The sequence below is a fragment of the Leptosomus discolor genome, chromosome 17, assembly GCF_034619465.1.
Source record: "Leptosomus discolor isolate bLepDis1 chromosome 17, bLepDis1.hap2, whole genome shotgun sequence".
NCBI classification, from domain to species: Eukaryota; Metazoa; Chordata; class Aves; order Leptosomiformes; family Leptosomidae; genus Leptosomus; species Leptosomus discolor.
In genome coordinates this window covers 7,377,328-7,514,481 of record NC_141407.1, presented here as the reverse complement: position 1 = coordinate 7,514,481, position 137,154 = coordinate 7,377,328, and the positions used below count along the sequence as shown (strand labels likewise).

Here is a 137,154-nt window from a genome sequence, read left to right as displayed (position 1 = left end):
TTCGTCTCAAAAGCCAGCAACAGTTTGGTAAAATGCATTTGTATTTTTATGGTACTACCACAAAGGCTGCTTTTACCCTTTTTCTTGTTTTGCGTTGCCTTTTCCCTCCCTTCTTCCTCCAGGCTGCGATAACCATGTTCCAAAATGAAAGGAAGATTCACTTGTCTGCAGCTACCAAAGGGGCTAAATTTGTTATACATTATGCACATTTTTCACGATGCAGCATTTTTTGCTGAACTTGAGAGGAATACTGTTACATAAGAAGCCCCTAACAGATTGTTTATAGAAGACTATACAAGACAAATAATTTGAAGCTGTGACTCAAACTGTGTTAACTACAAACTAAAGGCAAGACCGGTTATGATCAACCCAGTGATAACACAAGTTTTATCATAAAACCCTAAAACGTTGCATCAACTTGGAAATAAACAGAGATCTCAATAACCTGCTGTAGTCTTCACCAGTGAGCTCACATTTAGCTTCACAACTCTTTTCTGTCTTCTGACATAACCCGTCCTAAAACCAAAAATAATGTGCTCTACCTTTCAAAATACCTTGGCTATATATGCCATCAACAGACTGCTCCTCCAAGTGTTGGAACTCCTCTCTTAACTCTCTAAGTATAGAAAACTACAGGAGGAAATGTAAGGGATTTTATACTGGGAAGCATGTATATCTTCTGAATGTTTAAAATTAAAGAAGCATATGATAAAATTCACTGCAAGCATATCTTGGAAATACATTTTTACATTGATTGCTTTAGTAGTCTCAGAGCTACTATATTTCTTATCATCTGTCTATAAAGATACATTGGTTCTGGTAGTACCAGTAAAAACCCAGATAATGTTTTCATGCTTTTACGAAGACTATATTTCACACCAAGTACTTGAATATATAATTCCATTTCTTATCTCACCAGTCTTATTTTTATTCCCCTCTTCACATTTAATTTCAACCTTTTTTTTTATATTTGCCAACTCATCAAATCATTTACCTTTGTCAATCTTTTCGAGGGCATCATTGTCAACATTCCTAATGCAATTCAGATTGGGTTTCACACTTTTTGCCAAGGAGAATTATTCAAGTTCATCCAAATTGCTTCCAATCTTCAGAATACTAGGCCCACTCATTCAAAGACTCAGTGAAAGTACTGTAAAAACAGTTTACCATATTTTTTTACTTTTGCTGCCAAAAAGACTCCCTCACTCAAGTTTGACTATTGAAGTGTTTATCATTATTGCCTGAAAATCTGCCCTTTTTTTATGTCAATTCTTACCATTAAAGGCTTGATATTCCCCATTTCACAAAGGTACCGTGTTCGATTTCCTTGACTCTAGTGGAAAACATCTTCAGTTTGCTTTTGACAAAATGGAGTTGCAGCAGTGATTCAGGACTGCTGAAAAAGTGCTTTAATAAAACAGGACACTTGTCATGTGAAAGAAAATATGGTTTGAATGCATCTTAGAGGTCAATAAATCTGCTGCTGGCTGGCTGTAGAGATAACTGCCTTGTCTTACAAGGTCCAAGAATTGCTTTTAGTTTAATTCAACAAAATCATGGGAGCTGTAGACATATGGGAAGGAGGTATGCAACGTTGGTTATGCATCAGCACGTATTGTACCAGCCCTTCTTTGGATCCCTTGTGGACTGGGTCGACAGTACAGTCCCCATCCTGGAGATTCAGGTTTAGGGGTTTTTTAGTTTTGTAAACGCTGTGTTTGCTTCTCTCCTTCCTGCCTGTCTAACATTCACATCACCAAAAGAGGCAGGAATTTTGTTTATCCAGCGTCTGCCCAGGATCTTAGTGGGCTGGTGACATGCTCCTCAGCGTTTGTACCAGCTCACTGCGGGCATCCAGTGGCTCGAATCCACTTTCATTTTTTCATGAACAAAGTGCCTCATTAAACTTGTCTGTGTCGTGACCATATGCGTCAGCTCTGACAGAGATGTACCTCACACCACTCAACCCCAGGAAATCTCCTGTTTCCCAGGGCTGGTGCATTGACTGTGCTCTGGTTCCCATGCAACACCCCTGCACCACTGACTGCTCCAGTTTCAGCTTGAGCACAGCTCCAGCAGATGCATTGCTGCCCTGGGGCAGATCACTTATTGGAGCAGTTGCTTATTTTTGCTTTTCAAGGCAAAATACACTCAATGCTGGAGCCCTGGCCAGACGCTGGAGGAGGTGCCCCCCCTGTACACACTTCCCACAGTCCCCAGCTGATCTGCAGGCATCTGCCCAGCTTCCCTGTGCCAGGGGCTCTACTCCTTAACACGGCCACTTTCCATAATGTCAGCGAGAGTCAGAGTGGCCTTATGCATCCGAGTGTTTGAAGGGAATGTGAAATACTGACATATGAAGCGATGAGATGTTTGGGCAATTGAAGACTGGGCTTAAGCGCAGAGCCCTGAACGCCCTGAAAAGTCCCCTATAATGAACTTTGCAGCAGAAACCTGTGCACCCTGTGAGCTGTACCCCAGCCCCGTGGGGTTTGCTTGTGTCACCTGGGTGCTGGGGGAGCCGCAGGGTGCTGCAGCACTCAGCTCTGTTGTCCCCTCCTTGCTGGCATGGGACCCTGGCTTGGGCAATGCGGGAGCACTCCTGTCCCGGGCTACATGCCGTGGGTGTTACATGCATTGATGTGATGGAAGAACCTGCCCGGTTCTTCCTCACGCAGGACAGAGGCAGATGTTGTTTGAACACCTCTAAGACATCTGCTCTTGTCACATCAGGAGTCCTCTTTGTCCCTCTTTGGTGCATGACTTTATTCTGGAGGTTGGTCCTTGATGAGAAGAGGAGCATCTCTTCATGGATAGCAGAGTTTCCCTGATTTTGCCTGGTTTTCCCAGGTTTTAGCTAGCCCTGGGTCACCTCCCTGCCCTTCTGCTGTCCCCCGCAAGCACTGTACCAGCGTTGCCCAGAGTGGCACTGCCCCCCTTGGCTGCCAATCAGAGCAAAATATGGAAACTGGATCCATCTCCAAAAGACTTTGTTGTTTTTTGTTTTTTTTTAATTTGCTTTCTGCTTGATTTAGCTATTTTCTGAAACAATCTCAGCAGTGAAAACCCTTTTCAGAATAGAACAGGAAGGTTTTCTTTCTCCTGAAAACGCTGAAACAAGATGTTTTGATGTTGCCAGATCTTTTTGTTTGTTTGTTTCATTTCAAACCCAAATTCTAGTGAAATACAGTCAATTTTTTGAAGTACTTAGATTTTGATGGGTCTGTGTATGCTGGCTTAAGTATTTTTCCGGCTATCTCCTTTTAGAAGAAGCGGGAGGGAAGACAGACCAGATGTCACACAGCGCATTGCAGAACTGGAGATCTGGCACCCATCTGACAAACAGCCTTCGGAAGGGTGGGAACATGGTGTGGGTGCATCCGGGGCTCGGGAAGGGACACGCTAAGGAAGAGGGAGAGTCATTGAAACCTGTCTGATGATGGATCCATGGAAACCACTGATGGCCTGGCTCTGGTGCCAGCCTCTGCTACTGACTCTCCAAGTGACCTCAAGCAAATGTCTGTGGCCCAGGGACCTGTAAGAAGGCAATAACAGAATAACCCCTTGGACCAGCACATCTGCTTAGAATTTAGGCTTTTTAGGGCTGTGACACCCTTTTGTGTTGTTATTTGGAACAGCAGCTTGAACAACGCAGCCCTCATCTAGGTTGCAGGCTCTTTGCTCTGTGCAAAGCAAGCAAGAACAGTATTTGTCTGGACCTGTGAGTTTTTGTTAAGATAGGCAGCAGCAGAAGAATTTAAATGCAGATCCCAGCATCCTGCAGACACAAAAAGAAATCCAGGCTTTGCAAAGTCAAAGAGAAGCGGTTTTTGTCCTCCTGGGAGCTACAAAATAGGTTGGGGTGCCAAAAATAACTTGCTACTAGTTATAGATGCTCCAGCTCTTTTACCGAGACATGAAAACTTGAGCTGGGTTTAATACAAGACACTTGTTTAGTGTCGCTGTGACCTTCTGCAGATTTCCCACCTCAGCTCTAACCAAATTACAGATGAATCCATCCTGTCACTTTATTGCTTTGTGCTGGCTCTTGTGCTGACCTGGGCTCATGCTGCAAAGCTTCCTCAGAGAGATTCAACTGGGTTTTGTCATGGCTCCATTTCCTCCATGAACTGATTTACGTGAAAAACTGATTTCAAAGTGGTCTGTCCATGTCATCAGAAAAGGGAGAGGAATTTGGGCTCCCGTTCTCACAAATACCCAAATGAAATGGGACCTTCCCACAGGTGGTTTCAGGGCTTGGGGTTGCTGCTTCTATCAGTTTAGGGCTGGACACTCAGCTGGCCTAGGATGTGTAACAGTTTCACACCTGCAGAGCAGCAAGCCATACCAAATTTCAGAGAGAAAGTATTTGGCCCTGCTGAGAGTTACGGCCTTTTTGTAAGGGAAATTATCTAAATCGCAAATCAAGCTGGCAAATTCCTCCTCTAGAGACCATGCTGTTGGACACCGGGAAAACAGAGAAAATTGTTTGATCAGGGCCACGGAGGTGGCCTCACCCTGGGGGCATTCAGGTGCCAGTAGTGCTGGTGCTTGGGGTGCTGGAGCGAAGCAGGGAGCACCCACACAGGGTCTTGTGGCCAGTTCCAAGCTCAGCTCTTCTCGCCCAGCACCCAGCCCCACCAGCAGCAGCCAAGCAGGCCAAGAGCCTGGCTCAGTCCCACCAGAGTTTGCCCAAGCCAAGCCAGGGTGGAGCATCTAAGTGTCCCTCCATCCCAAGACGTCCCTCTGGCCCTCAACAGGAGGGTGATGCCTCCACAGCCCCATCGCCGAGCACACACAGACTTTCCTGTGCAAGCGCACAGAGCAGCCCCAAGCTCTCTCCACAGAAGTGGAGGAGATTAGAGGCAGGAGGTGAAGGGAGGGAAGTGTGAGATGTGGAGGTTGGTCCTTCTCCTCCCCACCTTTCCCCTTCCAGCTATTACGTTTTTCTCATGATCCTTTCTAGTCTCAGGAGTGCCAGACCCTGTGACTTTGTGTTTTGGAAAAGCCATGAGCTGGACGGAGGCAGGATTTCAGCCGGGGATGGGATGGCTTGGAGGAAAGATCAACAGCCTGATATTCAGGGCTGGGAATGATCATGTCTCCTGCTCCCTCTGCCCTCACTCCTGCAGCGCCTGAGTGGAGGTGAGGGGAGAGGCGGCAAAGGGCGTCACTGGAACAAAGAGAGATAAACAAAGGATAATCTTTCAGGCAACAATTCATCATTTAAAGCCAAAGCAGAGAAACGATTTCCCGGCTAGCACAGCATTAAACAGATGGACTAAACCACTTCAGTGGCAAGCAGGTGTCTTGGGGCTCAGAAAACCCATCCGTCCTCAGCCACAGGGCAATTATCCCAGATGGCTCAGGTGTTTCCAAGCCCAGACGGCCAAATCCCTTGCTGTAGCCACTGCTTTTATTGAATTATTTATTCGCAGAAAGGGCCAGCGATGCCTCTGGAGGATGCCTGCAGTGGTACAGCCCCTGCCTGAGGAACAGATGCTCTCCTGGCAAATAATTTCCATTTGCAAGATCTCACGTCAAGAGAGCAAACATGAGCCATTCACACTGCCTTTGCCCCAGCCTCCTCCTCTGTCCTCAGCTCTGCCCTAGCCTTGCCACTGCCAGAGCTACTATATTATTTCAGTGTCAAAGCATGCAATAACTGATTTAGTCTCCTGCTCATTTGCCTGGTTTGCCTCAGGCAGAGCTCTTGCTTCGTCCAGGCCATGTCAGAGGTGGCACAAAAGCCAGCAAGGAGAGGAGGAGGGCCCAGGAGGTGGTTAGTGCTGCAGTCTGGCACTGAGCACTTTCATGAATTTTCTGAAGCCAGAGAAGGGGCTGTGGAGAACTTTGTAGGGAAAAATCCCTGGGTGAGGTTTGGAGGAGTGCAAGGTGTTTGCATTGCGCCTGGGAGGTGCTGGTCTGGGGTCTGCTCAGCTACACTGGTCCTGTGAGCAGCCCAGCTCCCTTCCACCGCTCCCATCCTGGGCTGCAGCCGGAGCTGAGCTGCTGTCAGGGCCCAGTGGGAGGTCAGGGCTGCAGGGGGGTGGCTCTGGGCACCTTGCCCTGTCTGTGTCAGGGTGGCTCCATCACGGGGTACCACAGCTCCATAGCCCTGTGGCATCCAATAAGCATAAAGGCATCTTTCCTTTCCTCCTCTACCCTGGAGTTTCATGGGCAGCGGGCAGGTTGGTGCTGGGGCAGCCTGCTCGTCTGCTCTGAAACCCTGGTGAGGAGGAGGAGAGCTCGGAGCTACCCAGAGGTGGCTGATGCTGCTGTTGCCATTGGCAAGCTGTCACTCTGACACCTCGCTGCGCAGAGCTCTGACGTCAGGTGCCTCTGACAAACTTTGCTGTCAGTCAAAAGCCTTTTCATAAACGAGACAGTGACAGTTTGCAATGCAAACACCAGTCCTGGCCCAGCTTCCTTCCCTTCTTTTCTTTTTTAAGCATACAGATTTAAATTTTAAATTGCTGCTCCATTAATGGCCTCCTGAGGGAATGAACCTTCCCATGGTCTCTAGTGATGCACCCTCTCCTCTGCCTGCCCACTGCCACAGCCCTCGGGACTAGCCCTGGCCCTTGGGAGCCTTCCTGCAGCAAGCGAGAGCCCGAAGCCTTGGCTCTGCCAACACCACGAAGCTCTCAGGACCCAGGAGTGTGGAAGATGGTGACTGGAACAAAACCCTCTATCTCCTGGGGCTGGTCATCTGGTCATGCTTAGCAGGTGGTGGAGATCCTGCAAAGCCTCATTCCCCCCTTCCCCTCCTATTCATCTTTCTTTCCTTTCCTTTTCTCCCTTTCCTCCTTGCTGGAGGAAGCAAGGCTGGCCCCTGTTTTGAAAATCCTGGACCCTCCAATCTGAGGCTCTGGGGGAAGGCAGAGATCACCAGGGTTTAGGCATCTGCACAGGGAGGCAGCGCAGGCCGGCAGGGCAGCCAGGCTGATACTGTTTTCTCCTCCATCCTGAGCTGTGATCCCAGGAAGTGTAATATTTGCTCGAACATGTCAGTAAATCCCCCCTGTGCTACAGGAGGTCACCTTCCCTAATCTACGATGTCCAATTGCGTAACTGAGATACTGAACAAATAGCTTAAATTTAATCTTTGTTTTCTTGCTTCTCAAGCGTGGCAAATCAATTCCTGGGCAAGCACAGCTTCAGTGCAGGGCTGGGAACACACACTGCTCACGTTAACCTCCAAAAGAGCAGAAAAAATGAGATAAATACACCAAGTGAGGTTTTACTGCCTGTTGCAGCACCTCTCCCTGTCAAACATCACTCCAGGGCTGGGGTTTCGATGCCTTCGGCAGAAGATTTGCAGCAGAGGCCAAGCCTTGCTGCTTACCACAGCACTGCAGGTGCAAGGCCGTGTCCAGGTGAGGTCCTGGGGCAAAGGCAGGAGACATTGCTTTGTACGTCAGCAGATGGGCACAGTTTTGAGCAGCCTTGTGTCAGTGTGGTGAGGCACCAGCCCTCATCTTCCCTGAAGCCCTCCCACCCCGTCCAGGACCGAGGGGGGAATGGCTCCCCCCCAGAAGATTAAATACAGCAGAGAAGGGCATGGGGCAAGGGGCAGCAGGGCTTCAGCAGTGTTTGGAAGGTGTCCTGGCAGCAACGCGGGAGACAGGAGGCAGAGAGAGGGATTCAGTTCTCTTGTTTCCCTTCCCGCTCATTTTTCTTTGGTTCATTAATGACCTTTCATACCACAGCGGGGATATTAATAGGATGCTTCAATTCCAAATGTCCCTATCTCAATTCCTTGTTCTTCCTCTCTTGCCACTTTCTGGCACTCTGACAGCTTCCTTCACATTAATTAAAGCAAATAACAAACTTATACATCTCATCAGAGTAATTCAAAAACTAAACAGCCATCTATTGCCCCAGTCCCTGCAGATGAAGAAAAAACAGCTCTTTTCTCTCCACCATAGTTTCTCCCTCTCCCTGTTGGAATAAGGATGTGCTTTAAATGTCAATCCTTAGGCAAACACCACGGTGAGTAGGAAATTCTGTGCCTCTAAGCGCCCGCTGGGTCCTACCTGCTCTGCTTCCCTGCTCTGAGCTGCTCTGGCTGGTGTCAAGCCCACGTCACAAGCTTGTCACTCTCCTCTGCATGGCACAGACATCCCAGGCACTTTGAACCCCTGTTAGCACTGCCCCACTCCCTCCAGCGCAGCTCAGAGCTGCATCTACCCCAGCTCTGCAGTAACATCTCACTTACTGCCCCTGGCAGCCGTTTCCCAGCGCCAGGGAGGAGTAAATAGTATCCAGCATGCTGCAGTTTGCAGCTAGCCCTTAAATGCAGCCTCCCGCTGAGCCCCTCCGCATCTGGGGCTGCAGCTCAGCCCTTGGCAAGGCAAACACAGTGCAGGTCTCATGGCTGCTTACGGCTTATTTCAGGCACGAAAATTTGGGAGCAAACTCCTGTTGCCTGCTCCCTTAGTAGAGAATCTTAGTGTGGGCTCCCATTAGACAGCAGGAGGGGCTCAGCATAGAGGTGTCTGGGGACTCAGATAACTCTCGGGGATGAGAAATAATTCTGTAAATGGATCCCAAGCAGCTGGGGTTTGCATGGCCACACGTGTGGCAGGAGAGTACCTCCATGGCCCCAAACCTGGTGCTGCCAGGAGGTAACAAGAGCAGCCAGCGTGGGTTTCTGAGGGAAAGATAGCAGAAATTGGGTGAGAAAAAGTATATACTCCTCTCTCCAGGGCTGCAAGGAAGCACCAAATCTCTGCCCCTGAAGGCAGCCAGGGAGCAGGGGGCTGCTTCCCACCCCATAGAGCATCTTCTGCATACGAATTAATAGTGTTAGCCTCAAATCTCTTAATTTACCCTGAGTTTCTCTCCTTAATAGTATTCATAGTGGGAGCCATCTGGACTGGGTACTTTATTAGCTTAGAATAAATCATCTGCTTTGTTAATCTCATCCCATTTCAGAGGGTTCACTCCAGTTTCCTCATGGTGCAGCCCAGGACAGGGCAGCACTGCTGCCCTCGCTCTCCTGACTGCTGGCTGTTTCATCACCCAGAGACCCACAACGGGGCAGCTGCCGCTGTGCAGGTCCCGTCCCTCCAAACACAGGCCCACAGATTTCTCTAATGTCTCTGACTCTCTTAGCAGGCAGCCAGAGGGTGCTACATGCACTGGGGTTTCCCATTGGCAAGGAGGGCACAGCAGAGGGTCCCTGCAGCCCCTCAAAAAACCTCCCCAACCCGTGGCAGGGGCAGAGCTTGGCAGTCCCTGATGGCCCAGCCATCCAGTGCCACATCCCATGTAGGGGGCCTTCCCCAGTGCCCCAGAAGCCCAGCAAGCAAGGCTGCTCCTCGGCCACAGCAGCCGCTTGCTGCCTCAAACACTGCCCTTGTTGCAAAGCCATAATTGAGCCCTTATCAACCTAAATGATTAAATTGCCCTCTATTGAGAGAAACCAATTTGCCGGCACATTTCCTTCTGCTCTGCCTGGAGTGCTAAGCGGTCTGCAGGCTGGTGCCGGGCTTCCTGAGCATGCACAGAGGGACGGCTCTCATGGACATCATGTTCCTCTCCTCTCCTCTCCTCTCCTCTCCTCTCCTCTCCTCTCCTCTCCTCTCCTCTCCTCTCCTCTCCTCTCCTCTCCTCTCCTCTCCTCTCCTCTCCTCTCCTCTCCTCTCCTCTCCTCTCCTCTCCTCTCCTCTCCTCTCCTCTCCTCTCCTCTCCTCTCCTCTCCTCTCCTCTCCTCTCCTCTCCTCTCCTCTCCTCTCCTCTCCTCTCCTCTCCTCTCCCCCTTCCCTCCACTCTGCCAGAGAAATAGCAGGAACCACGTGAATGAGATCATCTGCTCCAAAATTACTCACACTGAATTAATCACCCGGAACGGCAGCAACCGCAGTGGGAGCGAGCCAGGGTCACTGGGGAAGGAGATGGTGGCTCAGGGAGTGGGAAGGAGCCCCACGGTGGCGATGGTGCTGCCCAGGCAAAGGCTCTGGAGGGAAGGGCCCTCGCTTTTCCTTGTCTGCTGCTGACCCAGGACTCGTGCAAGGCATGGGCTGTGGCAGGAGTTGTGTGCAAAGCCCAGAGGGCACAGCAGCGTGCACAGCTGGTTTTCCCTCCCGGGAGGGCACAGGAGGCAAGGGGTGTCGGTGAATTGCACAGGGTGGTCCTGTGCTTCATCCCTGCGGAGGTCGTATTGCAGTGCTGGGGAAACAGTGCCGGGTACGTGGGAGCTAGCACCGAGCCTGCTGTGTCCTTGTGGAGAGCCTGGCTGCAGCCTCGGCGGGGCTATTTCCTGACTGGAAGCCTCATCCAGCAGGTCCCTCCGCGCAGAGCCAGCACTCCGCACAACAGGGATTAAGTTAAGGCTGATAGAAGAGTGCAGGCACCAGAAAACATCAAATTACTTCCCTCTGTCACCATAAATTAGAAGTGCTTGTCCTGCCGAGACAATCAGGCTTCTCTCTAATAAGAAGCCAGCACTGAACTAGCTGAATATTTCCCTGCCCGTTGCCGTTCTGCTGTCCAGGCAAAGCAGCGGGCAGTGGGCAGGGAGGACGGGGCTGGCCCTGGGAGGATGCTGCAGGTGAGCCCGGCTGGCCCAGGAGTCACAGCCATCATTTGCAAAGCTGTTTGACAGAAAGTGGACTTTGCCTGGATCAGTCTGTAGTGGCAGGTGACCACAGCCACGGTGCCAAGCAGGACAAGGAGGGCACCTTCATAGCAATATGTTATCACGCTCCTCCTCGAATAATGATACATCCACTGTGCCTGTGACGCTCTCGGTAGGTGCAGCTCGCTGGTACCCATGTCAGACCAGTGCACACTGCTGCCCCAGCTTTCCCTTGGCCTCTCCCGATGGGAAGTGCGAAGGGGAAAAGGTGTTTGAGGCCTGGCACCAGCTGAAATGGCCCAGACTGACCCAATTTTGGAAACTGCGCAGATCTCAGCAGGAATAAAGCAATTGCACTGGGCTGGAAAGGGCCAAGCAGCAAATGGGGCCAGGCAGAGTGACCCATTAAAAGAGCAGTGGGTGAGCCAGCAGCACAGAAGCAAGAGGTGGCAGGGGACAGACCATTTCTCCTGCTTCTATGTCAGCTGTGACAGTGCCCAGCCCCTGGGCAGCCTGCACAGGAGCTGTGCCCACGGGGAGGTGGCACAGCTCAGGCACGGAGACGCAGCCCTCCTCCCCCCGCCACACCGAGCACCAGGCACCACCCGAGCTCTGGAGCAGCTTTGCTCCTCGGCTGACAACTGCCCTAGGGGGGAGCCTGAACGGTGGCAAATGCATTTCACAGCTGAGGCTGAAGTGATTCTGGCGCCATGGATCTGACCCACAAAAACCTCAGTGTGTGCTTAGTACTTTGCTCCCTGTCCCAGACTGCTCCTTCCTTCTCCCAGCTCCTGGTCTCCATGGTTCATTTACTGATGTGTGATCTATAGCCATGTTCACCTGGCACAGACCTGCGTTCCCGGTAGATAAAATGATGCTCCCATGCTCAGGTCTGGCGATAGGAGTGAGCTATTTCCCACAGCGCACCTCAAAGCACTTTACATTTGTCACCTCACTTACAGAGGTGCAGAGACATGAGCAGGTTTGTCACACATCATCCAGCAAGACCAGCACTTGCACCTGGGTGACTGGCACAAAGGACAAGCTGCAGGGGAACACAGGGGCTAGCATTGCCTGCTTCAAGCCAGGGACACTCATTTTTGCTTCCCCAAGTATTTTTGCGGGCGGTGTTGTTCTAATAACACGACATTACCCATCACACAGCAGGAGAGGGATGCCATGCTGTTGCTGGGGACAGCCACCTCCATTCAGCTCTGAGCTCAGCTCCAGGTCCCAGAGTTGGCTGCCAGCTGCATAAAGCCACCTAAATCTGAGATATCAAGGGAGAGAAGAGCATTCGTCCCAGCTCCTGCCCTCTCCACTACAGCAAATCAAACATTTGTCTCGCACAGATATGTCCATTGTACACCAAGACATGATGTTGGTGTGTTTGGATTAATTTGTCGTGTGGATGATAGATATCCGCAGACCCAGCCGCAGGCGTGAGCCACTGGCAGCCCGTGAGCCCCCTGCTTCCCACCTGCCCCGGCTGCCGCAAAACCACCGCACGTGTCCAGCCTGGGCTGTGGCCCTGCAAAGCACATTAATGCCCACCCGGCATCCCACGGGAGGAGCTGGGCTTTGGTCCCTTGAGCTCTAAGATGACGAGGAGATTGCTTCCCCAAGTGAATGCTTCTGTGGTGCGTGAATACTGAGATCAGTTCAAAACAGGGATGCTCAGGCATGTGCTTCCCAGCACAAGTGCAGGCGGAAAGGGAGGGTTCCCAGTGAAGGCTGTATGTATGCGCTTAGGGCTTCTTGGGGTCTTTGGGAATACTAGGGAAATCAGGGGGTTTTTTTGCCTCCTTTTGGTGCTTTCCGGAAAATTGCATGCCTTAATGAAATGCTTGTGTGTAAGCTTTAAGTACTCAGCAGCCCAGATAAGGTCCAAATCCATTTTGTTCACGTTTTGCCTGTTTCAGAGAATCCAAACTATTTTTCTGGATTTATGCCTATCATAAAACTAAGCTCCTGTCCCAAAACAGCCATAATAAGGTATGGCTGAAAATATAAAGATTTAATAAAAACTTGTGCAGTAATTTGGCTCTTAATCCCAAATACAATCTCTCTCCTCAAGTAACTGCAGTCCCTGCAAGATTAAATTCTCCCTACATATTGTTTGTAAGTCTGATACCTTCTATTGAGCTTAGCCGGGTTTTAAGTTCTTAAATCATGGCCCTGTAATTACACATCTTATTCAGTTTGTGATGCAAAGATTCCCAAGGAAGCTTTTGCAAAGATTGCTTTGTATCTGGCAGTACTGTGCAACACCTGAATGTAGTTTGAAAGCTACGCAGTGCAGGGAATTGCAAGAGGTCGATGCTTTCTGAGAGCAGGAGGAGGCTGTGGCTCATGCTCTCATTTTACCACTGAGCAGCAGGTCCCAGAAAAATCAGGACATCTGCAAACTGTTCTTGAACTCACTGCTTCATAAATGGTGGGAAATCTGTTCCTCAGGCAGAAAGGGCTTGGGGAAAGATAGGAATAGTCACCCCCCTTGCCCTGGGCTTCATTTTCTTCCAGTAATTAGCAAAATCCCAATTCACAATGGATAACTGAATAGATGTTTAAGTGTGGGCTACAAGGAGAAACAGGCAGTGATGAAAAGAGGCCTGAAACTCAGGAGACCTGGTGCAGCACCAGACTCTCCCAGATGACCTCCAGCAAGCCCTTTGATCCTTATATCCCCCCTGGAAATGCTGATAACTTCTCTCATCAGCCTGCACTGCGGCCCCTCGGGGTGTCGCATGCGCTCCGGACTGGCAGGATGATGGTCCACGTCCAGCTGCAGCTGCGGAGCAAAGGGTACAGGGCTTGTGGGGTGGGATGCTCACACTGCCTTGGTTTTTACGGGCTTCCTCAGGCCAGGAACACTCAGTGCTCCCTTCCCAGGGCTTGCTTTGCTCTGTGCTGCGAGGGTAGCTGGCAGGAGAGGCCAGCCGCAGTCAGGGCTCGGCCTCCCTCAAATCCTGCTACTTTGTCCCCATCCTTTCTTTCCTGGGGTCTCATACAGCAGCCTTTTCCTTCCACTAAGGACTGTTTCAGGATCGAGAAGTATATTGCTGGGGCCCCAGGCAGAGGTGCAGGGATGCGAAATTACTGTAAGAGAAGCCTTGTGGGTGAAGCTCAACCCTAATTCCCTGTTTGGAGCAGGAGGCTTTGTCTGCATCAGCGAGAGGGTGCCTGTAACGTGGGCTCTTCTCAAAGCAGCTGCTGGGGAACAGTGAGAAAACACAGCCTCAGCACGGAGAAAATATCCCTCAGCTTTATTGCACTTTGCCTGGACAGGATCCTGCAGATGAACAGTCACTGTGAAGGACGAGCTACGTTGGTTTTGTCCATCTGAAGCTCCCCAAAACACCTGCTTCCCTGGGGCTTGCTGGAGAAATGCATTGAAAACCATGCCACTGCAACAGGCAGGTCCCCTCTGCGTCTCGCTCGCTCAGCAAAATGTCACAGCCCGGTTATATTTAAGTCCTCAGCTTGAATATCATTGTCGCAACCTCCCATGCAATCTGCCTGGGCAGTGTCATAATTAATAGTGCCCTTGCTCAGAGTACAGGCGGAACATGTGATGGCTCAGCTAGCTATAAATCACGACAGAGTTTCCATCTGGTCCGGCATCTATTTATACCTCACCAGCCCCAATTAACTTTGAAACTTGGGGCTGGTGGTTAAGGAGAAAAATTGTTCTTGAAAAGTGTGATGGGATACGCAGCGATATGGATGGGAAGGGGGAGATGGTGGCGGCTGCTCACCTCTCCACAGAGGGAACTGCATAGTCCAGAGCTCCAAGGGACGCTGAAACACAGCTCCTGACACTGGGTTGGCCTTTGAATCAGTTCAACACCAGCTGTGAGATCCCAAGGGAGACACAGAAGTTCAGGGCTGATAGCAAGTCCAGGATCCTAACACACATCCCCAAAAGCTAGCCAGTTGCCTGCCTGCCCTGGGCACTTCCAGCCATGGCTCTGGTCCCATGTCTCAGCCAAAGTCAGTGGCTCCATGGAACCAAGGGGGTTGTAGATCAGGTCCAGCAGCACCAAGCAGAATGAGTTCTTCGGAAAAGCATCTACGGGTGGTGGGACCAGGCTCTGCAGGGTGCGGGTCTCCTCCATGAAGAAGCCTGGTTCACCAGGCTGATTGCACTTCACTGTCAGTCGCTCCAAGTCAGCCCCATGAGGCTGACACTTGTGGGTGCTTCTAGGTCCCAGTCCCCACCCATATAACTGCTGCTCTTTGGAAAATCAAGCTGCTGTCAATAGAGACCAAAGCCCAGCATGAGCCAGCTGAGAAAATGGTACACCATCATCCTGTGCACATCCAGATTCCTTCAACAAGGGCACAAAATTGAGCCAGGAGGGCTTGGCCCAATTTGAGAAAGCTCCTCGGCAAAGACTCCAGCACTGCCTCCCTCAGAAAGCACAAAGGTTTTCATCTTCGTTTAGAGACCTGCAGTGCCACTTTCCTGGTGCACACATCAGCCCAGCATCAGGGTTTCATCCAGCTCTGAGGAAGGTCACAGATGTGAGGCTGAAACCGCTGTGGATCACCACAGCCCTTGGCACAGTTTTCCTGACACTGCTCCCATGACAGTGGGTTCTTACCATCAGGCTACGATTCCCTGCCCTGCCCCTGAAGTATTTCACGGCGCATTGCTCATCTACAACCCATCTACATCTTCCTCACCAGGTTCTGGGCCTGGTTTCGGCTCAAGTCCTTAGGTGCCCTTCCAGCACCATTCAACTTACTTTAGGACCAGCACAGGGTATAAAATGGCCCAGTGCAAAGAGGCCAGCGGAGCTCCCGTGGGCTCTAGCACGAGGAGTTACGGCTGGGTCACAGTGGTGAGGGATGGTATGAAGAGTACCTGGGCCATAGCATCCCCTGGGCAGATCCCCATCTCCGCAGGGCAGTGGAGGGGCAGGGGAAGACAGGGTGCAGAAGGCGTGCTGGAGACCACATCTCTCTCTCCATCCATGCTGGATCAAAGCTCCAGTGATGGGCACGGCGTAGAGATGCTGTGTTATTGCCTTCCTAAAAAAGAGTCAAATTCTGCACCTGGTTCTTTGGTACCCACCTCCTCCATCCCTCCATCCCTCCTGCTTTTCAGCTCTTTTGCTCTTGCAGCAGTATTACTCCTGGAGTCCTGGCTGGCTCCCAGCTCAGGTAATTACACGCTGTTCTCTGGTATTTGAACAGGATATTTGTTCTCCTTGATTTCCTGTCCTACACGCCTGTGCAGTGCTGTGGGCAGCCTGTCACCCTGAGCGAGCGTATTTCCCTGGCAAAGGCAGTCATCCCAGTGTGTCCAGCTCCAGCACTAAATATTCATTTTGTAAACATGGGATTATGTACATGCCTTCCCCAGGGAGCCCAGGTGGGCTGTAGGACCGCCTGGGCTGGACACAGTGCCCTGTAGGGGTGTGGAGCTGCAGCGCTATCCCCATCCCCGCCTCGGTAGGACTCTGTTCAGCCTGGATTATTTGCTGAGAAAGCTCCCAGCCTCCCAGGTCCCCTTTTAAAAGGCTGTTTGTGGCTCACACCATGTCATCTCTTCTTGTTTGCTATAAACTTCCCTTTCTGTTTAGGTTGACTGTTTACAGAAGCGATCTCTTGCACTTAGAGCACATACCTGGCAAGAAGGCAAGAGAAACAGAGTTAATATATGTCTGCCCACCTTTAAAACCCACCAGGAGATCATGAACAGAGCAGTAGCATCGAGGCCTTTGCCTGTATTCCAGGAGCTGTGCTCCACTGCTGAGCCAGAGCTGGGGATCCTTCACCTGCCTCTGGGCTTGTTTCCACCGCGCTCCTGGGCATGGGTGGATCACCATGCTGCAGCTTGCTCCACGGCAATAAGAACAAGCTCTAGGGAGGAAAAAGTCCTACTTTCTAGCAGATCAGATCTATTCTTGTGCTTTATTGGGCTCCCTGTAAAGGAAACTCACAGAAAGTCGGCAACAATTTGCTTTTTTCTTCAGAGTTTTTAGAGCGCGGTTGTCTCATTAACTAAAAGCTTGCAGCACTGCAGGGAGAAAGAAGTTAAGTTCTTAGAGAAAAAGTGGAGCACAGTCCTGTTTTCTGAGGGTGGAGGGGAAAAGCCCCGGATGGCGGAACTCACCCTGCACCGCAAAAAGCCACATTTGCCTCTGCTACCTGACTACTACAGAGCCTGTTAAGCTCACCCTGCCCTGGGGCAGAAAGGAATCAATTTTGCTGGCCAGGCTGGACTTGACTTGCAGCCCCTTGATAAGAAGAGTCCTGGGGCTCAATGCCTTCTACTTTGTGCTGTGCGCACAAAGCAATGCAATACGTTATCAGCCTCATGCAGCTGCGCTTGAGTTCCAGTTTGCAGAGGGTCAGGCAAGGGGCAATCTTAGAGCTGCCAGCTCCTTCTGTCCAGCTTCTGCTGACTGCAGCACGGCTCTGGGCTTTGCTGAATTGTCACAGTGCTGTCGGGCTGCAGCTGATTACTGTAGAACACTATAGAGAATAAGAGCTGCGTTATAAAGCCACCTTTTCCTTCCTGAGAAGGAACTCACTAGTAAGCATTTCATAAGATTTCCGTTCCTTTTTTTTTGCAAAGTCCCTGAATTTGAGTTGGGTGGTAGACAGGTGCCAAGCAGCCTGGGAATCAAGAAAGATGCCTGGCGCAGGTTTGCTCCGTGTGCAGCAGTGATAACCCAGAGCAGCTTCTCTGCACCACTGGTATCAGCTTCCCAAGCGATGGGAGTGCTCCAAGAGGAGGATTAGGCTGGGCCTGCTATTTTCTCACTCAGTTCCCATGAGGCTTCCTCATCCTTGTGCTTGCAGACTCCGCTGGCTCACCATTTCCCTGTGCTCGGGACTGCTTGGAGATATTATTATCCCAAGGGCTGAGCCCCAGGGCAGGCAGAGCAGATGGCTGTCTCCAACACCAAGAAAATCGGGAATGGAAAGGGAGAGGGTGGGGGAGAGTAAAATCTGTGACGCCCTTGGGGTTCATCAATAATTGTTTCCTCTTAAAATGGAAAAATCTTCTAGCTCTGGGGAAGTTGTACTGGGCAGTAAAGAAGGCAACAGACCATATGTGGGAGACTGGCCCCATGGAAAACAAACACCAATTCCAAGTTTCTTGTGCGCCCACGGGAGGGACCGGTGCCTATTTCCTGGCCATGTTGGTAGAAGGCAGACTCAGTCCTGCAGTGCCTCATGGGGCAACCAGGGATGTCTGGGCTGCAGAAGATGAGCAAGATCAGCAGAGGAATCAGCAATTTGATAGACTCCTCACCGGCAGGAGGGTCATGCTCCAAACCTGCTTGAGCTAACCAAGGTACGAGGGGTCACACACACACGTGCTCCACCATACCAACCAGCACGGAGTTCGTCATGTTACTGCGAGCCAGAGCACAGCCCTGGCTGCCTCCTCTCTTTTTGGAGGTTTCTTCAAACCTTTGGTGGTGAGAAAGCCGCAGAAGATGAAGCCCTTTTGCCCCACAGAGATGGCAGTTGCGTGATCACTGCATGCTGGGTGCCGAGCAGGCTGAGCAGCCCTTGGCTTCAACCACGGAGGACGCTCGGGGCCTGACGCTAGCAGGATGCTGTGCAGTTCGCCCGCCACATTTCACAGCCCGCACTCGGTACCCCTGCGTGGGGTGGCATTCGTTACCGTCCTCCTTCTCACTGAGCTAATTTGCTGCCTTGATTTGCAGAGCAGCTCCGCGTTCAGGCTGTGCTTGGGGACGGCTGGTGGCAGATGGTGTGCGTGTGATGGCGAGGCAGTGCCACGTCACAAGCTCTCTGAGACATTTGGCCAGGCTTCCTGACAGCCGCGTCCCACCACCCAGGAGTTCAGCTTTCTGGCAAAGCCAGCTCTCCACTTCTGAGGAGCAGTCCTCTCCCTGTCACTGGGCAGAGATGGCATCAAACGCTTTATCTCTGCTTCCTCGCAGGCGAGAGGCTCGTTGGTCGGTGGGGCTGCCTTCTGCCCAGGACCAGAGAAATCTGCCACCACAGCAAAAGCCATGCAACTGAACAGGGAGCGATGGTCCCCTGCCAGTCTGGACCATCCCCATCTGCTTCATCACACCCTAACTGCACTGTGTGTTCCCTCTGGTAAGGAGTATCTCATTCCCATGTTTTTGGATAAAACCCAGCACAAGCAAGCCATAACTGATGGTAGATATGACAAATAATGATGATCATGGGAATGGTGGCATCATAGCTTCTTCGGTGTTTCTTCTGATTTCTTCCATCATTTAGATATACGTGCAGAGAAGACCACAGAGGTACGACCATGTAGAGAAGAAGTGGGCGTATAAAGAAGCATCAAAGGAATGTATTACAAAGGACAGTAGCACCAGTCCTCTGAAGACTAGAAGAGTGTAAGAGCCCGGTCAGTCTGAGCTCACCTGCCCAGGAACCCACACTGCACTTTGTCTTGCTGCCTTTCGGTGATGAGATCTGTGCAGCTGCAGTGCAGTCTTGTCATTGCTGGGCTTTTGGGGCGCGGCTCCCAGGACATCGTCCTGATCTATTACAATTTGTTGTCCGTGTTAATGCCATTAACCGCAGGGCTATACGTGCCCACGGGGGGTTCCTAGGCACTGCGAGGGGGCTGCCATGTCAGGTATAGATGGAGGCTTCTGCCTTCCCTCCTACCCAGGACCGAGGTGCAAAATGACAGCTTCGTCAGATGAATGTGGTTTGCTAATGATCCAACAGGTCCTGGGTTTTGGCTCCTACGGTCACAGAGAAGCTGCAGAAGAGCAAGACTGCAGCTTGTCCTGCCCCTCTCCCCGTCTGCTTTTCGAGGCATCGCAGCATCCAGCTAAAAGCCTGTGCCTGGCAGTCCTGACTGGACGGCTCTTTCACCAGCACTGCCTGCACCCTGGGGAAAAGGCTTTATCCCTCTGTCTGCAGCTTTGGCTGCAGAAACGAGCTGTCTGTGCGCTTTCATTAGACTAAAGCTGAGGACCACTGGAGCCCTGGGCCCATTTGCAGTACAGACTCAGAACAGCCAGAGGTGCAAATGACAGGAGTTGATTGAGTCCATTTCCCAGGCAGGACAGGATATGGTTCCCCGGCAGTGGTGTAGATTTGCCTCTATTCTTACTCAAAGGCCATTAAATTAAGATTTCATGAGACCCCACACTGTTATAAATGATGCTGAGCTCATTTCCCTCACTGGGCAGTGATTTATCTCACAGGTTTGACAAAATGACTAAGCTAAAAAAAGGTCACCCAGTGTCACTGAGTTGTCAGTAAGGTAGAAGGAACAGGAGAAGGACACAATGGATTTTCCTACCAAGGGAGGCGTTAATACATGGTTTCCTCCTGATGTTCTCATTAGTCCTCTCTCATTCATCCTCAAGACCTGCTGAGCACAAATGACACCACCCATTCTGCACCAGAATGGAGAGCAGATGCCCCCATGCAACCTTCCTGCCTCCAAAGCCCCTTTAGACACCCATTTCTATCTTGCCCTGCTTAGTAGCTGATGTATTCAAGGGAAAGGAAGCAAGAGATCAGAGTGCTTCAAGAACCTTGTACTACCACATCCAGCCTTGTCTCCTTAATTTTTTTATGCCTTCTGGCTTAGTTTGGAGGAGGCAAGTGCCAGCATCACAGTGCTAGGACATGACCCTTTCTCCCTCCTCATCCAGCAGTGCAGTGGGTCACTTACAAAAAATGATGTCCTGGATTCATTTGCCTTCCTTTCTGTCTGTAAGTAGGTTGCAGACTCCTCTATTTTCTTCGAATCTAATCAAGAATATTATTTTTTCCTGCATCCTTACTCCCAGAAACGAATGCCAAAAATTTAGCTTTGTTGCTTAGTTGTAACTGATCATGAATCACATTAAATTGCTTCTGTTCCTTATTGGACATGTTAGCCTGGTATGTGTTATTGAATTACTGCTCTGACAGAGAAGAAATAGCAACTGAGTGGTAAATGAGCCCAGAAGATCCAGGAAAAAGGAAGATCTAGGTATGTCACAGGACCACAGCCTTCTTGGTTTCCCTAATAATCAGAAAAAAATCAGTGTTTACAAGTAGGAATGTACTTAGAGCAGGAAGCAGAGCAGCGGGATTTTGAGGCTTTTTTCCCAGGGTTTCTGAGCACCCCAAAATCCCAACCATGTGTTAGGGGTACCTTCAGAGCAGTCCCAGAGTACATGTGCGCTCACTCAGTACTGATGCACTGTGCATGTCCAGTGCATTTTGCTTGGGTTGTATCAGATGCATCGTGCAACGGCATAGCTCATGTGCAGGGGAAGATGGAGCAGCGCAATATGAGAGCCCTGACACAATACTCCAGTGTAGCAGAAGGCTTCATACAAGCAAAGGTATGGTGGATCACCATAAAGATTGTTCAGAAGAGAAGAGCTAGCCAAGAATGGGAGATGTAGAAGAGGTTAAACACGGGCTGAGGGAGGCCCTGTGGGTATCAGGACGTTGGAAAGGTGTTTGTTTCTAAAACATTTTTGTGTGGAAGGAGCATGAGCCATGCTTGAGCCATTTTCTGTTTCTTTCCTCTTAGTGAGCTGTTCACAGCTTTCTCCTGGGTTGCATGCAGAATCGCAAAACTTCTGAACATTATGGCAAAGCAGTTAAATGAAGGGAGAAACAGCAGGCACCGAACAGTGTATGTGTGTATAGAAACTTGCATCACTGCAGCTTGCTGAGCAAAGCCACTAAACCACAAATGAGGAACGGGAAAAGAAAAACAACTTGACATTGCACCTTTATGTGACCCACCACACGCAGATCATACGGTTACACCAGCTTGACAAGAGCGGAAATACTGGTCTGTCTTCCGCTCTTCCACATTGTTATTCTGAGGAGCTTATTAATGCTGAAGTGTTGGCTTTCCCATCTCACTTTGCTTTCCTGTGGCAGTAGTGTGCTGTACCCCTGTTTAAGGCAATAATAAATGCAGCAAGACCAACTTTGGGATGTAAAGCTCTTCTTCAGATCCATCTGTCCAGATTCTTGTTTCCTCACGCCGTCGCAGCTACAATACCACAAGGCCTAAAGAAGGACATATGTGCTCAAAAGCTCATCTCTGTTTTCCAGCCAAAGGAGTTAGTCTGATAAAAAATATTCTCTCTCCTGTACCGCTGAGTTTGCCTTTCCTCTGTCTGCAGCTGATGGGTTGCAGGTTTGAGCGCAGCCCTGGGACATCTAGTGGCTAGTAGCACTTGCAGTGCCAGAGCTCACAGTAGTTTTGCAATGCTTCCTGCAAGAAATCTGGCAGAAAACTGATTTAAAACAAAAAGACACGCTCTGTCTCAGCTCCTGGGGCTACAACTACAGATGACTTCATTCCTTGCTACATTTATGTTTGCAAAACGTTTAGGTACGCATTTATGATGGTTTTGTTATCCCTTTGCATCTCAATGTCACCCAGCTTGGGCAACCATCTTCTGCTATTTTCATTTCATCGTTTCTTTACCACAGTTGCTTCTTTATTAAGGGCTTTTTGTGTTCCAAGGCAGCTGGCATTAACATAGATAATTAGATAATGTTTTGGCAATCCAAGAGTAAACACATTAACACGTTCCCGTGTACCATCCTGGCCTTTGGCTGATCTGTGAGCATTTGATAAATTAATCAGCCCTGAAATAAAGATGTTTTGCAGAACCAGGCAGATCTTTCATATGAATAGGGAAGTTCTCAGTTGTGATTTTCAAGAAAGCCTCAGGCTGTTATGGGCCCCAATCCTTATTCCTACAGGAGTCACCTTAGGCAAGAACCTAAAGGAATCAAAAAAGAAGCTACACTCTTAGTGTGTTTTTCTGAACCTGGATAGTCTCAGATCAGCTGTAGTGTCCTGGCCAGAGATCTGGTGACAGTTGGTGGCTTTCTGGGAATTGGAGCACAAATTCAGCTCTGTGTTCTCGTCAGCCTCCAATGCAGCCTATTCCTTTTCTTCCCTGATGATACCTATTAACCCTGGGCAGAGGAAAGGGTATATCGCAGCCAAGAGGAATGCCAGGCTACCAAGAGAAATGATACAGCACTGGAAGGAGCTGTGAACTTGTGGCAGTCCTCTCTGATTTCACGTTTGTGTCTGCACTGCTCTGAAAAGGTGTCCTGAGGCACAGCTGAAAGTCCAGCAGATGACCCACAGCAGACCCACCTGCTTTTACCCATGCCAAAGCCTTTGGGCGGGCAGCTGGGTATTCTGCAGTGCATCCAGGCCCGCGACATCAAACTATTGGCGTATTAACTCCTGGGTGCCCTGTGTTCTCCAGAGTACGCTCTCTGATGGGTTATATTTTTTTTTTTTTCATCTATACAAAGGCTAAGAGGAAGGTTAGTTCTCCCTGATTCTTGCCTTGAAGTCCTGCTAGGAAAACTCAGGTGGCCCATGATCAGCCTGCTGACTTTTTTCTTGCTCTCCTCTTGGAAAGCAGAAGTAACCCACACTGTTGGGAGAACAGCGCTCATGATGTTAATGGGTTCATCAAAAGGTGAGTGTCAAAGATGACTCATTCAGAGAGTTTCTCCTGGAGTCAAAGGGCAGTTTAAATTGTTTCTTAAAAAGCACAAGTGAATCTGCAAAAAGCTGACAAGCCTCAGGCCACATCGACTCTCCACTGCTGCTTGCATCAAGAGGTCGCCATGAAGAACTTTTTGGTCGCAGTGTTCTTCGCTTGTGCCTGCGAGAAAAATATGGCCCGTGCTCGGAAAGCATACCCTGGTTTCCAAATGCTTGTCACTAGATAAGCCCCAAAGCTAAAGTGAATCTTGGGTTTGGATTCTCTTTTTTTGTTTTGCCAGATCAGACTGTCTTACAGTTCGGCAGAGAGATGACATTTTGTTTTGTAAATACCCACAGACAGGACTTGAGACTTCCCTGAAAAGCTTTACAGCTTTGTGAAAAAGTAGATCAAATGTAGTAACATATTGAATTTGGTTAGTGAAAATTCAGGAAGATCAGTGTGATGAAATGTCCTTAGTTTGCCCTTGGGAGAAATGGTACCTTCATTATAACAAAACAGCTTTTTCATATGGAAATAGCAGGTGGCAGGAGTAAAAACAGACTTTCATTTTCAGAGAAACAGACGGAACAATTCCAAGAAAAGTGGAAGAGCAGAGCTAGGTTGAAATTGTTCACAGTTTTATTCCGCAAAAATATTCTACTTTTGCCATGATGGAAGTGAGAGACGGTGTCACCCTGTACCCTCTGTGTTTATCAGTCCAATCAGTATACCTCAAATACAAGAGTCTGCTGTCAGGACCAGAGTTTAAGTACAAATTAGGAAGAAATCTTGTTCAGTTTGTTTGGAAAAGCTCTAGAAAGCCTGTCCCAGAGCTGCACATGGGACTTCGGGGGAGAAAAAGCAATTAAGAGCACTGAATATACAAAATAATCCTTAGTGCCAGTGTCAGACAAAACTGAACTCACAGCTCTCGGTGCTGTGATTTATTAATCCTTTTATCAGGCCTATACCATCCTCCGAATTCTTTTCCAGCTCTGACTGCTGGGAAGCATTTCCTTGGTTGCTGTGGACTGTTAAACTATTAATGGTCTAGTGGCAGGTGCTCATTAAGAAAAAGACACCTTGAACCACAAACCAGAGTAAAGAAGAGAAATCCAGTTGGAGATGTGCTACTTCAGAGCTCTCACCCTGACTTCTCTGAGAAAAATGAAGTTTTTGGGAGTCATTTGTGCAGGGAGGCAGAGGAATGGTCATGTCCTCTTCTGCAATTGATTCATCGCACACTGGAATTTGAGATTTGGGGCAGAAATGGAAGGAGGGAAATTGTTGTCCTATTTAGGAGCAGATACTCCACCCTATGCTGTAAATTATTTTTTGAAAGTCAGGGTTTGCACAGGATGAAGGCTAAATATTTCATGCATTTGTTCTAATTATAAAGAAACTCTTCAGAGCTCTAGGCAGCTTGTATAGTTCTTTCAGCTTCAGCTTTTCCAGCCTTCAGATAGTTCCTATTTAAAAGGAGCAAAGCAAACACCAAAAACCCAGGCTGGACTTTGAAGTACGGCCTGAAGCAGACACATATTGCTGTGAGAGAGGCTGCCTTTCCCCAGAGACATTCAGAGAAAACATCATGCCAGGCTCCCCTATGCTTTATACCAAAGAAGGAGCTCCACTGCTCTGTCTGTTAAGGAGAGGTTTCTCCCATATTTGCCAAAAGGGGTCTAAACCTGTTTAAGTTGATCTCATCAAACCCCAAAGGGATCCATCCTCCTGCCAAATGGAGCTTTCTCCTTTGGCTGCGTCTCCCCATGAAGAAGTCCAGCTGACCTGCACCCGCTGAGGACTGAAACATGATAAAAATCTTCACAGACTTAACTCTGACTACAACACGGAGGTCCATTTCTTCCATAGCTGCTTTTCTAGCAGAAATCACACTTTAAAGGCACCTGGAAGATAGCGGGTTGTGAGGAAGCTGGAGCTCTGCAAGCCCCAGGCAGCCAAGCCTTGGAACCGATGCTGGCTTGGAAGATCTGCACAGCAGACTGGTATTAAATATCGAGAGAGAAAAAGAATGAGAAATCAGGAAATGGAACAATATTGGTAATTCTTAAAGATCAGAGTTTCCTTTAAAAGGAACGCTTGCCATGCATTTTCGAAATATCAAGCCATTTGCCTTTCTTTAGGGCTTGTCAGAAACAGCTAATAAATAAAGACCAGGGTTTGGGAAGTTACCTCTTCAAACCTCTCTTAGCATGCTGCTTTGAAACTGGATTTCCTTCAGGTCGTTGGCAGCTTTGAAGGGCTTGCTATGTGTTCCTGGGCTTGGATTTTTTTTAGGCATTACCTGGCATAAGATGCACATGACAACTCTACAGGTCTCAATGGCCACAAAATTTACAGCAACATATTCTGTTCCATTTCTGCTTGGTTTTTGCACTGCCACTGTTTATGAGCCAAACATAAATTACCTGAGTTTAATTCATGACCAGAGTTCAGTGCATTTCCCCAGAAATAGCATTCTCTGTTTGGGACACTGCTGCCAAAATTGCATTCCTGGAGCTGAATTCCTATCCCATCCAAGACATTTGTTCTACCCATATTTCCCATCATACTGTTTTATTCTATTTAGGTCATTTATATTTTCTTGCTCCCACAGTTACTTCTTCTAAGTTGCTTTGTTGCTTTGCAATTAGGCTCTTAACTGTATTCTCTAAAGTCACCTTCAGACCTTTAAACACCTTAAACTGAAATAGCCATTTGACTTCAGTCCAAATTGCATTTAATAGAAAAGCTGTACTAAACCTCTTACATTCCTTGGACAGAAGGAAGAACAGAAAGATGCCCAAACAATGTATTATTTAGTCTAGCATTTAGCTGGCAGGGACCATGAGGGAAACCTGCTGCTTTTTGCTTTAAATGTTGCTTTAGTTAAAGTTAATGATAATAGTAATATTAATTCTACCCTATGCAAGATGTTTCTCTCGAATTCTAACTAACCTAATTCTAGTTCTAACTTCATCACAGCTGTCTGTAATGTCACAAGCAGCTTAAGTACAGAGAAAATACAAGACAGACCTGAAATTCTTCCCTTGGGGCTTTTTTTATTTCCTCTTGCAGAAACATTAACGAAAAAAATTCTGTTTTCCTGTTTTGTGCTCCTTCTGGCTTCCTTACAAGCCTCATTCTTATCTCCACCATGTGCAATTCAAAGCAGCACCACAACCAGCACTGGCCAATGATGAAATTCTTAATATACTGACCAGACTTCTGGTGGACATCCCAGCCACCGGTTCCAGCAGGGCGGCCGTGATAGCTGTCATAAACCACGACGCTAATCCCGTTTGGGATCCGTCACCTAATACATTATTTAGTGATCTGTGAGATCCAGCCCTAGAACAACTGAAACGTCCGGGCTGTAGACTCTCATACACGGAGCAGAAGATAGAGAAAATGAGCAGCAGAAGAATCAAGGAATAAAATAGACTTAGCAGGTAACGATTACATTTTGTGAGTGTTTTTCCTACAGCATGGAAGTGTAACACCTTCCCCTTTCATTCACAGAAAGGCTGCTGGGTGGCCAGGGAGACATCAGTTGCAGGGACAGTGATCATGCAGTGCCATCAACTGTTTGCTTCTGGTACCACATTACCTGACACCTATGGCTTTCCACAAAAATGACCGAAAAAAATTACAAAAGTTGAGCAACTCATCAGAATTTTATTTCCGAATGAAGGTTTATCAATTTAAATACAGTATTTTGCTGCAAATCTCAGGTTGGCTTTTCTCGTGCAAGAAGCCGGCCGCCTAAGGGCAGGTGCTTTGCTGTTGGGAGCAGCAATCGAAGCAGCTCAAGCGCTTGTGCCATCTGCTGGGAACAACTTCTTGCACAGGGAGCAGACCCAGCCCGCCTTGGGCGGCAGCAGGCACCTCGGACAATGAGGGTGTTCCGCTTCTTTTGACTGCTGTTGATGCTAAGGAGACGTAACGCTACAGGAGCATTTCGGAGACTGAAATCCTCTCTCTGCAATGAAAGCAGTTGCAAAGGACACAAACAAACAGTCCTCGCACACCTCAGCTGTCTGCAGAGAGGCTTCTTCTAAAGGCGAAGCCTGTCACATAGCCAGGGAGGAGCACAGGTCTCGCAGTTCTTGTCATGAACCGCTCCCCTAACAGGGACCCCCTCTCAGACACAGGCTGTCACATTTGTCGGAGCAGAATCCTGTGATTTCCTTCCTTGCGGTTTTACTCGACGCCTGCCTGCAACTTCACCGTGAGCAGGCCAACGAGAGCGCTCTCAGCGCAGCCGGCCTGCCCTCCCCAGAGCAGGGACAGGGCTAACGCTGACGGCCTGCTGCAGCCAGATACCATTTGTACCTCCCCACGCTTATTCACCCAAAATATGTCTCTGGGAAAATGCAGAGCAGTGCGTTTTCTACTGGAGAGCCAGGCAGGCTGGTTTCTGTGTAGAGCTGCTTTATTCATGGATCGAGCCAGTCCCTGAGATAAAGGCTGTTCTTTCACCGAGTTCTGCATCTTCTGCCTCAGATCCTTTGGGCCTCCTCAAGCCGCTCTGCGCTTCCTTCTCCGAAAGGTGACACTTTGAAAGACCTGACGTTGCTGAGGTTTGGTGTTAGTTCCAGCCTTCACCCTTCTGCGCCTGGAGAAACTGCAGGACGCGTTGCTTACCTCTTCCACCGAACCAGGCACACAAGGGCTAGGAAGGCCCCAGGGTAAGGAGAGCTCACGGAGGAATGAACCGTATGATTCACACAGTGGTCTCTCTGGCCCAACAGGGACCCAGCCGCAGGAGCAGCGGCATGCTCTGGAAACGCAGGGCTGGTATTTTCACCTCTGTGACTGCAAGGTCACAGAATTGCTCTACCTGGATATTGCGATGCAGAACACACGGTCCAAAAACGCCAGCTGAGAAGGATTGCAAGCACTTCAGAGGCAACGATCAGCATGTGATCTTGGCAAACTGGAGGAGCAGTATGGAGGGAGCTGGGTGCCCCTCACTGGAAGTGGGAAGCATGAGTGTGACACCGTGGGCAGGGCAGTGACGAGCCAGAGCCAGCAGCAAGGTGAGAAGGTTGCGGGAGGTTCAGCAGGCGACTAAACGAGCAGGTGTTGGCAGTACGCTGCCACCAAGCAGGTGTTCCGTGCGGATATACGTGGCAGCGGTGTGGAGTACCAGTCATTCTGCCACGAACCGGCACTCCCAAAGCCTCAGCAAGAGCACTGGGAATGGTGCAGGTGGAAACCAGGAAAATAGGGGCTACGGAGAAGATCAGGGGAAAAAACAAGTTTCGCATAGAAAAGGAAAAAAAAGAGATGTGACAACAACCGATCCGGCTGAATCAGTGTTTGCAGCTTAAGATAACTTACGGGTGCCAAGTAATTTTCCTCCTGACTTTCCGAAGTAATTAACCTCTGGACTAAGACTAAGCAGGAAACTAGTGAAGTCCTTCCATCACCGAAAAGGAGTCTGACAGTGACTTTGACAGGACCAGGGTCGTATCTGAAAGTATAAGGGAAAACTGGGTGTGGGGATCCTGTAATTGAGCGGAGTGCCTTTCAGCCCCAATAAAAGTGCTTTGACAAGTGGCGCTGCTGTAAACTTGAGACGGGGGCGGGGGGGGGGGGCTGTCAGCCACTTCTTACCCGAAAGGATTACACGCATTATAAAATTGAACTCTTTTCCTTGGATTCCTTCTTGGAGACCAAGCTAGACTTTTTCTCATGCCCCAAAAATGCGCTCTCTCGCCATTTCACTAGTAAATGGCATGTATTACAGTTGCATAAAACTTATCTAGCCAATAAGGATCTTGGGTTTTCAGTGAAAACCTGCGATTTAAATGGTAGGGAGGAGCCACTACTGGAGAAGTGTTTAAAGGTGACCTTGCAATTCAAAGCATTTGTGAACTTTTACTTATATGACAGTGCACAGAATGGCACCGGCTGTCTGTGGTCTGCGGAGATGTCCCTTATCGTGAAGTTCAGCCAGAGAACCGCAGTGAGAAATGGCAAGAAAACCAAAACTTGTGTCTTCTTGTTGCTGGAGAAGTTGCTGCACTTCCCAGCCGGAGCAGCTCTCCCCTGGGCACCCACCCCAGCTCTTTACTGCGGTCGGCATTGACCGGCGACCCCCTGGCGTTGCCCCGCGCCTGCAGCCGAGCCCCAACAAGACAAAGAGCTCGCTGTCCGCCGGGTGCCAAGGCGGGGCCGAACAAGCAGGCCTTATTCGGGGGGGCCTTCGCGCAGCAGGCGGGCGCCTATCGGCCTCCCCGCGCACCAACGCCCCGCGGCGGGAGCTCCGCACTGAGGAGAGCCGCCCTCCCTCCGGCTTGTCCGAGCCCCGGGCGGCGCTCGGCGCTCCGAGGCCGGTGGGGCCGGGCCGGGCCCGCCTGAGGCGAGACGGCGGCGGCGGCTGAGGGGGCTGAGGGGGCTGAGGGAGCTGAGGGAGAGATGGCGGCGGCGCGCGGCGGGGCGGGGGGGAGGAGGAAGGGGGCGGCTGAGCCCCCTCCCGTCGCCATAGCAACCGAGCGCCGGCTGGCGCCCGCCGCCGCGGCCCAATAGGGAGGCGGGAGGGGCGGTGGCGCCCCCGGGCGCCGGAAGGGGCGTGTCGGCGGCGCCGGAAGCGGGGCCGGAGCGCCGCAGGGTGTGTGTGCGTGCGCCGAGCGGCCGCCGCGCTCCGAGTCGCCTCGCCCGCCGGGATCCAGGCCGCGGTGCCGCTGCCCCCGCCAGGTGAGGGTCCCGGGCTCCGCCCCGCAGCCCCGCCCGCCGCCCGGGCTCCCCCCCACACCCGCTCCCCTCACTTCCCCCGCCGCTGGGGTTGGGCCGCGCCGTGCCGCTGCGGCCCCGCTGGCGTGTGCGGGGGAGGCCTGCCCGGACTGCCCCCCGCCAGCCGGGCCCGCTCCTCCCCGCCGGCTGGGCCGGCGCATCCCCGCGGCGGGGAGGGGCGTCGAAGGCCGCAGCAGGCCGCGGGGGCTGCCTCTGGCGCGCTGCGGGAGGGTCCCCGCGGGAGGCGGCGGGCCCTGCCCCCCTCTTCCGCGCTCCGAGTAACGGTGTGACCCTCCCTCGCCTGCCGCTGCGGAGCCCGAGCGGGCGGTGCCGCCTCCTCCCCGAGCGCCCGGCCCTGCCCCGCCCTGGGTGAGTCACTTGCTCCCCGGAGGGCGAGGCCGGCCGCGCACACCTGTACCGAGCGGTGGAGGGCTCCCCTGCCCGGCGGCGGCGGGAGGCAGGCAGGCAGGCGAGCCCCTCTGCGCCAGGGCCAGTGTCGGTCACAGCCCTCGTCTTCCCCAAGGCTGCAGCGTTCACGACCCCGAACCAGGAGAGGGATTGGGGCGTCCTCGCAGCTTCACAAAACGAGGAGCTCCGTGGGCCCTTTCAGGCCGAGAGGGGAGGTGCCGTTTCTGTGCCGGTCGGTATGAGTCTGCTCACGTAGAATCAGGGGTGGTCACAGAAATGTGAACGCTTTTAGAAGGGAACAAAATTACTTTATGATTATTTTCCAATTTTGATCATGTGTGTCCATTTGGGAGTGGAGGTGCATTTAGGGAGGACTCCAGAGAGAAGGAAGGTTGTTTCAAGCCAGCCACAGTCTACAAAAAGGCTGGGCAGTAAACCCAAACTAACAACCAGGGGCTTTATTTGAGGTATGTGTAATCGGGTATTAGTTGGGATGGTCAAATGTCAGTGGCATACAGTCGCTGTGGTAGCATGTGGAAGCAAAAATGCATCTGTTGCAGAGATCACAATATAAATCGGTTGCTTTCAGATAAATTTCTTATTAATAATTAAAATAACTTTTCTGATGGCAGGAAAACAAACTGTACCTCGTAAAGCACCATAAAAGCTAAATTCCTACATCAGAGAGTTTGGGAATATTTGTTAGGTTTAGTAACTAGAGTGGCTGTAGGAACATTTGTGTGTTTACAAGTTCATTGCTGCAGGACACTTCACTCAGCAATTTTAATACTTCTATAGGAAAAGAAAAGCTTGCATTTGTTTTAAAATAATAATGAGACATAAACTGGTCTAGAAAAGAAAACAAAGAATGCTAGTTCCTTTTTCACCCTTCATATGAAAGGGCTGCAGAAATGTAACCTGTATAATATTTTGTTTATCAAATTGGTACCAATAAAGTGATAGACTCGTTGCACAGATGGGCCTAGTGCAGTTTTCTCAACCTCATTATGTCAGTACCGCATGTTCTGATCTCTGCTATTTTGATGTTGAGTCTTTTTCGAAGCAGGCCTTTGCCAGTGTGCAGCTTTTTGTGCTGCATGTGAATAAACTCAGATGAGGAGGAGTTAAGTAAATAATGGTTTGAATAATGAGGTAAAAAGTTAGTACTCTAATCTGTCTGGTATCCTAACAGATCCCTGTAAGACTGGGCGTTACAGCAGTGTGTCTTTTATATGGCCGCACTGTTTGCCCCACCCTGCAATATAAATACTCCCCGTTTATTATTAACAAAAGCGATTTACCTGTGATATGAATACATTCGTTTGGCGTGAACTTTATGCCTGGGGGCAGATTTTTTGGGATAACTCACTGTTTCCACCTGGACTCTCGCCAAAACCAGTTCTGCTAGTGGGAACAAAAAGGTGTTGCCATGTAAGTATATCGTGCTTCGGAGAGGTGTGCTTGTCTCCACCTGCAGCTGTCCTGTGGGAAGTGCTGTGGGTCTGTGGCAGTGCAGCGCTGCTCAGCCTGCCGTCCCTCAAACAGCAAGGCTACTGTCACTGAATTTAAGTTGTCCTTACTCTCAGCATTCCTACATGCTGTTCATACTTACCGTGGAAATGTCAGAATTGTCTATGGAGATTGAAAGCGGTTGAATGGCATTTTATTTGTTTATTAATTATTTTATTAGTTTATTTCAAATTAAATTGGTTAGTTTTAGGAAGCAGCAAGTAATGACAGCAGAAGATGGCCAGAGCACATTTAGGCATGACTTTATAGAATGTTAATTTTATCTGAACGTTTGCATAAAGGTTTGAGCTGAAGGCCAGAGTATACAGTTAACCAGTACATACAGAGGAGGCCGGAGTTATGTGCTGCGCAAGGTCAGCAAGAATATCACAACTATGAAGTCGTTTTCCTTTCTTCCTCATTATGCTTGCAGTATGTTTGACTGAACTTGTTATACCCAAGCTCTTCACAGTTGTGGAAGATTTCAGTGTTCAGATCCTACCAGACACGTTCATTTTCTAATCGGTTATTTAACAATACGTGGTAGTCTTTGAGGGAACCGAAATAGAAGAACACAATTAATAAAATCAAATGCCTAATAATACTGCGATAAAGCAAGGAAGGTTCCTTGCACTCCATTTAAAGAATTGATTCCTTTCATGTAAAGAATATCCTTTGGGAGCCATGTCTGCTTGACAGTGATTGCCATCAACGTCGTGCAGATACTTGTGTCAGGATGTGTGTATCTGAATTATGCAGAAGGTTTTTCCATTGGATTCAGAAATAGTATTTCCAAAGTTCTTACTCTCTGTAATTATAGAACTGTATTTTGAAATACCACTTGCCTCATGTGAATATTTAATTTTGGAATGAATTGCCCATCCAGAAATCAAATAAGGTGTGTTCACATATGATTGGAAAATTGAACTACAAATTCTGTACCAGTCTGCTGCTTTTCCTGTTAGCATTTGAATGGGCTTACAAAGTTTGTGACCGAGAAGTATGATTGCATCCCATTTCACCAAATCTGGTTTTCTCACAGGGAAGCATGCAGGTCTGTTAACCTGTGTCTTTGCTTGACTCATTAGGGACCAGTGCATCGAACCAGTATCCACACTGCTTTCTCACCAGTTTTTTATGAAGTGGAAGTGTTTGTCTGATAGATTTTAATGCTTGCTATAAAGAGAAAAACAGTACACAAAAATCAATGACTTAATTAGCATCAGAAGAACAGGTCATCCGGAGCAGCAGACTTCAGGCCTACGTGGGTTATTAGTATTGTCTTGTCAGTTCAATATGTTATATAATCCAGATTTTTTTCAGTGTCAGTTTTCATTTGATTTCTGCAGACTTTAAACACAGTTACTTCTGATCTGGTTTGGCTTTGTCCTAAACAGCTCATCGAGATTGGAAACAATAAAGGCTACGAAGCAGATGTAGTAGCTGCTGAGTAGTAAGATGTAGTTCTCGAGCTCCTGCAGTCTTCTGAAGAACGTTACCTGTATGTTTTACTCCTCAGCTGTTACTGAGATGTAAACCTCCAGTTCTGTGTGTCCGTCCACTCTTGAAAGATCTGTGGATGTACCGACTTCAGGTGCTGTTCCCAGGATGGTCACACCATCCACTTCCTCCTGTGTCTTCCGCAGAAGTTAACCGGGCAGTTACAAACTCCTGTGTTTTACAGGTTCTGACCTCCACCTTCGATGCTTCGTCATATGTTTCAGAGTCTTGTCTGCACAGGCGTAAAGCTTTTCTGGGGGCGGGAGGGAAGCGCTTGTAACTTTTAGTACCTGTGTACATGCTGGTCTGCGTTTGCGAGAGAGACAAGAACTCCAGGCTGTATGGGAGAGAGAGGAAAAAATAATAATAAAACCCTACATTTTGATGTATGGGAATTAGGGTGATTCCAATTCCTGACAACTGGTACTGGTGGCTGTGACTGCTGGCTAGTGGTTGGCATTCCCTGTTGTAAAGAGTGTCCAGCCACTTCTTCTTGGAGGCCTTTGACAGATTCTTAAGATGACAGTGTCTTAAGAATTGGAAATGTGTTGATGCGTCTAATATGAGACTCTTCTGCTTAGAAGGGGCAGCTGTCAGGACTCCTCCATGGCTGTGTTCTGCACGTCTCTGCTCCTTTTTCCATCTTCCCTCTTTCCCCCTTGCCGACACGGCATGGCTTCCTTAGTCCTAGAATAGATCGTTCCTGTCGGCCTCCTGTTCATCACCTCTGTGTGTTTTGCTCCTAGCTGCAGGTAACCTTTGTTAGATGGCTTCTGTTTGTGGCCTAGGAGCATTTTTAGCTGTAGGCTTTGCTTGTTGCAGACTGTGGCACAGTGATCCATTGTTAGAGCGTGGCTTTCATCCCCTCGATGGGAGGGACCAGTTATAACTGATAGTTGCTTCTTTGCCTTTTCAAACATCACTCCTTTCCTTGTATCTTTTTTCCTTCTGGCAAACACTTCCCTCTTTTGGAGCTCAAGCCAGCATAGCTCTGCAAAGCTCTCTCCAAGCTTCTAACAAGGTAAGCAACAGAGAACCACATAAAGATTTTAAGTGTTCCTTTATGCAGCACCCTGTGAACAAAATAGTGGTAGGCCTGCTGTCGATTGCAGATATTTTGGTGTGGGCAATGATTTTCTTACTGCATTTTAGTTCTGTTAAATCCATGTTATTGAACAGTACTTTGTGTTTCATAGCAAACCTGCTAACAGCACAGCTATTAAGATTAATTAAACAACTCGAGCCCCTGCATACTGAATTTTTATGTCAAAACTAAGCCATTGAAGTTCTGAGGAACTCCATCTTCAGTAACCAGTTTGAGTTACATTTAAGATGTGCATAAATTATTTACATTACTGCATAAAGTTGTTTGATGAGAAACAACATTCTAATGCTTTGTGCTGGTGTTTCTCCTGTATAGTTGATATGTTAAACTGGTTTCTGGATCTCTTTTATCCAGGTCTTTATGCCCTTGCAGTTCCCTGTGTGATTTTCTTCATGTGTCCTTATATGAACCCATTGACTGCCATGAACTGCCTTGCATCTAAAGATAAATATGTCAGTGAGCTTGATGAAACAGACTCGGCACCATTTCTAAACTAAACTCTATATTGTTTGTAAACGGAATTCTGCATGGATGACTTGTCTACAAATTAGACCACTGTGGCAAAGTGCAGATCAAAGATAAAACTGACCTTTCAATGGCAAAATGTAAACTCTGCTGGAGCTGGTTGCCTCTGGCCTTCCACAAGCAGGCTTTTTCTACGTAATAATCACATTCCATGTGAAGAAGAGGAGAAGATAAGACGGTTGTGATAGAAATGCTTCTGGAAGCTGTGCAGACTGTGAGGAAACTAGAACTGCTCTGAAACTGTTTTGTTTAAATGTCCTGTTATTTACAGTTAACTCATGTAACATAAAGAGCATTCTTCAGGTGTGCTTTGTTCATGGGCAGATTTTAGTGAGCGGATAGAGGAACGCCACTCACAAATTACTTCCTGCATTAAGCACTTAGTCTGAAGTTAATGCTGAGCTAGGGGAATGGTTTACGAGGTTTGATAGACACAACAGTGAAAAGTGGGGTGGGTTCCCTCAGTGGTAAACTGATGATTTCAGCGGCTTTGTTATGTATCAGAACTAAGATACCCTTCAGAGTAGAGTGAAAAAATTCACATCACAGACTCCGTTTATCCCTTTCTGTCCTGAGGAGCTATCCGTTTGCTAAGACAGCAGAAGCCAACGGCAATGTAGCATATCCCCATAGTAAAAGCCTCTTGAGGAAGACAGAGCCAAATTAATCATGCCTTACAAGAGCTTGTGGCACTGCTAGCCACAGTCAGTCTGTCTTGTGGAGGGCTTCGATCTCAAGGCTGTGTGTCACCTTTTAATAGGTGCTGGAATCCACTAGTTTAAATGCTGTTTTTGAAACAGAACTGAATTACAGCCCACCTTTACTTACAGTCTGCAAGAGGGCTCTTTCCAGGAGGCTGGTTTTAGCATTATATATCCTTACTTGAGTGCCTGATGCATTAGGCTAGATCTGCAAAGGATCAAACGCAAGCAGGGGTGAGTGGGACTTGCAAGTATATAGCAGGTAGGACATTTGGTTGCTGGGTCTATTTCAGGAGCTTTGATGTGAAATAGCAATGACATTTAGGGAGAATTTTTTCGCTGAAGTGGAATATCTTCAGCTGGAGGGATTGAATACACTCATCCCAAAACAATTTTGTAGTCAGGACTCCATCCTTGGCAGTAGGAAACTCTGAAACTGCTCATCCGCATGATGGGAATTTGGGTCTGCATCTCGGTCCTGGTCTCAGATTTATTGTAGGGGCCTGGTTTCCCTGTATAGCAGTGTGGTAGGTGACACTTGGATTAAAATACAAGCTGAGCAGTGTGTGCGAGGTGTTCAGCGTCAGGAGCCTGTCAGTCTGGGATCTTCAAAGGAGAGCACCAGGGAGAAGGCCACAGCAATCACTTTCATCCTGTTGGTTCTTTCTAATAGGGCTGTAGATGCTTGTCTAATGAAGAGAAGCCCGTGAAAGACAATTGTAAACTTAGTGTTCTTGTTTGCTTTTTATTGTTCTTTTAGAAGTTGTTTTTAGGCTATTAGGTCTCAGCCTTAAAACTTCTCATCTGGACAGTGAGAGTCCTGATTGGGATTTAGGGAGTAGGAGAGGCACATTATTGCTCAGTACTGACAAGAATAGCAGTTGTGGGTCTGTCCAAAAGTGAACCTATGCACCTGGAGAGATTTTACAGGTGAATTTGGGGCATCTGGGAGTTTGTGAGGTATTGAGGTCCACTTACTTCGAAAAAGGCAAAGAAACTTGTTTAAGTTCTCCTGTGAACCTGGCCCTAGGTGGTTGAGTATAAGGCTGGTAGCCCAATGGCTGAGTTAACTGTACGTTAGCGTTGTCTGGTAAGCAGCTCAAGCTGCCTCACTGGCACGTTCCTTACTAACTTCATTTTTCAATGCTTAAGCTCGTCAGGGGCCTTGTGGTCACGTGATGTGTTTTTCTTGGCTTCAGCTGCTAAACTGCATTATCAGAAATGATAAACAAGTTGTTTCCATGTAAGCAATTAGTTTTGCAGTAGTGACCAGCACACGGGCCACGTCCCATTCGATGAATATCAATGTTATTTAAAAGGTTTTGAAAACCTGAGATTGCAGCCATCCTGACTGTGTAGAGTTGTCCGTTCTACGTATGTTCATGCATGTGTTTAAAAAAAAAAAAACCCAAAAACACAAAGCAAAACACAATTTTCTGGCAGAACAGTATAAATGTACTTTTTGTTGTTGCCAACAGCTACAGCTTTACTGGGTATAATTTATTTAAACCCACAGAAACATCTCCTGTAGTGTGCAAAAATCTTTGGTGTCAGGAGGAGCTGTCCAGTGCTTCAATGCTCCTAAGTAGTTGTTGTGTAATAGTGGGGGGGAAAGCGAGCAAGCAAGCAAACAAACAGAAAAGACCCAAAACCAACTACAACTGGTGGTTTCTCAGTTAAAATATGCAACGGCTCCCAGGCTGAGCTGTGGCCAGTATAAGGAAGGAGAGAGATTTACATAGGGAACGTATTGGTGTGCTGTACTTAATGCCAATATGAATTTTGCTGCATTTTGAAGAATAATACTTGCATATCTTCAGGATAATTTCTATATACACATAAAAATTATACACACTTGGCAAAAGGTCAAATAAACTTTGAAAAAGAAACCCTTCCCGTTACTTTAAGTTGATAGATTTCCCACGTATTTGTGACTGTGAGTTCTGCTTCACCCTTCAGCATTCATGTCCACAGTGCAGACAATCAAGAGACATTTTTCTCTATTTTTATTCCCCACTAATTACAGGAGAGCCATGGATAAAAGTGAGTTGGTACAGAAAGCCAAACTGGCTGAACAGGCTGAGCGTTACGATGACATGGCTGCTGCTATGAAGGCTGTCACTGAGCAAGGACATGAACTGTCCAACGAAGAAAGGAATCTACTCTCAGTTGCCTACAAGAATGTGGTCGGTGCCCGTCGCTCGTCCTGGCGTGTAATTTCCAGCATTGAACAGAAAACAGAGAGGAATGAGAAGAAACAGCAGATGGGAAGAGAATATCGTGAGAAAATTGAGGCTGAATTGCAGGATATCTGCAATGATGTTCTGGTAATAATCCAACAGCAAAAATAACAGTAGTTAGTACTGCAACATTCTTCAGAGAGGCTTAAGGAATCTTACTAGTGCTGTAGACGCTGCAGCACCTTAGCAGGGGAGTGATTTTGCATAGCTGCCTACTTGAGTCCAATTCTAGCTCGTAATTCATCTAGTTTGTTCCTTAGGGAATTTCTTATAAAAGAGTCTTTATTTTTTTTAATAGAAAAAAAAACCAAACAAGGCAACGTTGAAGACTCCTAGCTGCTGGCTAGGGGTCACCAGGAAAACAAATTTAGATTTGGGGCACTGGCATGAGTCCTGCTAAAAAGCCTACCATGTAGATTCTTTGTTCATGAGTGAGGTCCTGAGGCTCGTTTAGTACCTTTTTGGGATCGAGAAGGTGTGTACTTCTTGCCCCAAACTGGTTTTTGCTATTTCTTTCATGTTAGATGAGGGGGATTCTTTTTGGTGCTGTTCAGTTTGCTCAGGAGCAGTCAGGAGCAGCTGCCGTCAGTACTGTCAGTCTTCGCATCTCTTGCCAAATGCGCGTGTGCTGACTGTGCCACTATTCGGCTTTTCAGCTGGAGTTGCAGATAGAATCAGTTTGTTGTGAATAATTTCACTACTTTGTGTAGAATTCAAGTTTGTGGCAGCAAAAGTGACCAGAGCCGTGCTAATGTCAAGCTGCTGTTTTTCATTAGCTTGGCTGTGGACATGGGTTTGCATCATTGTGCGTCAAGGAGAATCTTTGCAGTCTTGAGCCCTGATAGCCGTTAGGTTCTGCAGGAGTGAATTGTGGATAGTCTCAATATAGCAAGTTTCCTGCTTTCCAGGGATTAGGTTAAAAATAGTTTCTCTTTTTGTCTGAGTTTAGACAACAGTAGGCGAAGTGATTAACGCGTGAGTATACGTAAGTCGTTGTTAATGTTTTAACAGTTCATGCTTACCATTGTAACGGAGGCTCTGTTTCAGACATTATTTTTATGACCTGGGGGAAAAAAAAGTGATGTTTCCTTTCTCAGGAACTCCTGGATAAATACCTTATTGTCAATGCCACACAGCCAGAAAGCAAGGTCTTCTATTTGAAAATGAAAGGCGATTACTACAGATACCTCTCAGAGGTGGCATCTGGGGACAATAAGCAAAGTAAGTAGAGATGAAATATCTCATTCTACGAGGGGCTGAGCAGAATAAAGAATGAAAGTTACTCATGTTCTTTTCCCCCTAACGTGAAGTAGTATGTATTTCCTTTCGCTGCTGCTCTTGGTATTGAAGATGGGTGCAGTGCAAGTCACTTCTAGAGAAAGACTTCACTGAAATTAATAGAAGTGATTGACAGATGTTGATCAAACCAGTCAAATTCTGCTTGCAGCCCCCAACCTCAGTGACTGATTTTCAAGCATATTTGGCAATGTAAAAATCCTTTTCCTGGAGAATGTTTTTTCTCATGGAAAATGCTTTGTCCATGTCATCTCTTGTTTAATGAATGAATTTAACTCTCGAATCTTCACTGTTTGCAAGCTTTCTGCATGCAAGTATGGGGTATCTGGTTACTGGGTCCTAAGCCAATTAATCCTGAAATGTTGAAGGAGTGCTGAACTGTGCTTGAATTCCTGGTGAGTGTCTGATGTAGTCAGGAGTGTCTGATGTAGTCCACGTCTTGCAAACTTAGTTTGACACCATTCTGGAACTTACTGTTATGGATTAGCCAGGAAGGGACTGTCATCTTTCCTCTGAAACCCCAAACTGAAGTATAAAGTTCATGATCTAGCTGCTAGATGTTTCCTTCAGTTTAAATAGGTAGTTTAGACACCCCTTCTTCCCCATATGGTTTTGTCTGGATTTACTATTCAGAACTACTGCTTCTTCAGGGAGGCTGGAAGGGAACGTTTAATCATAGTACGGTTCAGCTTAGGTGGAGCTGGTGTCCATTCAGATTGGTTGGAACTTATTTTGAATAGATTTCATTTTAAGTCTATTAAAAATGTTGAACTTCTGTATCTCAAAGCTTTATCTGAATGAATATTTCTGCCATAATAGTTCAGCCAGTGGTAGGCTTTTATGACTAAACATTGACACATTGAAAGCAGTGTCTGTGCATATGTAATGGTATGAATTCCTGGTGGCACAATAGTCTAGACCAAGAATATAATCACTTCCCCCGTGAAGTACAGTAATGTACTGTGCATTAATATGATTGTAATTACTTCTTGCAGCAACAGTAGCAAACTCTCAGCAAGCTTACCAGGAGGCATTTGAAATTAGCAAGAAAGAGATGCAGCCAACACACCCCATTCGACTTGGTTTGGCTCTAAATTTCTCTGTCTTCTACTATGAGATACTAAATTCTCCTGAAAAAGCCTGTAATCTGGCAAAGACGGTAAGCAGACTCTTCATATTACCCATTTCTGTAGAGGCTAAGGAGATAATTACATGGTTGCAGTAGCACTTGGTAGATGATTATACTTTTTCATATCAAATTCCTTAAAAATGCTGTCATCTTTAAACTGTTGTCATTGTAGTATATTTTCAGGTAAGTTAGCTAGACGAGCTTAGCTTTAAGGAAAGCTATTTGCTAGTGCGGTTGATCCAGTGAGAGGGGAGACAAAGTGCCTCTTCTTATGTCCCTGTAATTCTCTTAGAATGCACTTGTGGCAAATTTGAAAACACTTGGATTAATTTAGCACTTCTAAAGTGAAATATTTATTTAAATTTGAACATTTTGGCAAATACATGAAATGTCATCTTTGTGACTGTGGTCGTAGCCCTGAATGTCCTTGCCTATCTCTGTGCATGTGTGCCTGCCTCTCTCTCTCTCCCCCCCTCTCTCTCCAGAGGCCAAAAAGAGCTTGTGTGGTGGGTTGTGCCAAACAAATAGCTTGTCATTTTTGTCTTAGCCTTCTCCCTAAAATAGGATTAGAGTGTTCTAAACAGAGCATTTTGTGTCTGTATTGTTTGACATTAACTTGAATAATATGGCATTAGGTGAATCTTATGTTCTCAATATGCAATTCAATAATAGTTGGTAACAAGAAGTGATGTTTTGCTGCGTAAAATGTGTAAACAGCTGCTGTTGTTCCTGCTTTTTGGTTCATATGCTTACATCTGTTTGAAACCTGAATGAAGAAATAGCTCTTATTCATGGCTCTCGGCTCTCAGTCTTGCAGCGTGGGCTTTCATGTGTAACAGACTGATGGGAAGAAGGGCTTTATTCATCTCTAGTGGAACATACCTGATTTCCTGTGCTGTTTGGAAAAGAAATCCAAGACCTTCCACCCCACTGTCAAAAACCCCTTGTCTTCCATTTTCTTGCCTGCTTACTCATGTACAACGTGAACTTAATGGTACCTGTGACTTCTACTGCCAATTTAAACCAGAGAGAGCTTCATTTTTAATGAAAGTATTGCTTTTAATTGTTGTTCTTAAACCCGACTTCAAGCTGTGTGAATCATCCTTCAGTATGACAGAGTGCGCTTGCCTCTTCAGTACTTGGCATCGGCATGGTGGTAAAGTTGTTCTGGACTTTAATCTGGACCCCCCTGATGACTTTTGCTTTCCCACTGGTTGTCGAGTGATCTGGTGCTCACTTTGGTTTATGTTTCTTCTCTTGGTGGAAAAGAAAAATACTGGAAGTTTTTATCGCAGAATTTGAATAGTAATATGGGAAATTTGCAAGCTGTGTGTAAGCAGAAGTGAATTCAGGGAGCTGAGTGTGCAAGTGCTTTGTCTTACATGTTTTTAGGCATTCGATGAAGCGATAGCAGAGCTGGACACGCTGAATGAGGAGTCTTACAAAGACAGCACTCTGATCATGCAGCTGCTTAGGGACAACCTCACTGTGAGTACCATGGGGCAGACCGCTGCCGCCGGCGCTGATACGCCTTTGGGCTGCTGGACTCCGCTAGGAGTCGGCATCGGAAGGCTGGGGTAGTTCTGTGCCATTCAAAGCCTTTTCTGAGGCATTAACCACACGTCTTAACCGCACTGCTTGTTGTAACCAGACCAGTCAGACTTGCTCCTTTAAACCAGACATCACTTGTTAGCCACTGTAACTAACTCAGATATTTTTTTCTTTGTACCACAAAGTGCGGTTTGTCTGTTCTCAGCAGCCAGCTTTATGTTGAGCTTGCAAACTTATGCTGGCTTTTTAGTTGTTCTTCTTGACTCATTTGCTAGTTCATTATTCTTTAGCTTTACTGTTAAGTTCAGTTCTGTATTGCTCTTAGCTGAGAAAATTGCACAGCTACTGCTAATGATGCCTTCCCTTTCCTGGCAGTTGTGATGAACTGTTCAGTATGAACACGTGTTTGTGTTTTCTTACAGCTATGGACGTCGGAAAACCAGGGAGATGAAGGGGACGCTGGGGAGGGAGAGAACTAATGGCTGTCACGCTTCACTCTATGTTCAATGTCACCCTGTATCCTACACATATATCCCTTTGTGCGACAAGCAAAAAGAATAGTACATCGACTTTCACAACCTCAACGTAGCAAAAACTGTCTGTGGGGTAAAAACGGTTGGTTGGTGTTTTGTGTACTTAAAGCGGAGGTCGGTTATTCGAATGGCATTCCGAACTTTCCTATTACCAACACTTACAGTTATGATTACCGTGTTTATATTTTTAACTCAACACTGTGATTATGGGTTTTGTGATTGCAATTGACTTTGCAAAACTCTTACTGGTAGAAAAGTAGATATCAATTCTGTAACTCTGGCAAGCTTAATTTGGCACCAAAATAGTCGAAGTACAATTCTGTTGTAAAGTTGTACAGAAAGTTATAGAGATTCTATTGTGACACTGGGGCATGGAAGGAAAACGATCCGATGTATGGCATTCCAGTTAGCGACACTGCTATGGGTTAGTTTAACAGGCACACTCTGTAGACATTTGTAACCAAGTCTGAGGCACCGCTTTCAGTCAAAAGCTCACTTTGTCAATCCTGTCTTTCTGGGGATGGGGTTTGTTTTGGGGAGGAGGGTAACGGGGGAGTTAGCAGCTTGATTTCCAAACTCTTTACACTGGCAGATAACTGGGATTTGACTTCTAAAAGTGCTTTCATGCTCATACGACATGCATGACTAGGCCCCTTCCCACAGCAATAAGTTACCTAATTATCACCTTAGATATTCTTCAGTAGTGAGAATTCTTGGTTCACTACCATGGACTTGCAATAGGAGAAGATTCAATTTTTTGAATGGCCTTATTAGTTTGGATGATACCATGAAGTGATCTGCCACTTTTGCATTACTTTGCTGTTAGGTGAATCGAAATCTCCATGGTATTCCCGTTTTGAATTTATCCTGAGAACTTTAGTCCATTGAGCCATCTTTAAGTTTACTTTATAGAAATTTTTCTCCCGTTGGACTCTGTTCATCCTTGACCCTCTCACCTGTTTAAACTCCATTAAAGCAATTTTGGACTCCCACATACGTGTATCCTTTCTTTGATTATGGGTGATGTCAGGATGGTGGGTGAGACCTGAGCCTGCTCGAGGACAGGTTTCTTCCCTGGATGTTTGAGAGCTGCCAGTGCTGTTGCAGTCTTCAGCTCTTGGCTGCCATTTTTTGGTCGTATCACGATCTGGCTCAAATATTCAGGATTTCCCATCTGTTGTACTGGAATGCAGACCTACACATTTGTAACGCTTGTAACTCGTAATATTTGAGCTCCAAACGTCCTCACCTAGTTATGTTTCAAACATGTCCCATTAAACAAAACCTAATAAGAGTTGCGTGAATAATGCAGTGGAAAAGATTAGGAATAGTCACCTATCAGTCTCGCGGTATCATCCCCCTACCTTCACATTCCACTTAGGTATAGGATCCATCTGTTTGTCTGTCCATCTGTCTGCTGAACAGAATTTCATGCACTGATTTTAAAACTCCCCTCTACTAGCTGAACAAATTGTGCAGTTAATACTTGGCGCTTGATAAATGCAGTAGTGAATGTGGAACCGAGCCTGTCTGTATATCTGGTAGCTCTTTTCGCTTTGTTTTTACTGACCAGTATTCTGCCTAAAGTTTGCTTCTGTGACGGTTATATTGCCTAGCACACACGTGGTTGTGAGAATAGTATAGCAAAAAGAAATACCTGGTTATTGATGTACTAGATTTGTGTATGTCTTTTAAACAGTTCTAGTTTCACCTTACACAAAATAATCAGGAAAGTGTAAAAGAATTCAAAAGTGAATAATAAAAAAAATTTTATCAGTTGTTTGTGTCTGTTATCTTTGCCATACCAGTGGCAAAAAACCTGCGGTAGTAAAATCACCACTTTTATTAAATGCATGGCTCTTGGATTGTGTGAGTTGATTCATGGTTTCCAAATACTTACTCATTCGTTTGCAGAGACTTCCCCACCCGCCCTCCCAGATGTGTAGTGGAAAACACTGATTCTCTCATTTTTGTTGAGGTCCTACTTACAAGATACTGGCATTGCAGGACTTGAGAGATGCAACTATAAATGTGTATAACTTGCCGTGAGTCATTGCGTATTGTATGGTTGAGCACGCCACACATGAGAAAAGTCTGTTGGTTACGTGTAAAGGTTTTTCCTCGGGGAGCCCTTTAAAACGCACGTTCTGGATGCGGGGGTAGCTCTTCAGCTGGCCCTCTGTCAGCCCCCCCTTCGCACACCCAGCTGCACGAGTGAGCTACCGCCTGCCTACACGCCCGGTAACCCCGCTCTTTTCCCGTGGTGGTGTGCAAGAGCACTGCGGGCAGTGCAAGTGCACCTTTCAGGGCCAGTCAAGGGCTCTTGTGGAAATAGGAGTGCTTGAAGAGATGGATGGCAACAGCCAGGCACTGGAGGTTGGTTGGGGCCGGAGCAAGTGTCCTCCTGCTCTCGGAGCCTCTCCTACTCCTGCAGGGAGGATCCAGAAGTGTGCCTGTCGCTCAGCTTCTTTTGATGGACCACTGCAAAGGCGTTGGGCCAAAATCTAGCTGCTGACCATGCACTGATCTGTCCTGGGCCATGGCATTAAACGACGGTCACTCTATATCTGTAATTATCACTACTTTTGTCATTTTCCTCAGCTGTTACAGACATACCTGCTCTTAAATGCTTTTACAGTGTGCTCTTAACTCCCAATTTGACACATGCTGATGACATTGTCAGCTCCAAGAAGAAAAAATCATGGGTCCTGCTAGCTGCTCCTGTTCATAGAGCACTTGTCCTGCCTTGGTTCTTTCAGATGACATCTCCCACCCTTGCTGTCTTGGGGGAAATGAAGAGCCTAGGAGACTGGTCTGCAGCAGTGATGAACTGAGGGAATACCTTATTTTTTCAAGTAATTCCTATTGTTTTGGGAAAGGGCACTCCAGCTGGCCCAGCCACAGCGAGTCTGAGTGTGCTCTACATGTTTAACAGATCTAATTGGTGCTGCTGCGCCTTCTTGTTCTGGCACTGATGCTTGGTTGACCTCTGGGGGAGGCGGTTCGGTGTGGAAAACCACCAGAAGGCTTTTGGGAGGGTAAGGTTTCTCCTGGTCTGCACTGCCGCTGGCCCTTCTGAGAGTATGGGATGGGGTGGAGCTGAGCAACCGCGCTTGATTAGTTTTGTTGTGGGACTGTGGTGTGGTGTGGTGTGTGCTCTGCCTGGAGCAGGCTGGTGTCTCTCCTGAGCAGCGTTCAACGACTCCATGGCAGCAGCGGCATCACCTTTTTTTCATGAAATCCAGCAGACCTGTTCAGCTGAAGTCACCATGAGGCGCTTGTCCTGCTGCACTCGCTGCCCTGCTTAAAAGTGCGGCAGCGTGGCTGTGAGGGACGATGCTGGATGAAGCCTGGAGGTGCTGGTGACCCGGGCCCAGCCCAGCCCTGCGAACGCCGCCGTGCTGGGGAAGGTGCTGGTGGCACCCCCTGCCCCCTGCCCGGCGTTCCGGCTGCACCGCGCGTTGTTGAACCACAGCTCACCCCTCACACACCTCCCAGTATGCCCAGTACACCCGGGACGGAGGTGACCTGACAGCGCTCGTCTGTCACCCAGACAAAAGGTGGTGGCAGAGAGCAGGCTGGGCGCTGAGGGAGCCTGCTGGGGGGTCTGGGAGCGCCCAGCGATAAGGGGCTTGCACCGAGCCGTGCCTCTTAACGGCTCCTGCCTGGAAGTCAGGGAATCACCGACCAGGACTTGCGGGTCATTTCCCCAGGGCGGGTGGCCGGGACGGGCAGCGCCGGCGGGGGCTGCCAGCGCGGGAGAGCAGAGCGCAGCGCCGCCGCCCGCCCGCCCGCCTCTTCGGAAACACACGAGAGGCGCCGGCGGCTGCGAAAACGGGGGGTCGCGGCCGGGGGCTCCCGCGGGGCCACCGCGGCCCTGCCCGCGGAGGGGAGGGGGCTGCCCGCCCCGCACGGCGCGGCGCGGCGCGGCTCGGGGCGGGGCCGGGCCGGGCCGCAGCTGGCGGAGGGAGGGGAGGGCCCGGCCCGCCCCCGCCGCAGCCGCCGGCGCCGCCGCGGGAAAAGGCGGGGGGTGCCGGCCGCCGCCGCCGGAGCGGTGCTGCGCTGCGCTGCGCTGCCAGCCGAGCCCGCCGGAGCGCTCGGTGTGAGTGCGGGGCCGGGGTCGGGGTCCCGCCGCCCAGCCCCGGGCCGGCGCGGGCGGTTTCTCTCGGGGCTGGAGGAGAAGGAGGTGGGGGGGTGTCGTGCCGGTCCCGGAGCGGGGGTGGCCGGTGGTGCCCGCCGGCGGAGCGGGGTCGGGCAGGGCGAGCAGCTCGCTGCCCCGCCGACTGTGCGGGCTCAGCCCCTTGGCTTTTGCTGGGCGCGGGGGCTCCTGCCGCGGGGGGCTCGGCGGCGGCGGGGCTGGACCGCATCTCTGCCGGCTCCCCTCCTCGTCGGGGTCTCGGCTTGCTCCCCCCCGCTCTGGCTTCCTCCTCGCCCTTCTGAGCCCCCTTCCCTCGCCCCTTGCCCCGCCGGCGGCGGGGGGACGCCGGGGCTGCCGGCGTTCGCTGTCAGCAGCGCTGGGGAGGCCGTGGGGGGCGCGTCCGACCGTGTGCGGAGCGGGGCTGTCCACCCCCTGCCCTCGGTGGTGACTTGCCTTTGAGGGGTTGCTTAGTGCACCTCCGCGTGTGCATTTATTTGGGGTATCCATCGGGTACGGTAACAAGTGTTTCGGCCCTTTTGAGCTCTGGGGTAAGAGCCCCAAAGATGGACTCATAAGCTTTTAGAGCAGGAGCTGCGTTTCTGTTTTCTCTTGGGGGTCTCAAGCAGTGACTGTCATCTTCGCACACAACTTTATACCCAGCTAAAACCAGTGAGACACAGAGCATCAATTTTCCTGCTTTGGGGGCCTCGTCAGCACACTTAGAAATTGGTAAGGGCTGGCTAAAAACCTGTGTTTGCCTTGTTAGAGATGGAGACAGTTGCTGGGAGCACTGGCTGCAGCGGTGTGGGCTGCAGGGCTGCTCATGGGGAGCTGCTCCCCTGGCAGGGCAGCACTGGGCACCAAAGCAACTCCACGCTCCTCAGGCTTGCTCTGGCTGAGCAGCCGGCTCGAGGGAGCTATGAAGGAGGAATTAAAATGGAAGCCTTTGGTGGAGAAGGGCTGTTTACCTTCTGAGGAATTAAGCTCCATTTTCTTTCTCTTGGGTTTTGAGTGTTGAAAGGAACAAATCAGTGTGTGTCATGTGTTGTGTCCCTCTGGGTGCATGAGGGCTGTGATGTGCTGATCGTCCCACCTCAGCTTTTGCACCAACATTGAAACGTCTCTGAAAAATTTGGGAACTGCAGCATCCTTGTGGCATTCCTGGTCCTACCACTGCTGGTGGGAAGGCACAGCTTTGCACTGCTGTGATGGGGCCGGTCACCATGTGGGTCTGGGCTTGCTGCATGCGATCTGAAACCTGTGCCCTGCAGCCTCGGGTCTGTCTTCCTCTGCAGCTGAGCTTTGTGGTTGACCATGAACGCTAGTGGCCCTGGCTATCCGTTAGCCTCTCTCTACGTGGGAGACCTCCACCCAGATGTGACCGAAGCCATGCTCTACGAGAAGTTCTCGCCTGCTGGGCCCATCATGTCCATCCGAGTCTGTCGGGATGTTGCCACGTGCCGATCGCTGGGTTATGCCTACGTAAACTTCCAGCAGCCTGCAGATGGTATACTGCCAGGAACGCTGCCCCGAGGAGCTGCCTCGCAACGGGGGCTTGGGGTGTGCAAGAGGTGGAAGGGCAGGCAGCAGAAGAGGGGGGAGCAGTTGTCTGAATGGATGCATCAGCTGTTGGGGCTTGGGCAATATTCTGCCGGGGTTGAGTTTTGGTAGTAACTAACCCTAATCTGCTCTCAGATGGTGGCCCGTCCCACTCCCATCTCTTCTTAGGGACTGTGAGAGGATGCGGCAGCTGGGCTTTGAGGGTGGGGGGGGGGGGGAAGGAAGGTGACTTGCAAGAGTCACCTCCCTCTATGAACTGATGGAGAAGGGCATCCAAACCCTTTCTGCCCTTCCCTGGGGTAGCTGGCTGCCTGCTGTCTGATGGTGTGAAGCGAGGCCCCTCTCCTGGCAGGCATCGCAGTGATACAGTGCTGTAACCAAAAGGTGTTTCATGCTGGAGCAAGGCAGTGGTGATGGGAAGGTGCTGGGTTAGTTGCCCTGGAGACCACAATCTTTACTGGGTAAATGAGTTGGGCATCTGCCAAACTGGAGCTTGCAGTGAAATGGATGATCCCATGGGAGTCGGACATGCTTAGGAGAGGGGGAGTGTGGAAACTTAAAAAGCAAAGAGTGGTGTGGCTGGAGGGGAGGAGAGGAGAGCAGCCCCTGCCTGGCCCTTGCTGCCCTGGGAGGCAGAGCTGCCTCATTTAGGTTAATGAGCCCCTGGCCAACAGTATCCCTCATTCCTGTGCGCGTCTTGGCTGCTGTAGCATGTGGAGGGGATCTGTCTCTGTCACCCTTCTCTCTCCCCCTGTATTTGCTTCTTTGCCAGCTGAGCGAGCCCTGGACACCATGAATTTTGAAGTGATCAAAGGCCGTCCCATCCGCATCATGTGGTCCCAGCGGGACCCCGGGCTCAGGAAGTCGGGGATTGGAAACCTCTTCATCAAGAACCTGGACGACTCCATTGATAACAAAGCCCTGTACGACACGTTCTCTGCCTTCGGAAACATCCTGTCATGCAAGGTACCCATGACCATGGGCCCTGCAGGAAAGGGCTTGCTGCAGAGCTGCCCCGTGTTCTTGGCAGCGTGCTCCAGCCAGCTGAAATTCACTTTCTGGTTTTGCTTCCCATGAAGTTTCCACTAAATTCCCAGCTGCTTTGAAGCCAAAAAGCCCTGCTGTGTTTCCCTTGGGAATGGGGGCTTTGCCCACTGCCCTGTTTCTTCCCAGTCCCTGCAAGGAAACATTGTGTGTTGTCCTGTCTGAGCTACATGTGTTGATGGCACTTGGGTCTTGGTGAGCCACAAGATCCTGGCTGTCATGTAAAGCACTGGGGATCTGACCCTGGGCTCGCCTGGCTCTCTGACCTGCTGCCAACACCCTGACACAGCTCAGCTGCAGCAGGAGTAGGATGGCGGGGCGGGGAATGCCCCTGGAAAATGAGGGTGGGTTTTCCTGTGACTTACTCATGTGCAAATGGAGAAAACCAGTGTCTGTCTGTCTTTCCCCCCCGCCCCTCCTCGCTCTCTGTTTGTAGGTGGTTTGTGATGAAAACGGATCCCGTGGCTATGGCTTTGTTCACTTTGAGACTCACGAGGCGGCGACTCGGGCCATCGAGACCATGAATGGGATGTTGCTCAACGACCGGAAGGTGTAAGTGCTGGAGAGGAGAGCATCTCCTCAGCTCGGCGCTTGGCTCTGCTCCTCCCAGCCTTGGTGCACGCTCTGGAGCAAACGCCTGCCCTGCTCCAGCTGCCACCTCCTGCTGCTCTCTGTTTTCTCCCCTCTTCCCTTCCCGTCCGGGCTGGGCACGGCAGCTCTGCTGCTCTCCGGGGCAGGGAGTCACTTGCGGTTGATGCTGGTGGAAGTGTGATAGTGGTTTGGAGCTGTTCCTGACGGAGGGGAAGGAGCCCAACCCCAGGGTGTGTTTTATTGCTGAGGTGGTGTAAGGAGTGCCCACAAAGCAGGGCTGGTCCTCGATCGCGGCTGTCAGCATCAGATAATCTGGGCAGGAAGAGGTTTTGTTGTTCTTCAGCTCTCTGCTTACATGGCATCGCCTTTTTCTCTACATCCCTGTCTCCGCAGAGGCAAGCGGCTGCCTGAAGGGCTTGGGGATACCTTGGAGGATAAGAGCTGGCACTTGGTGGCATCCTTTGGGGTCTTTTGGGTCTCCTGGGATGACACCCTCAGTGTGGGGCTGTGCCCTGTGTTACCACTCTCCCTGTTTCAGTAGTGCTAAGTGGGGTCTGGGTAGGGGAACACCAGAGTTGGGACATGCTGAAGCTGCTGGATGTGAAACACACGGTGGGTTTACGGGTGGGCAAAGCACAGCCTGAGGTGACGGGATCTCTCTTGGTCTGTACAGAGACAGATGTGCCTGTGTCCATCTTCCCTCTGCCGGGCACATGGAGGGTTTCAGTCCCTTTCTTTGCTTCCTGCAGGTTTGTTGGCCACTTCAAGTCCCGCAAAGAGCGTGAGACAGAGCTTGGGGCTAGGGCGGTGGAGTTCACCAATGTCTACATCAAGAACTTTGGGGATGACATGGATGATGACAGACTGCGAGAAATATTCTCCAAGTTTGGTGAGTACAGCTGTTGGAGCAAAATCATGGTGGCTCCTGAGCACGGTACTGTGTGCCGACAGCACCCCTTTGGTGGGCACCCTTCTTCAGACAGACACTTCCCTTTCCTCTTGCAGGAAAGACACTAAGTGTCAAAGTCATGATGGACAACACTGGCCACTCGAAGGGCTTTGGGTTTGTCAACTTCGAGAAGCATGAAGAAGCCCAGAAGGCAAGAGGCTCCTTACTGCCCATCTGCTGTCTCGGCCCCAAGCTTGTCCCCTGCTGATGTTCCCACCTCTCCTCAGCAGGGGAAACCTCACTGGCTTCGTGCTTGCCTGGGTGCTGGCGCTGGCAGGGGTGCCTGGGTGGGCAGGACCTGGGGAAGGGGAGCAGAACTGCTTCCCTGCCCTTGCTGGGGAGGTCTCTGCTCATGGTGGGCTGGACTGGGGTGGTGGTTGAAGGGTAGAGCTGTGGCCATTGGCTTCCTGCTGTGCTCGGAGCCCTTCCCTCCACTGGCAGGCGGTGGCCGACATGAACGGGAAGGAGATCAACGGGCGGATGGTGTACGTCGGCCGAGCCCAGAGGCGGCTGGAGCGCCAGAGCGAGCTGAAGCAGAAGTTTGAGCAGATCAAGCGGGAGCGAGTGAGCAGGTACCAGGTAAGAGGAGACTGACATGCTCCGTCCTGCAGGTCTGCACCAGGGACATGCTCCAGGCATCCAGGGACATCTCAGCTTGGGGACAATGCGGGGCTCTCCGGACCAGATCAGTGTGCTGGGCTCCTTCTGCAATTAAAAAAAGACAGGCACAAGGGTCCAGTCACTGCCTGGTAATGTCCTGGGAAGAAGTATAAGGAAAGAGGAGAGAGACCTAAATCCAGGATGATGTTGGCAGGTGACAAACAGGTCTGCTCTTTTCCAGAAATTAAAACATTAGTCTGGAAATGAGACGGCTTCCTGAGGTCTCGGAGCAGCTTCGTAGCGATGGCCTGGGTGCCCTCTTCACTCAGGTTGTCGCCTACAAGTGGAGCACGTGTGCAGTCCTGGCTCCTCTCCACATCACTGGTCCTGTGGCACCTCTGGAGAGGATGTGTTTGTGGGATGTCCCACCCTCCATCTGAGCTGCTGGTGAAATGCATCCAGCTTGAAAAGCTGCTGTAAACTGGGAGCCTGGAGGCCAAGCTGCTTTTTTTCCCCTCTTTACAGGGGGTCAACCTGTACGTAAAGAACCTGGATGATGGAATAGACGACGAGAGGCTGAGGAAGGAGTTCTCTCCCTATGGCACCATCACCAGTGCCAAGGTGAGGGACCAGAGCTGTTGGTGGGGCTCCTGGGGTTGGTCAGCTGGTGTGCTCAGCCCTGGGAAATGGATCGGAATTATTGTCCTGTTGAGTTACAGTTCCCTGCCGATAGCTTGTATCTCAAGCCAAGCATGAAGGACATGCCACTTGTACCCCACGTTGTCCTGAGGAGCTTATTGATTCAGCAAATGTTTTGTAGCTTTGCTGAGTTACCCCAGCCCTGGTGAGATGCAAGGGATGGGACCTTAAAGCCACGTCATTCTGAATATTGCACAGCTGCTCTGTGGTTCAGGAGCAATGTGACACTGAAACAAATGGAAATGACCCACAAGCCACCTCGCTCTGTGGAGAACAGGGTGACAGGCTGGTGTTTTGCCTTTTGGAAAACTGTAGAAGTGTCAGTCTTACCACCAAGACTGGTGTCCACCTTCTCTTGAAGGCTGTGTGCATGGGTGCAGAAGGATGGCCTGGCTTTAAGGTCAGCTACCTGTAACATGCCAGCTGCTGGGGATAGATGCTGCCTGGCCCTTGAGCAGGGCACAATGTCCCACTGATCCCCAGCCCTTGCTGGATCCTGCGGCATTAAGCACTGGAGCGTTGCTGGCCCATGGGGCTGGGGCACAGACCCCCTGGAAGATCACAGGCTGCAGATCTTGGGCTGGCCCAGACTCTGCCATCTTCATTTCCCAAATCTACTGGTTTTGCCTGAGCAAATCCTCCCCTTCCCTGGAGAATCCTCTCCACAAAGCCCCGCGGGTGCAGCCCCATCCATCCCACTCTGGATGTGGGGGCTGCAATGGGGTGCTCATGGCTGGGGGGTCCCATGTACCCCCCTGCCATGCTGTGCTTTGCGGGTGCTGCAGTGATCTGTGGACTTAGCTGTCTTGTTCTAATCCAACTTTAGGTGATGACAGAGGGTGGCCACAGCAAAGGGTTTGGGTTTGTATGTTTTTCCTACCCAGAAGAGGCTACCAAGGCCGTGACGGAGATGAACGGGCGGATCGTCAGCACTAAGCCTCTGTATGTCGCGCTCGCTCAAAAGAAAGAGGATCGGAAAGCAATCCTCACCAACCAGTACATGCAGAGATTAGCCACCATGAGGGCCCTGCCTGGCCCTCTCCTGGGCTCCTTGCAGCCCCCCCCAGGGTACTTCCTACCCCCTGTTCCCCAGGTGAGTCCCTGTTCCTGAATGGCAGCCTTGCACAGGGGCCCAAATTTGCCCCAGGCTGGAGGAGGGGGTGGCTGTCAGGCTGAGGAGTGTATCTTAGGTTGTGCAGACCCGGGCACGTGCTGGAGTGGGATTAGTGGGATTGGTGGAATCCAGCGCTGGGCTTCCCTGTAAGCTGTAGGGCTTGCCAAAACGCTGGTGGGGTATGGGTGTTCTGGGCAATGGGCTGGGGATTTCATAGCTACTGACTGCTCCTCAGAGCAGGAACCAAGGAGAAGTTTGGTGGGAGGGCGTGAGCATGGCAAACGAGTCTGCTGATGAAACGAGGGGAGGGAGAGGGGTTATAGAGGTACAAAAGATCGTGGGGAGGAGATAAGTAGAGTTAAGAGGATATGCAGGCAGCAGGCCTAGAGGTTGATCTTTAGAGTGCTCTGGCACACTGCAGAACGTGGTTTTGGCTTGTCTGTCTGTGTGCAGCAGCCACTGAGATGCTCTGGGTTAGATCTGGCTGAGCTCCCAAGTCACCTTAGATGATGTGTTCTCCTTTCCTAGCCACAAACCAGAGTTACCTTCTACAGCCCCAGCCCAGTTGTCTCTGTCCGTCCTGCCACTCGCTGGAGTGTGCAGCCCTCCCGGCCTCCCCGTGAGTCAGTCTGTCTCTCCCCGGGGGCTCTCGGCAGAAGCTGGGTTCAATTAGGGACTGCAGGTCTCTCAAAGCAGCACAAAGCATGTAGCCACGGGGGGCTGTTGCCTGGAGAAGCGCGTGGGGGTTTGGCGCAGGGGTCATGGTGATGGGCACCAGGGGATGAGATGTTGGGGTTGACCACAGAGGTGAGGTGCTTCTGAGCTTTCCCCAACTGCAGTCACTCCCCCACCACATCTCCTTCCATGCCTTTGCTACTGAGAAGCTTTATTAATCTTGCTCCATCTCTACAGCGGCGTATCCTGGAGCTACGCCTGTCCTGAGGGCTGCCGCACCACCCCGGCGCCTGCTGTCCAACATCAGCACCATGAAACAAGCCTCCACCCAGGTGCCCCGTGTGCCCTCCCAGGCCCAGAGAGTGGGTGAGTGGGGGAAGGACCCGGCTCAGGCATCGCAGTAGTGGCTGTGTGTTGGCAAGGGTGCTTGCTGTGAGCTTGGGTCTGCCTCTGAAGATGAATCAGTTTGTGGGACTGCTCGTGGAGGAGTCTGGATGGTGCCTTCAGTTGTGATGGGACTGGAGCAGTGTCTGTAGTAAATAAGTGTGTCACTTTTGGGGAAGGTTGTGGGCTTTCAGGTCTCTGGTATGCAGATTGGTCTTGTTGGCTGCTGCTCCTTGAATACATTCATTAAAGATGATGATGATGCAGCCACGGCACCCTAGGCTTAGTGCTCAGACCGAGGTGGAGGTTGGGAAAGGGCCTCTTGGGCAGAAGCAGGGGTTCTTGCAGGCTCTGGCTGAACAGCTGCCAAGGCCAAGCCTCCGCTAAAACACACTCATGTTAGAGATGTTTGAAGCTGTGGCCTGAGAACCAGAGCTTGCTGGCATCCCTAGTGCTTGGCTGTGCTGGGCTGTCCCTGTGTCCTGCAGTGTCCCCTCCACCTTGCCAGCAGGACTTGGCTGTGCTGCTGCAGGGCTGGCGGGGTGATGATGGAGCTGCTGTCCTGCATGTGGTGCCCAGAGCACTCCTCGCCCCGAGAGTGCTTCTGTCACACCACCGCTCTGCCTTTCGTGTGAGTGATGAAGAGGAGGATGCTCACTGGGGCTCGCAGCTTAGCCCCCTCTGAGGCTCCTCTGTGGACAGGCTTTGAGGAGAGGCTTATGTAGCACAAGGTGGAAGCTGCCTACCTGGTGAATGGGTGAAGGTCTTGGGTCCACCAAAACATAGGACCATCTGATGAGACAGCATCTGCCTACAACACTCCCAGCTTCATGCCATTTAGCCCAAGGTTATCTTTGGCTTTGAGTGTCTTATTGCAGAAGCGAGCAGGAGCACCAGGAAGGCTGCCTTTGGCTTGTCCCTTCTCCTTTTGTCCTTGTCCCCTCATTTCCCTGCCATTGCCTCCCTACAGGAGGGGACCCAAGGTGAGCCAGGGACACTTGCTCTTGCAACCCACCCTCCTTGGTTCTGTCCCCATCCTCTGGCTGCTGATGCAGGTGGGCATTTCTGGAGGAGAGACAACGAGGCGTAGGTGCCTTTGCCAGCTCTCCTGCCCTCTGCACAAAATCAGACCACCCCAGCCGTGCGGGCAGGAAGCCAGCGCCCTGCTTGTCCTGGGAAGCTGCCTTTGACCTGGGAGCTGCTCTGAGCCTGTGGGGGGATTTTTCAGGCCCTCTGGTTGAGCATGCTGCCCTTCTGGCTTCAAACTCCCTGGTGCAGTTATGTGTTTAACAGATATTCTCCTCCCCGTTGCAGCCAACATCGGGACACAGACAGTCGGCACCCGGGTGCCCTCCTCGCCCACCCTGCCACGGGGCACGCCGCAGTACAAGTACTCCTCGGGCGTCAGGAACATCCAGCCGATGGGGCACATGCCACCCATGGTGGCCCCGCAGGTAACCGCTCTGCAGGCTCGTGGCTTCGGCACAGCCACCGCGACGTACGTCAGTCTTGGTCCTGCTCTGGGTTAATGAGGCTGCTGACCCCAGGAAGCCCCATGGCTCTGCTTATGACTGGTGCTATGGGGACCTTTCCCAGGGGCTGCTGGGGTAACTGGGGCTGTGCATCCAGAAGCCATGCAGCTGTCACGCCTGGCTCTGGCCTTTCTGGAAGCTGGCGTTTGGATACATCAGGCAATGCCAGAGTCTGCATCAGCATCTCAGAAGGGTGAAATGTCCCCCTGTGTTCAGGGACCAGTGTTCCTGCAGGCCAGGTAACCTGCACATTGCTTCCAACCTTTGATTGCTGCTCTTTGGTTTTTCCACAGGTGGGAGAACCTGCTGTGCACGTCCAGGGGCAGGAGCCGCTGACAGCATCCATGCTTGCAGCAGCCCCTCCTCAGGTGCAGAAGCAAATGATAGGTGGGTGTCATGGCTGCTCTGCCAGAGTAGGTCCAGTTGTGGGGCTGTGCATGCACGCGAGGGCAGGTGGACTTGCGTGCACCAGGGAGAAACTTAGCTGCTAGGAGAAGCTGTAAGCCTTTGTGGGAAAGCTCTGATATTATGCTGCTTTAAAAAAAAAAAAAAAAATTAAAAAAAGTCAGGTTGTGTTGGAAGGGTATGAAAGCAGCAAAACCACGCCCTGTCTGTATTAGTTGTCTGGCAGCGAGACAGCGTCTGGTGAAGCTCTGCAGGCGAGGCAGAGCTCCATCCTGCCCGGGCTGCACCAGGGCATTTGTGACTCCCTTGAACTCCGAGCCATCCTGCATTGCCACTCTTGAGCACTGAGGAACAGTTTGGTGGCCGTATGGGTTAGGGTCAGCTCTGCCATCACAGTCCTTGGGCTTCGGCTGCTGTCTGGCATCCTGCCGGTGGAGTGGCCAGTGCCCGTGGCGTGGGAAGGGATCGCTTGCCCTGCCCCAAGGAGGCTGCCCTCCTCCACCTGCAATGGCACAGCAGGTCACAGGCCAGTTCTTCCCTCCCTGGGAGGAAACTCTTCCTGCTGAAGCAGGGCCCTTCACGTGCGCGCTGGTGAGCCAGCATGGGCAGCGCTTGGCGTGGACAGCGCTTGCCGTTCCACTGCCCTGCTCCCATGGCAGGTGCCTGCTGCTGTCTGGCCTCACCCAGCAGCTTCCCTGCCTGCAAACACCTTTGCTGTCACATGCTGGAGTAGGCTTGCTTGTAAGCAGTGATTTTTCCACCACCGTCGCTATCCTTGTATCCCTTTTCAGTTGAAAGGACATAGCTGGGAGGGCAGGAGGGCTTGCACTGGGTTTGGAAATGCTGGAGGTCTCGCATAATGGTGATGTCCTTTCCGGTGTTTGGAGCAGGTGAGCGCCTCTACCCTCTGATCCATGCGATGCATCCCTCCCTGGCTGGCAAGATCACTGGGATGCTGCTGGAGATAGACAACTCGGAGCTGCTGCTGCTCCTGGAGTCCCCCGACTCCCTGGCCTCCAAGGTAGGAGGCACTTTGTGCCCAAACAAATCGCGTCCCAAAGGGTTAAGTACCTGCTGCTGCAAGGAAAGGTGATCATGGCCCAGAAAGTGGGCCAAGGACCTTGATAGCCATGGGAAGAGCAAGCAGCTGCACTTTTTTTTTTTGGTGAAAAATGAGCAGAAAGGGCCCCAGGCTGATGGCACTGCACCCTGTGCCCGAAGACCTGCCTGCCTTCATGAAAGGAGAAGCTCAGAGCAGCTCCCTGAAAGCACAGGCCAAGCTCTAAGGGTGATTTGGCTGGAGAGTGAGGGGACAAAGAAGGGTGGATGTTGCTCCCCAGAAGGAGACAGGGAGATGCTCTTTCCTGAGAGTAGAGACCAGATAAGCGGTGTCTCTGCAGCACTTCTTCAGTTTCCTCCTTAATCCTGGTGAACATTTAGCTTTGGTTCCCATCAAAACAGTTGCAGTGAATTTACTGCATCTCTCTGTTGCTCCTTGGAGACAGGATTCACTTTCACCCTTTCATTGATTTTTTTTTTCTGAAGGAGACTGGGCTCTGCTAGGTGGTGTCAGGCAGCTTCACCTACGGAGAAGTTTGGTTTCCCTGGCAAGTTCTGACTTCTATAGAAAAGGAGAGATGCCCCAGCATTTCTCTAGGGAAGAGACAGAAGAGGTGTTTGGGCTGATCAGTCTCCTGCAGAAGCAGCAGACTTGGATTTTATAATTATTTAAGTCCTTTACCTCTTGGAAGTGGGTCTGTGCGGAGGCCAGGTCGGGACCTGGAATATTGCTGTTCTTGTGCAGCACACTCCTATGTTGGAGCAGCTCAACTTCTCCCCCCACCTTGTGCTCTCTGTTGTAAGATTGAGGAAGCGGTCGCTGTTCTCCAAGAGCACCAGGCCACCGAGGCGTCGCACAAGAGCAGCCCGGCGGCATTCCTGCAGTGACTCCGGGTAGGTGCGAGGAGCTGTTGCAGGCGGCGGCGTGCGCATGGTGTGCTCAGGGTCTCTGGTTTCTGACTCTGAGTCTGGCAATGGGGTCTCTTGTCCAGACCAGGCAAGGCTTGACGAGTAATGTAAGTATCTTTGACTGTAATATTCAGTTTCTTAAACTGCATCCTCCATCTTCCAGACTTAATCATCCTGCAGAGACCTGGTTCTGTGTGGGGTTTTTTTCTATGTTGATGGGGGCAACGACTGTGCAACCAGAAAGGAAGACAGGAAAGGACTTTGCTTTCTGTAGATCTAGTGGGGATCAGCCCAGTCTTTCCTGGGACTTCCCAGTGGTTTTTGCAAACCCTGTCAGTAGATACCCTATAAAATGTTAGTGGTCCTGTGGGGGCTTGATCAGGAGAGCTGGCCCTGCTGCTGAGGCTGGGACAGACACGTTAACTCTCACGTACCCCTTCGAAGGCAGTATTTTCTTGACTTGTGATCTCCTGGAAACTGCGTGTTAATCCAAGTTCAGGTGAATTTCACACTGGATGAAATTCTTCCCCTAGCAGCTGAGAATTGCATATGTGGGTTCTCTGTTTCTTGTAGACTTCAGGACTGAGAGCAAGCCCTGAGAACATTGCCTTTGAAGAACAGGAGCAGCAACCTCACTATGCTTTTGGAATCGTGCCTGTACAGCAACCCTGGCTTGTCTTCAATGCCCCATCCTATTTTTTGTGTGTATTGTAAACCTTGCAGAATTGCTTCCTCCTGCACCTGTAAAAAAAATTCCCATGTTAATTCTCTTCTCACCACTGAAAGCATCTTGTGAAATGTAGTGTGGAACCCAGCCTGGTTCAGTTGCCCAGGAAATGACAAGTGCTGATGAATCATCATTTTTAGTGAATTTATTGGGTTCTGTAGTTTTATTTGTTCCTGTAGCTGACACTAATAAAGAATTAATGCTTCCACCCCCAATGCATGGGTTGGTTCCCTTTGTAGAAAGACAGCAAATGCCTTGTCTCCGTTTCATGCAGGTGGAGGGATTGACTTAGGTCAGGCTGCTGTAATTAGTGTTTGAAGCTTGTGGTGCTGGTGAGGTGGCATTCCTGAGAGCTGACAGGAAGAAACATATGGGATTAAATGAACAAATTGCCAACCAACAGGCTCTGCTGATCCTTTCTGACTTTCTAGGAGCGTGGCTTTAAGTAAATTTCATGCCATCTGCCTGGATTTTATCCTTTCTAGATGGCCATTTGTAACTTCCTTTTAAAAAGCACTATTTCCTTTTGTAATGGGTGCTGTATGCCTGCAGCGGGACTGGCACAGGGTGTCTTCTGCTGGTCACCACACCATGTGTGTACGTGTCTGTGGTGCATGGGACCCAGCTTTTGAGGTATTGTGGAGTAGCTGTACGTCAAAAGCCGCTTCTCCAACGCGTGTTCCTGACCAGTGGTTTCAAGGAGTCACTGATGGGCCTGAAAATATTCATAACCCCATCATGTCCCACTGGGAAGCTCCCTGCTCACAGAGGTAGCTGGGACCCATTATTACTGGGGTCTGCTCTCTGGGCCTCTCCCAGAGCGTGTTGCTGTCATTGTCTTGGCCTTAATGCTCTGCTCTTCCTAATTAGGGAAGGAAGTTCAATCCCTAGCAGCTCCTTGATACTTGAGACTGGCAGTGTATTGACCTTACTTGACTGCTTCCTTGAGCACACCTCCATCAGCACCACCTACCTTCTTTCTGTCCAACTGGTGTGCTGGTGTTGCCACCTCGTTCTTCCTTCTGTGCTGTATCATACTCTCACTTCAGCTTGCTGCTGAGTCATCCCTCCCACCTCTTGCTTTCCTTCCAGCATTTTAATAGAATCGTTTACACATTTGCTCCTGCATGATGTCTGCTCTGCTCAGCTGGGACTCTTCCCTGGGGCTGTTCTTCATTCCTTCTTCTCACCTTTATTTGGCCGATTCTTCCTCTGACCTCCTTAGATATTTCTTTTCCTCATAGTGGATGCCTCAGCCTGAACTGTGTGTATCTCCTTCTCAGTGAGATGTGTATAAAGGACTTGAATCCACTTAATATTCAGGACCTTCATTTAAGTTTTTCTCCCAAAGTGTAACTGGCTGCAAGCTTTTATGCTTTGTTTCTAGATGAAAAAATGTGTATTTGCATGAGTGTAATGCATATAAGGAGCTGGAATGGAGCTGTACAGGTGAACTTCATTCTGCTGTTGGCCAACTCCTCTGCAACCTTTTTCCAGGTGTAACAGGGCAGTGCAGATGCACCTGTGACATCACCTGCTATGCTAGATGGCTTGGCTGGAGAAGAGAGCTGTAAAGCTAGAGGGAATACAGAGTGGGGATCAAGGAACACGGGGACATCAGAATAGCCTAAGACAGGACATGAACAAGGACCAGGGTCTTAATGTTTATCAGAAAAGGTGAAGTTGAAACTTGGATCCCCATGTGTACTGGAAGATAGTGGAAAGTTTTCAGAGTAGCTCCCCAGCTGAACTCCTTGGGGAAGGTGGAGGCTTTAGGGAGTTAAGGCAGGAGCAGCGATGCAAATGTGACTCTGGAGTCTCCAGTCTGGAGTAGTTGCTGTGGCTTTTGAAAGGGGTGGATGAAGGTGTACCTCTGTGGCAAACACTCTCTGGCTGCCCCTGTAATCCCTCAGAGGGACAGTCTGCTTTCTAAACTGTTCAGTGGGGCACCTGCCTGAAACACTGACTGCTGGGGGAAGTAAGGTGGGAAACAAAGGTATTTGAACTCTGGCTTATGGGCTAGCTTCCCTCTCCTGGTCTGTATTGCAAGTTGGCTCAGGTCTAGTGTCATCCAGCATCTTGACTTTAGTTGGAGCGCTCTATCCATGCACAGTGCGCAAGGCTGAGCAGTGGTTAGAAACCCTGATGTATTGTCACTGTCTGACAGAGGCAGGCACTGTACAGCAGCGCTTAAAGTCCTCTGACAAAAAGCAGGGACAGTATGAAGTGGTTAAAGTGGTGCAGTTCCCCCATCCCATCCACCACATAAAAACGACAGTTCTAAAGTGAAAATAAACATGGCTTTAATGAGAACTGGTTTTAACGGTTCATACAATAACTCCAAGTATCTCTTTACCTACCATTTTAAGTCAGTGCCATCAATATCAGGTAAGGAGAAGATCAGAAAGTATAAACATGCATTGAAGTAGTAAGCCAGAACCTCAGTTGGGATGTTACTGCATATCCTCCTCCCTATAACACCCAGTAGCAAATGCTCCAAAAGGCACAGAGGAACTAAAGTGGTTTTTAAAAAACAAAACAAAACAAAAAACAACACAAAAAACCAACTGTAAAATTCCCAAGCACCCAGAATCTGAAAGAAGTAGTGCGCACTGTAACAAGGCAGGCTTAACTTGCTGCTGTTTTCTTAATAGGTGCAGAATAATTAAAAATAAAAGAAAGCTGCTACTGTAAATATCTGCCCAGCCACACTAAGCAGCAGAAACTCAGCTGAGGGCCAGCAGGCATCAAATGGGAGAGGGAACAAGCTCGGCCCTGTGCAAGTAACTGTGCCTCTGTTACACGAATGGTAGGTGGTGCTAGGGCAACTGCAGCAGTTCCTGCAGCAACCTCAGTTAAGTAACAGCAGCACGAGTGCAGCAAAACTGTCACCTGAATAAGGACAAAAAAGCCTCTATAGCTCTTCAGAAAGAGAACAGCCACTTCACATGCATCTTAGCCAACATGGAAAGAGTCCCTGAGGCCAATAGTTACAGGCAAGTTGACTTGAACCAGGGAAGTTAACCATGGCAGGGGGGTTGGAACTACGTCATCTTTAAGGTCGTTTCCACCCAAACCATTCCATGATTCTTTATGCCTCTCAGGGAGGGCATTAAAACTTTGAATGATCTTAGAGCCAGGTAACAGAGTTTGATACAGATTGAGTGTCTCACATTCATTGTGCTGGCACAGAACCCGTTACATCTCAGCAGCAGCGGAAGATTTCAGTACCGATCCTGCATTAACATTGGTCCCTGGAACAACATCAGAAGGAAAAAAAGCTTTCTTCTGCAGTGGAAAACAAAGCTTTCCTTGTTGCTTGGTTACCCTAGGCTCTGTTCAGTTCCTGCAGTAATCTCAGTGCAGCTGTGTTCTTTGGTTCAGTTTTCAACAAGCTCTTGATATCGGCAATGCTTGATTTGTAATCCTAGGAGGAGAATATTTTGTAAGTGTTAGTGCATTAAAAATGCAGTCTAAGGCTGCAGAATTACTACCCAGTAACAGAGGCAAAGGCAACAAAACTAAGCCTGTGACCCCCCAATTGCTTGAGCACTGGCAAGGATGTGGCTGTTCTAAAACATGCTTACACTAGGGCTGAGAAGACAATTTAATCACTCAAGGGGGTCTGAGTCCAACACCAACGCGGTATGTTGTCCAGTACTGCCTACAGAATCTCTCGCCAGACACGAAAAGATAAAGCTCAACACAACACGTAGCTGCTTTCAGCATCTCCAGAAACAGGACCTGACGCTGAGAAACTCACAAGATCCAAACAGCAAAGTGATGTGAATGAAAATCCCCCCTCAGTCCATACAGGTCTCAGCTACTTGATGGCAGGTGTTGTCTAGCACAGAAACAAGTTCTAAAAGGCATCTCTGGCCCTGATCACGCATGAACAGGCTTCCAGTCCTAGCCTAAAACTGTTCAGAAACTCCTGACTTACCTTCAGTTCTTTATGTGCTTGAGCACGTCTGTAGAGTGCCTTAACGTTTTTGGGATCTAACCTCAGAGCTGCCGTGCAGTCCTGTACTGCTTCCTTGTATTGCTTCAGGGTCAGGTAACAGAGCGCTCTGCAACACAATGGCCTGGTTAGAGAGCTCTGGCTAAAAGCAGCACCTACTGCTGCAACACCCAGAGCAGATCCCAGCCAGCCCCAGCACGGCACAAAGCACGACTCCAAAACCAGTCTTTATCCTTGTACGTTGTGTCATCCTACTCCTTGAGCTCAAGTTTGTTTCAGTCAAAAGGAGGGGAAAAAAGGGAAATGTTTCAGTCTGAAAAAACCCAACAGGATTTTTAGAGCAACGTGCTCCAAAGCTAAGAACCTGCACTTCAAGGATGCAGGTTCCTCTCTATACCGGTCCAGAATACACTCTGCTTGCCACAATTGCCTTAGAAGTACTTTGAGTCTTTAAGTATAGCAGTCTGTAATTTGCAGTTCACGGTGCAGCAGACGCTACTCCAAATACCACCGTCCTGGCAGACAAGCATTAGAAGGAGAAATCCCTGAGCAGCCCTAAGCTGTGTCTCCCAGGGTTTTTGCAGTACCTGTTCAAAGAACGTTATACAAACTACAGGGAAGACTGCACTTGGGGTGAACATGTGTGGGTGTTCTTGTTTTATTCCTTTGTTTGGGAGCAAACATTAGACAGCTCTGTCAGAAGTACCATAGTGGCTTTTATAAAGGGCCAAGAAGTATCTGGGCAAAGAGCTGAGTAGTACCTGTTGGTGTAAGTCGCACATTCCTGGCTGAGCTTTAAACTCTCACTGTACTTCTCAACTGCTTTTTTATGGTTTCCTTTCTTGACAAGTTCATTTCCTTCTTCCTTCAGAGTTCGAGCTCTCTCCGTACCAGCAGCAGTCTGGTCTGGAAACAGCATGAAAGAATGCAGAACGCTATAAAACCGATAAGAGCAGTGCAGCCTCTCAGAAAGCAAACATCCCCATACCAGAGGTGAGACAGAGAGACATCAAAGGATCCAGAATCAACCAAAAAGGCTGTGGCAGACCAGGCCCAAGTTTCTCCAGGCCTCAGCCCCAGCTGCAGACACTGCCAAGCAGGCATGGCAGCTGTCTTGTTCATCACCCTTCTGAGACACAGGGCTCTGTGCCCTGCCCAAGGACACACTCTCACCTGGTTCTCCCCTTGGTACAGTTGCGGGAGGAGTGTTTGCCCCGGGGGCTCCAGCAGAAGGAACACTCCACCTCGTCTGGGCAGAAACTGGGACGGTGGGAATTGGCGGGAGCTTCTGGCGCCAGTTCACACCATCCTTCTCCAGCAAGGCTTTAGTCATCCTGGAAGAGACAGCTGGCAGTCACCCTGTCTGCTGGCTGGACGGGCTGTGCAGTAGCCAGTAGGGTTACTTTTTAATCTGGCTCATGTACGGAGGACAGGACCTCTCCACTAACCCCTTTACATGCATCTAAACTAAGTTCCTTCTACAGACAGGACATTAACGGAAGGACCTTCTTCATGTCAGCAGGGCTAAAAATATCACAGGACAAGGACTGGGACTAGTCAGTGCACAGGCGAGCAAGGGATGTGTGTGTCAATCCTCAGTCAGGCAAGCGATGAGGTGACGCAGACAGCTCCAGGAAGAGAAAGGGCTATGACAGCCTTTAAAGCCAGTCAGCACAGGGAGGCTTAAAGGACGGGGCACTGGAACTTGTAGTTTATGATTTCCTTTAAACCAGGCACTGAGCAGAGCAGAAGCAGCCCCAGGGAATTCATTCCCAGCCCTCACCCCGCACCTTGAAAGGAGCTAAGGGCGCCAGCAGGCAAAGGGAGCACGGCCAGCCCTTGCGCGAAGCAGCGTCAGGGGCCTCGGTCGCTTCGCTTGGCTGCTCGGGACCCAGCTGGCTCCTGACACGGCTGCAGGAACAACTCAAAGCTCGCAGCAGCAGCAGCGAACTATTCCCCAGCCTTTCGGTACGACCCGCTGGGAGCACTGTGCGGCGTTACCTGTTGACGCCGTCGTGGGCTGCCTGCACGGAGCAATCCACCTGCAGCACCGTCTTGTAGTCCACGTAGGCCAGCTGGTACCTCTCCAGGGCCTCGTAGGCTGAGGCCCGCCTGAGGAGGGGTTTGATCCCAAAAGGGACCAGGTCGAGGGCGCTGCGACAGAGGGGAGAGAGCCGCCGGGACGGCGTGAGCCCGGGGCGGCCTGGCAGGGCGGGCGGCCTCAGGCAGGGCCGCGGAGCCCCGTCACGGCGCGGGCAGGCCAGGCCGCCGCTCCTGCGGGGCCGTCCCCGTCCCTGCCTCGCCTCCCGCCCGAACCGACCGGTGGGGAAGCAAGTGAACGAGCCCTCGGGCCCCGCCACCCCCGACCCCGCCGCCGCTCACCCGCTGCAGTCGGCGACGCAGAGGCTGCAGGCACCGTCCTTGAGGTGGCAGGCGGCCCGGTTGGCGAGCAGCACGCTCCGCTCCTCGGCGGCGGCCTCTCCTGCGCCGGGACACAAGCGGGAGAGAGGCTTAGCCGCGGCCCACCCGCCCGCCCCCCCGCCCCCGCCCGGCCCGGGGCTCGCCGTACCTTCGGCCTCCAGCAGCGCCAACGCGCGGGTGTAGAGCGCGGCGGCCGGCCCGTACTGCCCGCGGCGGAACTCCTCGTTGCCGGCCCGACGCAGGGCGCTGGGCGATGCCGCCATCGCGCCGCCGCTGCCGCCCGCGCCGGGCCGGGGCAGGAGGAGGCCACGCCCCTCCCGGTGGGGGCGGAGGGGCGTGGCCGGCTCAGACCACGCCCTTCCCTGCCGGGGCGGCGGGGAGGGGGCGGGCGCTCCCCGCTGGCTTCCGGCGGCGGGCGGAAGCGGTGGCGCGGCGCGGCGGGCTGCCATGGAGGAGTGAGGGAGCGACCGGCCGGCTGACCCCCCGCCGCCCCGCAGCGCCATGGAGACGGTGCAGCTGCGGAACCCGCGCCGGTAAGCGGCGGGGCGGATGGCTGCGGGGACCGGGGGTGCTGCGGGCAGGCCGGCCCGTCCCGGGCCTGAGGGCTGTGGGCGCGGGGCCTGGCGCCGGCGGGAGCGGGGCAGCCGGCCGCGCTGAGCTCCTGCTTCTCTTCGGGGCCCCGCCGGCGCACGTCGCTCCGAGCTGGCGGGCAGCGGGGCCGCTCCGCACCGGGACGAACCGGGCAGCGCGGGTAGATCCGTGCTGTGACAGCACCGAGCTCAAGTGGAGGAAGAACGGCTTAAGCTAAAATACCGGAGCCTGCGGAGAAGGCACTGGCGGCCGCGGGAGCTGACAGCGGTCAAGGCGGCTGTACCGAGGGGGTACTGGCCCGCGTAACGACGGAGCCCCCGGTGCCGCCTCCCTTCCCCTCTCTCCGGGGGAGCTCTGCGGGCCGGTTGGCCGCCCGGTGCCGGGCCCGGCCGTGGGGCGCAGCGCGGGCGCTGCCGGCTGTGCCGCTGCCCCGGGTGAGGGGCGAGCCCGGCTCACGGAGGGGCTTGAGGCGAGCTCCGAAGGCAGCCGTGAGCCCCCTATCTCCGGGCGGCACCTGCGGCGGCGGCGCTCTGCGGAGGGAGTTCCCGGGGCGATCGGCGGCGGTTTGAATGAAGCATCGGTCGATCGAAATACTATCGGTGGTTTGCAGCTGGGTCCCGGGGAGCGCGTTTGGCGGCAGACAAAGGAAACTGCTGGCTCTGGTCTGCAGGGGCACAGCCTTTTTTTTTTTGGTTAAAGAAGACAGCGATGTATCTCCTTTTAGAAGAAAAGCAGTCTGGTTTTGTTCTATAGCTGCTCATGCCAGTGTTGAACCGGAGGGTGATTCCAGTTAGATCAGAATAACGACTTAGGCGAGGCCGGGGTCGTGTTGCTGTTGTGTATCCACGTTGTGTGACCCTGCAGTGAAAAGGCAGAGCGTGTCCTTGGCCGCGGCGAGTGCGCGGGGCGAGCGGGACACCACGAAGTAGTCGCGCTACGGGAGTACAGCAGAAATGAGGTGGTTTGATGCAAGCGCCGTAGTTGTCTGGTTATTGCATTTGGGTGTGTGAAAAGCCTTTTTTTTCTTCTTTTGATAGAATTTAGGCCTCAGCAAGAAGGATCTGCCTCTCACATCACCACTTTTTGCCCTCCTTGGAAATGGCAGCTTGTACGGTCACCAATAGATAGATTTCATTTTTCCCTTTTCTCCTCTCCCACACCTTCCTCCCTCCACATTTTGACAAGGACAAGTGACATTCTCTTAGTTAACGCTTATCTTTGCAGGGAAGCTGGTGACTGCTTTCAGTATTTCACCACTTCCTGAGTCTGCTTCTTTATAATGTTTCCTTTGCTTCAGGAAGCCATTGTATGTACTCCACGCGTGAGCTGCTCCTCCTGTATGGCTTTTGTGCATAAACATAATAGCCAGGGATCAATGAGTGGTTTCTCTCTGTTTCTAAAGTAATTGGAGGGGGGAAATTACATATTTAGTATCAAAATTAGCATGCCTGTGGCTGGAGTTGTGATCTTTAACAGCAGCAGCAAGAGCTTTCAGTGGTAATCTGCACTTGCAGGCGACTGTGCACGTTTCATTTTAAATGCTGCTGTCTGTGAGACCAGTGAGTTCTGAAAACTCCGAGACTGATAAGTTTCTGTATTTCAAAAACTCGTATGAGCTGGTTTGGGCAGTTCAGAAGTTTTTTGTTTGGGTGTTTTTTGTGGTGGGGTTTTCTTTGTTTTTCAGATTATTTTTTTTTAGTCCATGTGAAAATGAAAGAGCACTTGTTTGTGGGCTACTGGATACAGTTTGTTTGACAGTAAAATACGTTATTTTTCATGTAGCCCTTAGCTATTTCAGGAGGTTTCTTGGTAAATTGCTCTCCAGTGTGGTAGAGGTGGACTGAAACAAATGCAGTTGATCTTGTTGCATTGTGTATGGAATCTCCCTGAAAGTTGTACTAGGGTGAGGGGGGCAAAGCGAAGGACCACAGTACGTACATGGGTTTTTTCCCTAGGAAGTATTTCAGCTGACTCTTAACTAGCGATGTGTTGAAAAGAGGGATGGACCAAGCAGTGTTAAGATCCTAAGAGTCAGATACCGGTTTCCCTTCCTGTTTTTTTTTTCCTGATAGAATTTTCCTAGTATGTGTCCACGCCCACAAAGTCAAGATCTGAACTTCCGATGTTAAGAATGTACAAGTGAGACCAGTGTTGCCCCCTTCCTCCCAACAGATGTATTCCATGTATACCCCAAGGCATCAGGGAAGGCCATGTTCCCTTTTGCATGGCCTTAGTCCATACCCTTCTGTAGCAGGTATTGAACTTTAGCAGGTACATTCAATAGCTGCAAGGCTCTGCAGTGTTGTGTTGGGATTTGACCACCAGCACAGAGAACCCGAGATGTGTTTCCACTCAGAGGAACTGTACATTTGTGTGCCTGGTCGAATTCTGTCCTCTGTAATTCCCAGTCCTTTTTTGCTATTGGATGCTAATAACATTCAGTCTCTTGGTTAACTGAAATAAACTCACTTTATAACCAATTTACTTCATGCTCAGCCTTGCGTACATTTAAGCGGTGCTATTTATTCTTCTGTTTCAACAAAGCCCAAACTGCTGTAAAATTAGATGTAATAATTTCTCTATTCTTACACATACAGGCAGCTGAAGAAGTTAGATGAAGACAGTTTAACCAAACAACCTGAAGAAGTATTTGATGTATTGGAGAAGCTTGGAGAAGGGTACGTGTTCTATTCCAGTGTGCTCAACGTTTCTCTAAGAACAAATCTATGTAATGGATACATGTTCAGTGGTCTCTGATTTTTCACTTTTGTCATGATCCTGTTCCTGCAAAGATATGCACTAGCATAGTGACTGCATTTGGTTAGTAACAGAATGAAGAATTTGTTTCCTAAGAATTAGATATCTTAATCCAAACAGTAGTGTACAACTTGGCAGTAGGGAGTTAAAACATTGTTGAAAAATGCCAGTTTGGAGTTGATAGAGCTCTGTGGGAACTCAAGAGGTTTTCTAGTTCATCCCTGGTAGCTTCTGCGGAAGATCCACATGGTGGAAATAGACTTCTGTTGTGTTATTCCACTTGGTAAAGCAGAACGTCATGGGAACACTCGGTGAGTGATGTGTTTGCTGCCTTAAGCAGTTCATTTAGAAAAAAAAAAAAAAAAAGAGTTGTAAATCTGCCTGGCTGCTGGAAGTAAAGAAGCTGGAAATAAGACAGATAATATCTGACAAGAACAAGCAAACCTCTGACCAGAGCTGTAGCTCTTACTGCTGGGAAAAAAAGAGAGAATTGTGTTTGTTGAATGTGTGTAAAAGGCCCTTTCAAAGCTATTGGCAGTGTAGTGATGGTTGGCTCCTTTCTGACTGCCGCAGTGTGCTGTGACTTATTTGTATTATTACAGTGTTTGGGAGCTAGGATGATTTTTACATTAAAATACAAAATATTTTTAGCAGGAGGATAGTTTATTTTTTCCTGATGTCTGCACTTGCAAAACGCAAAACCGTTAACTTTTGTGTTTGTAAAATGTTACTGTATTCAGTGTTTGTTTAATATTTTGTTCGTAGTTCCTATGGCAGTGTGTTCAAAGCCATTCATAAAGAAACGGGTCAAGTTGTTGCGATTAAACAAGTTCCTGTGGAATCTGACCTGCAAGAGATTATAAAGGAAATATCCATAATGCAGCAATGTGACAGGTAAATGTGTACTGCAGATCCCGTTATCGGCACACAAAGAAAAGTATTGCCTGCGATCTGGCGTTTTATCAAATAAAAGCCGTGATGTTGCCTTAAATGTTTTTTAAAAGGCTGGACTTGTACGATCAAGTTACCTCCTATCAGCTGAGTCATGTTAACTGACCCTTTGGGTAGTGTTAACCCAGCACAGGTAAGACCTTAGCTTGCACCGAGGGAGCGTTCAGCTGAGTCCAATAACCTTGCACTGCTGCCAGCCGAGAGCCACGCGCGTGAGCAGCTCCTGCGGCCTCCCCGTGCGCCGTCACTTGTGGAACAGCGGGAACTTGGGTGTGTGCTGGGACAGCGCTTCCCGTGCCCGAGGAGATGATGAATTCTGAACAAGTTTTGGTCTGGACATAGAAAACTGTTAAAAGAGGGGGTTTTGTTTGTTTGTTTTTAAGGGGCGCGTGGATGAGAGCCACTAATGCATGACTGCTCTTGCATGTGCATCATCATCACGCTGTCATCTGCTTGGTGGCAGAGTTGTCCTTCCCGGCCGTTTTCTGCCTGCGCAGGTTCTAGTGCGGTGCAGGCTGGCTGCTGATCTGAGCATCCCCAGGATAGCTTGCTGGCAGTGCTGCGGGCTGAGGGTTGGCTCTCTGGGTTGTCTTTGCATGTTTCTTATGGGAAAAGATGTTGCACGAACTTAGCTAATGGGGAGCCCATGGGTGTGGAAGAGCTCCTCTCAAAGTGTGTCCTAGGCTGAAAGTTTAAAGTACACTGCTTTATTCTGGTATTATGAATCTAGCCTTGAGAAACACTACTTTGATGGACTTCAGACACAGGAAACCATTTAAAACAAAAGACGTTAGCAGTATATAACTGTGGTCCCAGTCAGTTACTCTGCCTGCTCAGTGAGAGCACTTCACTCTCACTATCTTTAAATGAAGGTGACTGGTGGCACAAGTTTAAAAGAATTTGTGATAAATCTTACTGTGTAACTTAGAAAGCATTATTAGGTGTCTCTTTCTTAAAAGAAAGTATGTATTGCATTATAAGCCTTACAGTTATGAACAGCAGAGGGAGTGAACCACTGGAGCATCACGTTTTCTGTGCAAGCATTTAGGGACACTGTGCGGTGTGACTGACTTGCTAGTTTTTCAGCTTTTCATTGGAAAATATTCAGCAGAGAATAGATTAAGTGCACTTTTGTTCCTTAGCTGTATTCCTGTAAAATCAGGAACACTTTGTTAGTTTTCTGCTTTACCTTTTCCAGAGGACAGAGGGTTATTCTGACCATTTACCAGATTGTTGGCTCTTTGGGCAGCCAGGTAGCTGGCTGTGAGACACAGTCTTGGGTTGTACTGGATTCCTAAAATACATCGTGGACTAAGCTGTAGAAGATAGTAGGTACATGTGGTAGTGGGGGAACATTCCTCTTGATGAACATGATAGGTATTTTCCAGCAAACTTTGGACCTATTTAAAGTTTCCACTTTGTTGCAAATGCTCTGCAGCAGCTTTACCAGGACCTGCCATGGTCTGTTTCTCATTCCCTTGTCCTGCTGCCTTGCTTGCCACAGCACTGACCTCGTTGTAATCCCATTCAGGGAGCTAAACCAGATTGAAGGCTAATTGCTCCTTATTTCTATGGATTTATTTTCAGACGGTTTAGCTCCCTGAACTGACTTAGTGGCAGGTCAGGTGAGCACCGCTGTGGGGAAGAGGCTTGGTAGGACTGCAGTAGGCTTGTGCGAGTTCAGACCTTTTTGGAATGCTTTTGGTCAGGCTTTCAGTGGCACTTGAACTCTGAATTTCTAAAACTTACTTAAGGACTCTGCAGTGTATTTTGCTTCTTCAATTATGCTGCTTACTGGTATTTGACCCTTTTGTTTTCTTCTTCTTTTTTCACATTTCATAGTCCTCATGTGGTGAAATACTACGGCAGCTATTTTAAGAACACGGACCTGTGGATAGTCATGGAATACTGCGGCGCTGGATCCGTGTCTGATATTATTCGATTACGAAATAAAACTGTACGTCCTTTCTCCTTTGAATGTACAGGTGGGATACATGGGTGTCCAGCAGCTCGAGGAAGCTGAGTAGTTTGGGCATAATTCTCACGATGTTCCATGCCTGACGCGACTGGAGATGCAGGTCCTCCGTTCCTCTGAAAATGAGCAGGCTGAGCACATGGATCGAGTTTTGGTTGTCTGGATAGTGTAACTGGTGGGGCAGATTTTAGTGTGTTGGCTTTCCTGAAAACCCAGACTGATTCTGAGTAACAGACTATGCTTTGCCTTACTTTGGTTATTGCAGGATAAGAAGTGCTAGTTGGGAAAGAGTTTGGTGAAACGCAGTACGTGTGAATATGTATGCTAATCTGATTCTGCTACATAATGCTGTAAGTTGCTAACTAATTTCCCATTAGTATGGCAACCTTTAGTGAAGGCAATTAAATGGCAATTAGAGAATCTCAGGAAAACAGGCTGAAGCAGAATAGTGTTACATCTCTGCAACTGATAGCTGGGCAGTAACTCTTCCTTTCTTTAGCTCACAGAAGAGGAAATTGCTACAATAGTGCAATCAACACTGAAAGGACTAGAGTACCTGCATTTTATGAGGAAAATACACAGGGACATCAAAGCTGGAAATATATTGCTGAATACAGAGGGACATGCTAAACTTGCAGATTTTGGAGTGGCAGGGCAACTTACAGTAAGTAAACCCAAGATGTCTTTGTAACCTGCATGCGAGTGTGACGTGCTTGTGGAGACTTTGAGAAATTGTTCTAAACTGGTTTTTAGCACTTTATGTCAACATAGTGAGATACTAAACCGGCAACGCATTAGAGTAGAGCTTCCTCTGTGGAAGCTGCTATACCTAAGTAATGGTTTGCAGTAGCATTTGCTGTTTTCTTTGGGATACCTGTGACTTCTGTAAGCACATTTCAATTCCTCTTTCCTCTGTATCCCAGTCTTGCTGAATCTATTAATGTGCGTGCACGCAAGCGGAAGATAATTTGGGTGATAATTCATTAATGAATGTTTGTGGCTAATACAATTGCCATTTTCTGGATCTTTATCCTGTTCTTCTTCTCAGGACACAATGGCAAAGCGGAACACAGTTATAGGGACCCCATTTTGGATGGCTCCAGAAGTGATTCAGGAAATTGGGTATAATTGTGTAGCAGACATCTGGTCACTGGGAATCACTGCAATAGAAATGGCTGAAGGAAAACCACCATATGCAGATATTCATCCTATGAGGGTAAGCACTGTGGCCTTTTGAAATGTATTGCTGTATGGAAAGGATTTGCTATTATAGCTGGTTGAATAACATATTAACATGCCATCTTGCTTTTAATTTAGAGTAGATGATTTGTTTTCTGTCAGTTCTTTGTGGTGTTCATTAAATAAAAAACAGGTCCTTGAGAAGGAGAATCTGCATGGGAAGGAAAACCACAATCCTCTTCTGTTAAGACATAGCTGAAGCTCCCTGTGTTGGGTGTGAAGAAACATATTTTCAGCTGTGTTGTCCAAAGTGATTTTTTTTCTTTATGCAAACACAAATTTTTAAGACTTAAAAATGGCAGATTCACACCTTTTGGGGCACAATGGCTCAGACAAGTGTAAGCACCTAGTGAGAGAAGTCGGATTTCTTGCTACTCGATCGCTCTGAGCAAATTTGTGAATATCGGCACAACCTTCAGAAGCAAAATTGTGATGTCTGTCATTCTTTAGTACCAGTGTATGTTTGCATGTATTTATGTTGTACTGTTGGAAAGCTTTAAACTTGGTATGCAAATCTGGAATGTTCTTCTGTTTTCAGGCGATTTTCATGATTCCTACCAATCCACCTCCAACATTCCGGAAACCAGAGCTCTGGTCAGACAATTTCACGGACTTTGTAAAACAGTGTCTTGTTAAGAGCCCGGAGCAGCGTGCTACTGCAACACAGCTTCTGCAGGTCTGCCTCTTCTTGCGAGAACATAAGCTGTAGAGAAGGCTTGCTAGGGTGGGCGGTGCTGCCTGTCTGCTGAGATGTTGGTTTCAGTTCTTGCTGCTCCTGCTCGCTACAGATTTTACTTTTTAGTATCTGATTTTAAAAATCTTACCACTCAAGTTCAACTTTTCAGTTCTTCTCTAAGAACCAGTCTAATGTCAACTTCCTACTTTTGTCTTCTCTGGGTTGTGGGGTTTTTTTTGTTTAGGTTTTTGTTGGAGGTTTTTTTTTACTTTCAAATTTTCACCAGCACTGCCAAGAAACTGCCCCTTAAAACACTAAAAAGGGGAGGCTAAATGCTCGGAATGGTTGAGGCCTAGTGGTGATCTGTGTAATTGGTTCTCGACAGCCAAACTGCTAAGGAAAGAAATGAGTAGGGTTTGGGAGGAGAATGAGCCCAAGGTCTCACAGCAGTAGTGCCTTTGGAGCATGGTCTAGTTTGGAGGATGGGAGGCCTCCCTCCTGTGCCAAACAGAGGTATTGGATTTTTATTTTAGTAATGTTTTGAGTTAAACCTTAATTTTTATTGGAAGGAGGCCATAGTAACAGTGTTTTTCTGTTAAATCTTGGTTTGGATGCGGTGCTTATTTGTTTTTAACATACTTCTCAGCATCCATTTGTTAAAAGTGCCAAAGGAGTGTCAATTCTGCGAGACTTGATCAATGAAGCAATGGATATCAAGCTGAAACGTCAAGAGGCCCAACAGCGTGAACTGGATCAAGATGATGAAGAAAATTCAGTGAGTATTTAATAGCAACAGTGTACAAAGTCCAAACTCTTTCTCCTTTCGTAAGGCTTAGCTGCTTTGATTTTTGGTTTCGTGATATTTTGTCCAATTGCTCATGAATTTAACTTGGTTCTCGAGCTTTCTCCTTTATGACTGCTTAAGCCAGTGCTTGGTCCCTGCTCAGTTTTGTATTTGAGGGGGATAGCCAGCACGTATGGCTTACTGTTTAGCTTAGATTGTAGGTGGAGACCTGTGACTGAATATGTCTACGAAGTAATGTATGCAAAAGGCTTGATACGTTTTCCCAGTTGGATTATATTATTTATGCTGTAATGAGAATTTTTCATTGCAGGTTCAGGTCTTAGACTGCTCTCCTAGTATAAAATAACAGTATAATCCGTGATGCACTATGATATAAGTATGTTGTGTTGTTTTACTATTGTTGTGCTTTAGAACCCCCCTTATAGAAACTTTCTACCACACAAGAGCAACCGACAGAAACCTGAGGTGAGGGCATGACAAGTGTTCAGGGGATTGCTGTGAATTTAAGTTTGGGCTCCTTGTTTCAGTGGTTACAGCATGTGAATATGGAAAGCATGTTGAAAGCTGTTTTTTGAACTTCTGCCTGCTTCAACCTGAATAAATGAAATGGGCAACAAAAGGCATTGTGTGCCAGTCCTTTGCAGAGGTTAAACTTGAATAGCATGGTTCACAGTATCTGTACGGAAGACCTTGTTCATCTAGATTTCCACTTCAGGACCACCTGTTTATTCAGTGTGGAAGTAATTTTATTGGTTGTGTTGCCATGATGTGGACTCTGAGTATTGTCCCTTCCCTTTCTTTTTCATTTCTGACTGATCTGGAGTCACGTTGCTGAGAGATGGTGTCTGTAGTGGAGTTGAGTGGCCTCCGTCAGTGTGTGTGTGTGTTTTCCCAAAGCTTCTCTATTCCGTGTCTGCTAGCAGAAAAGTGTTCCCAAGCACTTCCCAAGTGCTGTGGAAATTTCTGCTGTAGTCCTCTGTTAAATGACGTGTAGCCAACAAATTTATTACTTCCTCTCACCTGCTCATCTCCACATAAAATTACTTTTCCTCCCTTAAAATCTTGTGTAGTTTTCTCCTCCTCTTGCTCTTGATTTTGAGGTTGGGAAGTAAATTATATAGACACCATTGACAGAACAGATAAAACACATGAAACACCTGAACATGGAGTGGTGTACTTTCTTTCAATGACATTGAGATGGAGTATTACAACTTGACGTGCAAGACCTGTGTTTTCCCTCTAGCGCTACTACAGATCAGTAAGCCCATGGTCACATATAAAGAACTATGAACTTCATCCTTATAACAAAGACGAGCATCTCCTCCAAGGTGAGGTGCCTAGAAACTCTACTGTAAACCTGGGAAGCGGATTCTTTTCTTGTGGTTGGATAGCTGGTCCACGTTTCCAAGAAACTAAATAGATTGTGGAAATTTTGACCTTGTTCTTCATGAACTCCTGGTCACAATAGATACTTAGTGAAGCACATAACACCTAATGAAACTACTCCCTCTGGCTAACGTAACTATCTGAGCAACGAGAAGTTGTCCTACAAGAATTTTTCAGGAGCTTGTGTTTTCATACAAAGTCAGTCTCTTCAGCCTTGACAGCAACAATTCAAACTTCTGCAATATTAGTACCTGCTAACAAATGGAAAGAGAAGAAATAATTTTCATCTGAAAAAAGTGGCTGGACTTTGATAATTTATTTCATTCCTTTTTAAAAATTTGCAAATTCAGTTCATTTTTCTTCAGTGTTTCCAAAGTTTATAGCAAGTAAAACTACCTAAATGTTAAAGACAGACTCCTAAAAAGTAGGGTGATTGTTTTTCTTCAGTGTGCCACATGCACTCCAAACTTAAACCTGTTGTCGTCTAATAGCTAGTGACTCTTCAGTGAACTTCCACTTGAGATAGGGGGTTTAGGTCAACCATTGAAACTGGCAACATGAATAGAAACCCTAATGACTGAATGAGTCTTGTAATCTACTGTTAGGGACAGGTCACCAGGTCAGAAATTAGATAAAACTTGCACTGAGAAGTTTCTGCTGATTATTTATCTGTTCTCTTATTTATCATGCTGGCAGAAAAGCATGAAGACTTTTCATTACCTGTTTGGAGATGACAGGGAGAGAACTAAGTGCATAAAACATGGTGTCGCTTCTATGTGTATCTGTGAAAGTCTCTGAATTAGTAAAACTTGCCAGTGTCCGTGAATACAGACATTCTTCATGGGACTTGACCACCGTCAGTAAAAATGTATTTATGGCGTCCTTGCACAGGAAGAAGATGAAACCGATTCAGGTACCATGGTGAGGGCGAGCGGAGATGAAACTGGTACCATAAGAGCTGTCAATACGATGAGTGATGGCGCCAACACAATGATAGAACATGATGGCACCTTGGAATCCCAGTTGGGTACGATGGTCATAAACTCAGAAGAGGAAGAGGAGGAGGGCACCATGAAAAGTAAGAAAACATCTTTAACTTCTAGAATATTACTTAGGCTCTAGTGTGGGCTATGATACGTATTCCCAACCTGCTTTGGTATTTTTGGTAGCTTATTGTGATGTCTTTTGGTTGCAGGGAGCTAAAACTCTTAGGTCAATGCCCTCTGGCAATAGAGACTAGAGACACTTTCTAGGTCCAAGTTTAAAGCCATCCTTTTAGTCTTGCACTTGGTATGGCTGATGAGTTGTGCTCAATTTCTATAAGCTTCTGTGCTGATCAAATAAGATCTGATCGTAGCTAGTAGGCGTTTTTTTTGTTGCTTCTTTTTTGTCTGTTTTGTCTTTTTCACAGAATGTAGAGGAGGGAGACTCTAGCATAGGGTTAATAAAAAAAAAAAAAATTGTGTTGCTTTAGAAGGTGGTCTGACTGTAACCTGACATCTGAGAACAGCAAGTCTGTTTCAGAACCGATGGGTCAAATTAAGGGCTATGTTTCTGAAACAAATATCTTGCACCTTTCAAGCACAGCAAGGCACACTGGGAGGAGCTAGCATCTCTCTAGACTTGTGTGTTTCTTCAGTGTTACTTTAATTGCTAAGGACAACTGAATAAACTGTCTGTTGCTGTTTTGACACATTCAAGTTGAAATCCGCTTCACCCTAAAATAGAAAAGCTAACTAACACTACAAGCCTTGTCATGGGATGTAAGATTTAAAATAATGTGACTTTGATCCCTGATAGTCTGTGGAAGATCTTGCAGCTTGAGCTGGAAAAGAGTTAAAAATGTTTCTTTGAGTGAAGAAATGGCAGGGAGACCCACTCTGGAAAGGTATGACTAGAAGAAAAAGAATCTTTTCTCAGTTATGGTTCCTCATAGAAATCTGTTCTCGCTGATTGGGTAGTCTCAGCAGTATTGAGACAGAGGTAGTCAGAGATGACTCAGCTGGCCAGCACGGGTGTTTGTTCAAGGACTGAGGAAAGTGCTGAGTGGGGGCTCAGCAGTAGTAAAATATGACCATCATAGGCAAGGCTTGTTCTTTCAGCTCTTGCACTGCTTCCAAAGACTTCCTTGACCATCTGACTTTTGAACCTTTAGCTCTTGTGGGAGAGGAGAAAATTCTTACCAGGAGTTTGGAAAAATCCTTTTTGCAGGAATTTCTGTGTTGAAAGCTTCTTCCATGTGGGGGCCCTCTAGACCTTGTGGAAAGATACTGGTTTTGAGAGAGAAATTTCAGTAGAACCCGTTTAAGGAGTTTTCCAAACTTTGGCAAACACCAGTTCAGCACATTAAAAGACAGAGGTGTCAGGCCAGGTAGCGTCTTGTGGCAACAAAGATGATGGAGCAATGCTGTCAGGTTTTGTGGAACAAGGTAAGTCTAGCAAGGAGATGGGTAGCTAGAGTAGCTAAAAGGTCACCCGAAGAGTGGGAGATATTAACAGCCTTAGACAAACCTAGTGAAGTCGCAGCTTCTTTGCAAATAAACAATGCTGTTAGTTTCTCATCCTCGGTGTGTATTGTTCCATTTTGTGATTCACAGTAACACAGGTTTTACTGCCTGGGGTGCTTCTGTCCTGGCTACCAAAGGTGTGTGCGTGCCTCTTCAGTTTATCTTCCTGTGTTTGACGTGGGCGTAGCTTCTTGCCATCTTTTTAAGATTGCAGTGCTTGTGACTCAAAAACACCTCATGCTGTCTACGAAGTACTGTACAGAGGTTTGAGGAGATGCCTTTGATAATATCTCTTTTTGCAAGGACATACTCTCATTTTGAGTAGAATCAGTTATAAGGATATAGCGATGTCTTTAATATAGTGCCGTATCTAACCTCAAGAGGGAGCTCCCGAACAAGCTCCAAGAGCTGTGGATCTCTGACTAGAAAGTCGAGTTTGTATTTTAACCCCCCCTTAGACTTCAGACTTCTTAAAAACACACTGTTCTTCGACCACTGCTGTGTGGTGGTATTCGAAGCTGAGTATGCGGCAGAAGTGCTTGAGCAGCTCTGCCTGCTGGAGGAAGCATTTTGACATCCTGGGTGCAAGGGATGGTTGACACTGATGCAGCTTTTGTGTCGATGAAACCCAGCGGCACTGGGCACTCTCTGCTGCAGGTTGTGCTGCATTTTAATAACTTGTACCTCGATTCCAAGAAATTTAATGAAAATGATTGTACCAGACTAAAAATTAACTTTTCCTTAGCACCTTATTCTCCTCCTCCCCAGTAGCATAATTCTGAAATTCTGGCTGCTGCACAGAGCAGTTCTGTGTTTGTTTCTTGGACATACTGCAAGTGCCTTTGAGCAGCTTGCCGTTCATGTGAATTGCCTATAGCTCCAGTTTTTTCAGCTTGCCATTTCCATATTCATGTTCTCATAACATTCAGTTAAATTGATTTAACTGTAAAGCTCATCAGCCTGCTGCAGAACGCTCTGGAGCAAGTTCTTTTTGTAATCTTAAATACAAATGTAATAATGCTGTTTGGAAACCACTGAGTTTGAAGAAGCTTCATTGATTCATGTTTTTAAAGACGTCTATATTTCATTTGGCAGCTTGTGTTATGACTCACAATAAAACCTGTTTTAAGTCAATAAAAAAGTTCTGATTTTTCTTGCACAGCATTAGTAGGAGAATTTAGCTTCCCTAGGTATAGTGGGCTTTTTCACTGCCGGCTTCTGAGCTTCTGTTCTAGCCTTTTTCCTGATTTTAAAAAAAATAAATCTGTGTCTTCACCAGTTTTTGGTTTGGTTTTATTTCTTTTTAATGTAAAAAGTGTTTATGGGACATTGAAATATGATGCTTTAGGTATGGCTGTCTTAGGAATCTCTAGCAAACAATTTCCAGTAGCCTTGAAAGTGATTCTTGCATAAATCAATTCATGACTTTTCAGGCTCAGAGGAAAAGCATTCGTAAATTCCAGTATTTTACATTGTCGGGAGAGTTTTGGTTTTAGTCAATTGAGCTGTAATTCAGTTTGCTTAAATTCTTTCATTTGCTTGGCTTTTTTCTGGGCACTCGATATAAATACTCAGGCAGCATTAAAAATGTCACTGTGACATTCTGTTACGCATTTTGAAAGCACTCAAGTGATTGCCTGAAACCGCAGATACTACATTGTGCTGCGACACATTTTACTTATAAATCGATTGCTAACAGATTGCTTATGGATTGCAGTTAAACTAGTCCAGGAAAACTTTGGAAGTAGCTGAAGAACTAGAGATGAAGAATGATCTGTAGTAAGACATTTCCATTGTGCTTGAGATCTGGAATAACTTTTGAACTGTTAATATGTCTGAATTTTATTTTTTTTTTAATTTTTCTATGAGAGAATATATAGTGCTAGTAAACAATGCAGCATTCTTTACTCTTTGGGTTTGTTTTGCTTTTTCTGCTTTATTTGCTGTAGGTCTTTAGATAGTGGAAACTTGGCATAAGTTTGTCCCTTCAATTCAGAGAGCAGAATATGATGTTATTGTAAAGCAGATAAACATACTGCCTTCTTGGATGCTGCAATGCGATCAGATCCAAGTGAAATAGGATCTAGTTTGTCTAATACTGTAATCAGTGTTATTTTCTATGTTAAATTGCCTATTGCTTGTTTAAGCACCAAATAAAATGACACTGGAGAATGTAGAACTGCCAACAGTGGTGTGAGTTGGGCTGTCTGGTTTTTGGGTGGAGATGAATGAGGGATCTGGAGACGGTGGAAGAATTGTGGGTGTGGGGTTCCTGTTAATGCGGCACATGTTCAGAAGAGGTAGCCCAGAAGCTCTAATAACGCTGTTGCCTCTGCCATGATAATGTAAGGTGCAAGTGAAAATTCTTAGTAATTTCTGAATGTTTCAAATAAAAAATTCTGGGCTTCATTCTTATAATACAGTTAGGGGTGGTTTGGGTTTTGTTACGCTTTTACCATGCTTGCACTGCTAAGCATGGTTGTGTCCTTTTAAAAAGATATTTCCCCTTTTGAGGGGAGATGGAGTTTCATTAGCAAATTAAATGAGCTGAGATGCAAACTTGGCGATTTCCTATTAGAAAAACGATTTGGAGTAAGCTTGTTAGTCTTGGTGGCTTTGCAAGACATCCAGTGAGTGACACTTAAACCTAAACCAGAGAAGTGTTACTGCCAAGACTTAAGAAACTTTTTTTTCCCCGCTAATTAACCTCTAATTTTTCATGTAAAGCCATGACTGTAAAAGCTGTAACGTGAACAGCAGAACGAATATGGATGGCAGAAGCTTAAGGTGATCAAATTAATGTTATAATTGAGTAAAGTATTACTGGTATGTAGCTGAGGTAGCTATAGGTGGTGTAATATCAGTAGTTGTCCAAAAAAGTGCAGGTGCATGTTACCCAAATTGCTGATGCAGGTACTGTAGAGAATAGCTCCGCATCTTGTCAGGATTTACGTCATGTGTATGTCAAAGATATTGGCTGTGTTTTGCCTCTGGTTTTCTCTGTAGACAACAGCTCTTCGTAGCGCCTCCCATTACTTAGTGTTATTAATGTTCACTGGTACACTTCTGTGTTTAAAATAAATTGGTCCTTTTGGGCATAATTGGGCCATAAAACACTTAGCGTTATGCATTTAAAATAACACACTGTTTATAGAAACACCTACATTAATTAAATTCTTCTCAAACTTTAAGCAGCATTATACTGCCACTCTTGAGGTGTGGAGAATACAAATCTTCACAGATAAGTTTTCCAACTGTGTTACTTTTTGATTTTTTTATCTTAACAGCAGCCTTGCTGGCAAACTTAACGTCAACAGTGACCAGCACAGGTTATTTATGAATATCAATCCTGCAGACAGGATTTTTGAGCAATGGTAGGAGCTGTGTGTGCTGTCATCTTGTTGTGGGGTTTTTGCTGTGGGTTTTGCTTTTTCTGTTTGAATAATGGCAGGCTACTGGACCTCTGTGCAGTGTGCTGGCAACTGAAACACTGGTTTTGTGCAGACTGAAGCAGCATGAAGAAAAATTAAGTCCAGGATCTAAGTTCAATGCTGATCCATCTTTGATTGTCCTAAATATTTGACAAAGCTAAGACACAGTTAATAATCTGTTAATATTTATATTTTCAGAGGCACTGAAATGGGAGAAAGAGGTGTATGTGTTTAACACAGCTATTTTTGCTGTTCCTAACACTTTGTTATTAAGCACTCCTGCATTTGTAACGGTGGGGGAGAGAAAGTAGGGAGATTATTTTTTTTTGTGGACAGAGCATTATCTTGAGGAAGATGGGAAGTGTGACTAACAGAGTTGAGAATAGCATACAGGAGACAATGTGTTTCAGGAGACTTGACCAATAGACAGAGTAGTAGTAAATCACTTTGTAAGTATCTCTGTCCCATATGCATGCATATATTTGCGCGTACAGGCAAACTGTAACCTACCCGTCTCTTCTGAGAATAAACTCACTACCTACTGGATCAAAATGAACCCTGGCGAAAGCTTTTCTCCTGAGCAGGAATGAGGAAAACTCTATAAACTCTTAAATTCTTTAATTGCAGAAGTTTGAAACCAAATTCTTTTTTACCAGTAGATTTTCAGGCTTCAGGAAAGAAAAATGTTCACTGCTGTGGTGTTTTCTGTTCTCTCTAGATAAGCAAATGAGTTTCTGGGTTGTGAATAGAAAGTGTGATAGCAAATGCCTGCTTGGTTATATGACATTTGGGGAGCCAGAGCTCTTACCCACAGCCTGCTGGACCTGAAGACTCCATCCCTGTCGAGGAGGTTGTTTCTTGTTAAGATTAATCAGAACCTGAGGCAGCTGATGCAGGATATGGAAATGTTCACTTCTTTCTTGATGCATCATCACGTCTCACTGCCTGCGTCACATGCTGCGGTCGCTGGACTAAATTAGCAATCAAGGCTAATGAGGTGAAAGCCGTATGGTGTCCACAGAAAACTTGTGATGGAGGAAGAAAGCTGCTATGTATTTGTAATCTTTTCTGAGTTTTTATGTAAAAGAGATCCAAAAGGAGGTAACCTGGTCTTAAACAGCTTTCATTACTGTGAGGATTTCCTCCTCTTTCAGAAAGAGTCCTCAGTTAGATACACCACAGCTTTGGATGAATGTTGGTGCTCTTTTCCTTAGATGACTTTGATGTCTTACATTCATTGAAAGAGATTAGTTAGGATACTTAGTGTTGCTTTTTATCGTCATTTAGGAGCTCCTTCTTAATAGCAGGACCTCTCAGGTATGTTCTGCTTTGATTTAGTTTGAGATAGGTCATAATTATGGGAAGGCTTGTCCTCATAAGCTTCGATAGATATGAAGTGTCGTGTGCTCTGCTTTTAATGTGAGGAAATCTCAGCTTGTGTTGCCATGGGGTGAATTCATTAATGATGGAGCACTTTTTGCTCTGGTTGAATAAATTGGCATCTCTCTGCTCTGCTGCATAAAATGACTCAGTCCTGTTCATACTGTACAAATGATGCTGTCCAGCTGCTAAAGTTCATCTGTGATCTCTAAGAAATAGCCTGAAGCAGATAGAACAGCAATTCCATTTGAAATTTAATATTAATGAACTGTTGCTTGCATATAATCATTAGGCACGGTTTTGTGCATGCTAAGTATGTGTGCATTTTAAGCCTTAAAGTTACATAATTCAATCTAAAGCAGACAGAAGCTGACTGAGACTACTGGGGACGAAGCCTGTTATGTGAGAAGTCAGTGGAAGATCTATGCTTATTTAGACCACTAAAATGAAAGATGACACTGGATATGAGAACTCCTTAGGAAAAAAAAAAATTACAAAAGGGCAAGGAGGGAAAGTGAATGCTATAGAGGATGATGGTTTGAATGCCAAAGAGCAGAGGCTTGCTTCAGAGCAAGTGCATGTACACTGGCTACCCATAAACTTCAGACGGGCAATGAGGGGGTTTATAACTCCAGGAGAACAGCAAGCTTGTCAGCAGCAAGGACAGCGCAAAGCAATTGCTTTACAATAGCTCTTGATCCCTCTGTGAAAGGGACTGTATGATCTTGTGTACAGCAGAAGACTGCTGCTTGTCCCAGGGGATCCTTTGTGGCATTGGTCTGACTACAGGCAGTGGTAGCCCTGCTTTCTTTAAAGGTAACATGAGTGCTCTTCACTGCATCTCTGCAGAGCTGTTTTGAGCTCCTGCTCACAGGAGAACATCTTCCTGGGCCTTGTGCAGGGTGTTGTGATACTTTCCTAGCACAAGTCAGCTTAAAAATGCTTGGTCTTGCCGCTCCTGACACCTCATTCTCATCAACACCAGTATTCTCCAAAGCTGAAGCCAGTTGTCTTTCTACAGCCTCCTGGAATCTTGACAAATGCATACATGTTTACCAAGTGTTGTGTTTTAGTTTGATATTGCTAATTGTTCACATTACTGTTGTTGATTTACATTACCACCTTTGTGGATGAATTTGTAGCGTGATCTCCTGACTGTTCCCAGCCACAACTACATACAAGGGGGGAAATCTCTTACCATGACTTCAAAATAGGTATTTTAATTATTAACTATATAAACTGACTTGAGTAAAGAGCAGACAAAATGTGTTCCTGAGGTTATCCTTCTCTCATGACAAGCTTTGTGACCCTAGAATATTCACCCTAAGTAGATAATAGCAGTCTCTTTCAAGAGGAAAGAATAATAAAACAAGGATTCTTCTGTCAAGTTTGAGTAGAGAAGAATAATTTTAGAGAAAAGCAGAAATTCTAGTTTCATTGCTCGGCAAGCTTGTTCAGATAGATAGGACTTTGTAAATCCCACTTTCCTTTTGAAGACGTCCTTTGAAGCTCATGAGCTGAAAATTTTTGATTGAGAGAGCTAATTTGACAAAATCAACAAAATGAGTGCTTTGATTTCTGGGACTACATGATACTGAATGATCTGGTTTCGTGGATATTCTTTACTGCTGGAAAAAAAAAGTAAATCTCTTCTTGGTTTAATTGACTGTGCTGTTTCTTCGTTATCATTCTACTTTCTCTGCTGCAGCATCGTGTGGAAATGCAAATGGCTTGAAGGCTCTCCACACCTTCTTTGTCATCTTTTGCTTGATGTAAGATCTGTGTGCTGCAGTCAGCCACTAAGACTGACCTCTTCCATTCCCTCAAGTATTCAGAAAGGTGATGGTTTTTTTTGGAAGGGAGCACATTGTTGTTAAAGTTTCTCCTTAAAACTTGCCTTTGCTGGAGCTTCAATATGCTGAGGCCGCTGGCTGTTGCTGATGTTGCCTTGCTGGCTGCTTGCAGTGCCCTGCCTGTACCTGTCAGTTGTCTTTTGGCTTGTCTGGGCTGTTTGTGCTCTGGGTAAGGACTGTCCCAGCTTGCATGGTCCCACGTGCAGTTGGACTTTGCTTTCCCGTGCTGAAAGGGTAACACTATTACTGCAATCAGTAGTAAGCTGGGCATGGTGCTCCTTTTAAGAATCAAAATCTAAGGGGATGTGTGTTTGCTCACAATTTACAGCATTCTCTGCCTTTGGACCCACCAACTTGACATCTTCTTCTGTTCCACACACGACAATACTGATATTCTTGTACTTTCCTAAACATGACTTTATACCAGGCACTGCTTTACGAGTTTTCAGCGGAGAGCTTCTGCTCTTTCCTGCACGGCAGGCTGAGCGACGAGCAGTCCTCCAGCGCTTGTGGCTCTGTGCAGCTAGCCCAAACCTGCAATTCTGCAGTCAGCTGGCCCGGCTCCAGCAGAGCTGTGGTGTTCCATTTGCGTAATTAATACAGCTCCTAAAAGATGACTGCGTATCTAAAAGGTAGACCGTTAATGGCTCCAGGGAGCTCTCATGGCTCATCCTTATGAGCAACTCTTTAGGTTCCAAAATAAATGCATGGTGAAGCCTTTCTTGTCACTGCAGGGTGACCTTCTCATAAAAGGCTCTTCTCTGCTACAGCTGTGATCTCAGTTTCTGTCAAATGTTCATATTTTAGTCTAACCCTATAAAACTAGGAAGTTAAATGCTTTTTGGCACAGACACTCTTAGTGCAGTGTCATCTTTCAGCAGCATCTGCTTCTGCAAATAGCAGTGATCGATTTTTGTCTTCAGCTGCCTGTTATCAAAATCTTAAAGATACAGTGGTGTCATTCTTGTGTTGAATTAATAGCAGATCATCTTTGGAAAGATTACACTGCTGTTAAGTGCCGAGATTGATGAAAAGAAATCCAGTTGTGGTGGGATGATAACTGATTTGGTGTAATGTCTTTCTGTCTCCAGAAGCCTTGCTGTTGGTCTTGCTGCATATGCACCCATACTGAGATCACAGCAGCAACTGAAATTTCAGACATCTTAGATCTGTATTCCAGCTATCTTTGTTTTATGTGATCTTTTTTCCATTTTTTTGTTTGTCAGTTAGCAATTTCTATTTTAATCAGTTTTAAAAAACCAACCAAACACCAAAACCCAAAGCAACATTAAATAAAGATGCAGTGTTCCATGCTGATGTGTAGGAATGTACTAAAATTGGTGAGTAAAGGTACTAAAACTGGTGAGTGAATGTTGCATGCGTTTGAAAGGCCGGAGGTGCCTGCGAGTTTAGACGTGTCTGACAGCGGGTGTGAAGAGCGCGAGTCGCAGGAGAGCTTGGCCTGGCAGGGCCTGCTGGAGGTCATCAGTCCGGTTCCCTCGTCGTGGCTGGGACCAAGTGCAATGTCAGATCCTGTTGCTCAGGGCCTTGCCCAGCCGCTCCAGCCCTGCTCTGTTGCACAACCGTCCCTGTTGTGAAAACTTTCTTCCTTATGTTTTGCCCTTGCTGCAGGTCAGACCGTTCCTCTCATCCTGTCGCTGGGGAGAGCGGGGCTCTGACGACCTGTTGGGGTGGGACACTGCAGCTAGAGCCTCTCCTGCCCTCCCCAGGCTGAACAAACCCCCTTCCCTCCCACCCTCTCTGCATGGCAGAGACCCCTTTGGTGTCCTGGCAGCCTTCTGCTGCAGCCCCCCAGTTTTTCGGTCACTTGCACTGGTGGGGCTGAAAATCCAGTTGTACTCTTCAGGATGTTAAGCTGCCACCACCACTTCACGTGCTTCCTTCTTTGTCTGTTTCAACTCTGCACAAACCCAGAAGTTGTATTAAATAAAGCTTGGTTTGGATATGTCTTTCAATAATTCAGTGATGCTACAATGGGTTGTTGTTCAGTACATGTAATTAGTCATTTACAAATATTGCAGTTCTTGGTAAGATACAAGATGTGGGGAAATTAGCTTAATTATTTTAAGTGACAGTCTGAATTAAGCTCTGGTATGAGTGAACAATCCTTTTTTTAAAAAAAAAACAAAAAACCCCCCCCACAACTTAATAAGGCAGTGTCACTGAAGTGCAACTCTTGCTTTCAAAGTCCCCTGTGCTGCAAACAATTTTTTTCAAAATGTAGAGTACAAGCTGCCTTTTTTTTTTTTTTTTTTTTTTTTCCCCTAGGAAGCCTGAATTACTGAGACCTAGGCTGGCTGTCAGTAAGCTGTGTATAGCCTAGCTAGTTAAGAATTCCTCTATTTCTACAAAATTTGTTGGTGTTAAATGTTGCCATGATTGGCCATAACAACTTACCACCTGCTTCAGCCAGGCCCGGCTGCAGCAGAATACAAGGGGTGTATTTACTTCATTCTATATAAATGTTTTATCACTTAGCAGTAATTGGATTGCTATTGTATTTCAGTAATTATTCCCAACAGCAAATCTGTTCTCCACTTCACAGACGTGTTCTCTGAGTGACCTTCACGCAGCCTGTCTGAAGGTGTCTTTCTTGATCTCATTCTGTACAATGAGTTTTCTGTTTGGGTTTGGTGGTGGGTTTTTTGCGTGTTTTTTTGTTGTTGTTTTTTTCTTTTTTTAAAAAAAGGGGAACTACTGCCAGGGGTAGAATAATTTGTCTTTGCTCCAGTTGTCATGGTGCAAAAATATAAGCACTTCAGTTCATGCTCGAGCTTTTAGCTGACCCTCGAGAGGCAGTACGATGCACTGCCTTTTCAAAATGCATCATGACATTTCAGGCTGTGTAGAACCACATTTCTCTCAGTATCACAACCCAAATATCCTGCCAAGATTTCTCATACTTTGCAGAAATTTGTTCTGTATTTACTGTGTCAATAGACAAATAACTTCCTAAAGTATCTCATAGCTGACCAAGGAATTCATATACTTGTCTGAGGATCAGACAGAGTCTGCCAGGGAAGTTCTGGATCACTGGATGGTAATTTTTTGTGCAAGAATAACATTCAGTGATTAAATCTTAATGGGTTTCCAGAGCGCCTGATATTTTTTCAAGAGGAAAGCACTGCTGAATGTCTTTAGTGAGGACTGTCTTGTGATAGCCTGCCTTCTGTACAAGCCTTTGTAGGAGAGTCTCTGCGTTATGCAGACCCCACAAACCCATCAAAGGATGTCTCCGTCCCCTCTGTACTTGGCTGAAGCTTTAAACTTTTGCTTGATGGCCTGCCTGACATAGTGTATTTATTTCAAATGTATGGCAGTTGACAGTGAACTTATTTCCACTGTCCAGAATTAGGCTATTCTGATGCCATTTTCCGTTAAGTCTAGTCCTAATCCTGCTTTCTGAAAATGATGGTTTCTGTGTTTTAGGCATATGTTTCTGCCTAAAACATATGTTTCAAGTATGAGTAATTCCAGTGTCTGGAGAACCACATTTTATCAGAACAAAACCATTTTACTAGGTATTGTTACAGTGCTTACTTCTGCCATGTTCAGGGGTTCTTGTGAAGCATGTTACCGTAAAGAGCAGCACAGTGGCGTTAAGCTGCGAGCAGCCTTCAGCTGCGTTTGCAGCTGCCATGGTCTTGTGGTGCAGCCCTGTTAAAGCATGTTTGCTGCGCAAGCCTGCCTCTTCATTTAGATTGAGACTCTTTACAAGATATTAGCTGTGCTGTAACTCGCAGGCCAGGCCAGTTTTAAGTGTGAGTAGTCTGGGCAGCAGCATCTCATGCTGTACCAGTTGCACTGGTAAAGAAATCTTCCTTTGGAGATACTGAAATTTTGGTCTTGCTGTGAAGTTAAAATTTTGTGTTTTCTTCCTGTATTGGCTTTTATGCTGTCCATGCTAGGAATCGGTGTTTTCATCCTCTCGCTTTCCATCACTGCTTTCCATCACTCCTTTCCCTACTGCGCTGTCATTGCCCTGCAGCTGAAGCAGCCTCCGTTTGTGGAGCTCACCTTCTCCCTCTCCAAACAGCACTGGGGATCTCCTTTAGTCTGGGAAGTTGTGACCCTGTGTTTCTTCCTTCAGTGATGGAAACCTGTTTGCTGAGTGGATTGCTAGATTTATTTGTGTGTAATGGCACTTAAATCACATGAGCAGGGATTCGGATGGTGTGGTGGCTGAAGGGAGAAGGGATGCATTAGTGCTCGTATCCCTAATCCCACCAACTACCCAACTTACCTGTGAGAAAGTAGTTTCACTAGCTGTTGCTCTTAATGGATCAGCAGCGTGCTTCCTTTTCTTGTGACAACTTCTTGTTCTGAAGAAGAATTTAGATGAATTGCAATAGTGTCAATCTAGTTGTGCTAAACCTTTGTGCTCTTGGCTGTATCCGTCAGTGAACTCTTTGTTATTGGGAACGGTGCTTGGGAGGCTTATGAGACCTCTTCTTAAGTATTTATATTTAGGGGGTTATTTTGACTCCTCTGTCTCCCTTTGTACCCTTGCCCATTTCTTATTACCCCAAGTTTATTAAATGCAGTGTAGAATTGAATGGTTAATCTATATATCTGGCTTATTTGAGTAATCCACTAAGAAAGTGCGTTCAGAGCAATTAACTTCTAAAAAGAAAACTAGGGCAGAAAACTTAGTAGCTGACTGTTTATAAAAAGAAAAAAAAAAAAAAAGAAGCAGCTTTGCAAACTAAGTAATCCTTTCTATGCAAGAAATGCAGAACTTGACTACTTCTACCCAAGGCAAGTTATGTGGTATTTGTATGATAGGTGCGGTCTTTGGAAGCCTCGCTTTTGTGCTGTTTCGGTCACAAACGATGAGCTGCTGCTTGTAAAGCAATGCTGTTTAGTTTTGGAACTTTGCATGTTTTGCAGTGCATGCAACCTGGCTGGGATGAAAAAGCCCAGACCTCTCTGGTTGGTAGCAGTTTAGTTCTAATATCCAGTGCGTCAAGCTCTGTTACCTGGTAGCATGCTTTGATGGGTGGATTGCAGGTCAAGGCCTCCAGCATTGTAATTACTGGTGTGGTGGGCTTTAAGCTTCCCTTCCAGTTTTCTCACTGTACAGTCATTTTTATGATTGAAAAGCTGCTGAAAAAACAGTACTTTAGCAAGTACTTTAGCAGTACTAGATGATTTAGTGTGTGCTAAAAAAATAAAATCATTTTTGGGCATGGTGTAAAGCTGTATAACCGAAATATATTTCTCAAAACAACTGGGTTTTTTATTTTTAATATTTCCAGGGAGGGATGAAACAATGCAGCCAGCCAAGCCATCATTCCTGGAATATTTTGAGCAGAAGGAGAAGGAGAATCAAATCAATAGCTTTGGGAAGAATGTGTCTGGCCAGACAAAAAATTCATCTGATTGGAAAGTACCACAGGACGGAGACTACGAATTTGTAAGTCTATACTTTGAAATTCAATCGATGTGACAATCTTTAAGAGTTTTAGTCAGAGCTGCTATAAGATTATTTCTTGTTTTGACAGACTAATGGAAACTTGAGGAGATTCTAATTGCTAATGCGTTTGGATGAGGCATTTTGAAAAACTCATTTTCTTTAGGTATTTCTTGGTAATCATAACCAGTCATTATCTGTATACTTTCCTGGTTTAAAAGCAAACAAATGAACAAAAAAGCCTGAGGACATGAAGGTACAAGCTATCTTGCTTTACTTCTCCATTATGCGTTTAAAAGATTAAAAAAAAAAAATTCCAGATGGCAGTTGGAAAATGCAAATCCTGAATGTGTAGTGTTTGATAAAGAAGTGTTAGAACCATTGAATTTCCTTGTTTTTCTCAAGCTTTGGCACTGAGTTTTGTTTTATTATATAAACATCGAGCTTGTCTTCCTTTCTCTTTCAAATCCTCAATTTCAGTCTTCCTAACTAAGGTTCATGTACTCAGAGTTTTCAGGAACCTTTTCCACAGAAAGATCGATTAGTCATAAATTTGATTTAATTTTTTTTGTGATGATGGAAAATTTCTGGTTGGAGTTCAAAATGCCAGAAGGTGCATGCTCTGCTGAACACGCCTCCCTCTGCTGCATTTTCTTTCAATGATACTTCACTGCAAGCGCTTTCTGCTGTGAGTGCATTGTGCACCCTTCTGATGTCAGTCGGTGTTGCCCGTGGTTCAGGTTGTCACGCTGCATCCAGTAGCTGGTGAGATTCACTCCACAAAGCCGTGTGGAAAGCGAAATCCCTCTGCTAGTCACGACTCGAGGAGATGCTTTACTTCTAAGGCTGGAATAATATCTGGAGCCTTTCATTCTCCTTGTACGGATTGTAGACTACTGCTGTTAACGTGTGTTTTGTTGTCTTTGCTGCTGCATCTCAAATTTTCTTGTTTAGACTGAAAAGGATGGTTAGCTGAAGGGACCTGCTGCATTCTCGCTCTTGTAGCCCTTTGCACTATGTTATGTTTAGCCTGGAGGCTTAAAGTCACTGCATAAACATGTTTTGCAAAAATAACCTGCGAACTGCCCAGGGTCTGGGCCAAACACATGATTCCAGTAGAGCCAGACGCTTCGTTTGTCTCGTTCACCTTACATGCTGTAACTTAGTGTAATGCTAAACGATTATTTTTCAGTGTGTGGTATTTCCCAGGAAAGATGGTCTGGTTTGGAGTATCTTAGAAGTCTTTTGTAGTCTGCAAAAGATGGCCCAGGGGGAAACTTGCTGTAATTATTTTACTTTCTAATTTGATTGATAACAAGTTTAGCAATTACCCTTATTTCCACTGAGTAGGATGTATTCCACCCTGCGTAGCGTGAGCTGTAGGTGCAGGCTACACCCAGTGAGCAGCACAGGCAGCACGCACGGCCCAAGGAAAGGTCGGTGCGGTTCTAGCGAACGGGACCTACAAGTATTTTTAGAATGTGCAGAGCAACTGTTTGACACGCAGGTGACCTTGTTTACTGATTTCCATTCGTACTGAAGTATTGCCGCGTGCGTAGATTACCAGTGCGCTGAAAGCAATAAAAGCAAGCAATAAAAGCTAGCAATAAATGGGGCTTTGGGTCACCTTCATGTAGTAATTTGTAGAAATTTCGCTTCCCAGCTGTATGTGTTTCTCTAGTTCAACCGTGTATGAATATACCAGCCTGTCTTGCATGCAAATTTTGTAACAGAGCTACTTTCTTTTCTGTGGCATAAGAAAAATGCTTTAAAGCAACCTTAATGCATATACATATAGCCCTTATCTGAGGTTTTGTAGCAGTAACTTCATGTTGTATAATGTATTCAAACACTTAAAACTGGGTATTTTTCCCATTCAGCTAAAATGGATCAATTTGATGGCTAGCTGTGGGTAAAAGTCATGTTTATTAATGCTTTATTAATTGAAAGCATCAAAGCAATAAGCATTGTGGAATAAGAAAAAAAGTAACATTCATTAGGTGTTATCAAGTACATCTGTCCTAGACTTGCCTGCAGCTCTAACTTATTTCTGCGTTGTCAGAGTAGGCAGGTTTAAGCAGACTTTGTCTATAGAGTTTGCAAGATTCCAAGTGGAGATGAGATCAGTGAGATGCTGGGTGAACTCATTCCTCCTGGGCTTCGAGAAGTGATTGAAATATTATTGCTTTGAGCTACTGCAGGCTAGATAAATATGCCTTCTCTTCTGTGTTTGTCTCTGTCCTATGTGGCTAGCACCTGGAGTCTCCTGTCTTCCAAAAAAAAAAGGGCAATATTAAATTACAAAAGATTTTTGCTCTTTTCCCCTGTGGCAAAACCATTTGACCTTTTCTTGACTAACATTGTTCCTCTGAAGCAGGCAAATAAGACACTATTTATATCACAATGGCAATGTCATGTTAGATAAGGGTTAGATTGAGTCAGCCCCATCCACTGCAGAGCTGAAAACTGAGAGATCCTGTTCTAAAAGGTGATGAACTCCATTGCTGCCAAACGCGATGCTCTGTCTATGTCCTGGTGGTGGTTGGAGGTGGCATAAACCCAGCGTATTTCCAGCCTTGGATTTCTGAGGTAGACATTATTATTAACTGATTAGTTGATGCCCGATGGTGTTAATATTTATCCCCACTGATGTTTGAACAAGGATCTCTAAAGATTTAAGCCCTGCTTGATTATGAAAAATGTTTTCAAGAACATTATGATTTATTTAATGGGGGGGGGGAGAGATATATTAATTATGGGCAAAAATTCTTGCTTTTAGGAAGAATATAAGAAACTCTGAAACGAAAATGCTGCAGGGGTAGGCTGTTAATGGGCAGGCTGCATTGTATGTAGAATTCCTAATTGCCATAATCAGATCTCAAAATTTTAGTAGTTGAATTTAATTTTGCCACTGAACATTAGTCACATACTGTTGCACAGGCTTAAATTAATAATGCTAGAAGATTTGTTTAGATGATGTCATACATTTTTTCACTTTAATCTTTCAGTAGTACTGTAACATACAGCAGAATTAATTGTGCAATGTTTCCTGCCCTTAGATGCAACAAACCCTTTGTTTATTCCTATTTTAAAAGCCTTTTAATGGCTCTGAGCAGGTCAGTATTCTAATGCCACTTGCAGCTAAAGTGGGATCACTTTTTTTTATTCTGGCCCTGCTTGAAAGGCCTTTGGTCTTGCCAAAACCTATTGGAGCACTTATCTGTGGATCATCCAGTCATGAATGTTGTGTATTATATCGCTCATCATTTTATTGAAAGCCTAGTCTGTTAGCAGTGGTTCCAGCCATTCGTGGCTTGTGGTAGCTGTGACAATACTGAAACCTTTTCAGTTGTATTTCATGAGTGTGGTTTCACTGGCAAAAATGAGCGGCAGCAGTGCCCCCGTCAATCTTGAATTTTGCCATCATGATGCAACGGCTGTTTTTTTTAATACTTGTAGTGTTGAGCTTAGGTTTTGCTGTAACTCTAATTCATAATTTTTCGTGTTATCAGTAAATCTGTGCTAATGAAGCATCCTAGGGGCTTGGTTTGGATGTGGATTCAAACAGGACCTGAACGCGTAACAAGACACTAGAGCAAGACTACAGCAGGACATCAGGTCTTTCCACAGCCTTTACACAAGGAGTTTGCTCCAAGGCTTTTTTGGTTCCAGCACCTGTGTATCTGCCAGCCATTCCTGGCCTGTGTAAGGCAGCCTGTCAAGAGCCTAATTGGTACAGAGACTTGTACATTGTCTTTAGCTGCTCTTGCTGTCTGTGCTTCGCTGGAAGAGCACCAGGAGATAGCTGAGCTTTTAAAGGAAAGCATTGCCATTCACCTGCAGGACCTCAGTGGAGAACTGCAACCACCAGCAGTCATTTTCTGCACTGGCAATCTCCATCCTGCTGCTACAGCTCTGGAAAGGAAGCTGATGGTGAGAAACAAGGTTTATGTTTCTTTCCTAAGCAGCATGCTGCTTCCTTTGGGAACACCTTGATTTGCTTGCATCTGCTAAGTCTTGGTGAATCACACCTTTACTACTCCTACAATTATCAACAGCCAGTAGTTTGGGTCTTTCCTTCTCACTCAGCTTAGTGAAGAGGTTCTGCCTTCACAGGTTTTCTCATTGAAGCAGAAAAACTTTGGAGCACAACTTTTTTCCTTACAAGAATAAAATTAACTTCTATCCTTGAGAGTGTCAAGGTGCAGAAGGGGTAGACATGGCAAATTAATCAGCTTTCTGTGGAAGGACTGTGGAAGATGGCTGTTGTCATGCCCTTTGTTCGCAGGTTCAGCCACGCTTCAGTCTGCCATGAGCGAACCTGTGCGTCAGGTCTTGGGTTTCCGTGCTGTGAGTGCTATTCTCTGCCCTAGCTCACCTTTTTAGCTCCCTTCAAGATGTGTCTCCGTGGCTGCTGGTGGGAATTTCTTTGGACAGGAAAGATCAGTGTGATTTCCCCCAGTTCCAAAACAGGCTTTATCACTTTTCAGTGCCCAGTGTCATCCATTTCTCTGCTGCTGGGGAGGACTGTCCTGCAAGCAGTAGAACTGCTGCTTCTGAAATTTTTGCAGGGCAGAAGAAGGAAGGATGAGCAGGAGCTGTTAATTGCCTCTAATTGAGGAGAACAATGCAGGTGCTGATCAGCTGCCACTTTTATCAGGGCTGCACAGTCAGAGCTCTCATGTACAAGCAACAAGTTCTTGTCTTCACCTCACCATCTGCTAGACAGAGATGGGCAGAGAAGCGACTTAGGCTGAGTTACAGGAGTTGGAGGAAAAGCTGGGTTCGATCCCACAGCTACAGATCTCTTTCCAGTGACCAGCTGTCTAGCCTGTTGCTTTCAAAGTGCTTAGGCCACAGCTTGCTGTTGATATCTGACTTCTCCGTGGATTGTGTTCCTTAGAATTCACTAGTTTTGAAAACAGGCCTCTTTCTTTGGCTCAAAAGTGTCTGTAGACTGCTTACTGTGGTCTTCAGTTTTGTTTAGAAGCTCTTGCTCCAGCGTTCCTCTTCCTTACACAGAGTCCTGCCAGGGGCTCCTTGGAGCAGGAGGCTGGAGGAGCTGGATGGTTCACCAAGCCAGTGGGACGGAGTGAGCAATAGCAATATGTTTCACACTTGCTATTGCAGTTTGCTCAGATAAGAGATAAAACAATAGTCTGGCGAACTGTGAAGGAAAACACCAAGAAAACACTTAAAATTTAATAAAGTCCCATTTCCCCAAGTATAGAGAGCTGATAAAAGCTCCATCCCTGGAAACATTCAAGGTCAGGTTGGCTGGGGCTCTGAGCAACCTGATCTACTTGAAGATGTCCCTGCTCATTGCAGGGGGGTTGGACTAGGTGACCTTTAAAGGTTCCTTCCAGCCCAAAGTATTCTATGATTCTGTGATCTTGTATTCTTCTTAAATTATCTGCACTCTGAGAGTTGGTATCGCAGCTGCAGCCTCCTTTATATAACTTTGAACAACTCTATGTCTATTTATATTTACTTGATAGGAAACAGTGATATTTTTTTGTGTCTGTCTGTCTGTAAGCAGCTTCTAGCCAGAGCTTTTAACAGCTAGTGCTTAGAGCTTTCATTTTCAAAAGTGTAACATAAATGAAAGCAAGCCTTCCTCTTACCTGAGTGTGAAGGTATAATTCTTTTTCTGGAAGTAGTAAAGAAAAATATAATTTTCTGTTTACTGAGACAATGTTTCATTATGCTGCTCTCATCTGGGATATACTGGTTTTTATTAACATCCTCATTTCTATGCTTTTATTTAGTAGTTTGAAACATTACATTGCAAACAAAGATTTTAAAAAAATAAGTTAAACCACTTCTGGTATCTTTACCAGCAGAGAAGGAAAGTGTATTAGTCTAATAGTGTCTTCAGCTTGTTCTGTTGGACAAATGGCTGTTGGTTTGCAGTGAAATCATGAATGTGAATCCTTTTCCTTCCAGTTAGACAAATTAGGTATTGGTGTGATAGCAGGAGACTGAAGTTCTTACTGAAAAGTTTATAGAAAGCTTAATTCTTTCAAAGCAAGTCAAATTGCATTCAGATCATATTGTGGGTTTGAGTCTGGTGGTAGACACCAGCCTGACCATGCCTGCAGATCAGAGCCTGCTTATGCATATCAGGTGTGGTCCAGGCAGTAAGAGTGCCAACCACGACGGATCGCTGCGGGCTGGAGTCCCAACCGGGGAGGTGCAATGACTGCTGCCCGCTGCAGCCCTGCACGCTGCGCAGCCCCGCCGTCAGTCTGCAGAAGTTGCAGCTGGTGTCTCAGGGCACAGCGTTACGTCTCTTGCATCGCCCTGCGGCTTCCCCTGCGCCACAGTTAAAAATGAGGATCACTCAGCGCAGGGTGTATCTTTTCCCAGCTCAAGACTCTGGTGAAGAATGGCTGCATACTGGAACCATCTGTTTCTTTCACTGGAAGTGATTTATAGGGAGGAACGGTTAGAGGGCAGGTGATTTATCGCTTATCAATAACGGTAAACACATTCTGCTTTACAATGAGCAGAGTTTGTAATTTATTGTATTCTGTCTGTGAAGGTGTCATTTGTCTTGTGAGCAGCCTGTTGTCTACCAGTACCTGGAATATTCAATGCCTTTGGTTTCTCTGAACGTTCATTTGGATAGCATTTATTAGCAATCTAATATTGATGCTTTATAGCCCTACTACCTTTTGTCCTTCTAAAAGTTCAATCGATTAAAAACTTGAGTATTTTCTGTACCGTTGCAGGCTTTGAAAGTGGTGACAGGCTAAATAATGTGCTTTCATTTTGTTGGCACTGGTCTTTGGGTCTTTACTAGCAGTAGGAGGAAGGCATGCTGAGGATACATGGGTAAGGCAGATGCTAGAAGAAAAGTACTTGCATTACATGGGTAAGCTGCTGTTGTGTGACGATTTATAGTTTATCATTTTATAGTGTTTCCTGACTCCGCTGGGCTCCTCTGAGCTTTATCTTTTTTTTTACTTCTGTCTTTTAAGCAGCTTGGTAAAGGTGTCAGATGCAGGCCTCTGCACTAATCTTTCTGTTCCTCCTTTTTCCCATCCAAATTACTCAAGTGAATAATCAGAGCTGGTTACTAAGACTCCAGAAGGTCTGTCTGTTTGGACAGGAGCAAAAAAATCCTTATTAGACTGTGCACATTTGCAGGTCATTTAAGTGGGATTATTTGAAAATCAAATGATCTTGAGACTTCTATTGAATTATTATGAAAACTGTAATACATTCTTTCTTTTCTAAGAGAGCAAGTTTCTCTGACAAGCAGGACCCTTGTGTGATGAATGAAGTTTGATTGTTCCAAAAATTAATTTATATATATATATAGTTTTGCATAGAAGAAAAAAAATATGTTTGGTTAAAGTAGAGCTTTTTTCAGTAACGTTTTTTCCAAGACTAAACCAAACACTTTGATTGAATCTTCAGGGATTCCGCTGTCCAAAAGTTTCTTCCCTTCATCTATCATGAACTCTCCTTTTTCCCAGCAGTGGCTGGAATAAAAATTACTTCTCAGGCACTGATTTATTCCGATAGTCTTACTTTGATCATAAAGTGAACTTATTTGCTAGAGCATTCATCAGTTTGAGAGAGAAAGCGAGATCTGAGATGGCTGATGGATATCCCTGTCTAGGTCCTGTGAACCTAGGCAGATTCCTAGTTGGGAAACAAGTAAACTTGAGATACTTGTTTGTGCTGTGCTGAATCTAAAATAAAGCTTGCTTTCAGTGGGAGAGCATTAAGACCATATTTTTGGGGGCAGGGATGGGACACAGACTCGAATAAAATGTTTTTTCCCTGACAACAGGAGGCAATCCAGAATAGACAACCATTGATTTCCAAACATGAAATTGTACCCCCATGGTATCTCCTGCTAATTGAGCAAGATGTTGAAGTAAAGTGTACCTAGAAGTAATTTCCACTGTGAAGTATGATTTATAGAAAGAGGCAGGGTTTTGTGATGTTTTATTCATTGGTTTTAAATGTCACCTGCCTCGATTCATAACATTGATGTCCCTTAAATGGATTTCCTTTTTTTTTTTTTTCTTCAGCCATCTGCCAAGAATTGTTAAAGCTCTGCTAATTGTTTGTGTTTCTTTCAAGCATTACCTTTTCAGCATATTTAGTATGTTCTTCCCAGCAAATACTTTTAACTTGTGACATCTTTATTAAGGAAAAATGGTTCATTTTGTCACCTTGTAATCAAATATACAGTCATTTTAAAAATAAGCCCAGAAACAGCTTGCTTATCTCTTTTATTGTTTGTTAAGTGGTCTTGAATCTTCTGTAACATTTGCATGAGGAAGACACTGAAGCTTACTGCAAACCTCATCGAATTCATGGCTGCTTCAAACCACCAATGTGGTTTACTGCAAGCTCTATGTATGTAATTATAAACCTTTCCAAATTCCCTTTATAACAAGAACAAAAAACCCGCAGAAGGTACCAAATTTTAAAAAATTTCTTAGCGATATTTGAAATTGAAGAAGGTGGTTTGGTGGCTTGGCTCCTATCTGCTGTGGAAGAGAATAGATTTCTGCTGTCTTCCGTTTGGTAACAGGGTCATCGTTCACCACCTGCTTTCACTTTGGTGCATACTGACACTGATTGCAAAGCACTTACTGCCACAACTTGCTGTCAAAATTTCATTTTTGCTATATTTTTGTATATAGCAGGCCTTCTGTGACATAAGGCTTTTAAATGAAACTTGCAGTGAGTGGGAAGTAAAATGAGTTGCTGTTGTTTGTGTTGAATTGCTTAGGTCACAGCCCTTAATGGGGACTGAAATAATGTAACCTGAAAGCAACTTTATAGGAGAGTATTCAGAGTTGTAAATTCAGCATCCTGGACTATCTTAGAAGCCCCTTTCCTACTGTAGCATTAAATCAGCTGAGACATTGACTGAAAGTTTTGTGGCTGAACTAAGGAACTAACAGAACTTCATCCAGGGTCTTTGATCATGGGATTTGTTCCACTACTGTATGTTTAAGGTCAGGCTACAACGTGCATTTCTGCTTTGGGAGAAGGGGAAGAGGAATTAATAATTGAAGTAGTGACATTGGGAAAAAATCTCTGAGTATACCAAATTCTTCAGAAAACCTGTTTGAGCTTTGTTATGCCTTGAGATCTGTTTTCAAGGCTGGGTGTGCTCCTGGCACAGCATCTTCCTTAAAGAAAGAACACTGCTGCTCATAATGAGAGCTATTTGAGATGCTTCTAAAATCTTCTTGCTACTTACTTGTCAGTACAAATGTTTGTAAAGGGTAATGTAGCTTAAAAAGACAAGCTCATCCAGGTTTTTCTCATCTGTAGCAAAAAGGGCATCTTTTGGGGACTCTGTGCATCACGAGCCTAATATAGCTGCTCAAGGACGGCCTCTTGGAGGATGGAGTCTCTGGACCATAAGGGAAAAGCCTGGGGATAAAGTCTCCATCAGGCCTCTGTGATACTTTCCAATGGGCAGGGTCTCATCCAGACAAGTGCCTGAACTGATACGCTGTGGAGGAGCAAAGTTATTTCAGCTCTGACTTCTAGACCTGATGCATTTACCTTTGTGCACCCTCTTCTTGTATTACCATAAAACCTGCAGAAAAATCTAGATGTTGCTTATTGGCAGTGTTATTTGGTGCATGTAATTACTGGGTGTCTCCCTGCTTACCTCACCAGGAGACTTTGCGGGGAAAATTTCATCATGTGTGAGACATTCGAGGTCCTGCTCATACAGAGAGGGTAATGGAGTCTGCAGTTGGCCCCAGCTGCTTCCAACAGCCAGGGTGTCCTGGGAGGTTTGCCTTTAGCTTTTGTTTCAGTAACCTCAGTGACAAGATGGCTTCAAAACCCAAGCTTCAACCTTCAAGAAAGAGGGAGAAAGAGTAGCCTAATATGCAAAGACTGATACAGTCTGAAAGGAATATTGTTCAGAGTGCTTAATTCCTTCTTTTTTTGTCACTTACCATCGTGCCGGATCGTTATAAATAGATGCTCAAGTAGTAGTGAATGCTTGTATGGCGTGCAGGTTCACGTGACAGGGATTTTATGGAGATGGTTCACTGGAGGACTGTCCCCAAAAAATAATTCTCTGAGATATTAAACATATGTCCCTGGTTTTAAAGACGACAGCCTCTCCCATGGTCCTGCAGCTATTCGTTTTTCAGAATGCCCTGGAAGTCTCTGTAGTTCAGTCTTTCCTCAGAAAGCTTTTAATTCTCTCTCCCGTCTTACTTGTCTTCAAATTGCTGCTATTGCTTCCTTTCCCTTATTGAAGGAGGGGAGGCAGAGCAGCTCTCCTGGAGTCGAAAATAAATTGGGAGACTGAGAGTCAAGTTAAAAATATTTGTTGAGTAAAGGTTAATACTCTTAAGTGTAGAGACAGTTCTAAACAACTTTGGCCTATCTGTAATGCCTGCTTACCATGGATGATCCAGTCTTAAGCCTTTGAACCTGAAACTGCTTGTCTTAAGCCTTTGTTGGGCGTTGCAGATTTAAGCATGTGATAAGTTAATGATGCTAATATACCAGTAGCAAACTTCTCACTCCACATTGTTAACAGAAGACTGTATTCCCATACTAATTTAGTGTTAACTAATTGGTTACCACTTCAGTTGCACTTGTGTTTTGTGGTAATAGTGCACTGAGCAATATTTATGAAGGAATCACTCTTACTTCAGGTATTCTTGTTTCTGCTTCTTCAGGAGTTCTGTGTTATTCAGGAAAAATGATCCTGCATAAATAGATTAATTGTTAATCCTTAGGTGAAGGTGTGAGGGAGAGAGGAGGAAAAGGGTGTGTCGAACTGGAAGGAAGCAGACCCACGTACCCTTCCCAGCAGAACTTAGTTAAGCCTCTCAGGTTTGTAGAAAATTTTATTTGGTTTAAAGGAATCAGCATTTTCTGACAGATTGCTTTTCTAAGTTGGTCAGCTGTGTACTTTACAGTTGATTTGTGCAGCTAGCCAGATCTTCAGAGCCAAATGACATGATTTATTTTAGCATGTCCAGAGGTATTTTGGTACTCTTACTTAAGAAAATTAAAGCATAATCACTTAGAGAAGGAAAAAACCTCACCTCTATTGTATTTTTCCTTAATCAAATCTCTGGTAAGCAAGTGGTTTTTTGTAAGCAAGTGATGCTCCTTTTTTGCTCTTTTTTTTTTTTTTTTCTCCTCACTTGTCCAGACAGGCTGACCTTTTAGCTTGTTTCTAATTCAGTTACTGAAATAAAACAAAACAAAAAAAAACAACAACAACAACAACAAAAACCCACAAAAAAACCAAACCAACACAACCAAAAAACCCCTAGTGAGATAACTTGTCTTTGTGGTTACAGGATTAGGCAGCCACTTTCTAAGTCCCTCAAGTATTTTAAGGTTTGGACTTCTTGAAGTTCACTGCTGCAAAATAACACTGACACAATTTGTCATTTCCTCTGTTTAGATTAAGTATGTACGGTGCTTGGGATGATTTTGGAAGTGAATGAGGTTATTCATACTCGTAATTGCTACTAAGGCTAAAAAAGGTAATTTAATCTTGGAGCTCAGAAGATTAAAATGCATTGCTCTTTTAAAAAAGACCCTCTTTTTTATGATCACTCATATCAATGAGTAGAGCTTTGGATGGGTTTTCTTCCTTAATATAACTTCTGTACAATGCTGAGGGTAATAACAGCATGCGGAGGTTATATGGTGGTGCTGGCCGTAACACCAAAACTTTCCTGAGCCTTTTAAGGATTACAGTAAGGATTAATAAAGTGCAATTCTTGGCCAAGAGCAGCTCAGGGATGCCAGCGTTACTGATGCAGGCTACGGTGTTCCTGCAGTTGTGCAATCTTCTCTGCTCCGTGGGTAACTGCTCTGCACAGCCGCTGCACGGTTATGGCTGGGTAGCCAGAGCAGCCAGGGAGATCTGGGTGTTTGCAATAATCCTCTGTATTTGGAATTTTCTGACATCTTGCCAGCAGCAAAGCTCCCCCCCTGGCTCTTACAGGCTTTTGAGAAATGAGGGGAAGCTTCCAAGCTGGGGGTGGCGGGTAAGAAAGCAAAGCAAAGATGCCCCTTACCTGGTGAAGGAGCAGTTGTGTGTCTAGAGCACGTGTGTATGTCTCCTCTGTAGCGGTCACAGGAATGAGCTGCTGAAAGGACGCTTGAGGACGGACAGTCCTTGCTGAACCAGCAGGATCCAACGTTACGGGTGTAAATGTAGCCTGAAATAAAAGACGGGCGAGTCATAAAAGTGTGGTAGCTCTTGCTAGAGGAGAGCAGTGGCCTCAGCAGCCGCTGGTGAGCGAGTCTCCCTCAGTGAAGCGGTACTGGAGCTGCGAGAGCTGTGCCTCAAATGAGGGGCAGCTTCCCAAGAAGCCCGTCAGGCCGTGGTGGTGTGGCAGCTTGAGAGAAGCCTTGCTAAGCTAGCAAGGTGCTAAGATGAAGAGAGAGGTCTTGGCAGTAGTTCCTTCCTGCAGATGCAGGACAGAGGGAAGTTTCCAGTTTAGACGTGGTCTTCACAGTGTGTCTGGCTGGGAGCAGGGCAGGAAGGAGAATGGCACACTCTGCCTTCCAGTAGTTCTGCAGGAATAGTACAGAGACACTGGTGCGGTATCATGCACCTTTATTTTAATCAAATAAGCAGAGCTACACAGAAAATAACTAGGATCCTTACTGGCATTGTAGCAGTTAAGATGTTTTGCTTTCAGTAGCCATAAAACTGCACGCTTGTGGAAGTCAGAGCTAGCCCAAACACGCCTCCTGAGAAGGCCTGGGTCTCCTCTGATACAACTCTCTGTTAAAGTACTTTTTTCTAGTTCGGCCAGGGATCAGATGCTGGGTGGGTGTTAGCGTCCATCTTTCCTCCACGAGAAGTGGTGGTGTGATTGTACTCATTTAACTGTTTCACCTGCTTGACTCGCACTGACTGAAGTTGACTTGGCCTCTGGAGCATATGATGATCTAGTTTAAAATTGAGTGGTTTTTCTTTGTGGGAAGTCATCTGCTGACCAGATGAAGTGGCCTGACAGCTGTCTCCAGCGCTGATCACACATCCCGTTTGCTTTCTTTGGGAGGTTCTAGCTGCAGTGCTGTTCCGACTTGCGCTGGATGCTGCTGCCCGTGATGTGTTTTGCTACACATTGCCTAAATAATTAAGATGCATTAAAAGCAGAAGCTTGTGCTGCTGAGACTTATTTTTCAAATCCTTTGAAAGATTAATATCTTTATTTTTAATCTTGCATGAAATCCCATAGTGAGTGCATTTCATCCACTGCTTTCATAACAGTGAGAAACTTCACTGACATGCTAATGCTGAAAGGAGGGGGAAATCAAGGTAATTAATGTTTGTGTAGGCAGAGGAGTTTGTTCTGATTGCCCCTCTTGTAGCATGGCTTCTTGACAGATTTGTGAAGTTGTAGGGACCTGACAATCATGATGAAAAGTGGGCAGTAAGTGGCTGTAGTTCTTACATTCTCGTGTCCCTTGCATTGGAAAACTTACAGTGAATAAATAGTTAATGCCTTCTCATACATTACATCAAGGCCTCCTTATGCTAGAAACATAAATGAGAGCAAGGGACTTAATTTTTAGATCGGTGATTGAAAGTATGCCAAATGGTATTGAGCCAACATTTCAGGAAAAATGCTAAGGAAAAAAATGGCATGCTATTCCAACACCAATTTATATCGCTGTTTTCAAGACCTAAAGTCTGGAGCACTGCTTAGCATGAGAAATCACCCTCTGCATTTAATTTTGGCCAGAGAAATTGAATGGGTTTTTTCTGGTTTAAAAAAAAAGTGCGTAGTACTATTCAGTAATCTGTTCCCTCAGAGTGTATTCGATACGAGCGTTTAATTTATACCGTGTTTAACCAGTCTTTCAAGTGAAGAGAAGGCTAATTCCAGAATAATCTCAGTTCTTAGACTTGTCAGAGCTCACATTCATAAATCCTGGAGATTTGACACCTCTTCCTAGCTCGTGGTCTTCTGTAGCACCCGTGCACTCTCGCATGCTGCAGGCTGAATTACGCTTCGAGGTGGTTGCTGCAAATAGTCACAGCAAGTGGTATACAATGGGTGATTGCCTCCCAAAAATAAAGCCGTGCTTGAGGAGGTGATAGAAGGTTCAGAAGTTGAGGCAAATATGCACCAAACTGATCTTCAGGATCCTGGGGAGGAAGAGCAAGTGTGCCCTTGGTTGTATCGGCAGGGAAGCATCTTGATGACGTTGCTGATAGCCAAGGTCAAGTGAAGCAAGAGTTTAATTAGTCTCTTCCCGAAGGACATCTGAACACTTAATAGACTATTTGTAGGAATTCTTTTCTACTTATCTCTGGTATGTAGCCACTTCTGATGTGTGATAATTAATAGCCTTCTGTGAGGGGCTCTGATGTGCTTCCATACAGTTGCAGAACCAGTTGGTTGTTTTGATTTGGTTTGGTTTTTCCAAAGTAGCCTGTTGCTACTATATTACAGTGGTAATGTTTTCATTATCTCCAGCAGCAAATTCCTATTTGGCATTTAATGTTTGGATAAAAACTCTTCTCAAGCCCTGTCTAGATTTTGCCTGTCTAAATACACACAAGTGAATGAAGAGCTGTGCTCCCTACTAATATGATTCAAGATGTCTTGAGTTTCTTTGGGGGGCTTTGATCACTGGGTGTACTGTCAAGAACTGTTTGATTTCAGCGTAAAACCAGGCAGAAAAGGAAGATATAACAATAAAAGCTATGCTAAATAGGCAATTAATTTGTTTTTTCTTTAGTTCCTATCTAGCTCATATCTTTACCACTAAGAATTTATTTCCCTGCGTAGCGTGGGAAGCTGCAATTTTATTACTTCTGTATTTTAGTCTTCAAACTCCCACTGCCCCTTATGAAGTGATAATTGCTAAAGCCAGTTTTTCTAAAGGCTATTTAAAACTTAGAAGTTTGACATCAAGTTATGTTGAGCAGTAAATGCCACCTGGAATATTTGGGTGAAAGGCAGACCGATTGCTGCAGCTAGGTGTTTCCTTTAGAAAAAGCTACAGGCTATTGGTGGTAAAGGTGGGAGGATATTCAGAAAATACTCTGTGTGGACATGTGGAAGACGAGTGTTCAAACTTGCAGAAATTATGGTAGAGGGGCATGACTGGCGGGCTAAGGAAGGAGAGAACAATTTCCTAATTCTATTTGTGAGATTTGCTGTAGTATCAAGACTTGAAAATATCCTCCTCCTGCAAAACTGTTCAGACACTTTCACCGAAAATAACCCCATCTCAGCAATGCCATATATATTCCAGTTTTGTTCCAGAAGTCAGGGTACATCTATGCATTTAGAAGATGGTGATAGAACAACCGCATCCCCTCCCTGGAGATGGAGGGTTCCTGTTTGGCACAAGCTTCAGGACTTCTAAGACAGTATTTAAAAACAAAGCCCAGCTAGCATGAAACGCTGCAAAGATGCAAAGAAAAGGCTTTGTGCTAAATCTGGGAGTCAGATTCAGTGTCAGCAAGTAAAAGGAAAGTTGCAAAAGGAACATGGTTTTGGGCTTGCCCCAAGATAATAGTTTTTGATTCCTGTGCAGCCAGTGAGTTAGTGCTCTGCCGAAAGTCCTTGTTGAGAGAGAAATGTGTGAAAGCTGCTGGGAAACAGCTCCTTTCTGTTTGATGCTTATAATTCATGCAGCAAGAGGATTTTGCTGGCAGGATTTTTTGGTAGAGGAACAAATAAGAATGATAGCTGAAGTGACTCGGGGATTGTTGGATGACATCCTTTCTGTGTCAGTAGCGCAGACTGGTCACAGTTAGTGGTGACCTTGTGCTGCTGAAGGGCCATTGAGGCACCAGAGGACCTGTGCTCGGTCCCCAACTGGTCAAACTGCAGACCCTGCTGTAGGAAAACCAGGCATGGGTGCTCTTCAGTGTAAGGACTATGGGTACCAAGAGAACTGTGATAAATCATTTGCAGCAACCTCCAGTTCAAAAAGTTTTCCCTGTTGGGTTTTTTCTTTGGTTTTCCTGGGGACAGGGAGGGGGCTGAGCTAATTCTCTAGGCTTTGTATTTTACAGCAGATCTTTTGTGAAACATAAATCTGGCATGGTCTATTTAAAAATACTGTGGCAAGTTTTTAGACTGCCTCTTGCTCAGGACAGAACTGCATAGGTATAAATTTCAGACCATGGTGCCCTTGAGTATCGAACCAGTGGAGATGTCCAAGATGTCTGCAGAGAGCCTTTATTTATTCTGCTTTTGCTGCTTAGATTCATTTACATTCAGTAGAATATCATGTTGCAGCGATACTTCACCTGACTAACAAATGCAAGTGATATCATATCCCCCCACCCCCCCATTTTTAAAATGCTGATTTGAAAGGACAGCAACTCGAGAGCAGTTTGCTGAGGTAACACTGTTCAGTGGAGTAGTTATCCACAAGTCTGTCTGAAATGCTGGCAAAGGGATGTCACGAACAGCTTACAAATCTTCTCCCTGAGGAAGAAATGGTATATATCAAATGAGCTGTTCCTGATTTGTCCATCATTACTGCATATGCATGGAAAGGCCGTAGGTTCTGTCCCTCTGAAGGACGTAATTATGTATGTCCTGAATTCTATAGTAGAAATCACCGGCATATTAAAACAAGACGTTGCTGTCAGTGGTGTCTGCAGCCTGAAGAACAACACAGAGCACGCGTGGCCGTGGGCGAGAGGCTTTCAGGTGAACACTGGCACCTCTGACGTTTATCTTCAGTTGGGCGTTTTTAGAGTTAAGATCATTCTCAAAACCTTGAGTAAAATTACGGCTGTTAATCAAATGGTGGAAAATTAGCTTTCTGCACATATAACCTTGCTTGAACGGTTGTGCTGGGCTGCCGCCGCGCCCTGTTGATAGATGTGTTTGACCAACCTTAGAACAAGTATTTTATATCAGTCTTTACATTTGAAATGAGAGTCCTTCCTTTGAAGGTTTGTCTTAGCTATTTGATTACTGTGGACAAAAATAGACAGCTTTTACAAAGACGCTTAGACTTCTTACAGCAGAACTGCTGAGGAGAAGTGAGGAGAGGGATGGGACTGAGCCCGTGGCTAAAATCAGCTCTAATTGTAGCTGTTCAGTGCTGAGACTTTACCCTGAGTAACCGTCTGTCATGAGATGCTTTGTCATTGTCCTTCTTATTTTGCTTCTGGCATTTATCTAAGAAAATAATGTCAGTCAGTATCCCAGGAGTCTGCAGAGGTGGATATGCTAGAGTTTAAAACTTAATTTCTGGGACAAAGTCTGTCTGTGGCATTGGCTAACAGTGAAATGCCATGCAGCGAAGTGAAATGGAGGCCGTCGTTTTTAAGCAGTTCTCTTTGTTTTTAATTTCTTTTTTTTTTCTGGTAAAGATGTGTGTGCAAGTGGAAGGACGAGCTGAGTAATAGCCCAGCCCAGGTCCCTGGGCTCATGTGGTGGTGGGTGTGAAGCACAGTGGGAGCAGAGGGCTAGGCATCCTCTGCAACGGCGTGGGCGCTCGGCTCTCATTAGTAATTGCACGTCTGTCAGTCTCTTGTCGGTTGTCGGCTCAGCTGTGGTGCACAGTCACGTTCTGGACCTTTTACTAGTGTTGCCCTTTGGCTTCTCTGCCTTGTTTAGGAGTAGCGTGGCATTCACAGCTACGCTGAACTAAAAGGAGAGATGAAAACTCTGCATTCCAGATGAAAACTCTGTAATTGCTTCGCCCTCATCAGCACACAGCATTGCGCACAGGTTGCGCTTCGGTGCTCTTCAGTTTTTGTGCTGCATCGACTTGCCTCGCTTCCTTCTCCCACCGTCCCCATTCTGCTTAACCCGTGATCAGTCTCCTTAAGTGGCTGCTTTGTTCTGCACCACACGTCTGTGCAGGTAATCCACTTCCCAGTTTGTTCATGTTACTATATATCTGTAGGCTCTTGCCTGCTCCAGCTGTACTCTTCCGTCTTCCATCCTGTGAGCCGTCTCGCCTGACAAACACACAGTCCCTGGGATTGTCAAAGCCGTCGTGTCTCTGGGCAAGCAGTTGCTTACAGTTAGCAGAAAGACTTTGTGTGTCTGTGTCCATGGAGGATGCCCCATGATGCTAGATCGTGTTCAGGGGTATTAGCAGGGCAGCTTTTTCTTTCTACTGCCATGTTCTCGGGGTCTGGAGAGACCATCGTGGTAAATCTGCTCTGCCCTCTGGTCCACCAACTCTGGCAAGTTGTTTCTGGCTGTAAGCCGTGCTCCACCGTTGGGAGGATGGTGGAGAAGGCTCAAAGGGCATCCGTGGAAGATTGCAGCCCTAGGACAACCTCTGACATCTAATAGTTGGCTTAAGCCATGAGTGAGGTATTTTAGGTCTGTTCCAAAACTCTGTTTTAGTAGTCTAGCACTAGGTGCTCTGGGAGAGCTGACGGCCGTTTGCTCCGATATAGCTGCTTAGTATATGTGTTCAGTCCTTGAATTAATGTTTTCTTCTTTTTCGCATTTTTATTTGACTGTTCAATTCCCTGGACTGTGAGGAAGGGGAATATTGAATAATTACCTGCTCCATTTATAAATTAGTGTGAAAAGGCAACTGGTGCCATGCATCAACTTAAACTGCTCTCTGGTAAAGTTGCATTAATGTTTATAAATAATGTATATCTTTGCGGAAGAAGTGCTTTGTCTTTCTAATGAACGGATGCCTGATTGGAGAGGCTGAAAGGCTACATACCCTTGCAAGAAAGGTTTTGTTTTGCATGTGCCTAGATTATTAAAGTGGATTTGTGATCCTGTAACTGCAACTAGGAAACACCTTATTTAGCAGAATACACTGAAGATTTTCAAAAGTCCTTGTGAGAAATCAGCCAGCAGATGACTTTGTGGTTTGGGGACTGGTATCTTCCACCTCAGGAAGAAGGATCAGGATTTCCGTATTTTAGTATTTACATCTGTTTTAAGGACTGATGCAAGCTGTGATTAAATAGCCAGTAATTCAGTTGTTGCCTTATAATAAGCAGCAAACATTTCAGTGTGTGTTTTGGTTCAGAAATGGCTTGAAGAATAACCATGGTAGCTGACTGGTCAACAGCTAAACAAGGACAGCAGCATCATTTGCATTTAACTGAAGTGAAGATAAGTCAGACATTTGTTGAAAGTCTAAAAATTGACACTTCTTTGTTCACAAAAAAAACCCAAATTATTTTACATGTTCAGAGTATGCACGGCAGGTGGTCACTGAAAGCAGGTGGTGCAAATACTTATTCCCATCCTGCTGCAGCATCTCCTGTGTGTTTCTGGGGGTCGCTTGAATGGGAGAAGGACTGGTGCTTAGGTGAACATCTGAAGCACATCCAGTGTCCATATTTTTTTTAACCATATCCTAAAATCCTGTCTGTTCCGCAGGTTATAGTATTATATTGTTACATAAAGAGTAGAGCTGTGGACAGTCTAGACTGTCCCAGGCCACATTGGGCATCTCTAGTCACAGAATAGAACTTTTCTGCAGCAGTTCTCAGCAAATCAGCATGCACAAGAGAGCCAATTAGACAAAGGGCAGGCAGAGAATTCAATGAAGGGAAGCTTGTCCAGACTAGCCTGACATCTTCACGTGTACAGTAAAATACAAATTGTACTTGCATATTGTATTGGTATGAGGGCGACCCAAAGTGACCTGGTGTGTGTGTTCTGGGATTTCTAGCTTAGAGGAGGCTGAATTCCTCACCATGACTGAGGTTCAGCCTGATTGTGCATCTTTTTTTTTTTTCCCAAATGCAACTTTTGTCAATGATTTTTTTTTTTCTTCCTGTTCTGTCTCCTTTTGTCACTTAGCAGAAGGAAGTTTAGTTGTGAGGAAAGGGGAGGGGGAGAGAACTTTGCTTGTGTTCCATCTCAGTACAGTATTTCTGTTCTAAGCCTGCGAAATGGAGCATTAGAAAAACAACTCAATGGGGGAAACGTTTCCCTGGTGGTTCTGTGCCCTCATGCTGTCACTGAATGGAGCATGTGATGTGTCTGTAAAAGGAGCGGAAGCAGCCCAGTAACCGGAGGCTCATGCCAGTCTCATTGAGAGCAGCAGTCTGGAGCAGAACTCCCACCTTCTCCTACTGGAAGATGCGTTGTGACCTGCAGGCGGGCAGCAGAATCCCTGTAGGTGTGTGGATGGTGGCTGTCCTGATGCCCATGTCTGTTGTTTTGTCTCCCTGCTAGCTAAAGACTTGGAGTGTTGATGAACTTCAGAGGAGGCTCTCAGCCCTGGACCCCATGATGGAGCAGGAGATTGAAGAAATCCGCCAGAAGTACCAGTCAAAGCGGCAGCCGATCCTCGATGCCATCGAAGCCAAGAAGCGGCGGCAGAAGAACTTCTGAGCCACTGGTAGAATACTCTTCCATCCTCAAACAATCAGCTCCTTGCTTTTATGACTACTAAACAGATTGATTTCTATTGAAATATGCTAGCAAAATAGAGGGCAATACTTCTGCTCATTTATTTTTCCATAGCACCTTTGTGAACTCAGGAATGCCATTAAGTGGAAGATCCTGGTGGTATGTTTTAACGTTATTCCGAAGGAGTTTTGTTACTGTTTTTAGGGGGATTGTTTTTAAATCAGAGGAACAGGTAGAAATAGGCTAATGAAAGTTGGCTCACTCTCTTTTCAACGGAACTTTCAGTAGTCCATTTTGGTTTAAGTTAATACGGATTGTGGTATTTAAGGGCTGCATCTTTTGTGGGTTTTGGTTTTGTTTTTCTTTGTGAATGCACAGACTCAATTTCAAGCTGTTGACTGTATCTTTCTACTGTTAAGGTACTGATAAGTTTTAGGTCACTGAAGAGAGCAGGTGAGAACACGTACAAACTGTTCCAGCCTTTTGAAAGAAACTTAAATCTCATTTTTTTAAAAAAAAAGCCTGTAATAAGCCCCATGCCTTACACTGTGTGCTTTAAGCAAGCGTGGTTTCTTCAAGACCTCAGTTTTGTCCTCCTTTTGTGTACTTTATGAGTTAATACAATTAGACTAAGCATGTTGTGCCTCCATCAGAAATGACATTCTGTAATTTAAAATCCACACCAATGTAAAACCAAAAGCCAGTCAGTGATCTGATTCCCCTTCGCGTCTGTTTGGAAATGTCCTTCAGGGAGACCCTGCTGACAGTGGAGTCCTGGGAAAAGGAAACAGTGTTCGAATGGGTGGAAGGTGTGTGAACCTCTCTCAGGAATTGGGTACTTCTGCTGTGTCTGAGAGGACTTAAAAATCTTCACAGTTTGTAAAATATTTTATAGGTTTCATTTCAGAGTTACATCTGTAGATGCTTGAATAAAAACTTGATGACACAATCCTTCACATTTCTGCAAGGTTTAGCACGTCAGAAAAGTTGAACTGAAAGTACAGACTTCGTTGAATGAACAAAGATGTGCATTTGTGGTGGTGGAGTGAAGGCAGAGTTGATCTGGATGAGAAGACAGTTACTGCTGTCCTACTGGAAGAGATTCAATCTCTTCTCTCCCAGTTCCTCTGGACACTCTTGTGTTCTTTCTTTAAAACTTCCCTGTCCTTCCTGCCTGGTATAGCTCAATCAACAGAAAACACCCCAGCGTGTACAATCGCTGTGAGGATGGTGCAATTAACTCACTCCAGTAGATGGAGAGTAAACCAGAAGAAGCAGAGAGCCTAGTTGCAGGGCAGAGACCAAATGATGCCTCTTCCCTGTGGGCTGTAACAGCAGAAGCGAGTAGTTTTAGATGTATCTAGCGTATGATGAAATATCGGGACACAGCAAGTATTTCTACTGATTTATTTTTATTTTGCTCTGATAGAGGGAACAGTTTCCATGTCATTCTTCTGAAACAGGCCTTGGTACATCACCTAGATAAACTAAATAGCAGTGTCTCCTGAATCAAATGCTGCTAGAGAGGTGCAGTGTTCATTTCACGCCTCCGCAGGCGCTTTCCCCCCCCCCCCCTCCTTGGAGCAGGCTCTTGGCTACTGTTAACAGGTATACTCCATTGCTGTGAAAGGAACCAAGCCATTTGTACCCCCTCTGCAGATCTGTTGCATCGGTTTGTCTCAGTTGGATACGCAGTGCGAACCCAGCTAGTTCGGAGGTCAGCAAGCCAGCTGTCCCTGAGGGAGGAGGGAGGCAGCGAGCAGTGTCTCGAGGGTGCTGAAGGAAGTTTACATCCTGGGGTAACCAGCTATTTGATAGCCTCAAGTATTGGGAAAGTTTTGAATTAGGAAAACCAATTAAAAGCTTTGTTGTTCTTAACGGACTAAAATCCCTTAGTCTGGACTCTCTGATGAGGTCTAGCGAAGTGCTGTGTGAGCGTCAGGGCCCATGCAGTGCTCGTCTGAAACCTGTGCAATACGTTTTGCCCTAAACACGGGTGTGTTATGAGCGATATTTGTGACCGTCCTTTGCATCAAAGAAACCCCCACAGCTTAGGAGGGAGTTCTCTGGTCAAGTGTTGGATCTTGTATTAGACACTTGGATGGATCTGGCCCAGCACCTCTGGTGTGGTAGACATAGGGATATGGGGCATGGTGAACTGTGCACTGCATGTGGAATGGATCAAGCAGATTCTACTGGGAGTAGTTTTACCTCTGCACTGTGTAGGTAACTTTCTAGTGATGGGAGGGCATTAGAAAACCCAAGTTTTAGGTAGAACACCACAAGGTGGTGTCTATTTACAGAATATGCAACCTGTGACTGCTGTAACTGAATGTAAGCACTCTTGAAATACTCTGCTTCGCTGATGTGATTGTCTTAAAATACAGCAAATGAACCAAAATAAGTAAAACTGGTCCAATGGCTTAGCTGTCTTTGAACCTTTCTTAAATGCTTGCAGTGGCTGAGACTTGATGAGGTTTCTTGCGCTTGGAGCTCTAATGCAGAGGAATTATTTTCTCCTTCACTGATTTTCAATCTGTTAGAGAAAATAATACCCTTTTTGATCCCTTTGTAGAGTGTCTGGGAGCATAGTACCTGCTCACTTCTCAGGGTCCTCCAGGCTAAGGCCAAGGCTCGTACCACAAGGGAAAGCTGTTCTGACAAAGTTTTTAAGCAAAAAGCTTGCTTAATTGTGAAGCTGCATTCGTGTGCTCCTTGGGTCCGTCTGCATTGCTGAAAGTGTTCTGGACAAACTGTTATCATTGCTTCTAAAACCTGGAGATACTGATGATGTCAGTCACGTGAGACTTAAAAATGTGAAGTTTGTAGCTTTAACTTTTTCGTAACAAAGAACTTAGCAACACAGGCATAAAGTGCTGCCTTGAAATGCTATTTTCTAAGATCTGGCTGTTTGTATATAATAGTGTCGGGTCATTAATTTGTATATGTATGAAATAGTAACTTTTATTGCATTCCTCTGAGTTTGATACGGGAGATTTTGTTTGATCTGTCTCAAATATCTTGCCTTATTTGTTCAAAGGGGCAAATAAACTGTCCTTACCTGAAACCATCAGTGTCGTGACTCTTATTTATGTGTTAAAATACTCTGGTGTGTTATTGCTTATCAGGACAAGTTTTAACGTGACGTGCCTCTGGTCAGCCAACATTACGCAGAAATGTGGAGGAGCGGTAAGGCCCATGAGCAGTAAACATGTCCGACACAGCTTTGAACAGGCAGTTCTTTAGCCTCAAAACGTGACCGATTCTGCGCCCCGAGGAGAGCTGTGCCTCGGTTCAGGGGCAGCTCCGCGGGCTGCCGGCTCCGCGGTGGTTCGGAAGGACGCGCGGTGGAGGTGCGGCCGGTTTCCCCGCAGCCCGGAGCGTGGGCAGCCTGGGGCCGCTGTCACCCCGGAGGTGTGTTTGCCCCCAGGGGTGCCCCGGCAGGTGGGGATGGTGAGCCCTGCTGTGGGTACTCGCTCTCTCCGCTTTGGTGTTTCACGCTGCAGCGACTTTCCGGAGCCCGCGGTCAGGTGTGGGACTAGGTACGTATCGATTTATCCGCCTTCCTACGCAACAGGTGAGGCTGGAGGCTCGCTCCCCTCCTTCTGGCTGACTTGCTGCACTTTCAGCTTTCTAGCTCAGAAGAAGATGAGGTTGACAGTGAGTGGGTGCTGCCTTCCAACGGTGAACTGTTGGCTTCTACGTGGTTTCCCTCGGCGGTTACTAAATCTGTCCTGAAGGGATGACTAACTGAAGCAGAGACAGCATTCATTCAGGAGTCAGCTTCGGTTAGCCACCCCGGAAGAAACAAAATAGATCTGAGCTTTTAAATGCTAGGAAGGAGCGTGGACAACAAAGGGAGGGAGACTGTGGGCATTCCTAGCAACTGGGAAAGCCTGGAGCTCTTGCATGCTCTCAGCAGCATTACAAGGACATTGGGGAGCCCCAGCACGAAGAGAGGGTTGTACCCCCCGTGCCGCAGCAGCACTGCAGCTGTACCAGGGGAATGTTCCCAGGTACTGCCTCCAGGCTGGGAGCAGGGCACCTGCTGCACAAATACTAACTGCACGTGACTAACAAAACCAGTAGCCATGAGCTGGGGCTGATGTTTAGCCAGGTTTTTCTCCCCCATGGGGGAAAAAGTCAACTTTCCATGAAGCCCATGGCATCAGCAGTTTTTCTTCTCCTCCCGTAACAATTATTGGTACTAAAGTACAGGTGTTGCTGTGCCAGTGTCCTTTACGCCCAGCTACTCTTTCCTACACCCTCATTTTGTCCTGTTTCCTCCTGTCCACAGGCCAAAAGAGCTTGAGCGTGTGCTTTAGGTAAGTGCTTTGAGTGTTGGCTGACAGCCCTGACTTGAGCGATGACAATTTTTCACTGCATTAATCACTCTGGCAAAATTTTAAAGAGTCAAACCAGGAAACACCCATCAGCTCTTTCCAGACTGAAAGTGACTTAATTGTCCTTTAATTTAAGAGTCCAGGAAGACAGCCAACTTGTTTAAAACCTTTGAAACAATTCAATTCCATCTATGAAGACACAGTCTGTTCTGCTCCTCTCTAGGCTGTCACTGTTAAAATCAATACAGCGGAAGGAGCCCAAAGTCCCTGAATCCCATCCAGAGTGGTCACAGCAGCAGAACAGCCTCTGGCAGAGCTGCCTGTGCACAACCAACGGGTGGCTGAGCTGTGGGGCAGCCCTTCCTCAGCCCCAAGAGGGTCACAAGCTCTGGCCTGTCACTCGTTGATCCTAGAGGGGGTGATCTTGAAACAAAGGCACGAGGCAGTTTTCCCCCTCTGCTGCTCTCACCAGGTTCGATGTCTGGCCGTGAACATGGATCTGTGCTTCCCTGCACGCCTGACCTGTTTTTCATTTCCTGAAAATGTGTGACCTGTCTAGGCAGATTTGGTTAACTTAATTCCACAGCCTCAAGGCTGTTCATTTCACTATCTCAGTTAGAACGAAAGCCTTGGGTTTGTGTGTTTCCTACAACTACGTTAATAGCTATGGTTCAGGTAAAGGCTAAAGTGAAGCCATGAGTGCATGCAGACTTGGGGCATTCTTACTACCAGGAAAAAGTGTTTTAGCATCATTTTGTAAAAAAAAAAAAAAAAAAAAAAATTTAATTACAGCACTGTTTGTCTTTACTGGTCTCCATACACAGTTCAGCAATTACAGGAATGACAAGTAACGCTGAGTTAACTGGTACGTACTCAAGCAGTCAGCTCTGATTTCTGACTCCCTGAACTCCGTGGAGGTCAGCAGCGCTGTAGGAGCCTACAAGCAGGAGATGTCCCAGAAATGGGAAGGTGTCTTTCCTTCTTACAGATCAAGCCCTTTAAAATCTCCCCATTTTCCAGTAACCGGCCGCGTGCACAGACCATGCTTAGGGTAGTCACAGATCTGAAAGTTGGCAAAGGAAAAGAAGTTTTAAACAAACGTGTTGAAGTTTGACTCTTTGAGCAGAGTTATCTAATTCTCAGCTGCATGAAATAGCTTAATAAGGTCACTCCTTAATCACCATTCCCTGGAGGCAAAAGAGTCACTCTTTCATCAATCATTTTGTGAGTGTGGAGAACAGCTTTTGTAGAAAAAAAATTATAAAGTGTTTAATTGATTTACCCACTGCACCAAATGGAAACACAGTCACTCTCAGGAAAACTGATTAGGGATTAGCAAAAGAACATGAATTTCCTCCTTGCCTTAGAACTAGTAAGTCAGACCTGGCAACCCATCACTGCACAGAAGTGTCTTGCTAACGCAAACGTGGGCTGTGATCACCCACTCCTCTGGTGCTGGGCACCTTCCTGCACCCGGTTCTTCCCTGCTCTGCAGAACTCGAGCTCTGCTAGATCTGCCTGCACAGCAGTGGGAGGATTTTCCTAGTGCAGTTACTCAGAGCCATACAAATCCTAATGTCTCCACAGAGAGCAGGAGGCTAAAAAAAGAAAACATCTTCTGTGGCTTTCCCAAACCTGAGCCTGGAGCTGTCACACACCATCCCCTCTCCGCGGGCAGCCACCATTCAGGCAGCAGAGGGGCTCACGGGAGGTCCTGCCTTGCTTTTAACCCCCAAGTTAGGGGAGCTTTTGCCTTGGATCTGGATTCTTTTTATTTTAATGGAAAAACCCTCAAAGGAATAAAGATTAAACTCTATTTTTAAGCCTCCCCTCCTGTCACATCTAGCAGAGGAAGGCACTCCATGCAGGGAGAGCGCCGGTAAGGCTTCCCCTCCCCAGGCAGCCCCCCGCAGACAAGCAGCCCAGAGGCACCCCCTCGTTTCAGAGCATCAGAGAGGCCACTTACAGCACCAGCAGCTGACTCAGCCTTTTGTGCTGCCTTCAGGATAAAGGAGGATAAAGCCCAAGCAGCATCAGAGCACAGACTACGCCCCCTGAAACACAGGAGAGCCAGCTCCCAAAGAGCAGCCACCCCCTTGAAGTAGCCAGATGTGGTGGTGGGTTATCTCCTCTTTGGCTCTAGGCTTGCTCAGCTTGGCTAGGGATGCTGCTCCTTGTGCTCCACCTCTGCTTGGGGCTTAAACCCCTCTGCAGGGGCAAAGGTATTTCCTTAGGCAGCCTAGTGCTGTGGGGTGCTAGCCTTAGGGCTCGACAAAACCTCCCACGGGGATAAAGGACTTTTTGAAGTCTACAAGCAGGGCTGGCCAGAGGCAGCCTGTGATAATGTAGCTGAATTAGTGATGGCTCTCATCTGCTGATGTTCACAGTCCCTATCATGGGCAGTTTGCTGGCTGGGTGCTGGAAGCCAGTCTGAGCTTTGCCTTTGCGGCAGGGAAAGCAGCAGAGGCTGGATGTAATTAGGGCCACCAAAGCCAAGGGGACATTCTCCATGCCAGGAAATGGGATTTAAACACAGCTGCTGGCCTGCACAAGCTGGCCTGAATTTGTCTGGGTGGGCTTCAGCCCTCCTGGCTTTAATACTTGGAGCTAACAAAAGCAGCAGGGATGAATGGGGGATGAATCACAGAATGGTTTGGTTTGAAAGGGACCTTAAAGGTCATCTCGTTCCACTGGCCCTGCCATGGCAGGGACACCTCCCACCAGACCAGGTTGTTCCCAGCCCCATCCAGCCTGGCCTTGAGCACTGCCAGGGAGGGGGCAGCCACAGCTTCTCTGGGCAACCTGTGCCAGGGCCTCACCACCCTCACAGTGAAGAGTTTCTTCCTAATATCTAATCCAAATCTCCTCTCTTTCAGTTTGAAACCGTTACCCGTGGTCCTATCACTACCTCCCTGATAATGAATGCAGCTGTCAGTGTGATGGACTGGATCCTCTCGGGTCTCCAGAGCTGCAGTGGGATGTATCCCACTTCATCCCGGGCCCTGATCCCTTGCCCTTGCTAGCAGCCACAGCCGCAGACGAAACAGCTGGGAAGCCAGTGGGGAATGCACACATACATCCTCCAGCCTCCTGCTGGCAAAGCTGCACCTAAAACGTTGTTTAACCAAGGTAAGCAACAAACACTTGCTACTTGAACTATATTTTCTTTTAAAATTGAGTCTTTTCTACTTTTAGTCCAAAACATGACCCATGAGCCTGGGGTTAAAACTTGTTTCTTGCAACAAGAGTGGCTATTACGGGGAGTAACAGCCGGCGGCTGCTCCTTGGCTCCCCGCGCTGGGTTTGCTCACGCCGGCGGCTCGGCTCCCGTGTCCCTTGGTGTTGCTGATCACAGCGTGTGTGTTTCTGCAAATTTCTGCTCCTCCCCAGACTTCATGGGTGTGTAATGAATGGGATGGTGGAAAGAAACATGCTTGGATAGGGCAAGCTTTTTGCTTTGGGAATCGTCTTGCATTTTTAATGTTAATTGAGATCCTCTCATCTCCCTCTGAAAGCTGCTCTGCGCTTCCCTCCCTCCCGGCTGCGATGCCTGGCTCTTCCTGCAGCTCCAACCCATTCCCTCATGCCCCAGGGACGCCCTGTTCATTGGGCCTCCAGGGAGATGGGTTATCCAAAATGCTCCAGCTAGGGTGGCACCAGTGGTCCAGGCACGAGGACCAGCTGTCACCCACCACCCAGAGCAGGGATGAGGCGCTGCTGTCGGAGTGGGAGCCCCACCATGGTCCAAGATGGTGCCTGGACCTGGCTCATGGGGACCTGCAGTCGCTCCGCGAGCAGCCTGGGGGCTCCTGCTGCCCGGGGGCTGTTGGCACCAACCCACTGGCCCAGCCCCAGCTCAGCCGATGCACTGCAAGAGCACGGGCGTGCCGAGCTGGCGTGGAACAGAAAACCAGCCTCCAAAGTGGGTCACTTAGGTCTTTAATAAAATATACGATATGCGTCCCATGCATAGATAGAAAATTAATTTACATGCTCATTTAGTTATTTGCATAATGCGTTTTAATTAATACATGTAATTTAGTCTTCACATTTTAATACATTTTGCTACTGGAATATTTATGGACAGAAGGGGAAACTCCTTCCTTTATTCAAGTAACAGTGCAGCAGGAGCTGGTCGGAGCAGACGGTGAAGCTCACTGGTCCCAGCTCGCAGTAAGGATGAGCGCAGAGCGGACCACGTACCAATACTGGAAGACTTGATGACGCCAGAAGCGTGAGCACCCTCCCATCCCACACCGCTGTTCCTTGGGGACCCCTCCCCGAGTCCCGCTGGGGTTCAGAAAGGCTGGACCCCCACGGGCATTGGTTTGTCTTTTCTTCCCCGTGATCCGCAGATTGCTACAGACAGAGCCGGCACCGGCAACTACGGCTGTGCCGGTAGCCAGCCAGGGCAACCCAGCCGGGACAAGGGACCGCAAACACCACAACCCAGGTGCCTCGGGCCATCTTGCGGCTGACAACATTTCTGAGCTGATTGGGCGGTTACAGGGTACACGTTTCTCCTGCTCAGAACTGGCATTGCTGGGTGTATTCCTCTGTGCACGAAGGAGCTGCATGGTTTCCAAACAGGGAACCAGGGGGCAAGGAAAAACTCCATAGGGAATTAATGCCGTGCTGGGAGCAGCCCTGAACGTGCTCAGCTGGGTGGAGGATCTGGGCAGGAAAGGGGCTTGGTGCTCCGGGCAGACCTCCCTGCCGGGCTGGGTGGTGCTCAGAGGCGGTGGTGACAAGGAGCAGTGTGAGGTCCCCCCTGCCCCGGCTCTCCCGTGGACATGGGGGGTGCTCCCTCCCTGCAGAGGGAAGGGGAGTGCATTGGCACCCGGGGAGCTCAGCTCCCTGTGGGACAGAGGTGATGCAGTGTGACCCCGCTCCTTACAGCGCTCCTGCCCCAAGGCAGGGAGGGACCAGGCTGCAGAATGAAGCCAGGCTGGGGGTTGTGGCGATGGGGACCAGGGCCCATGCCAAACCTGGCTGGCTTTGGTCATTTCCTCCACCCCATCGCAGGCTGCTGCAGGCCCTGGGCTCCCTGGCAGCTCTTCCCGCAATGGAAATCACGAGCGTACGGCAACGGCAGAGGCAGCTTCTCTGTGCCTGGGGGCATCCTCCCGCGTCTGCTCCCTGACAGCCCTTTGCGGGGACTCTGTCTGCTCTCCACCCCGGGGGCTGGGTGCCAGCAGCCACAGAGAACAGCCACTCCTCCGAAACAAATGCCCCGTGGCATGGGAGCCCTGTGGAGCAAAGGGCTTGGGGTGAGAGCCCCACCGGGGGTGGCCCCTCAGTTCCCCCAGCTTGATCTTCTCCAGCTGCTTCTGCCATGGAGGGCAAGCATCCCTTTTGCCTGGCCATCCCTGGCTGGTGTCCCCCTTTCCTGGACAGTGCTCCCAGCCACGCCATGCTCCCAGCACAGCCCCAGGCCCAGATCCCTGGGGGGTCCCGGCAGCGGCAGCACGCAGGAGAGTGGTTAAACCCCAATTGCAATGGAAGGAAGGTGAAGTCCAGTCGAACCCACTGCAGGGGCTGGGCACAGTGGGCCTCACCCTGAGCTGGATACTGCCTCTCCTTCCATACAGACTCATTTCCAACCTCCTTTCCCCCATGGCTGCCAGGGGAGCTGAGCCTTCCGAGGCTGTTTCCAGCTGGGTGTAGGATGAGGTTGGGGCTGAAGTTGATGCCGACCTGGTGCAGGACCTGCAAGGGCAGCCAGCCTGGTCAGGGGATGCCTCACCCTCAAGCTGTTTAACCTCACCCTGGACAACACAAAACCTCAGGGCAGAGGAAAATCCTCCTTCACGCAGCCAGGACAGTGCCTGGTCAGGGGCCAACTGTACTTAGTTTTTTCTCACTCCCTTTCTGGCAGGGATATGTCCAGCACTGCAGCCTCCATTTGCAGCCATGGGGGAGCAGGGCCATCGCTGGGCGAAGGCTGAGACACATCCAGGTGGCCCTGGCCGCTGCATCCCGGGGGCTGGAAGCAGCCAGCACTCACTGGGCATCTCCTCCAACCCCTCCTGTCCTTCACTGGGGGTTTGCTGCCAGACGTGGTGCAAGATGGTGAGAGCCTGGCTCTCCTGCCGTGTCCCGGTGCAACAGCCGTGCCGTGCTCGCGGTGAGCAAGCAGGTCCCACGCGCGCCCCGGTGCCGTGGCACGGTGGGGTCAGGGTGTGGGGTGGATGCTGGGCGTCAGACCACGGCGGTCAGGGCTGCCTCTGCCCAGGGAGGTCTCACTCAGAGCGTCTGAATCTCGGTCATGGCTAGAGGTGCTCTCCACATCCTCGGGGTCTTTCTTCCCGCTGTTCCTCACGGCCGCCTCCAGCGCCTTCTGCTTGCGGTAGAAGTGGGAGAACTTGTTGAAGATGATGGTGATGGGCAGCGCCACGACCAGGATGCCCCCCAGGATGCAGCCTGAGGCGGCCAGCTTGCCCGCCACAGTGACAGGCACCACGTCACCGTAGCCCACAGTGGTCATGCTGACTGTGCCCCACCACCAGCACGCTGGGATGGTGTCGAAGCCGACATCCTCCTCTTTCTCAGCGGTGTAGGCCACGCCGGAGAAGACAGAGACACCCACGGCCAGGTACAGCAGTAAGATCCCCACCTCCCGGTAGCTGTGCTGGAAGGCAAAGCAGAGCAGTGGTCAGTGGGTGCCACCGCACCCATCATGGCCAGGACACTGGGATCCTGCAGGGCTAATACAGCCCTGCGTGCAGGGTCCCCGCACACCTCTGTCGGGGATCTCGGTGCCTCTACCCATCTCTGCCATGGGATGTCCCGTTGCGGGGCCAGGCTGAGACAGGTCTGGGGGTGCGTGGGTGACCCACACCTGGAGCGAGTGGGGTGGCTGGGAAATCAGCCCTGGCACCCACAGCCGCTCCTCTGCCCTCCACCAGCCCGTGAGGAGGAGGCAGTGCCGGGAGGGAAGGGGGACCTGTGCTTCCCAGCCAGGGTTCCTAGGCAGAGGCTACTCCCCCTCCTCCAGCACCCACTCCGACCCGATCTCGGCTAACAACATTTAGACACATTTTCTTTTCATCTTGGCAGGTCCCCAGAAACCACCTAATAGGCAGCCTCTAAGTGAAGCGATTTGTACCTTCCCCTGACGCTGGCGATGTGCTCGCCGGGAGGACGGGCAAGTCTGCAGGCTCAGCTCTAGCTCTTACCCAGGTCTCAGCCCTGGGCTCCCTGGCTGCCAGGGACCCCACAACCAGAGCCCCAGGGACCTGATCGCTCCTATACCCCAACACCACCTATAGTCCATCATCCATTTAACCCTTTTTTAACATGCGTGGGGGGGGTGGGGTGGGGTTCTTGCAGAAATGACTGTTTCTGAGATAATTACATTTCCCTTCAGGTTTTGCTGCTCCTCCACGGGAGATTCGAAATGAACCTCAGAGCTGATATGAATCCAAGCAGCCCTGGTCATCAGGTCGGTCCAGGGATCCGTCCAACATCAGTATGGGCTGGTCTTAGCACCCATCACCATAGGGTGCTGCACCCCCCAGCTCGATGAGCCCCAGCCTGAGGAGTCTGGGACCCCAGTGGGAACAGGGCCATGGGACACTCAACGTCCCAGGCGGGCGTACAGGACCTGTGGGGACAGACTGATGGCAGAATTGTGCAGCACTCCTTGAAGAAGCCATCATTTCTCTGATTTCATGCTAAAACATTTGTGTTGCAATCTTTCTTTGGATCTTCTTAATTTTTGAGCAAAGTATAAACCTGTGCCAGGAGCACAGTTGGGGGACAAGGCAGCAAGTGATGCTGGGCAGGGAGCTGACAGAGGACATGCTGGTACCAGGCGAACCGCTATGGGCCAGCGCTGGGCCAAATCCAGCACCCAGCTCCAGCCCCTGTCCCACAACTGGTGAGGTGCGAGCCAAAAGTCCTGCACACATTGGGGATGGGGACCCCCAGCACAGGCTGCTCTTAAAGCCTCACAGACCAGGAGGGGACCGCCCAGACCCCATTTTCTGGCAGGGCCAGGCTAGTCACCCGACAGTGCCAAAGCCACAACCATCCTCACAGCACGGCTAGTCCACTCATTTTTTGATTGTCACAAGCGAATTTCTTGGGTGATTCTGCCCAATGATCTGCCAGCTTGCTCTTCATCTTTTGAAGAAAGGAAAGCAGAGTTCTGATCATGGGATTTGGGTTTTTTTCCCAGTCTCCTAACAAGCAGAGAATGCTTTAGTGGCGACCACATAATGACTAAACGAAACAACATTTCAGCAAAGCAAACAGCAGAAGACGTAGGAAAAGAGCTTCCACGGTCAAGACAAGACTTAAAGGAGGTGGACTCATGGTAGGGAGGAAGAAGACTTTGCTTAGACTGCTGGCAAGAGCTGCTCAGCTAATGTCAGTAATACCGAGGGGAAATAATCTCCTCCTCCACTGCCGTTGCCTGTGGCTGCAAATGCCCTACAGCAGCCTGAGGGACCTCCTGGAGAAGGACAGACAGCTCAGAGCCACCGAGTTTCAAGGATGTATCACTTGGCCATGAAAGACTTGCTCCTGGCTGGAGCTTAACAGCACGTCTGTATGTCCCAGCTGGGGAGCAGCAGCGCCGAGTAAACTTATAAATTTTTAAAGAGTATCAGTTATGGCCCTGGGATTGAGTTGGAGGGCGAAGGCAAGGGGGAAGTCAGGCAGCTCGATAGCTCCTACTGTTTTAAGTTACAAGCAGGGTCAGGGTTTGCAGCACAGGGGAGTCTCCAGGAATCTCCCAGCTGATCCTCAGGCACTGGCTGCCACCTATTTGCAGCCGTTTAACCTCGAAACATGGGATTTGCTCATTGATCCAGGGGCTGGCAGCTGCATCTGGGGTTTGGATGGGATGGAGGCTTAGCCAGGGTTCAGATGGGATTCAGGCTCAGCAAGCAGCCAGCCCTGGGGGAGGTGATGCAGGGTAATAAAAGGCACCAGCAGAACAGCCACCCCAACAGCAGTTTCTTTGGGTTCCTGCCCTGGTGGGAGGTCTGCCTGCCCTGAGGACAGCCATGGACCACGCACAGGCTCCTTCCCCCACTGAATGCACATCTTTGCTCCAGTATGGCAGAAGACAGATGAAATGGAAGAGCCTGGTTTGAGCCCAGCTGGAGATACCAGCACGGGGACCAAGCACGGAGATGGCCTGTGATAGCAAGAGCCCGGTAGTACACCTGCTGTCTGGGGACGTGCGGCACCAGCTCTTCCAACCCATTTGTGTGTTTAGGCCCCTCAGGGGACGCCTGTAGATCCCTGCAGATGCCTAAACTGCTCAGTGCCTAACACCTATTGACTGCCAGTGGGAGTCAGGCACCAAACCCGCACTCAGGATGCTGCAATAACGGTAATGGATGTCGTGCATGGCAGGGAGGAAGAGTAGAGATGCGTGGGAAGCCTGTACTCAAATTAAATAGACCCTGGATCAGGCCCCAAGCAATCTGAAGACCATTCAGAGTTTATGATGCACAAATGGCAGAAATCCCTCTGCTAGCACTTTCGTGGCAGGGGAACAATTACTCGGCTTGCCAGAGCCATCGCTCTCGCTTCCTGGCTGTTAACAGCCTTTACTCCTCTGCTGCTGCTTTATGCTCTTGCAATAGGAAGTAAATTATGATTAACAAGACGTTGTAATTTATGTGCCCAGTAAATCACAATGCCAAGCTGCTGCGTCAGATTTGTGTCTTCGCTCATCCCCATTTACAGCTGGCTCCGGAGTCCCCGGGAAGCGGCACTTTCCAGGACGTCACTCGGTGAATCAGTGGCTCGGCAGAGGCTGGAGCCGGGATGCTGCCGGCTCCCCAGATCTCGTCTGCTGCTTAATAACATGCAGATAAGCCCATCAGTCCCTGCTCTGCTGCAGCGTGTTGTTCACGCTTAAATGGAGCACGGAAAGGGTTCAGGGAGCCCTTCCCACGTGTACAATTTTATTTAAATTTCTCAAGCAGTGTTACATAGAACTGTCACTTGCTAATTGCTCTCTCAAGGTGAGTGTTCAGAAGCAAGTATGATGCAGGTAGGACTTAAGGCATCTTCATTTCAAACAATCCTCCCTGGACCCCATTTTCAGCAGGCTTTGAGGATGCCAGGAATTTCCCACACACACTTATTCTGATGCTCTTGTGGGTTTTGCAGGATTAGTGCTGGGCTGGGCTGGTCCTGCTTCACAGAAGAAGTTGGCAGAAGACCTTTCCTGCTGCCCGTCGTCATCCCCAGCCACACTCAAGGTTTGCTTTTCTCCAAGGCTTACCCATGGGAACAGGTCCAACCCTGTCAGTCTAGTCCTGCTGATGCCAGGACATCCCATGCCAACTCTGCCGATGCCAGGGCATCCCATGCTGGCCCTGCCACAGCTGCAGCAGCAAGAAACAGGGTGTCCCCAGCCGCAGCTGTACCCCCTTCATCCCTGCGATAGCCCTTCGGAGGGAGCAGCACCAGGAGCTGCAGCTCTGGCCCCTGCCACGCGCTGAGTGCCAGGAGAGTGTCCCTTTGGCTGAATTTCAAGCTCTGTTACGAAGATTGCTTTCCTTGACCACTGGTTTGGCACACTGTTTGTTTGAAAGGGAGAAGAGCACAGGGATATTTGCATGAGCAGTGCTTGAAAACCCGGTCTTCTAGTTCGAACATGGGGACCAGAGGCAGTCCCACGAGAAGAGGAAATGTTTGTCCTGGTGGCCTCTACCCTATGCCCAGCACAAGCCTTGCATGCGGTAGGGCACTGAGAGGGTGCGTTGCTCTGCAGCTTGGCAGGCTTGAGGATTGGCTTCAGGATTTCTCTTGATGTGGTCGCCAAGAATCAGAGACAATCAAAGGCTGAGTTTAATTGGCCTCTGCAGCAAGCTGGATTTTCTGTGTAAGCGCAGGAGGTGAGGGGACAGTTTCACCCTCCTCAGATTCAGGCACATGGTCCTCAGCACAAGGGGGACGGAGGAGAGAGGGTTGGTGGGGGAGAACAGAAAGCCACGCAGGGCGCCATGGCTGGTCCATGCTGTGCAGCCGAGCTGCAGTGGTGGAGGTCTGGGCTGCAGCACCGGGATGGTGAGGATTTCATGATAGCTTCGTGCTTTGAATCTTGTCACAGCTGCTCTTGGTCTGTCTAAGGAGGTGGGGTTGCGGCAGAGGGCGTCTGGAGAAATACAGCCTTGGGGCACGCCATGGAGGGTGGGGACCTACTCTCACCAAACTTGCAGCAGTGCCATCTCTTGGCGTGCCTGGACCCTGGTCCTACACTGTCTCAGCAGCTCCTCATCCAGCTCTTACTCCTGAGGTCCACGTGGTCCCGGGGCCAGCTTCCCCCAGTCCTGCACGCCCTGCTTTCCCCGGGATTTTCCAGCATGCTGAGGGGCAGCTGCTGGTAGCCCAGGCTCTGCCGGGGGCATGGACCCTGACTTGGGCTGGTTGTCCCAGGCCCTGCAGCTAACTCTTTGATTTTCTACTGCTGCTCTGCCCTGCCCGTGGCTAACCACGGTGAGTCACAACTTCATCATATCCTGGAGCATCCAAGTGTCAGCTCAGCTGGACCAGGATATCTTTATGACTCCTTAGATGGGCAGACACCAAGGGCTGGATTCTCGCCCCTGGCCAGCTGGCAGCGTGCCCTTAGGAGGTTCCCCCTTCTCCCAGGCTGGGGACAGGAGCAGCTCCGAGCCACACGCACTGGCGCTGGCATACCCAGCAGCTGCTGGCTGGCCTGGTTCCTGCTCAGCAGGGTGCTTGCAGCCCAGCTAGGCACTGGCCCATTTCTGGTGGGACATCACCATCCACCCACGCATGGCTGAGTCCGTTCCAACACCGTACAACGGGGCTTGCACACCATGGTGGAGAAGGGATGGCGTAGTCCCTGGAAGCACCGATTCTGCATGAAGCAAAGGCTGCGAGCAATGGGGTGAGTTGCTGTTTGCTCTGAGTGTGGGTGCAAAGAGGACTCACGCGGTGCTCCGCACACTCGGTTGCTTTGGCAGACACACAAACCAAGACCCCAGCCCACCACCCCAAGCAAGCTCGCTAGACACCACCCAGAGCTGGTAGCTCACTGGGAATGGGAATGTCCACATTCCCCGGCTGTACCAAAGGTCTCCATCTTACCCAGAGACTAAGAGTAGATAAGGAGATAGAGAGCCAATTTACCTTCAAGGTGGCCCCCAGAGACCTCAGTCCGGTGGAGTGCCGAGCCAGCTTCAGCACCCGGAATATCCTCATGAGCCGAAACACCTGCACGACCTTGCCTAGGTTGCCCAGCTCCGAGTCACTGCCCATGGTCAAGTCCACCAAAAGGGTGAAGTAGAAGGGCAACACTGAGACAATGTCAATCAGGTTCAGCGGGTGCTTGAAGAATTTCCTGGGGTTGGGGGAGAGCAGGAGGCGAGAAGACACTTCAAAGGTGAACCAGGAGATGCAGAAATACTCCAGCTTGTGCAGGATGGGTTCATCGAGCACATTGCCGTTCTCATCCACCTCCTGGTACTCAGGCATGCTGTGGATGCACATGGTGGCTATGGAAACCAGCACCACACTGATGGACACGAAGCTGAAGAGTTTGCTGGGGATGGAGTAGCCAGGGTTCTCCATGGTGAGCCAGAGGCGTTTGCGCAAGTTGCCGCAGCGCAGTGTGCTGTAGCGCAGCAGGTCGTGGTTGATGTCGGAGATCTCATCAGGGGACGTGTCCACGCTGCTGACCTCGCTCTCCTCGTCCCAGTTGTGGTGCCGGCTCTCCAGCTTGCGCTCGTGGTAGCGGTAGCTGCAGCAGGAGTCCAGGAAGAACTCGTTGATGCCCCAGTACTCGATCTCCTGGCAGAAGGAGAAGACGCACAGCTCCTCCATGACGTGCAGCTTCCCTGTCTGGTAGAAGTGGAGCACGTAGAGGAAGAAGCCAGGGTTTCGGTCAAAGTAGAACTCCCTGGCGCTCACGTCGTAGTCATCGCAGAGCTGCAGGATGGACTCCTCCGAGTCGCAGGAGAGCAGGCGTCCCAGGCGGGTGTCGGGGAACTTGGAGAGGGCGCTGGAGCTGAGCCGCCTCCTCAGACCCCCCACGTTGATGTTGATAACGTCCTCCTCAAAACTGGGAGCCCAGTAATTTAAGGTCTTGTTGACCATGATCAGCAGAGCGGGAGCTGGTTCCACCTGTGGGCGAGACACAGTGGGGCTGGAGGGGATGCAGGGCTCCCCCCAATCCGGGGGCTCCTGGAGGGGAAAGGACCAGAAGCACCCTGGGGAGTGAGGAGGGATGTTTGCATTTTGAAAAGCGAGGACCAGGGAGAGGGAAGGGGAGAGAAACAGCTTTGAGCAGTTTATCTTCAGTAGTATGGCAGGAAAAAAAGGCACCGATGATTTTTCTAGGTGAAACTTTTCCTTGCTTTTTTGACCTCTTAAAGTTTCTCCCTTTGCAGATCGCTAATGGCCTAAGGAAGGCAGTCTACTGCACCGCCAGCACCTCATCCATGGGACTTTCCTTGTTCAAACAGGTAATTAGTCACTGAAGAGAGGATTTATCCCCCAAAGAGCCTCCCACATGGAAAAAATAGATCTCGTCAAATCACCAATGCAGTGATTCTGCCAAAGAGCTTTGTAGCCCGACTACCTACGTTGCTAATTAGACCTGGTCAAAACGTCCTTAGATGGTGCAATCTCCCCTGCAGCAAAGGCAGTTTTGCCAAAATCCAAGTGTTTTCACAGAAGGTGTCAGTTTTAGGGAGAATGTCAGTGGAAGAAGTGTCAAAACAATTCATCTGCCTGCTTTGTTTCTTCTTGTGTGTTCTGTCATGTAAAATATTAAAATTATTTTTGTAATGTTGAAACATAACAAAAACATGATTCAGAATCACTGATGACTCTGAACTTAAAATCTGAACATTGGTAGGGAAATAAATACCAAAGTTTTGATTTCTACTGTGTTTCAGAATTTTAGAAGTTTCGGGGAGCTGGGCTTTTCCATCCAGCAGAAATTCCATTTTCCAATGACCAGCAGATAAAGCATCTAAGAAAGAGAAGAATTCCCACACCTCCAAACACATTTACCCATCTTGACCAGAAGCTTAGAATGACAAGGTAAATAAAAAGGTTGATGATCTTCCTGCATTACCTTGAAATCAAACTTCTCCACCTACCTTATTCATCAAAATGCCTGGAGACCCCCAGAGCAGCCCCGTACCCATGTGGTCCCTCTGCTCCGGGCACTGGGGTGGTGGGTGTCCTCAGGAGGGACACTGCATTTGGTCTCTTGGTTGAGAAATTACATTTTTTCCCCACGCATTGGCTACTTTGGAAAAATCCTCCTGTTAGGCATGACTTGCTCCTGAGCCCTGCTCACACTTCAGGGTTGCTGTCGCTGATGCTTTTGCTGCAGCGGTCACCGAGGCATTTGTAACCTCCAGACTGGCCTGTCTCCCATCCCAAAAGCTTCCCTCCCTGGTTGTAATCATGCCAGCTGCTTATTAGGAAAATCCCTCACCTTCTCTGTCTTGTCACCCATCAAAGTTTTCAAACGTTTAGGTGACACAGGGACAGAGGCAGCAGCCAAGCAGCAGGAGCTGAGGGAAAAGGCTGCAGCAGCCCCCATGGTGATGCCAAGGTGCCACCAGACTCTGCACAGGACAGTCCAGTCTGACAGCAGCCACCAAGGGCCAAGGCCAGGTCAGTGACACAAGGCAAGTCCCCCCTGCCCAGGGGAATCCCAGTTCCTCTGCAGACCCTGTTGCACCCCGGCCCTGCGCTGCTCACCGAACATCTCACGGGTTTTACAGGGCTAATCTCAAAGCAGGGGAAGGGCTTCGCATGTTTTTCAGTGTCTGAGAAATGCAGCGTAAAAGGTTTGTCAGACCAGGAGGGACCTGGGGGACACACATGTAAATCTGCAGGTCACAGTAGAGCTGGAGAGGAACAGGTACCGGAGCACTGGTTAGAACTAAACCCCAGCGGTATGCTTTTAAACTGAGCAGGGCTGTAGGTGCAGCAAATGCCAGATTTGTGCGAACCAGCCTGGCAAAGGCATCTGCTAACTCCACTGCATCTCCCAGCCAGGGCTCCTTAAAGACACAGACTTTGCACCACAAAGCCAGCGCTTCCCATTACACCATGTCTGAAGGACGCAACCGGCTTGTGATAAACCTCAGAGCTTAATTGACTCATTTTCTGGCCTTTCAAAGGGGACAGGAAAAAAAAAATCAACTTTTTTAATGCTTGAGACAAAAGCAAGGGAGAAAAAGGAGTGTAAACACTCCTTTTCAGGGATAAATTGCAATTTCTGTCACAGATTAGCTTTTCCAGGGAAGATATCACACAGCCCATCTGTGGGGTGGGGATGACTAATCCAGGTTCCTTCCAGAAGGATGCTTGTGCATTCAGGCTACAAACACACACACAGGGGCCATGGGGGTGGGTCTGTGGGATCCAGCTTATCCCACACCCATCCTCAGCCTCTCTCCGCACCCACCCTATAGCAGCCGCTCCAGGAGACCAGGCCAAATGTCACCCGAATCAAAGGCAAGGTGGTTTGGGGGCTGGGCTGGGGCATGAGGCGAGGAGGGAGCCGGCTCCCACCTCTCAAAAAAAAAAAAAAAAAAAAAAAAGTGGGTGTCAGGACCCTGTAAGCTTTTGTATGGCAGGGAAATCCCTCCCTCCCTCTCACGGAGGAAGCAGAGTGAGGAGAAGGGTCGAGAACTGTCTGAGATGCTTCTTTCTGATGTTCACTTCTGAATAGAGCAAATTATTTCTGCCCACATACGGCTTTCATCTAGGAATCTAAAGCAGCAATTAATAGTTTTATAACTCTTTTGTCTACCCCTTTCACGACTAGCTAAGCTCAGCTTTAGAACAAAACTGGGGTTTGAACTAAGACCTGGTGTGCTCTCCCCTGTTGGATCACCAAGGCATGCGCCCATCTTGTATTTGCAGGGGTATCTGCTGGGAAACAGAAGCTTGCTTTAGGAAGGTTGGGTGGGTTTTTATTTTAAAGTGCAATGGACGGAGAATGCAAATGTGTCTGTCTGGAATAGCGTGAATTTGCAAAATTTTCCTTTAGTTAAACCAAAATTTCCATGAATGATTGGAAAAATAGAACAGACAAAGCCAGTCTCTTTCTGATAAATTTTGAAATATATTGTAAGCTATTTTAAGGAGACAACCATCTCCTTAGATGAATTACACAAGCCCAGGGTGAGCTGGGTGTTGGGCGTTCAGATGAATATGTATCTTGTGGAGAAAAAAAAAATCTCTGATATATGCATTTATGACAGCAAAAAATATAAAAACAGATCAAGCATATCTGTAAGAAATGCTAGAAGAGTTTTCGTTGACAATGTATTTTTTTCTTAAAGGCTTTCAAATGGAAGTTATGTATATTTATTCTAACTGGCAGAGGGAACCCAAGGGAGTGGGAAGGAAGATGCTAATAGACATTCAAGTGAGGATGCAGCAAGTGCAGGGAGTATTGCACGCAGGGGCTTTTCCAACCAGGTACAATGGATTTAGATTAACAGTCCAAATAAAAAGCCCTGTACTTACAGCTCAGCGAGGCTTCCCAGCGGGGAGTCGTGTGGCTTGTCTCAAAGGAGCCGTTAGAAATGTGTAGAGGAGGAGGAAACCCTCATCCTTTGCCTGTAGCCCAGTCCCAATCGCCCCGTCACCCCGGGCTTGTGACCCTGCACGTCCCAGGTGTGCAGGGCTGGTGGCTGCAAACCACTGGAGAAGTCCTGCGCGGGATGCCATGGGGCTGGGATAGGGCTGGGGGTCCCCCGCTGGGTACCTGGCGGGGGGGAATTGGGGCTGGCTGACCTCCCAGCTCCTGCAGGATGGTGTCCCCATCGACCATACGCCGGGGCAGGGCTGGGCAGACGCCTGCTTTCCGAGCATCCGAAAGTGCCCCTGCAGAACCCTGTCTCCATCGCTGAGTGTCCCGGTGCCCATCAGCCTGAAGATGCTCAGGACCAAGCCCTTCCTTTGGCCGTGGGGGGATTGCCAGGGGGCCGGGGCGGGGTGGAGGGGCATGGGAGGGGGATTCCCACTGCTGGCTGCTCCCTGCAGGCAGAGCATAAGTTGCTGCTGCACGCTGAGAGGCCAAAATGCCCAGGGCTGGGAATGCAGATGACGGGGGGGGGGGGGGGGGGGGGTGGAATTCCCTGCTCGCTTCGGGGTGCAGGAAGGGGTCATTACCAATAGCTCGGCTTTCTGCTGCCAGCGGGCAGCCCAGCGCCTGCTGCAGCTGATCCCCTGCCCTGTGCCAGCCTCCGCTCCCAGATCCCACACAGTGGGTGCACAGCTCTCCGGGGGGGACCCCCTGTTCCCTGGGGAGGAGGAGATGCAGCCCCCGCGGGGAGAAGGCTTCGGAGAGGGGGACTCTCCTACACCCGCCTGTGCCCCGGGTCCCAGCAGCATCCCGGGATGTGGGTGCTGGCACGGCGGCTCCCCGCTCGTCCAGGGATGTCGGTGTCTTCGCTTCCCCGCTCGTCCCGGTGTGCCGCTGCCCCCATCCCTGCTCACCCCCGCATGCTACAGCTCCGGTTGCCCTCTCACCCCAGGATGCCGGTGCCCCGGGTGCCTGCCGCGCCCCAAGGTGCTGATCCCTGCAATGCCCGGGAATACCGGTGCCCCGCGTTCCCGAGACGCCGGTGTCTCGGTCCCTGCTGTTCCCTGGGCTGCCGATCTCACGGTCCTCGCCTCTCCCGGGGATGCCGGTGCCTGCAGCCCTCCGGCATGCCGGTGCCCCGGGTCCCCACCCCGCCCCAGGATGCCGGTACCCCAGGTCCCTGGGATGCCGGTGCCTGCAGCCCTCCGGCATGCCGGTGTCCCCGGTCCCCACCCCGCCCCGGGATGCCGGTGCCCCGGGTCCCTGGGATGCCAGTGCCTGCATCACCCCGGGATGCCGGTGTCCCCGGTCCCCACCCCGCCCCGGGATGCCGGTGCCCCGGGTCCCTGGGATGCCGGTCCCTGCATCACCCCGGGATGCCGCTGCCCCAGCTCCCGCCCCGCCCCGGGATGCCGGCGCCCCGGGTCCCCGCGATGCCGGTGCCTGCCGCACCCCGGGTACCGGAGCCCGGCCCCGCGCCGCCGCTCACCTGCCTCGGCGCCGCCCCCGCCGCAGCGTGCGCGCCCGGCGCGGAGCCGCGGAGCCCTGCGGGGCCGGCGGCGGCGGCGGCAGAAGCTCCGCGGGGCCGGAGCGGGGGTCCCTCCCGCCGCCCCTCCCGGGGGTGCCGCCCTCCGGCCCGCCCGCCCGGAGCCCCGCGGGGTGGGAGCGGGGAGGCGAGGCCGGTCCCCGGCTGCCGCGGGCGCCTCGGCGGCACGATGGGGCCGGAGCAGCGCGGACCCGCGCGGGTCTTCCCGGGCGGCCCCCGAGCTCTGTGCAGGGGAGAGGGCTGGGGATGCCTGGGGGGCGGGGAGCCCACCCCATCCCCCGGGGAAGCCCAGCGGGACGACGAGACGGGGGACCCAATTTTGGCACAAAGCGGCCGACGGGTCAGCACGTCTCCGGTGCGAGGCAGGCTGCTGCGGCCGTGCGGGGTCGAGTAGGGGCTGGCAGAGGGATGGGAAACCTGGGCCGGGCGTGGGTGCGCCTGCCCCGGTCGCCTTACCTGCTGGAAGGGCCCTGGGCAGCCCGCGGAGCTCAGAGGGTGGGAGCCGCGGTGGGGGTACGGGCCTCGTCCGGCCCTGGCCGACCCCAGCTCTTGGCAAAGCTGCCCGGGTGGGACGCGCTGTCCCTGGGGGGGCTGAGCCCCCGGAGCCGTGTGCGGTGCAGCGTGCCGTGCCGTGCCGTGGGCGTTCAGGCCGAGCGGGGCCCCAGCAGCGGTGCCACCCTGCGCCAGGCAGACGCTGCGTCCCTGCCCTCGCAGTCACCCGCCAGGCGAACCGGCTCCATCTTCCTCCTTGGGACGGGGGGTGCACGGGGCACTGGGGCAGCCCCTTGAGGAAGAGCCCCCCTGGCTTGCCGAGCTCCCCGTTGTCTCTTTAAAAGCTCATTGGGAGGTGGGTGAAGGCGGCAAGTCCCAGGCATGGCACACGCTGGGTTTCAGGTCAGCGAGCTGCCGCCGCCACCCGGGGCCATCCCCACACAGCCCGGGGACCGATGCAAGCACACCAACTCCCCCAGAAGACAGCTGCTGGAGCAGAGAGATGGGAAAGAGAGGATGGGAGACCTTCCCGGGGTGATGGCCGGGGCCGCGTGTCCGTGCAGCGATGGCTCATTGCTCCGGCAGCCAGCACAGAGCGGCTGTGTGAGACAGGCGGCTCGCACAGGGTGAGACTTCACACCATCCTCAGCACTGGATCCCTCGGCTTGAAGATTCCAGCCCCAGGGGCTGGAGCTTGCGGGCGCTCACCCTTCTTCGGGCTTGCACATGTCCGCTGAGAGCTCTTTTTGGCGGCGAGCATCCTTCCCCCTGCCCGCCCGCCCGCCTCCTGCAGCCGCGTGTGCTGCCAGCCCTGTCCCTGCGCCAGGCAGCGCTCGCTGCTGCGGGGCCATCAGCGTGTTTCCATGTGTGTGATGTGTCAGATTGTGTGTGCCGTGTGCTTGTTTACATGGGAAGGAGGCAGCAGAGGGAGGGGGAAGGGACGACTTTGAGGGAGGCCTCAGAAAAGAAAAAAAAAAAAAAAAAACCTGAGGGAAATTCCTCTGTTCTGTGATATGAAGCAAAAAGCATTTATTTTTATGACAATTAGGGAAGGCTGAGCATCCCTGGAAGCTGCAAGATAAACATACCCGGCTTTGTCTGCTCCGGGCACTGGCAAGCCCAGCTCGCAGCGGGTGCTGAGCCCCAGCAGGGTGCAGCCCATGGGGTGGGAGGAGGGCTGGCTCCTGCATGGGGTTTTCTCTGCCTGTCACTGACATACGGCGATCAGGGTGAATTTTCTTTTCCCTTCTGAAAATATTTCTCAGCCGGCCATTTTTCCAGGAAGGAGCCATGGCTTGTGCTGCAAAGGCGCCCGCTCCATCTGGCACTTTGTCTCTGCACCAGAGCCTCATTTATGCACCACCACAGGGCAGACCTGAGCCCTGTCCTCCCAAAAACCAGCTCTCCCAGCACCAGGAGGTTTGCTGAGTGTCCCCTGGGCCATGCAGAGGAGCTGAAGTGTGAGTGGGAAGCGAGGCAGGGAGCTGCCAGGGCTCTGCCTGTAATGCCACCAGGCTGGAGGGATCGCCCTGGGAAGGCGCTGGGGACACATGAAGGAGAGACAACTCCACGTCTCCTGCTGCAGCTCGAAGCCCTGGCAGGAGAGCAAAGTTTACCTTTCGGGCTGCAGAGGCCCTGCGTAAGCTTGTGCTGGCATCACAGCATCCTTCAGAGGGGACTTGGGTACAGCATCAATGGTACCTGAGGTGAATTTTCCCTTTCCTGTACAAGTTCAGATGCAGAAGGCCTGACTCTCATCTCAACTCTCTTGACCAGCGTTTGTTGGCCTGACTTTGCACTGGCACTGGCAAGCCATGGCCCAAAACGAAGACTCCCATTTTAAGGCTTTTTCCCAGCAAACCGAGGTATGAGGGCCCTTGCTCGGCACAGCCGGGTTTGCAGCCACGCTGGGAGGGCACAGCTCTCCGCAGCACAGGCCAGCCCCGTGCCTCCGCCGCCCCTCCTGGACTAACTGGCAGTGATGTGGAGACAGAAACAGGCAGAAAATCAGGTCAGCTGGAAACGCCTCGCCATCTCTTCCTTTCACGACTCCCCCCATCTTCCTCTCTTGGGGAAGGCAGGTCTCCTCCTGCTGAAGCCCGGGGGGATTATGTCAATAACCACATGGCAAATCTTCCACGCGGGGATGGGGGATGAAACCTCTTGTCGTGGTCTCTTCTGCAGTCTGGAAGGAAATCGTAGAGGCAGGGTGAGTCTGAAGCCAGCAGCCATTTCAGTACTGCAGTGAGTCATCCCGAAAGGCGCTCAGCTTGTGGCAGCTCCCTTCCTTTCTTCTCTCTGCCTTTTCTATTTTTTTTAATAGCTGATGTAGCAATAAATTAAAAAATAAGGGAAAATATATATGAATATAGCATGTCTGCAGAGCTGCTTTAATTAAAAGAAAAATCTTCAAGCACTTTTCAGCCCCTTGGACATCCATTGTGAAAGGCCTGAGCCGCTGGGTACCTGCCACGTGGGAGGGTGGGATAGAGCGGGGTGAGCACAGGGGGATCTGTGGAGCTGGCTGCCGATGGGGGCTGATTAATGCCGGGGACACGAGCACAAAGCATTTCACAAATAGTCCTTTCCAGAGGGAAAGAGCTAAATTAGGGCAGATGCAAAAGCCTGCTCTTGCATTTCTCAGTGGCAAAGATGTTGGGGCTTTCCTTAATACTCTTTTTTCCTGGTGGTTTCTGCGCTCGCTGGTGTGTTTGTCCCCTCCAGCCTCCCGCAAGCTCTGGGAGGGGGTTGCTTTGGCCGGAGGGGTTTGTGCTTCTCCTTCCCGTGCCATCAGCTGTCCCTATTCCCGTGCCACCAGCTGTCCCTGTTCCCGTGCCATCGGCTGTCCCCGCGCAGCCTGGCCTCTCCATGGAGTCAGCCCACGGGATGGCAGGGAAGGAAAACTGAGCCATGATGGCAGCATCCTCTGAGCAGCAGGAGCGGAGTGGGGGCCACCAGCTCTGGGTGTCCCATCCCCATAACCCCCATCTTCCTCCCAGAGCCACAGGGTGTCTGTAGGCATTGCTGACAGGGTGATATCAGTCTGCTCCATCCTGGAGATTATTTAACCAACCTCCTTCAGACTCTGGAGTCCTTGGATGCACCCGTGGCATCCAGCACGCTGCAGTAAGGTGACTGTATTTCCATCCGTGTGACAGGCACGGGACAGGCTCTTGGTGTATTGCCCGTGCCTCCTCTGACGGCCTGAAACTTCTGGCTTGGAGTTTTACCAAGCCCACCGGGTGCCTAAGCCATGAAAGATTAATGAACATTCGCTGAACTTGCTGGAGACCTTGGCTTGCTGTTGGGCTCCGAAGCTGTAACCAGAAACATGGGAAACATTGGAGAGCCATAACGCAGCAGTGGTTATTTTTTATATAGACGGGGAACCTCTGGAGAGGGAGCAGGGAGATGCTGCAGTGTAAGGTCAGGCACTTCAGAGCAATGATTTACTATCTGGAGGGCTTTCACGTGCCCCAAGGATGTGCGTTGCCTCCATCTTACAGCAACTTGCAATCTCCTGCGTGCTGCATCCCCTCCCTTCGCTCTGTCCGAGGTTGTCTCACTGCCCTCCAATGCCCAGGATACATCCCCAAAATTGAATTCAACAGAACCAAGGGCCATTCCCAGGCTCATCACTAACCTGCTGCAGCATCCCACAGGCCAGGTAGCTCTCTCCAGACCATTCCCAGCACGGCTAGGAGCTGCTGCAGGCAGGGATGCTGGCAGAAGGGCAGGCAGCGTGGTGTTAGAGGAGAGGTTAATAGTGAGGACTTGGTCTGTTCCCTGGCACCTGGCTTTGGTGCCAGAGTGAGCCCAGGCGCATTTCATATACTAGTACAGACAAAGCC

At 48.4% G+C, this 137,154-nt stretch overlaps 5 protein-coding genes across 7 annotated transcripts; 3 read left to right on the top strand and 2 right to left on the bottom strand.

The window, feature by feature from the left end:
* Positions 1–34,121: 34,121 nt before the first annotated feature.
* On the top strand, positions 34,122–44,071 carry YWHAB (tyrosine 3-monooxygenase/tryptophan 5-monooxygenase activation protein beta). 2 transcript variants are annotated; one of them, XM_086474508.1, is made up of 7 exons: positions 34,122–34,234; positions 34,673–35,057; positions 37,571–37,871; positions 38,882–39,005; positions 40,076–40,239; positions 41,602–41,697; positions 42,183–44,071. In XM_086474508.1, exons 3-7 carry the CDS (start codon positions 37,578–37,580, stop codon positions 42,237–42,239), a joined length of 735 nt encoding a protein of 244 aa, XP_086330634.1. In that variant the 5' UTR covers positions 34,122–34,234; positions 34,673–35,057; positions 37,571–37,577; the 3' UTR covers positions 42,240–44,071. The 2 variants fall into 2 exon arrangements, with proteins under 2 accessions (XP_086330634.1, XP_009952349.1); XM_009954047.2 differs by lacking the exon at positions 34,122–34,234 and having other exon boundaries at positions 34,499–35,057.
* A 3,674-nt stretch (positions 44,072–47,745) lies between these two features.
* PABPC1L (poly(A) binding protein cytoplasmic 1 like) lies at positions 47,746–57,931 on the top strand. Its single transcript, XM_086474626.1, has 14 exons — positions 47,746–47,938; positions 48,764–48,957; positions 49,472–49,587; positions 50,376–50,515; positions 50,632–50,726; positions 51,017–51,154; positions 51,701–51,796; positions 52,701–52,967; positions 53,517–53,607; positions 53,901–54,029; positions 55,362–55,501; positions 55,873–55,966; positions 56,875–57,005; positions 57,848–57,931. Exons 1-14 carry the CDS (start codon positions 47,746–47,748, stop codon positions 57,929–57,931), a joined length of 1,908 nt encoding a protein of 635 aa, XP_086330752.1.
* A 3,032-nt stretch (positions 57,932–60,963) lies between these two features.
* Positions 60,964–65,324, bottom strand: TOMM34 (translocase of outer mitochondrial membrane 34). The gene is made up of 7 exons (XM_086474789.1): positions 65,210–65,324; positions 65,023–65,122; positions 64,642–64,794; positions 63,814–63,974; positions 63,402–63,546; positions 62,623–62,749; positions 60,964–62,106 (listed from the first exon to the last, which is right to left on the bottom strand). Exons 1-7 carry the CDS (start codon positions 65,322–65,324, stop codon positions 62,008–62,010), a joined length of 900 nt encoding a protein of 299 aa, XP_086330915.1. The 3' UTR covers positions 60,964–62,007.
* A 227-nt stretch (positions 65,325–65,551) lies between these two features.
* STK4 (serine/threonine kinase 4) lies at positions 65,552–113,425 on the top strand. 2 transcript variants are annotated; one of them, XM_086474641.1, is made up of 12 exons: positions 65,552–65,594; positions 68,250–68,330; positions 69,175–69,303; positions 71,203–71,317; positions 71,835–71,999; positions 72,384–72,551; positions 73,113–73,250; positions 73,897–74,025; positions 74,467–74,520; positions 76,333–76,519; positions 89,892–90,049; positions 110,188–113,425. In XM_086474641.1, the coding sequence occupies exons 1-12, from the start codon at positions 65,563–65,565 to the stop codon at positions 110,344–110,346; spliced, it is 1,515 nt and encodes a 504-aa protein (XP_086330767.1). In that variant the 5' UTR covers positions 65,552–65,562; the 3' UTR covers positions 110,347–113,425. The 2 variants fall into 2 exon arrangements, with proteins under 2 accessions (XP_086330767.1, XP_086330768.1); XM_086474642.1 differs by lacking the exon at positions 74,467–74,520.
* A 7,457-nt stretch (positions 113,426–120,882) lies between these two features.
* KCNS1 (potassium voltage-gated channel modifier subfamily S member 1) lies at positions 120,883–132,561 on the bottom strand. The gene is made up of 3 exons (XM_086474760.1): positions 132,553–132,561; positions 126,834–127,826; positions 120,883–121,338 (listed from the first exon to the last, which is right to left on the bottom strand). The coding sequence occupies exons 2-3, from the start codon at positions 127,797–127,799 to the stop codon at positions 120,883–120,885; spliced, it is 1,422 nt and encodes a 473-aa protein (XP_086330886.1). The 5' UTR covers positions 127,800–127,826; positions 132,553–132,561.
* Between the last annotated feature and the right edge of the window lie 4,593 nt (positions 132,562–137,154).

Bases quoted from the DNA above. Each gene is read 5' to 3' on its own strand.
- YWHAB (XM_086474508.1), top strand. From the start codon at position 37,578: ATGGATAAAAGTGAGTTGGTACAGAAAGCCAAACTGGCTGAACAGGCT. The intron at 37,872-38,881 runs GTAATAATCCAA...TTCCTTTCTCAG, and splicing joins ATATCTGCAATGATGTTCTG to GAACTCCTGGATAAATACCT. The intron at 39,006-40,075 runs GTAAGTAGAGAT...TACTTCTTGCAG, and splicing joins ATCTGGGGACAATAAGCAAA to CAACAGTAGCAAACTCTCAG.
- PABPC1L (XM_086474626.1), top strand. From the start codon at position 47,746: ATGAACGCTAGTGGCCCTGGCTATCCGTTAGCCTCTCTCTACGTGGGA. The intron at 52,968-53,516 runs GTGAGTCCCTGT...CTCCTTTCCTAG, and splicing joins TCCTACCCCCTGTTCCCCAG to CCACAAACCAGAGTTACCTT. The intron at 55,502-55,872 runs GTAACCGCTCTG...GTTTTTCCACAG, and splicing joins CACCCATGGTGGCCCCGCAG to GTGGGAGAACCTGCTGTGCA.
- TOMM34 (XM_086474789.1), bottom strand. From the start codon at position 65,324: ATGGCGGCATCGCCCAGCGCCCTGCGTCGGGCCGGCAACGAGGAGTTC. The intron at 64,795-65,022 runs GTGAGCGGCGGC...CCTCTGTCGCAG, and splicing joins TGCGTCGCCGACTGCAGCGG to CGCCCTCGACCTGGTCCCTT. The intron at 62,750-63,401 runs GTACTACTCAGC...ATTGTGTTGCAG, and splicing joins TGTGCGACTTACACCAACAG to AGCGCTCTGTTACCTGACCC.
- STK4 (XM_086474641.1), top strand. From the start codon at position 65,563: ATGGAGACGGTGCAGCTGCGGAACCCGCGCCG. The intron at 65,595-68,249 runs GTAAGCGGCGGG...TTACACATACAG, and splicing joins CAGCTGCGGAACCCGCGCCG to GCAGCTGAAGAAGTTAGATG. The intron at 74,026-74,466 runs GTGAGTATTTAA...GTTGTGCTTTAG, and splicing joins AAGATGATGAAGAAAATTCA to AACCCCCCTTATAGAAACTT.
- KCNS1 (XM_086474760.1), bottom strand. From the start codon at position 127,799: ATGGTCAACAAGACCTTAAATTACTGGGCTCCCAGTTTTGAGGAGGAC. The intron at 121,339-126,833 runs GTAAATTGGCTC...TTTGCCTTCCAG, and splicing joins CTCTGGGGGCCACCTTGAAG to CACAGCTACCGGGAGGTGGG.